This window comes from Notamacropus eugenii, chromosome 2, assembly GCF_028372415.1.
Source record: "Notamacropus eugenii isolate mMacEug1 chromosome 2, mMacEug1.pri_v2, whole genome shotgun sequence".
Lineage (NCBI taxonomy): Eukaryota > Metazoa > Chordata > Mammalia > Diprotodontia > Macropodidae > Notamacropus > Notamacropus eugenii.
This window is the reverse complement of record NC_092873.1, coordinates 369151294-369295472: the sequence shown is the minus strand read 5'-3', so window position 1 is coordinate 369295472 and position 144179 is coordinate 369151294. Positions and strand designations below refer to the sequence as shown.

Genomic DNA, 144179 nt, shown 5'->3' with positions numbered 1-144179 from the left:
AACACCATGCCTAGTTATATTTCAATTCTTTAAGGATCCATGCTTTCATTCATGCATGAGTTCTCAAGTTTTTTAAGTCCCAGGGGCTCTCCATTTACAGTCAACCTTCCCATACCCCCTATTCATTATGAAAAGGATTAAATTCTAGAGTTTGCCAGACATGTACACCTGAGAAATAAAAATTTAAAAGAGAACAATTAATTTTTTATAAATAAAACTTTACATTTCTCATAACATTATTTCATTCACACTAACTCTGGGAATATTTCAAGAGGATAATAATCTTTATTTAACCAATATTCTCCATACTCCCTTGCCAAGCTTCTCGTGCCCACAGGGGTCCATACACCTTAGACTGAGAACCCTTGCATTTGTGCATAGTTCATTTAGTGATAGAGATGGTGACCCTCTGTAGCCTAGGAAATGTTTCTTACCAGGAGCTATAGTCAAATGTCCATCACCCTATGACCAGCTTCATGATGGGACAGGGCCCCATGAACTTAGCTAGGCTGATACTTCTGTTGATACCATACATATGAAACCTGTACTTGGAGCTTTTCTGGCTCAGTAAGACTGAGCTACAGCCCATGCTCTCCTGTCAGAGTCTTCTAAAACCCAGGAATGCCTCCTTGTTCTAAAGAAGTACCAGAACAGTACCCTGAAAGCAGATAAATGTGTCTTAATGCTTCCAGCATCTAGCACAGTGCTAGGTATATAGTAGGCATTTAATAAACAGCTGTTATTTGATATTGTTGAGAGAGAGAAAAGGGGAGGAGAGAAGAGAGGAAATAGGGAGGGGAAATAAAGGAAGAGAAGGAGAGAAAGGGAAGGCAGGGAGAAAAGTAGGGAAGAAGGGCAGGGAATAAGCATTTATTAAGCATTTACTAGGTGCCAAGAACTATGTTAAGTGCTTTACAAATTGATTATCTCACTTGATCCTCACAACCCTATAAGGTGACTGTTATTATTATCATCCCTATTTTACAATCAAGGAAACTGAGGCAGGTGGAGTTTAAGTAATTTGCCAAGGTTCACAAAGGTTATAAGTATCTGAAGCTAGATTTAAACTTCGAGGTTAGAGGGGGGAGGGAAAGTGAAAGGATAGAGGGGTAGAGGGAATAAGGAAGGGGAGAGATACAGAAACAGAGGGAAACAGAGACGGAGACAGAGAGATGGAGATAAAGGCAGAGAAAGAGAGAGAGAGAGAGAGAGAGAGAGATTGCAACCCATTCTTGCCTTCTCGTGCAATTCTAATCCGTAACTTTCCATAAATTCTCCACAGGAGGATGACTCAACATCCTAGGAGACTTCCTCTAATCCAGAGGTTCTTAACCTTTTTTGTGTCATGGATGTTTTAACCACTCCACTGAAACCTACAGATCCCTTGTAATGTCTTCTATAAAATGCATTAAGGTATAAAGGAAACCAAATTATAAAGGAGATCAATTATATTGAAATAGTCATTAGCATATTTTTTTAAAACTCACAAAAAAAAGTTCCTATAGATTCCAAGATTAAGAATCCCTATACTGATATCTGTAATCTTAAGAATTTCTCAATGCTACATCCCCAGTTTCTTCATTACTGCCACTTGACTGGCCCCACCTCCATTTCTGGTTAATTCTATCATAGATCCATATATCAAGGAATTGTGATTTCCATAGTAAGGGATATCCAGGAAAGCAACTTCCTCCTCCCGGAGATGACAATCCATTCATAACCTGGGATCTTAATTAGTTGTGTCAGGTCCAAACTTCATCTCACAGCTAATAACTGGCAATGGTGGGCTCTGACCCAAGGTCTCCATGACTCTAAGTCCAGGACTCTATCAGCTATGCCACACTCCCTCTCTTCATATATACAATACAGAAATTAGATTTAAAATATTTCCTTGCCTTCTAAGAGTTTACAACAACCTAAAGAGTAACAAATGAGTGAAATCCAGACAGAATTCCTGTTGGCCTTTGTGTCTTATTTCTTGTTGGTTATCCTACATAAGGAAAGTTATGGTGGAAGGGGAGAAAAGCAAAGACAGTGGAAAGCAGCTGCCAAAAAGTAATCAGTCGGAGATAAGGTAGGGAGGAGAGACTTAAGGAGTCATTAAGGGTAGAAGGTTAATGATACTCATGATGGATGAGTCTGCTCTGGCAAATAACCACCAAAAAGATGAGAATAGCAGTTGGCATATTATGAAGTTGGATAGAAATGCTAAATCAGCCTTGCAAATAGCCTTGCTCCCAATCAATCACTCAACCAATCAACAAGCATTTCTTAAATTCCTACTATGTTCTAGGGACTGCGACTGCAAAGACAAAATTATATAGTCCCACCCTCAAATAGCTTACATCCTAAGTGTAGGAGACATGTATAGATTAATAAATAACTCATTGCTAGAATTTGCATAGTGCTTTAAGGTTTGCAAAATGCTTTATAAGCATTAGATCCTCACAATAGCCCCAGGAGGGCTATTATTATTCCCATTTTACAGATGAGGAAAAATAAAATATGTACAACATAAAATATAAATACAAAATATATAAAGAGAAATTGCAATCACTTGGTGGGAGGGAGTGTCGAGGGGGGAGAGAGAAGGAACTAGCTGCAGAGGGATTGGTGATGACATTCTGGGAAAGGAATTAAGACCTTTGGTTTTGTTTCTTTTGTTAAGCATGTCTCACTTTACGCAATAGAACTTTCCTGGAAAGGTTGGGGTTTGTGGGTGTTGAACCTGGCCTATCCTGTCAGATTCAGTTAATTGGTTGGTTGTGCTAAATTGCTTCCCCACCCCCTTCTCTTTCTTTAATTTTTTTTTCTATAGAGAATAGCTTGTTGAGGAGAGGAGAGGGTGGGGATCTATTTGGAAATGATGTGAAAATTTAAAAATGTAGTAATAAAAGCTAACAAAAGAAATAAGCAAAATAAATTAAAAGGAAGTCAGAAATCAATTTTAACATTTTTTTTTTAATGAATGATTTGGACATGATAATGTCCAGCTCCAAATCTTATTATCCTCTTCATTTCTGATTGACCTTCAATTTTCCAAGTCTTCTAATTCTTCCTGTTGTTCAGTCATTTTGTATCCAACTCCTGGTGATCCCATTTGGAGTGTGGTTGGCAAAGATACTGGAGTGGCTTGCCATTTCCTTCCCCAGTTCATTTTACAGATAAGGAACTGAGGCAAGGGAGGTTACATGATTTGTCCAAAGTCACATGGCTAGTAAGTGTCTGAGACCAGATTTGAACTCAGGAAGATGAGTCTTCTTGACTCCAAGTCTGCTGCACTATCCACTGCATCACCTAGCTAGCTGCCCTTCTAACTCTAGTTTCAGCTTTTCTGTTCTCTTTTCTGGCACATAGTTTAAGAGTTACTAACATAGGGATTAGTAAAAATGTTGAGAGTTATGACTAGGGAAGCTCTTATTTAAGAAAAAAATAAGTGAGTCCTTTTGTAAAATAAAGCATTCGCCTGTAATATCAAATAGTTACCCCTCGATTTAATGAAAAGGAAGGAAATATGGGGCAGAGTAAGGAGCATTTAGTTGGATATTATCATCAGATTTAAAATTGGAAATCATCTAGTTCCACCTCTTCATTTTAAGGAAGGAAGGAAATAAGCATTTTAAAGTGTCTGTTATGTGCTGGGCACTGTGCTAAGTGCCTTTTACAAATATTATCTCGTTAGAACCTCATATCACATCAATTATCATCCCCATTTTACAATTGGAATGGAATAAGCATTTATGTAATGCACACCATAGACGGTAGGTGGCGCCATAATGCACAAAGCAGCAAGCCTGAAGTCAGGAGGACTTTTCTTCCTGAGTTCAAATCTGACCTCAGATATTTATAAGCTGTGTGACTGTTTCCCTCAGTTTCCTCATCTGTAAAATGAGCCAGAGAAGGAAATGGCAAACCACTTCAAAACCTTTGCCAAGAAAACCCCAGATAGTGTCATGAAGAGTCAAACGTGACTGTAAAGCAAGTGAAAGAGTGCTTACTATATGTTAGACACTATACTAAGTGCTTTTTACAAATGCTATCTCACTTCATCCTCATAACAACCCTGCAAAGTAGGTGTTATTATTATCCCCTATTTTACAGGTGAGAAAACCGAGACAGGCAGAGGTTAATGCTTTGCTCAGAGTCACACAGCTAAATGCTTAAGGTTGGATTTGTATGCCAAGTCCAGAGCTCAATCCACTGCACCACCTAGATGCCTCACGAGACAGTTTCCGAGGGAAATGCCTGATCCCAGGTGCCATAAAGAAGTAAGTTGCAGATCTGAGATTTAAATCTAAATCCTCTGAGTCCAAATCCAAGCAATGATAATTTGGGGAGTGGAGATATTGACATGCTTGCTCCTCCCTTGAGTTCTGAGGGAATGAAACCTTGAAATAGACAAGAAGCCACATGAGTGAACTAGGAGTTGGCACTGACTCTGGAACAAAAAGTCAACTAATAGGGAAAGGAAAATGAGATATCCCTTCTCCCCACCCCTTTCCTTTGTCCTTGAGCGAGAAGAGTGCTAGAACCATAGATTTTCTCCCCCTCCTTTATATCAACCATTCAGTTAAAATTCAGAATGTGGACAGTGTAGGCATGTTACTTTTCCAGCCATTTGAGGTTATTAAAGGGGTAAGAGGGTGATAAAGGGAGAAAAGAGAGAATCTTTTGTGCATGCATCATAGAGACCTTGAAGAGACCCCTGAGCTAGTGACTTGAGTCTAGCACCATCTAGTGGTAATATTATATATACTTCCTCACTTTAATTAAAGTGACACCCAGTCTTCCAGTAGACTTGAGTGAGGCAGCGCACAAGCCAATACGGGCAGGTTGCCCCAAGTTTAACATGGAATATCCCTAAGTGAAAACACAATCTCCATCTTTATCACACTTAGGTTTTTCATTTGAGGTTATTTTGATTTGTTTTGTTGATATTTTGATTTGTTTGGTTTGGTTGTTTTCTCTTTTGAACAGGTCAATGACACACAGGAATCAAACTTGGGGATGCTCACTTAAGAATTTTTTTCTTTTTGTTGTCTTCGAATTTTGAGTTGAAGGTTATTTCCTTTCGAGCTAAATTTTACTTCTCCTTTTCTATCTATATGAAAAAAATGTGTTTGTATTTTCCTTTCAGATTCTAATTTTAAAACACTTTCTTCTTTCCTTACCAGATATGTTTCCTTCCAACTCCTATTTTTCCCCACTTTGTTTTTAATTTCTTACCCCCCTACACACACACAATAGGATTTTTCCTCTTTCATGAATGACCCACTGTATTTCCAAATACATTGAGCTTGAAAATGCTATTAGTTAGTAATACACTGAGTTAGTATTATTGATAAAGTTGCTACTCATTTGCGTGTAGCCTTGACCTCCTGGATATTATTTTCCTTTCATATGCTAATTATTGGTGTGCATTGTGCAGTTATTTCTATCTGCATCTGTAAGGTTCTGGGTATGTTGCTTCACAGTAGTTCTATATATTGTTGATTACATTTGCATATCTGTTTCACTGCTTTTATTTATTATATGTTCCTGCATATTTGGCTGTTTGCTTTTGCATTATTAATTTGCTAAATACAATTTCAAATAAAATTTGAAAAATGGAAATTAAAGTACTAGAAAAGTTTTGTGAGGTATAGAGGTAGAAGCTTACTGATACATGCTTTTGGAAACTCAGAAGATGGAGAACATGCAGATATTCGTGACCAGTACATTTCTCTGTTGAGAAAGCAGCTAAAGGAAGCCTACGCATGAACTGTGACTTCGTGACTTCAGAAGAGTTATGACAGAAACAAAGCTATGATGCTGGAATTTGCCATCAAGAACTCAAACAAGGTGACAAAATATTCCTGAGAAAGCTTGGTGTTCGAGAAACACACACGAACCAACATTGCTCCCCACTTTAAGGTTTGCAAGGTGCTTTAACATAACTCGTCTCATTTCTGATCCTCATAACAATCTCAAAGTAGATGCCGCTATTATTTCCATTTTATAGTTGAGGAAATTGAAGGTGAGAGAAGTTGTGACCTGCCCAAGATCACATAGCTAATAAGTGTCAGTGGCAGGATTCAAACTCAGGTCTTCCTATGTCCAAGTGCAATGTTCTGTTAGACCATGCAGTTGTTTCCAATAGTGAAACGCAATGATAGATGACTGATTGCTCCTCCATATCAGCTAAGCAGCTAGGATAGAGCACTGGACCTGAAATCAGGATAGATCTGAGTTCAAGTCCAGTGGTCTCAAACACTTACTAGCTATGTGACCTTGGGCAAGGCACTTAATCTCTGTCTGCCTATAAAATGGGAATAATAATAGCACATACCTCCCAGAGTTGTTATAGGAATCAAATGAAACATTTGTAAAGTGTTTAGCATAGTACCTGGTCCATGGTAGATGCTATGTAAATGCTAGCTGCTACTAGTATATCTCTAGTAGGACAAGTGTCATAGATTTAGAGCTGAGGGAGGGATACCTTAAAAGCCATCTAGTCTGACGCCTTCATTTTACAGATGAAGACACCGAAGCCGAAAGGGCTTGGACATAACTTGTCTAAGATCACACAAGTAGCAGTTGAGAAAGTGGGCCAACCTACCTATTTAAAAAGTAGTGTCATGGAGTGATGGGACCCTGTCTTTAACTCCCCATAATGGAGTTAGCTTTCCTGAGGAGTAGGAGGAAAGAAACAATGGACACGTAGACAAAAGACTGAGGACACATGTCACCCACCAAGTGTAAAGAGACTGTTTCAAAAAGATAATAACTCAGAAGGTGATATTTCAAGGGAGGATGGTACTGAGTACTCTTACCCTCTGACAGCCTCAGACTCAGACAGCCTGGGAGAACTTGAGCCAAGGGATAGAGCCCTAGGATTCAGATACAGTTCATTGGGTATTGAGAATGTTGATAACCAGCGTGGGTCATCTATGGGATCACGTTTGGGAGTGCAGGTCTGTGGACATGAGGATGCTGACAATCAGCCTCTACCATCAATCTGCTCAGATAGAGGTGTGGAAAAGATAGAGGGTCACAAGAAAACTAGAACCATCTAACTAGGCAACACACTGACTTCAGATATTGTAGGAGAACTACTTGTTTATAATGCCAACACTAAGGCTTATCCAAACTTTGAATATAAATGCATATGTTGTTATATGTTGAGGCATTTGTTAAAATACTATTGCATGAGATTGGTTAGAAGGGCTTTGCTTTTCCTCCCCTCCCCCCCTCATTTTTCTCAGTTAGAGAGGACAATAGAAGGAGGAAGAAGCTAGGGATAAGATAATCATAGAAAGACAGACAGATAAACAGATACATAAGATAGCCATAGACAGATAGATATCTGTAGACAGTAGTGATAGGTAGATAGATAGATAGATAGATAGATAGATAGATAGATAGATAGATAGAGATAGTATAGATATCCATAGGCAGTTAAAGATCTATAGACAGATAAGACAGCAATAGCCATCTAGCCAGAAAGACAGACAGATAGACACATAGATGAATGGATGGATAGGTAGAGGCAGATAGATACAAGTATACGTGTGTGTGTATTAAAAAGCACTAACTTCACAGACTCCAAAGCTGTACATGAAAGACATCTCTAGTTTCATGCATAGTTCTCTTTTTCTATTCTGTTTTATGTATAGAAAGGTCCATTTTATTTGGTATTTGTTAAGTTCAAAGTTTTTTAATTTCAAAAACAAACAACCAATAATAATCCTTGCTTTTTGTTTTTCTATTTAATTTTTTTGTTGTTAACGTTTATTATATATTAAATAAGTAATTAAATAATATAATTACTTATATTAAGTAGGAAGGTCTTACTGCTATGCATACATTGTTACTCTTGTACAACAGAGTATTCCTAGTATAATTTGACATTCTTAAAACTGCAGACTACACTAAGACTTGGGAACACCCTGTACAGGTCTAATAGCTATGCATTGGCTGGGAAGGGGATTGGCCTTTTTTTTTTACCTTTTCTTTCTTTTTTTTCCTTTCTATTTTTTTTGCAGTTTTATGCTTATTTGCTTAAGTATTAAGGGTAAGCACATGCCATCCTTACATGTGTGTCAGATGTCAAGTATGTAATTTCAAAGTCTAGTCCTTAAAGGAAGCTGTCAAGTGATATTTGCTTTATGGTATTTTTACTGCATGTAACATTAATGTGGATGTGATGTAAATGGTACCAAGGGATGATTACCTGTGATGCTGAGATAATTACCCTAGACACATTGAATGTTGATGTTTATCACGATGCTTATAATGTATATTTGCAGCTGTTGAAGGATACCTCAAATCCTTCTGCAGAGACTTCAGCTGACAGGGGCCTGGAGAGGGTGGAGTGGATTCAGGCATCACCTACACCGTGTGCCCTTTCACTTACCACATGTGGTAATGCTCATCTGGTGGACAGAAAAATTACCATATCCTTCTTCTCTCTCTGAGGTTGAGGGGAAATGTAAGCTTGAAGTGGACCTGTGAGAAAACAGGGAGGCAGGCCTGCCTCAGGCAGTACATAATCAAGACAGTAGAAAGGGGCAACAAAAATTCCTTTTTTCTTCTGTCACTGGTGATCTTGGGGTGCACTCTCCCAAAAGAGACCTCCACTCTAGACTCAGCAAGACCAGTTTAGTCCTGGGGGAACCTGACACCAAAGAGAGAGAATTGGACTTTTTTCTGACACACTCTTGTTTGTTGTCTCCCAAGTTCCAGGGAAAATTTTTTTTTAAAAGCTTAGGTATGGGGGTAGGTAGGTGGCACAGTGAATAAAGCACCAGAGTCAGAAGGCCCTGTGTTCAAATCCGGACTCAGACACTTGACATTTACTAGCGGTGCGATCCTAGGTAAGTCATGTAACTCCAATTATCTCAGCAAAAAAACCAATCCACTTAGGTGTGGTTCACATCTCAGGTCTCCCCTAAAAATGATTAATAGGGTCTTTTCTAAAAGGATGCTCAGCTTTTTTGTTGTTTTTTAAAAATGTTTTTATTTTTTCTCAATTACAATGCAAAAGCAATTTTTAACATTCATTTTTTATAATTTTTAAGTTGCACATTTCTTCTTTCTTTCCCTTCTGGCACCTCCTTGAGAAGGCAAACATTTTGATATGGATTATACATGTGCAGTCATGCAAAACATATAGAAAATGTGTTTGTTGATGAGTTTAGCTTTTGAGGAAGAGGGTTTTTTCATTTTGTTTGTTTTTCCAAGCAGAACCAGAGCAACTCTGACAGGGTCACTTGGCTGTTGGCTTGAGTAAGTATCCGATACAAAAGAACTACTTATTTCCTCCTTCACAAAAACAAAGGCTTAAAAGTACAAATTCATATGCATGGGGGCAGCAAGGTGACGCAGTGGATCAAGCACCAGCCCTGGAGTCAGGAGGACCTAAGCTCAAATCTGGCCTCAGATACTTGACACTCACTGTCGTGACCCTGGGCAAGTCACTTAACCCTGACTGCCATGCAAAGAAAATAAATTTTAAAGAATTCACATGCATGTGTGGACACATACTTAAAAGATGCAGCAATAAACTATTACCTATTATGTCCCTTCAGAAGGTAAGATACTCCTTGGGACCGCTAAAGGAATAAAGATACCAGGCAGGACCCAAAGAATGGCAAGCAGAGCTTTTGTATTAGAACCTCCTGCCTGAATTACTCACAGAGCCCAGACCTCCAGGCCACCCAGAGTATGTCTTAGACACTTTTAGTCCTTTCAACCACAGCATCTTTCCAGTGGTTTCTGGGGGCAGTAGGGCATCTTTTTCCTCCAAGAAGTGTGGTTGTAGTAAATGCCTCCTACTGAACAACTGGCCCTGGGAACTGCCAATCTCTCCAACATATAAGATGGCCACCAGGGCTGGAAATGTCCCATTTCTCAGGATCTCTGTTCATAATTTGAACTCCAGGAGGGAAATACAAAACAGAAGAGACAAAAAGGAACTTGAAGACCGGATTGGGGTTCACCTAGGCAGGCAAGTACATGTTCTCACTGCTGTGTGAGTCATAGCAGCCATAGATGCTGGGGACAGGGGAAAGGAAGAGAAATCCCCTCTCTGCCCCCTCCCCTCACTGGCAGTCACAGAACGAGTTACAGACCAAACCAAGCAGGACCCAAAGAATGGGGGGCAGAGTTTCTGGACAGTTCTTTTAGCCACTGTGGAAGCAATACGTCCTGGTTCAATTGCCAAGCATCTTCAGCACAACCACCCTGCACAGGGAGTTATGAGGCCCAAGTCGGAGGCGCCAGTCACGTGTCCTTCAATAAGGAGCCATCCCATGTGACTCACAAAAGGGTCCAGAGCATATGCTTAGCTCCATAGGAAATTCCCCAGTCAAGTAGACTGAAGGGGGAGGAGAGAAAGAAACCTGATTGCTTCTGTGGCTTCTATTCCACTTCCCTTTGCTTTTGAGGGAGATTTCTATTCCGCCATAAGGGATGCAAGGAATACAGACATGTCAGGGACACTGAGGCTCCCTGTTCAACATCTGGACAATTAGGTTTAGAAACCATTGCCATGGTTCCCAAGGTCTAAAACTCTGTCTTCAACTGGTTGAGACTGGAAGAAGAGGAACCAATTATATTAATTCCCCAAATTGATGGGGAATTCATGGTATCCTGAATTCAATGACAGGAAGTTAGTTAGAGCTCTGGGAATAGCAGGAGTCAGGAAGACCTGAATTTAAATCCATCCTCAGATACTTACTAGCTGTGGAACCTTGGGCAGGTCACTTGACCTGTTTGCTTCAATATCCTCAACTGTGAGATGGAAATACTAATAGCACCTACCTTCCAGGGCTGGTAAAGCACTTAGCACAGTGTATGGCACACAGTAGACGCTACACAAACTATTATCATCATCATTATTGTTAGAGTGAAGCAGGCCTGAAGAGTAGACAATTGGAGGTCACACAGAAAGGCAAACTTGGATGACTAGCCAGGCTGGTAAAGAATGAAGAACAATCCTCCTCCATACATTTCCCCCATTCCTTCTTTGCTTATAAAGTTGGTGAGGGTCCAGCATGAAATCCCCTTCCTTTGATTTTTCCCAAAGCCTGGAGTGGAATCAGTGCTCTACTCAGTGGAGGTATTGATCTGCCACCCCAAAAGGAAAACCGAGAAGGCAAGCGAGTGAAGGCTTTGGAAAAAGAGTGGGTGATATCAGGAGTATGCCAGCGCTACCTCCAAAGAGGGCACAAAAGCTGATTGTTCAAGTTTCAGGGTGAGCATTTACAATTCAGAAACTGGCAATTGCTACAAATCAAAGCCTATTTTATTATTCTGAGGGTCATTTATACTTCTTAAAAGTAATGGAGAAAATGTTCATAATTCAGATTAAACTTAAAAGTGTATGAGGAGGCACTTTGGGGAGGGGGGAGCTAGTTGCTAACATTTAATAATATCCCCACCCCAGCCCAGGGTGTAATTCTCCATGGTGGAGTGCTAGCCAAACTTCTTGTATTTTCAATATGTTAAATAAACCATGCTAGCCATAAATTGAGTACCTGTGTCCTCTAAATGTGGTGAGTGTTCAACAGAGAACAGGGCATTTCTCAGCTGGAAACTAGGGACTCTAGAGATAGATATTTGGGATTTTTTATATTTTGTGTAATATTCCATTTCATTTCCTGACCAAAATTGTGTATGTGTTTGTGTGTGTGTGTGTGTGTGTGTGTGTTAACTCCCTAGCACCCACAGCACAATGACGGTGGGAGAAGGAACAGCCTGGAAGTTCCTGAGACAAAAGTTTTTTTGGTTTTGGTTTTTTACACAGATTTCAGAGCAACCCTGTTGGAGCCATGTGACTGGTGTCTTGAGAAAAGTGCCCAGTGATGGACAGATTATCTATTGTACTCCCCCTACTGGTTGATGAAGGAACACCCTGCCTTCCTGTAGGCTTAACAGAGACAACCCAAGACCCGGTAGAGGACTGTTTATTTTGCTTCGCTTCCCCAAGTGTCCCATGGAATCACCCAGGAGATGCTCACATGGCTGACACCTGGGCCACACTAAGAACCAGTATTTACTAAAGGTCAGGAGGGGCAGAGATTAGGCCTGAGGAGATGATGAAATTTGACAAACTCTGTGACCGAGGTGATCTAGAAAATGAAAATGGGTTTGCTGATGGGTTTTGCTTAACTTTTTTTTTTATAAGTAAGAATTCTAATCAGGGAAGAGCAGTGAGAGGTGTGTTGGGGTGAAAAATAATAAGAAATTATTTCCATAAAAGATAAAAGGCATCAAGGAAGCTTTAAAATAAATATTTTAAAATGAAAGGCAAGGAGGTATGGACTCAAAGGCTTTTGTCTGTCATCTTGACTCTTTCCCAAAGAATTTCATACCTGGTACATAGCCTTTCTCTCCACCAACTTTGCCTTTATGTTAGAGGGACAACATACTGTTCTCAAACATTCCAGCCCCTCAACATGCTCAACTCTAGTGCCCTATTTCTGTACTTCACCTCAGCCACACACAAAATCTCAGTCTTACCATAACTCAGAAATGTTCCACGTCCATGATCAAAAATTCTGAGGATGTTTTATCCAACTATAATCTCTTACTATTCCATCTTTTCCTAGTTCTCTTTCCTCTTAAAACTGCTGTTGGCCCCCATAATGACTTTCAATTTAACCATACCTCAGTATTCCCTAGAGGTATCAAACTGGTGACCAAAGGCCACGAGCTGCCCCAAGTGCTGCTGGAATAGGATTCCAGAATACTTTTTGGGGGGGGGTGAAGGGATGATCAGTTTATCACATTATATTTACCTGAATGAATGAGATTGAGAGCTATAACAAATGCCGTGGTATAACCCTAGTCCCAAAGCCAGTTCGTATGGGACTTCCTCCTCACTGGTGGAGCTCAATCCCCTGAGTCTGTGTGAGGCCACATCAGGTTGATGAGAACAGGAGAGAGGACAGATCTGCCTTTTTCGGACCTGGTTCAAGAGTCTTCAAGTCTCTTCAGGTGCTTCAGACTTCTAACCTCAAGAGGATGGACAATGCCAAACTCTACTTCAGGTTGCTAAAGGAAAATAAGACTCTGAGAAGTCAACCTGAAAGGAGCTGGCAATCTTCATCATGGCCTCACCCCAGCTTGTTACACTAGAGACTTTGGGGAATTTCCCCATGGGTGAGATTTGGGTCTCTCTCTCTCTCTCTCCTCTCTCTCTCTCTCTCTCTCTCTCTCTCTCTCTCTCTCTCTCTCTCTCTCTCTCTCTCTCTCTCTCTCCTTGCTCCCAATGGGAGAGTTCCTTTACTCTGTATTGCCTGGCATATATTTTCTGTATCACCTATGTATACTTTTTCTGATTTCTGTTTTGCTATGGACTTAGATAAATGGGTTTGAAAGAAAGGGAGGAAGAAAAAAAGAAGAAAGGAAGGAAGAAAATCCAGGAAAAAAAAGAAAAACTCAATTGGGAAATGTTTAATGCAATAATATAGCGCAGGTCACATTAATTTGTGTTTTTCTAAGCCTACATGCTTGCCTGAGGGTTGCCCTAGACCATCACCTGCTCTGGCTCCACTATCTTTACTTCCCCATCTCCCAATCAAGCAAGATATAGTTATAAAGGGCCTACTATGGGCTAGGCATTCAAGATATAAAAACAAAAGTGAAACAGTCACTGGTTTCAAGGAAGAAGCATAGCAAACACCAGGCACAAGCCTCCTTTATCAGAGAATCCAATCACCCTGGGATTCACTTCCCTCCACCTTGCCCTTCCCCAACTTCTTTCCAATCCAATCCTAACAACTATGCCAAGTGTTCTGGGCCAGATCTGACCAGGTTGGCCTGCTGCTTCAGGCTCAGGTTTGACTCATAAAGCAGCTAATATTTAACACAAAGAAGTTTGCTTAATGATAGCATGAAGAGATTATTCAACAAGGCTGTGACATGGACTCAGATGGGCTCAGCTCCCCTGCCATGGAGGTATGCCAAGTCAATTGGACTTGTTGAGCTGATAAGCTGTTGATTTCTCATATGCTGAGTTGTTACACATAGGCAACCAAGAAAGCATGTCTGAAACTTAAAATCTTGGGCCAATCGAAATAAAATTTTTAAATTTTTAAAAATAATAATTTATATGTAATTAGGAAAAATAAAATGCTATTTAAAACAATAATAATAATTTGGCTTTTTTCTACTTCCCACCTTCTCACCTCCCCCTGCCAATAAAGCAAACCCCTTGTAATAAATAAGCATAGTCCAGTAAAACAAATTCCCATATAGGTCATATCCAAAACCATTTGTCTCGTTCTGAACATTTACTCTATCGTTCCTCTGTCAGGAAGTGGTCAGCATTCTTCATCTCTCCAGTTAGGTTTCAAACGCAATTACATTGTCTTTGGGCAGGGGGCAATAGCCTGGCTTATGTGGAGTAGATATTACCCTACCACAGGGTCCAGCTAATCGAATCCCTTCATTTTTCTGCATGAGGAAGCTGAGGCTCATAGGAATAAAGCAACTTACCCAAGGTCACATGGATATTTGAAAATATCTCTTCATTTGGTTGTGGTTCCACACTTCACCTGAGAGGGTCCTTGTACCCCTCAATTTGGAAACTGAGGAAACTTGGACCCCACTGGTTGGAAAACTCTGTCTCAGAGGAAGCAAAGTTTGCTTTTGGTTCTGTGTAGGAATCCAGAAACCACAAACTCTCTACATTCTCCATTCAGAAGGGAAACAGTGCTCACATTATGTGGGTCTTGTGCCACATTGGGCATAGACATGACCACATCCACCAAAATATCCCTCTTCTTTCAATCATTTACTTCTATAAAAAGGATCACAGGTCTCTCTGGGTATATGAAGATTCCATTCAACTGTGGGGTAAGTTATTGACTCTTTTTGTCTCCTGTATCATTGACAGACATAAAGATACAGCGAATCTAGGAGTTCCTCAATTCTAGTCCAGTCTTCAAACAGTAGCATAGGCACTTGTAGTTTTATCTGACACTTACATAAGATTTTCAGATTTGCAAAATACTTTATATATGATTTGTCATTTGACATTGTTATTATTACCTCCTTGTCTTACAGACGAGAAAACTGAGGCTCAGAAAAGTTAAATGACTTATCTATCCATTCATGATTATGTAGACCTCCATCTTCCAAGGTTGAAGTCTCAACTCTCTTGGTAGGGAAAACTTGATCTGTCTCCTAAATTCAGGGATAGGCAAAGGTCATCCACTAATCCCAGGCCATCACCAGTCATCATGACTTCTGTCTTGCCACTGGGCTTCAATGACTCTGGAGGAGATAGTGAGGCTGATGACTTTATGCAACTCTGCCTTACTTAAATCCAATTCATGTGCAAACCAAGACATTATCCTCCTCATGACATCATTGGTCCTCTTCAAAAATGAGGGCTGAATAACAAGAGTCAGAATTGCTAGAACTGGGATATGCCACTCTTGATGTTGATGTTCAGTTGTTTCAGTCATATCCAACTCTACATGACCCCACTTGGGGTTTTCTTGGCAAAGATACTATAGGGATTTGCCATTTCCTTCTCCAGATCATTTTACAGATGAGGAAAGTGAGGCAAACCAAATTAACTGACTTGCCCAGGGTCACAGAGTATCTAGGCCAGATTTAAATTCAGGTCTTCTTGCCTTCAGGCCTTGGGCTTTGTCCACTGTGGTAGTCTTGAAAATGTGATCAGAGATCTGCTCACATGCTCCTCTGGAGAACATGCCAGGACACATATGGAGTACTTGACTTTTCAGGTGAGGAATCATGGGCATTAATAGGGCTGTAGGGAAAAACAGTCTGATGTAATGGATAGACAGCTTGCTTTGAAGTAAAGGGACCTGGATTCAAATTCCACTTCAGACATTTACTAGCTGTGTGGAAATATGGGTTAGAACTTCTCAAAGTCTCGGTTTCCTCATCTGCAAAATAGGAAAGGCAATATTTGCACTATTTTGGAGGCTTGTTGTGAGTAAAGTGCTAGGCAAACCTTAAAATGCTATATAAATGCGAGTCATTATTAGGCAGAGCATTCCCTGAGACTGAGGCGCTAAGGAGAAAGGCATGTGATTGCACACATTTCCCTAGAGTCTTTTCCACCTCCTTATATTCTACTTTCTCCACACTTAGAAATCAGTGACTTTATCCAGTTTCTTCCATAAGAAACCCTTTCACGATTTACACAATCCTTTTCACCTTTCCAGTTCCCAAAGGGGCTCTCCATCAATTTGGATGTTCATCTAACTCTTGGCCACATCTTGTTAAAGACCTATTTTTCTTTCTAAATCAGACCATCATTAAGTCCTAAAAGCCCCATAAGTCTTTTATGGATGAGCAGATCCCTTAATCTATTATCCCAGGGTCCTATTTATATATATTTATCCATATGGATATATATAAATAGAGCTCTGAAACATATACATTTCGGCTATCACAGTAGGAGAATTGTTCTTCCCAAGAGGAAAACAAAAATGATATATGGGGGAGGATCTCTGTGGGGAGACTTCCTGTCTGATTTATTACATGCCAGGTTTTAGTCACATGTTCTTGCAAAGTCCCCCAAGACCCAGCTCTTCTCGATTCATGTGCAGAAGAGACAAGTCTATTGATGGAGGCAGAAGCTCCTAAAATGTTGCAGGCCAGATCCAATGCAATCTCTGCATTTGGCAGATTTATTCATCCAATTCATTTATATATTCAACAAACATCCACTGGGTGCCTACCCTATGGGAGGCTCTTACTGGATGAAAAAGCCATGGTCCTACTCTTTTTCAGGCAATTAGGGTTCAGTGATTTGCCCAGGGTCACACAACTAGTAAGTATCTAAGGACAGATTTGAACTCAGGTCCTCCTGACTCCAGCCCCAATGCTCTACTCCCTGCTTCATCTGGATGCCCCACTACGATCCTACTCCTGAGGAACTTAGAGGATGAAATGAGGATGAACAGAACTGTATCTATGCAGATTAAGAAACTAGGCTTCAGGGGGGTTAGATGACTAGTTAGTGGCAGAATGGGAACAAGAACCCAAGTGCCTTTCCCTCCTTTCTTTCCCTTTTGCCATATTGTAGAGGAAATATATTCAAGGCTCCAGGATTTATTTAAGACACACTAGATTAATTAGGGGGAATCTGTCTCTTTCTAGACAGTTCAACCCCCAATACCACCTGTTCACTCAGGTGAAGTCATCTTTTGGTGGAAGAGAGCAAACCAAGGCTCGGAAAAAGAAGTGGCTTGTTCAAGATCAAACAGCTAACAAGCAACTGAGCTGGATTCTTGTCTTTTGACTAATAAGAGCCTTCCTTAGGTGTGGAAGACAAAGAATTTCTCTGGAGCTACAAGCAACACCCAACTGAATTACCATCCTCAAGCTTCCAAATTGAATTGTAGAATGTTTGGTTTTCTAGTATTCTAATAGGAAATTTCCCTGATCATGAGGAGATTGGGTTAGAACTGACAGAAATGAGTTTTCTTTCTAAACAATTTATTCCCTGAAACAAAAAGGTTGGTACAATTTATCTCAGTTGCAATGTTCTATCCGTCCCTCTAGGCATTATAGCTCTCACAGCCTGATCAAAATTTAGAAGTAAGCAGGGGTATTCTAGTAATGTTTAACAACTGACTCTCCAAAAAAAATATATATATATATATATACATATATGTACTGCATAACACACTTTTTCAGTTTAATTTGCATTATTAACATTTTCTCCATCACTTTATTAAGTCTAAATGATCAACAAAACAGTAAGTCAAGCCTTGATTTGTAATGTTTGCTGACTTCTGAGGTATAAATGCTCATTCTGAAAATTTAACAATCAGCTTCTGAGGGTGAGAAATACTTCTCTTGTTTTTAAAGATTCTTAGGGAAGATTACCTTCTGATGACATTGAGAAGCAATTTGTTACACTGGAAAGAGCTTGGTTTTGGCATCAAAGACCCTAGCTCATAATCCCAGCTCAAATATTCATGCCCTGTGCAGCCTTAGGCAAATCTCTTAAATGCTCGGGGTCTCAGTTTATCCATCTGTAAAATGAGGGGATTAGATACCTTCTAAGGTCATTTCCAGCTCTAAATCTAAGATTCTATGATCCTTCTCCCCAGAGCCTCCAACAGACTATCCCATGGTGCAAGGACTATTACATTTCTGCAAAGAGAAGTTATGCCTTCTCTCCCATTTGGAAGTAGGCAAATAATATGTAAGTCATCCCTTGGGTATGAGCTCCATAGCCTCCTGGGAGTGTGGGAGAGAGGCTATATACCCACTTCCCCAATTCACAGGTAATCCTCCAGAATTCATGTGTCTTTTCACTCTCCCTAAAGTGTCTTCTGCTCCTGCCCTACACTGTTCCTATGTAGGCACCAGGCTTCTCCCCCCAAGGGCTGCGTTTCCTTAGTAAGTAGAAAGCCACACAGTACAAAAGCTGAATAAACAGGCTGCAAAAATTAACTTGGAGTGTTCAGGGAGAAGAACAAAGAATTTAGACGTGAGCTGAGAAAGGAATTCTAATTGCAGGAGAGAGGAGGAATGGCACTGGCCTCTTGCAAGAAACACACGAAGCAGGGATATTGGAGGGGAGAGGTCGAGGCAGGCAGGCGAGATATTGATTTGATAAGTAGATGAGGGAGATTTCTAATGTAATGAAGAGACTGATGGAAAGAAAAATAAAGACAGAGGGGAAAAGAGATGAGAATGTGCAGGGGACAGCTGAGTACTGCTCCACCAAGGGGTTGCTGGGGGAGCAGATCGCGTCATCAGGAGCCTCCCAGCTCTCTAAAGGAATAGGAGAAAGGGGCCGAGGGACCTCAGGAGATAGCAGATGTTCTTATGGCAGAGCGATGATGGAACTATAATTACCGCCTGAGATGGCATCCCAGGTGGGTCCGAGAAAGCAGACACGGGACTGGCAGTTAGGAGGCATCTAGACAACAGGGATGGCTTGTCCCTTCCTCATCTGTCTCACCGATGTCAAGAATGAACAGGCAAAGGACGGATGACAGCCCCCCTCCACGCAGACAGGGAAAAGGCCACCCTGGATAAGTGGCATCATAAAACTCGCCTAGTGGTCGAGCTGAAGGCAGGAGTGTGGTGGGTTGGATTCAAGATCCCGCTTTGCCACTTATTAGCTGTGGAACCTTGGACACCTTTCTGACCCTCACTTTTCCCATTAATAGGATGACAGTAAAAATATTTGCTCTACCTTCTTTACAGAGAAACTGTGAGGGTCAGAAAAAATTATGTGTGGAAAGTGCTATATAAATATCAGGTATTATCTTTTGGTTTTGTCCAGACTTGGGAGTTCAGTAAGATAGGAAACTCCTAGTGGGGAAAACCTGTTCAATGATAGGGATCAGGAGTTGATCTATTACTTGTAAGTTTAGAGAGTCCCTGGAGACACTGAGAACTGAAATGAGTTGGCCAGGATCTCTTGGCTAGTATGTCTCTAAGCAGGACTTGAACCCAGAGGCCACTGAGTCCAAGGACAACTTTCTGTATACTCTATCATGCATCCTCTTTAGGATGAAAAGAGGAGGAGGAGGAGGAGGAGGAGGAGGAGGAGGAGGAGGAGGAGGAGGAGGAGGAGGAGGAGGAGGAGGAGGAGGAGGAGGAGAAGGAGGAGGAGGAGGAGGAGGAGGAGGAGGAGGAGAAGGAGAAGAAGGAGAAGGAGAAGGAGAAGGAAAAGGAGAAGGAGGAGAAGGAGTAGGAGAAGAAGAAGAAAGAGAAAGAGAAGAAGGAGAAAGAGAAGGAGAAGGAGGACAAGGAAGAAGAGGAGGAGTTTTCAAAACCTCCTACATCTCCATCGCCCTACAAAGAGTAGTTGCTTAATAAATGTTTGTCTGAGTTGTACTGTTAAAAGTATATAGACTTGACTTCACTAGATCAAGCAATATAATGACCCTCTAAAAGGCAAAACAGTGGTTAGATATATCATTTAATTCAATTCATCAAACACTTATTAAAAGCCTACTGTGTGCAAGGTACCATTCGAGGGGCTGGAAACAAACACAAAGACAGAAGAAATGACACCCACAGCACATTCTCAAAGACTTTACAATATGACCAAGGCAAAAGCATGGGTACAAATGCCTATGGTCCAAGGGAGAAAGAGATAAATACAAAGGAGGAGCTCAGACAGAATCACAGAATTTATAAGTTGGAAGAATCCTCAGTGGTCACCTTGTCCAATCCAAACATGAAATAAACCCCCAATATAATGTACTCTACAAGCAGTCCTTCAGTCTCAACTTTAAGACTTCTAAGGAGAGGAAGGCAGATACAGTACACAGAACGCTGGCCTGAAGTCAGGAAGACTTATCTTCCTGAGTTCAAATCTGACCTCAGACACTTACTAACTGTGTGACTCTGGGCAAATCACTTAACTCTGCCTCAGTTTCCTCATTTGTAAAATAAGCTGTAAAAAGCAAGCCATTCCAGTATCTCTGCCAAGAAAATCCCGAATGGAGTCATGAAGGATCAGACATAACTGAAACAATGGAAGAACAAGACAAGAAGAGAAGCTACCACCTTTCAAGGCAGCTCATCCCACTATTCCCATTTGTATATTTTTGTTAGGAAGTATTTTCCCTGACCCTTAACCTAAATCAGACTTTTTGCCACTCTTATCCATTCCTTCTGGTTTCCCCTCCCTGTGGGATCAAACAGAACAAATTTAATCTCTCCTCCCTGTAACACCCTTCATATACCTGAAGCCAGTCATCATTTCCCTCTTGAGTCTTCTCTCTAAGCTGGGTGTAACACAGTGGATTGGATGCTGAACCTGGAGTCAGGAAGACCTGAATTCAAATCTGTCCTCAGTTGTCAAACCCTGGGCAAGTCATTTTACTCCTGTTTGCCTCAGTTTCCTCAAATATAAAATGGGTATAATGACAGCACCTGCCTTCCATGGTTTTTGTATCAAATGAGGTATTTGGAAAGCACTTAACACAATGACTAGCATGGAGTAGAAACTAAATGAAAGCTAATTATATTATTTTATGCTAAGTATCTTTAATTCCTTCAACTGATACCCAAATGACATGGAGTCAAGGCCATCCATCATTTTGTTGGCTCTCCTCTGGACTCTCCAGCTTATTATCATCCTTCTTGAGACTGTGGGATACAGAACTGAACACAATCCCCCCATGAAGTCTGACAAGGGCAGAGACTGGCAATGTCATCATCTCCTGCTTCCTGGAAGCTTTGCTTGTTTTAATGCAGCTTTAGCTTCTGCAACTGCTAAATCACAGTGCTGACTCATACTGAGTTCTCAGTCCACTAAAACCCCCAGATCTTTTTCAGAATAACTGCTATATAACTATGCCTTTCCCACCTTGTGTATGTGAAGTTGATTTTTTATACCAAAGTGTAATACTTTACATTTATCACTATTGAATTTCATCTTGTTAGATTCAGCCCAATTCTCCATACTGTCCTTACTCTGTCATCCAGTGTATTAACCTTCCTTCACATATTTGTGTCATCTGCCTGTCATCTATACCACTATCCAAGTCATTGATAAAAATGTTAATCAATACAGAATCAAGCACAGATCCCTGTGGTGCGCCACTGGAGACCTCCTGCCATGTTGACATTGAACCATTAACAACTATTCTATTAATCGGGTCATCCAATAAAACCTGAATCCATCTAACTTTATTTATTGTCTAATCTATATTTCTCTATCTTCTCCACAAAAATATATGAGGTACCTTGTGAAAACCTTTGTTAAAATCTAGTTTACCTATAGTGATAGTATTCCATTCATCTCTTAAGTTTAGTAAATTTGTCAAAAGAGGAAATAAATTTAGACTGGCATTACCTGTTCTTGATGAAACCGTTCTGGAGCTTTGTAGCCACCCTTTCCAGATACTCACCAGCCATCTTTTAATAATCTATTCTCAAATTTTTGCAAGAATCCAAATCAAACTTACTGGTCTAGATTACAGGTGTTCTTCTCTTCCCTTTAAAAAAAACTAAGTAAAACATTTGCTCTTCTTCAGTCTTGTGGCAGCTCTCTCATTTTCCATGATCATTCAAACATCAGTGATAGTAATTTACTAATCACGTCTGCTAATTCTTCCAGTACCTAAGAATGGAGCCCATTTGGGGCAGATGATGAGTTCATCAAAGTGCTCTCTATCTCCTTCCTCCTCTTGGTCAGTCATCTTCTGTTATCTCTAGCACAAAGACCATTATCCTTGTCAAAGGCAAAACAAAAGGAAAAGAGGCATTAAGGATCTTTGCTTATTCTCTTTTGTCAGTTACCATCTTCCAAGTTACCATCTTAGCCCAAGCAAAGGTCCTAGCTTTCCTTTAATTCTTCTTTTTCTCTCAAAATAGATTTCTCTATAGTTTCTAAAGCTCCAATAAATATTTTTCTTGTCTTTAACTTCCCTCATCAGTCTCTTACTTGGCCACCTCACTCATCTGATCTAACCCCATTAGATCTTTTTTCTTGTTGAGTTGCATCAAAACTATCATGGGCACATCAAAACTTAGTTTTTTGGATAATCTTAAGGTTAGCATGACAAATTCAATTCTTCCAATCACTAAACGGCACCCGATGAAAGTTTTTCCAAAGATTAAAAATTGACTAAGAGCCATGATTTATCAATCAATCAAAATTTATTAAGTACCTACTATGTGCAAGAACTGTGCTCAGTGTTAGATAATGCAAAGTGATAGATTATGTTGAATTTTAATAAGAAACATATCAATATTTCACATCTTAAATAATTGTGTATAACACAAGGTACTTGGTTATATTGAATTTTAATAAGAAACATTAATATTTTAAAATTTTAAATAATTAACCTTTCAAATGTTGTTTTGTAAGTGTATAGCATTTGTACTTCTGAAATTAACTTGAAAAGGCCACAAGCCAAGACTAAAGTGAAAGGAGAGTTGGTATGTGATTTAGTTTGTTCTCAGATGATTGTGTACTCAATGCAGCCTCTAAAGCTGAGATGTAACAAGGTATGGTTCTATTCTCTGCTACTATGCTAATTTTGGCCTAAGAACTAATACCAAGAAGATACAAGTGCTCCACCAGCCAGCACCACACCATCCACATGTGGAACTATCAGTTATAGCAAATAGGGAAGTTTTGTGATAAATTCACTTACCTTGGCAATATACTTTTCAGGGATGTACACATTGCTAATAACATTGACACACACATTGCCAGAGCTAGTTTAGTATTTAGGAAGCTCCAAAGTGTGGAAAGAAAGAGGTATTAGACTGCCTAAAAAACTAAAGGTCTACAGAACCATTGTGCTGACCTCATTGTTGTATTCCTGTGAAACTTGGACAGTATACCAGCACCACAACAGGAACTAAATTGTTTCTATTTGAATTGTCTTAGGAAGATTCCAAAGATCATCTGACAGGATAGGATATTGGACACTGAGGTACTTTCTTGAACTAAATTGCCAAGCATTCAAACTGTAATTGTCTGACCATGTTGTTCAAATGCCAAGTAAAGTTTGCCTAAAAGACTATTTTATGGAGAACTCATACAAGGCAAGTGCTCACATGGTCATTAGAAGAAGTGATGCCAAGGACACTCTCAAGGGCACTCTCAAGGACACCCTCAAGAACTTCGGAATTAATTGGATAAAGTGGGAGACGCTGGCAAAGGACCACCCAGCATGGTGTACCTGCATCAAAGAAGTCACTGTGCTCTATCAGGAAAGCGGAACTGAACTAGCTCAAAAGAAATGCAAGATAGACACAGTTAGAGAATCCACCCCAAATGTTCATGTGGACTTTTGTGCCTGATCTGTGGCAGCGCTTTTCCAAGTTTGTATTGGTCTGATCAGTCCTAGGTGGTCACACTGTAACTTGACTCTAACATAATGATGTCATTTTGGTCCTATTCAAGAATGAAGGATAACAACCAACTAGTCAACTTCTGAAGTTATTAAAGCTTTAAATACACTAAGATGTTTGGGACACCCTATATATTTGAATCTGTTTCTTACTATCTTACATATCTTTAAATATTATATTTTTGTTAGTAAAACTTGCTGCAAATATTTTTCCCAATTAACTGTTTTCATTCTAATTTTAAGAGCATTAATTTTTTTGTACAAAAACTTTTCAATTTTATGTAATCAAAGTTGTCCACTTTATCTTCTATCATCTCTTACCCTTTTTTGGTCATGAACTCTTCCCCTCTCCATAGTTATTTAATTTGGGTTCCTCTAATTTTTCATGAGGTGACATTTTATATCTAGAACATGTATCTGTTTGGAGTTTATCTTGGTATGATGTGGGTTTGTCTAAACTCAATTTCTAAGAAATCAAAGCCATCTATAGTCATATAAAAATGCTCTAAATCACTGTAGTTTAGAGAAATGCAAATTAAAACAACTCTGAGGTACCACTTCACATCTATCAAATTGACTAATATGACAGAAAAGGAAAATAATAACTGTTAGAGAAGATGTGGAAAAATTAGGACATTAATGTATTGTTGGTGGAGTTATGAACTGATCCAACCATTCTGGAGATCAGTTTGGAACTATGCCCAAAGGGCTATATAATTGATCCAGTCATACCAGTTATCCAGCAATACTACTGCTAGGTCTATATCTCAAAGACATCCCCTCCCACACAAAAAAAGAGATAAGGACTTATTTGTACAAAAATATTTATGGCAGTTCTTTTTGTGGTTGCAAAGAGTTAGAAACTGAGGGAATGCCTATCAACTGGGAATGGTTGAACAAGTTGTGGTATATGAATGTAATGGTATACTACTTTGTTATAAGAAATGATGAGCAGAAATTTCAGAAAAACCTGGAAAGACTTACATGAACTGATGCTGAGTGAAACAAGCAGAACAAGGAAAACATTATACATAGTAATGTACAATGATCAACTAAGATTGACTTAGCTCTTCTCAGCAATACAATGATCCAACACAATTCCAAAAGACTCATGATATAAAACACCATCTACATCCAAAGAAAAAACTATCTTCACTTTCTTTGTTATTTTTGCCCCATGACTTTTTTTTGTTCTGTTTCTTCTTTCACAACATGACTAATGTGGAAATATATTTTACATGATTGCATGTGTACAACCTATGTCAGATTACTTGCCATCTTGGGAAGGGGAGAGGGAGAGAAGGAGGGAGAAAAAACTTGAACTCAAAATCTTATTTTAAAAATGTTGAAAATTGTCTTTACATGCATTTGGAAAAAAATAAAATGCTATTTAAACTCAGTTTCTACCATGTTGCTTTCCAGTTTTCCCACTAGCTCCTATCAAACAATAAGTCCTTGCCCCAGAAATTGAGGACTTTGAATTTATCAAACAGTTTACTACTATGTTCATTTGCTTCTGTATTTTAAGTACAAAATCTGCTCCACTGAATGACTTCTCTATTTTTTTTTTACCAGTACCAAATACTTTCAATGCTCACTGTTTTCCACTATAGTTTGGCATAGACCTCCTTTTCTACATTTTTTCATTATTTCTGTGATTCTTAACCTTTTTCTCCCTCCAGGTGAATACTGTATTAATTTTTCTAGCTCTATAATGTAATCCCTTGGTTCTTGATTAGCATGGCACTGGATAATTAAATTAACTTAGGTCATATTGTCATTATTATTATATTGGCCTGATCCACCAAGGAACAATAAATATCTCTCCAATCTTTAAAGATTAACTTTAAATGTTATACAGAAGGTTTCTGGTAGTTGCATTTGTAGATTTCCTGTGTATACTATACACAGATTTCCAAATACTTTATAATTCTGTACTTATTTTGAATATTTCTCTTTCCATCTCTTACTGTTGCATTTTGTTGAACATATGCAAAAAGGCTAATGATTTCTCTAGTTATATTTTATATTCTACTACTTTGTTAATAAAGTTAATAATTCTATCAATGAACTTTGTAGCAGATTTTAGAGTTCTCTGAGTAGACAAGCATATCATCAACAATAATTTTCTTTCTTCTTTGCGTATCTTATTCCCTCATTTTTTCTTACCTTATTGCTGTAACTAACACTCCTAGCATTATATCAAATAATATTAGTGAAAACAGACATCCTTGCATTACCCTCAACCTTACTGGAAATGATTTTATAGTTTATACATATTACACATAATGCAGGCTCTTGATTTTAGACAATTTACCATATTCAGGAAAGGTCCAGTTATTCCTTTGTCCTTTGATGTTCATTGGTTTGTTTGTTTAACCAGAAATTGACGTATTTTGTCAAAAGCTTTTTCTACTTCTATCAATAGATTTTTATTATCGTTGTTATTAATATAGTCTATTATATTTATGATTTTCCTAATAATGAACCAAAACCTTCATTCTTGGCATAAAACCAACTTACTCAAATATTGTATAACCATTTAGATATGTTGCTGGGGCCTCTGGCTAATATTTTCTCTAGTCAATATTTGTTATATTTTCAAGACATGAACAAATACATTCTTACTAACTTTTCATTAAGTATATTCCTCCTCTGGCCAGAAATGTGCTATCTGTATTTTTTCAAGCTATGGTCCAGAAATCCAAATACCACTCCCAGAGACCACCTTCTTAGGCAGCTGTTTACTCCACAAGTTAACCTTTCACTTCTACATCCATTGCCTTCTTCCGCAGGCAATAGGAAGGAAAACATCAGCTATGCACCCCTGTGGTCTTTTGTTTCTTCCTCAAGATTTCACAAGATTGGACGTACATTTTAGGCTCCTTCTGGAAGCATCATTTGTGTTTTTATTAATCACCAGAAGTAGGTACTTGTAATCCATTTTGATAAGACTTGGGAGGTTTCCTGTTATGGATACAACATCCCTGGGAAGACAACAGACCTCTCTATTGTCAACAATCAGGATGCTAAATGACTGCCTCAGTTCCCCTGAACCAATTACTACATTCCTACTATTCTTTTTTGTTTTCTTCTCTGGTCCTTATAAATGATCTTTTGCCTGGGATTTTCTGTAGTTCTTCTATATCATTCTTTGAAGAATAATAAGCTTTTTGCTCCTTCAAGCATCCATCTCTCTTTTCCTCAGAAAGAGCCTCAAATCTGTTTTTAAGCTCTGGTTGTGCCACTATCATTTTCCTTCTCTCCCTCTTTTGAGTAACATTCTTATACTCTCCAACATCCTGGCAAAAATTTCCTCCTCTCCTCCACCTCCCTTTTTTCTGCATTGAAGCCTTGTCTCTGCTGTCTTGAAGAACACTTGATGCCTTCTAACAACCTGGCATGTGGAGGTACGCCCTTTAAGAGCCTTCACCCTCTGTTCTCAGAGGGAAATCAGCTAAGGAATAGTTGAGATAACAGTCACTTGCCTATGACAGAAATACAAATATAATGGACAAGATGCAAGTCACTGAACACTTCTCAGTACTCTTCATACTGATTGAATTTTCAGCCTTAGGTTGTTTTTCGGGTTTTGATTTGTTTTAACTATCTTGCATTTCAATACTAAAGATTAAAATTTTACAAGCAATTATTACCTCTTAAAAATGTGACAGCCCCAATCAACTCCCTTTCTTTAGACTCAACAGTAACTCTCCAGCCACATCAATTCCCCTTCAGGCTTAGAACAGCTGTCAGTTTTGCCAGTTTGTTCCATGGGACAATCCACTCCAGCAATATGATTGATTCTCTTCTAGTTCCACTTACCTTTTCTCATTTACCTTGTCTTGCCAACTACCTTCTCCTTATCATTCTTAAGGTTCTGCTTTCTAATCCTTCTTGATTGTCCTTCATCCTTTTGTATTTTACTTAATTTGATCACGCTTCTCTTTTTACCCAGAAGTAGAATCTGAACTTGTACAAGGCAACCATAGTTGCCCTCAAATGGCATTCTCTAACATCAGCTTTACAAAGATTTCTTCATCTCTCCCAGTCAGACTTCTGAATCCTGGCCATGCAACTCGATTCAATTTTTGCATTCGGCTTCCTCAGCCAATGGTAAAAAATGATTCCCTTTATCCAGGCTGTGCCAGAATGCCGAGGCCTAGGCAGAGATAAAATCTACCCTTTGGACGCTTCTTAAAACTTTCCTGTTGTTTTTCTTCTTCTGAACTCAATGAACTTTGTTTTCTAAGTAGTCTCTAATTCAACTCTCACCCAGCTTGTGGTTAGAAATACATTCTAATTTTGGGGGCTTACACCCCTTGATTGAGGTAAATCTTCCCAGGACTCTACTTCCTCAAACAAGATTGAGAAGATTGTGGTAAAGAAACTATTTTAACCTTGCCCTTCTGTGCCTATGAACCACAAAGAGTTGTGCTGGTTAGAGAATTCTAACAAACTCTTGACCTATGTCATACTTCCCCCTGACAACACGTTATATCTGTCCTCTTTCTCTGACTCCTCTACACCAGAATTAAGGGCTAAACTTTATTCAGTAGATAATGGGGAAATGACTGAAGTTTGGTTTTTTTTTAATAGGAGAGTTAGATGATCAAAGTTCTACATTAGGAAGATTATTCAAGCAGTGGCATAAAGAATGGATTAGGAAGAAAGCAAGAAAGCCAGTTAAGGGATGAAAGTTCACACTGAGGTGATTACAGTTCTAGAGAAAAGGAGGGAGCAGATCTGAGAGATACAGCAGAGGTAGAATTGAGAGGACTCGAAATCTGATCAAACACAGAGGGAAGAGTCCCTTGAGAAGGAGGAATCAAAGGTGGATTAGAGGTTACAAGCCTAGGTAACTAGGAAAATAAGATGGTGGTGCCCTTGGCAGAAATAAAGACCAAGTTTGGGGTAAAAGAGGAGAAGTTTCATTTTCAACATGTTAAGTTTAAGGTTTAAAGAAGGAGAGCAAGGTGGCAATAGCCAACAAGAAGCTGGAAAAATCTGGAGAAAGGTCAGAGAAATGAAGAGAGAGAGACAGAGACAGAGACAGAGAGAGGAGAGAGAAAAAGGAGAGAGAGAAACAGGAAAGATAGAGAGAGAGGCAGAGGGGCAGAGAGAGACACAGGAGAGACAGAGAGAGAAAAAGAGAGAGAGACAGAGATGGGAGAGACAGAGACGGGAGAAACAGAGAAAGAGATGGGGGAGAGAGACACACAGAAAGAAACAGAGATGGAGACAGATAGAGACAGACAGAGACAGAGACAGAGATGGAGAGGGAGACAGAGAAAGAGAGAGAGAGAAAGAGAAAGAGAGAGAGAGAGTTCTGGAAAGGGATAACACCTAAGGACTCTGTCCACCACTCTTTTGTCTGTTGAATTCCTTTCTTTTCTTCAGGATTCAATTTAGGTACCACTTCCTCCAAGAAGCTTTCCCTGATCTTTAGATCATCAAGCCACAAGTATTTATTAAGCACCTACTGTGTACCTGGCACTGTGCTAGGGGTTGGGGATGCAAGTACAAAGAAAGAAACCATCCCTACTTGTAAGGTGCTTACATTCTAATGGAGGCTGACAAGAAGTTCACATAAAATGAAACCATAAGAATGGATGATAATACCAAGGAAGAAAGTATAATGAAAGACAAGGGCCCAAGAACAGACCTGAAGAGGGCCAAGGATAGGTAAGAAGAGGTCAAGAGACAGGCATGTTTCAAGGTCATAACGAAGAAAAGAAACCAACAATGAAAACAGAGTAGGAGAAATAAGAGAGGTTAGAGGAGAAACATAAGAGTGTAGTATCCTAGAAGCCAAAGGAGACATAGATTATTAAGAACAAGAATATGGTGTTTATGGTGTCAAATATTCAGGCATTTCAAAGAGGATGAAAACAGGCCAAAATAAAAGGTCATTGGATTTAAAGATTATAAAGTTCATTTGTGATCTTGGAGAGAGCTTCTCAGTATGGCGATGGGGATGGAAGCCAGAGTTAACTTTGGGAATATCTCTAAATATAGTAAAGAACAGCTTAGCGGATTATAGATTTAGAGGCAATAGGGACCTTCAACGTCATCTCATCTAGCCTCCTTCATTTTACAGATAAGGAAACTTAGGCTTAGAAAAGTTCAATGACTTACCTGAGGTCATACAGACAGGAAGCAGCAGCGGTGGGATTTGAATTCAGGTCTTCTCACACTAGACAGTGCTCTAAAGCTACACTATATTCCCACCTGGGACTGGTATTGCAAAGAGACACACTAAATCCCAATGTTAATAAAAACTTTACTGTTCAAACCATTCAAGAGTGAAATTGGCTACTTCAGGAGTTAGTGGATCCTCCTTCTGTGGAGTTCTTCAAAGACTGAATAACCAGTAGTTGTCCAATCATTTTTAGCCTTGTCTGACTTTTTGGGACCTCACTTGGGGTTTTCTTGGCAAAGATATTGGAGTGGCTTGCCGTTTCCTTCTCCAGCTCATTTTAGAAGAGAAACTGAGGCAAACAGGGATAAGTGACTTACCCAGTGTCACACAGCTAGGAGGTGTCTGAGGTAAGAACTGAACTCAGGAAAAGGAGTCTTCCTGACTCCAGGTCCAACACTGTATTCACCGTGCCCCCTAGCTCATACGTCAGAAACATGTGGAGGGGAATCCCTGTCAGGTACAAGATGACCTCTGAAATCCCTTCCAATACTAATATTCTCTGATCCTATGATGCCTATATCATGGGCTCAGTTTCCTCATCTGTAAAACTAGAAGACTGGATTAGAACAGGGTTCTTAACCTTTTGTATGTCACAGACCCCTGTTAGCACTCTGGTGAAGTCTTCTTAGGATAATGTTTTTAAGTGTATAAAATAAAATACATATGAATAAAGAGGCTACCAATGGCTAGGAAACAATAAAGATGTATTTTTTTCCATTCAAGTTCATAGACCTCCTGAAATGCATTCATGGATTAGATATTACGTATGATCTTCTCCCACTCAAAATCTATCATAATACTATCATCACAAATATAGGTTAGAGATGAGAGAAAAACCTTAACGGACACGTAACGTCACATTTCCCTTTGATGACTCCTAGAGATGACCCCCAGCTGCACTGAGGGCAGCAAATGCAGGGTAGCACCCAGGGATGGCAGAAGCTTCCTAAAGCAGCTGACCCCCTTTTCTTTCAAGTCTAGTTTCCTGGAAGGGTGTTTACTACTGTACTTTAAGGAGTTAAAATGGAGGTTCAGCATCTTCCCTGGGGAGACTGCTCCTCAGTCATCTAATTGTTCTCACTGGAAAAGATGTGAGAGGAATGTACAGTGTCCCCTTTGTTATCTGGATTGCACCATGTTCTCGACAGTTCTCAGTCCCCTGTGGATTCCCAATAAATATTAATGGATGAGAAATGAATTGACTAGTCGGGCTGGGTTACAGAAGAAGACATTGCATCCAGTTTTAAAACACTGGGTGAATGCTGGAGGAGCAACTAAATGTCCCTTCCTTAATTTGTCTAGCAAAAGACATCTTCATACTACCTGGCCTCTGACTTGTCCCCAGTGTGAGAGGCGGGGAGGGAGATAAGAGGATCAACGTGCGATTACAAAGGTGCTGGATACAATCAACTTGTTTATTTATTCAGCAAGCAGCACTCATTTTAAGGCCCCTAACTTCCTATTTCATAGCTGACATCAATACAAATCAAACTAAACTGTACACATCATATCATGGGGGAGAAAATTATTTGCATGATACATTATACCTTTAAAGCATCAATAGCCACCTGCAAATGGAATTTTTGTCAGTGTCAAACAAAAATGATATGGACTCATTCTGGCACTGACCTCCATCTGGGATACAAATGGGCTTTAAAAGATAGAAACGAGGTTTTAATTCGCCAGTGATTTCATTGCATATTCTTAGGCCTCCCCCCATCCCACCTTCCTATTTGCAAGAATCTGTTTTTCAAGGTTGTCTCAGGGGAGACTTCCAGATTTCAGTCCATTAAAATACACACACACACACACACACACACACACACACACATCACCAAATAGCATTTTGAAGCCAGGATAAATGGAGGTTTTGGTCAGAATAGAGAAGTATTTAGGTAGATGGGGCTCCTAAGAACAAGGCAGACTCTCAATTCCTTTCTGGGTCCACCAAAGAGCTAGCTACTATCTAGAGAGAAGCCCCACACAAGTCTTTTGGATTTGAGAGGAGTCTGGAGATAGATAAGCCTCTTCTACCTCCAGCTGGGGTCATCTAACAAGTAACCCTCTCATATTTTGCTTTGATTTTGGGGGGGGGAGGGTCAAGACCTGTGATTCTATTGGCTTGAAGAACCCTCAATGTAGAATCTCCCTCCATCGATGGAAGATCAGCAATTCTCCTGTTAGTTATAGATTTAGAGTAGGATTTCTTCACTTTTTTTTTAGTATCATAAAGCCTGTTCTCGGACTTGTATTCTTAAATGCATAAAATAAAATGGACAAGATAATAAAAGGAACCAATTATATTGAAATAGTTATCAAAAAAATTTGTAAAGACAAGTTAAATGCTGAGTGAAAGGAACAGAACCAGGAAAACTTTGTACACAGCAACATCCACAGTGTGAGAGGAATTTTTCTGGCAGACTTAGCCCTTCACCGTAATGCAACGACCTAAAAAATTCCCAATGGACTCTTCAGGCAAAATGTCAGCCACATCCAGAAAAAGAACTATGGATTTGGATCTCAGAATGAAGCAGACCATTTTCTCTTGTGTTATGTTTTGTTTTGTTTTATGGTTTCTCCTATTCATTTTAATTCTTCTATGCAACATGACTAAGATGAAAATGAATTTAATAAGAATGTATGTGTAGAACCTATATAAGATTGCACACCATCTCGGAGAGGGAGTGAGGAGGGAGGGGGCAAGGAGAGGGGGGAGGGGAAAAAATCTAAGATATATAGAAGGGATTGTAGAACACTGAAAACAAATAAAACACTTTAAAAAATGAAAAATAAGACAAGAACCATAGAGGATAGACTTAGGAGTCAAGATGGTGCAGTCAGTAGGAATACATATAGTCCAGCTCTCACCACAATTCCTCTACCATAAAGATCCAGAAAATGAACCCAACCAAATCCTGATTGCGAAATCTAAGGGAAAAAAAATCAAAGTGAGTAATTTTTCTAGCCTGGTGCAATACAGGTAAATAGACAAAGAGGTCTATGGATCCTGGGGAAGAATCTGCAAACAAGAAAGGAGCAACCAGAGCAGGAAAAAGTCCTGGGGGACAAGGAGGAGGAAGGAGTCTGAATCAATCTTCAGTGCAGAAACAAGTGTCTCTGGCAGTTCTTTGGTTCACTAACCCAGCATCGGGTCACAAAGGCAGGGAAGACAAAGGAGAGAACTTGTCCCTAGGGATGATGGAGAAAAGCAGTTCAGAAGCAAACTGTGTGGCTCCTATCTGGAGCAGGACAGAACAGGGACTCAGTTCTGAAAACTGAAACCTGCAGTGAAATAACTAGGGTAGAACTCTCAGACCAAAGGGAAAGCCAGCAGTATAGTCAATGTGAACCTACAGAGCTCCCCAGTGGGGTGATAGTAGCTGAATTCAAGAGCAGTCTACTGCTACTTCCAGCCAGGGACCAACAAGCATCTTGTTACAGACTCAAACCTAGGTCAGGAACTTGAAAAACTGAGACCAAAAGAGCAATGAGCAGATTTTGTGCCAGCTCACTTTACTTTAAGAGCTCTAAAGCTTGCAGGTCTCCAACCTGAGCTATCTCTGAAATCCTGGAAGGACACAACACTCAATAGCTTAAGAAAGTAGCATTAGGATCTTCGAGGACAAAAAGGTCAGGCCAGGCATTTACCCTAGAAGTACAGGGAGCCTGGCCCTAACATAAAGTCCAAAACCAAGAAGTAGACAGGAAGAATGAGCAAACACAGCTACAACAAAAATGATCACACAATAAAGAGCTATGGTGGTGACAGGAAAGCTCAAGACACAAACCCAGAAGAAAGGCATGACTTGAAAACATCTACGAGCAAAGCCTCAAAGCAAAACACAGCTTGGGAAAAATTCCAAAAAAGCTAAAAAATAATTTTAAAATCCAAACGAGAGTAGAAGAAAAAAGAAGAGGGGGAGAAAGGAGAGTTACTGAAGAAAGATGTGGAAAAGGAATCATTAGCTTGGAACAAGAGGCACAAAATATTAACCTCCCCACACCCCCCAAAAAATTAATTCCCTAAAAATTTGAATTGACAAAATAGAAGATAATGACTCATGAACCCAAGATTGAGAGTTACTGCCTGGGAGGTACTTAAAAAATTAAGTAACTTGTTCAAGGTAAGAAGCTATAATGGGAGAAAAAATGCTATGCTCAGAACCAAAGAACTTGGGTTCAAATTCTAACTGCCATTTAGTAGCTGTTTGGTTTTAGTCAGGTCAGTTGTATTTCTTTACACCTCTGTTTCCTGCTCTGTCAAATGAGAGGGCTGGACTGGGTGACCTCTAAGTTCCCTTCTACCTCTAAATCTGTACTCTCATCATAATATAAATTGGATATGTTAGAGATAGGGCAGGAACCCAGAAATTTGACTTTCCATTCATCCACTGAATGAGGCTTTCTCTTCCGAGAATAATAAGACCAAAATAAAACATTTCAACCAGTGTAAGGATCATACATCGAGAATTGAAAGGGATTTTAGCAGCCTTTGAGCTCCTTGTTTTACAGAGGAAGAAGCTAAGGCCCAGAGTAGTTAAGTGACTTGCCTAAGGTCATACAGTAGGTAGATGGGAGAGCTGGGATTCAAGGTCTTCAATCAATAGACAAACTTTTATTAAGTACCTACAACGTACCAGGTCAGCTAGGTGGTGCAGTGGATAGAGTGCCAGGCTTGAAGTCAAGAAGACCTGAGCTCAAATCCAGTCACAGATATGTAGCTGTGTGACCCTAGGCAAGTCACTTAACTCTCTGTGTCTTGGTTTCCTTTTCTATAAAATGAGCTGGAGAAGGAAATGGTAAACTGCTCTAGTATCTTTGTCAAGAAAACCTCAAAAGGGTTTGCAAAAAATTAGATGTAAGTGAAAACAATTAAACAACATGTGCCACGCACTGTGTTAAGTGCTGGAGATACAAAGAGACCAAAAATAGTCCCATCCTCATGGGGTTTACAATTTAATGGGAGACAACATGCAAACAAATTTGTACAAAGCATGCTCCACATAGGATAAATGGGAAGTAATCAACAGAGAGAATAAGAGGGGTGGGGAAGGCTTCTAGTAAAAGAAAGGGTTTTAGTTGGGTCTTAAAGGAAGACAGGAAGGTCAGGAATCAGAGCAGAGGAGTGAGAACATTCTAGGCATGAGGGAGAGTCAGAGAAAATACCTGGAGCTGAAAGATGGATCGTCATGTTGATGGAATAGCCAGCAGGAGGCCAGTGTTACTGGAGTGAAGAGTACATGGGAACAAGAAGTAAGAAGACTGGAAAAGTATTATGGGACTAGATTATAAAGGGTATTGAATGCCAGACAGAGCATTTTGTATTTGATCTTGGAGACTACAGGGAGCCACTGGAGTTTATTGACTGGGGATATGTTACGTCTGGACCTGTGCTTTAGAAAAATCATCTTCATATATAGGCAATGGGGTATAGAAATATATCTTACCCTACAGGAAAATAGAAGAGAAGTGAATAAGGGGAGGGAGGATGGAAGGGAGGATAGATTGGAGAAAAGGGTAATCAGAATACATGCTGTCCTGGGATGAGGGTAGGGGGGAGATGGGGAGAAAATTTGAAATTCAAAATTTTGTGGAAGTTAATGTTGAAAACTGAAAATAAATAAATCTATTGTATTTTTTTTAAAAAGAAAAACTATCTTAGTGTATGAATGTTGAAAACTGAAAATTTACTGTATTTTTTTTTAAAGAAAAAATAGGGGGCAGAACCAAGATGGTGGAGTAGAAAGACACACATAAGCAAGCTCTCCCCACATAGCCCATAAAATACCTGTAGAGAGGGACTCTCAACAAATTCTGGAGCAGCAGAAGTGGAGAACAACAGAGTGGAGGAGATTTCCAGCTCAGGGTGACCTGAAAGGCCCATGGGAAATGTCTGTTGCACCTGATGCAGAGCAGAGCTCAGCCCAGCCTTGGCCGGTGCACAGCTCTCGAACAGCCCTCAGGGGCAGAATCTCCAGTCGTGGGATCCCCAGTCCCTGCAGCAGCAGTTCACACATCTCTCAACCCACAGGTGCCAAAGGTCAGTGATGGGGTTGTTTCAGCTGACCAGGAAGGGAGAAGGGCCTTCCATAGCTCCAGCCTTAGGCAGTGGCTACAGAGGCCACAGCAGCCCATGACCATTGTTGGAGCATAAAAACCCCTGGGGCCATTGAGGAGCTGAGTCTTGCCTCCACCCTGTTTGGAGGCCCTGGGGGAGCTGGTCTTTGTCTCACACTGAATGGCAGCCCTGCCCATTCAGCTTATCTGAAAATCAGCCCCCAGTGCTGACTTAGCGGAACTGGAGGCCAGGTGGTTGTGGAGAGGTAACTACTAAGATTCTGGGCACAAAAATCCCTCTCTGCATCCAGACCAGTACACGCTTGATTGTGCCACCTTGGAGAAACTGAGATCTTACAGATTCCCAGAGTATACCCTACTCTTGACAAAGGACCCAAAAGTCAAGTAACTAGTTGGGGAAAATGCCCAAAAAAGGGGGAAAAAAATTAGACTATAGAAGGTTACTTTCTTGGTGAACAGATAACTTCTCCCATCCTTTCAGATAAGGAAGAACAATGCTTACCATCAAGGAAAGACATAAAAGTCAAGGCTTCTGTATCCCAAACATCCAAAGTAAATATTCAATAGTCTCAGGCCATGGAAAAAGGATTTTGAAAATCAAGTTAGAGAGGTGGAGGAAAAATTGGGAAGAGAAATGAGAGAGATGCAAGAAAATCACAAAAAGAGGGTCAACACCTTGCTAAAGGAGACCCAAAAAAATGCTGAAGAAAATAACACCTTGAAAAATAGGCTAACTCAATTGACAAAAGAGGTTCAAAAAGTCAATGAGGAGAAGAATGCCTTAAAAAGCAGAATTAGCCAAATGGAAAAGGAGGTCCAAAAGCTCACTGAAGAAAATAGTTCTTTCAAAATTAGAATGGAACAGATGGAGGCTAATGATTTTATGAGAAACCAAGAAATCACAAAACAAAACCAAAAGAATGAAAAAAATGGAAGATAATATGAAATATCTCATTGGAAAAACAACTGACCTGGAAAATAGATCTAGGAGAGACAATTTAAAAATTATGGGACTACCTGAAAGCCATGATCAAAAAAAGAACCTAGACATCATCTTTCATGAAATTATCAAGGAAAACTGCCCTGATATTCTAGAACCAGGGGCCAAAATAAATATTGAAAGAATCCACTAATCACTTCCTGAAAGAGATCCAAAAAGAGAAACTCCTGGGAACATCGTGGCCAAATTCCAGAGTTCCTTGGTCAAGGAGAAAATATTGCAAGCAGCTAGAAAGACACAATTCAAGTATTGTGGAAATACAATCAGGATAACACAAGATCTAGCAGCTTCTATGCCAAGCCTAGAGGCCTGTATTGGGCTACCCGAGTCTTTCTTACCTGTCCCAGGTCTTCGGTTGGCCAAACTGGATAAACGTATGAGAGAAAGGACGTTCCAGAGTCGAACAGGGGTTGAGCTTTATTTCAGGGTCCAGGTTACAAGTGCAGGGGAGTCTTCCTTAGGAGGAAGAGGGGGAGATTTCCTAAGGAGGCTAAGCTTAAGGGATTGGAAGTAGAAGTACAAGCGGGGAGAGAGGGGGAGGGGAGAGAGGAGAGGAGAGAAGCGGAGCCTACTGTCCTCTTTGGCTCCACATGTGCTAAGAGAGAGCTTTCTGGCTTCCTCAATCCTACTTAATCTTCAGCCACACAGTTTGCATCTCAATACCGTGCTGTTAGGTAACTAGGTGTGCTCCAATCCAGGACGACCTCGAGGGCAGGGAGACTCCACCCATCACGTATCTCCCGGGGAGAGGCGGAAATACCCAAGCTAGCCGAGCTAGCTCAGTCTGACCTTCTCGAACCCCCGCTGTTCATGGAGGGCCTCGTAAGACTCTAAGATTTAGAAGTCCCACTTTTACCCGCCCGAGACCGTCCACACGGATTTGAGCTTCCAATCCCAACACTTCTACACTAAGGGATCGAAGGGCATGGAATAGGATATTCCAGAAGTCAAAGGAACTAGGACTAAAATCAAGAATCCCCTACCCAGCAAAACTGAGTGTAATACTTCAGGGGAAAAAATGGTCTTTCAATGAAATCGAGGACTTTCAAGCATTCTTGATGAAAAGACCAGAGCTGAAAAGAAAATTTGACTTTCAAACATAAGAATGAAGAGAAGCATAAAAAGGTAAACAGCAAAGAGAAGTCATAAGGGACTTACTAAAGTTGAACTATTTACATTCCTACATGGAAAGACAATATTTGTAACTCTTGAAACTTTTCAGTATCTGGGTAGTTGGTGGGATTACACACACATGCACACACACACACACACACAGAGACAGAGAGCACAAGGTGAATTGAATAGGATGGGATCATATCTTAAAATAATGAAATTAAGCAGTGAGAGAGAAATATATTGGGAGGGGAAAGGGAGAAATGGAATGGGGCAAATTATCTCTCATAAAAGAGGCAAGAAAAAGACTTTTCAGTGGAGGGAAAAAGGGGGGAGGTGAGAGAAAAAACATGAATATTGTTCTCATCACATTCGACTAAAGGAAGGAATAAGATGCACTCTCATTTTGGTATGAAAACCTATCTTACAATACAGGATAGTGGGGGAGAAGGGGATAAGCAGGGTGGGGGGGATAATGGAAGGGAGGGCAGTGGGAGCAGGGAGCACTCTTGAGGAGGAATAGGATCAAAAGAGAGAATAGAAGCAATGGGGGGCAGGATAGGATGGAGGGAAATATAGTTAGTCTTACACAACACGACTATTATAGAAGTCATTTGCAAAACTACACAGATATGGCCTATATTGAATTGCTTGCCTTCCCAAAGGGAATGGGTGGGGAGGGAGGGGTGAAGAGAAGTTGGAACTCAAAGTTTTAGGAACAACTGTTGAGTACTGTTCTTGCAACTAGGAAATAAGAAATACAGATAATGGAGTACAGAAATTTATCTTGCCCTACAGGACAAAAGAGAAGATGGGGATAAGGGAAGGGAGGGATGTTAGAAGGGAGGACAGATTGGTGATAGGGGTAATTAGAATGCTAGGTGTTTTAGGGTGGGGGGAGGGAAGAAATGGGGAGAAAATTTGGAACTCAAAATTTTATGGAAATGAATGTTGAAAACTTAAATAAATTTAAATACATAACAAAATAAAAATTACCATGGTCAATGAACATAAATAAATAAAAAGAAAAAAAGAAAAATTATCTTAGTGTGTGAATAGAGGACAGGTTAGAATAGGGACAAGATGAGGTAGGTGGGCCCACTAGCAGGCTATTGCAAAAGTCCAGGCATGAGGTAATGAGGATGTGCACAGAGGAGAGAAAGTGAAGACACCTATTGTAGACAGTCTTTTCAAGAAACTCAGCTACAAAGGGTAGAAAAGATAGAGGATGATAGTTAGCAGGGATGGAAGAGTCAAGTGAGAGTGTGGAAAATATGGCATCTTGGTAGAAAGTAGAAAATGATCTAGTAGAGAGGGAGAGATTGAACACAAGGGATATCATGGGGTGACAGAGGGGGCACTGTTAGAGGAGATGGGATGGAATGGGATCACTTGAACAAGTAGAGGGGTTAGCCTTGGTAAGGAGTAAGGTCACTTCATCATGTGGGACAGGGGTAAAGGAGCAGAGAGTGGCAGAAGGCACCTGAGTGACAATGATGAGGAAGAAGAAGGAGTAATTTGCTTGTCCACTGCCAATAGGCTAGAGCAAGTCTCCAAATTTTCAGAGAAAACTTTTTCCTATGGAAGTGAGATCCCCATTCCCAGGTCACTTCAGCTCACTCCTTCCACCCCACCCTTCATCTTCCAAAATGATCCAGCAGGTAAATTCCTCCAGGCTGAGATAAGCTCCTATTGAGGAGTAAGGTTGCTGATTGAGAATGCGTCCATGCTCTGTGACTTGTGCTGCAGCACCACCTACTGGTCATACCTCAGAATCACCATGGTAATCATCCTCAGAACCATTTGCTCATTGCTAAGTGGTTCACCCTACCCTCCAGAGAGTGCTGATTGAGGCTGACATGGAAATAGGACAGGTGCAAACAGTCATACATACACATATGTGTGTGTATGCATGTATGTATGTATGTGTGTGTGTTTATGGATATATGTGTGAATATATGGATATACAGATATAGGTATGTGTATGTATATGTATGTTTGTGTATATGGGGATATACATACATAATCAGAAAATCCATCCATCAACACCCACTTAATTGACACCTCCTTACTGAACAAGTAGTTCCTTAAGTACCCATGAAGCCGGCCCTGGGGCTAGGAGCTGGAGAGGAGGCTCGCTGCACTCTCCATCTGCAGCTCGGCTTGGTTTCAAATCCAGGAAATGAGATTCTCATTACTTAGCTGTCAACTCAGCCTTGCATACTCGACTCTTTCCCAACCCCCTTCAGCCTCCTCTCCCTCTAATTAGAGGGCTGGAGGGCAGAGTACTAAACTGCTCCCAAAGCTTTCCTTTGCAGAAGGTAGGATTGGGGTTTTCCAGCTCAATCCGCTTGCCATCTACGGCCCCATGGAACCTCAACCCAACCTTTTCCAGCTTCCCTTTGTGTAGGTTGCCTTCCCCCCTAAATTACAAGCTCCTTGAGAGCAGGAACTGTCTACTTAGCACAGCGTCTGGCACATAGTACGTGCTTAATAAATGTTTATTGAATTGATATTAATTTAATTGAATCAAAGAGCATAAGAGGCAAGGTGAGGCAGTGAAAGGTCATTGGTGCTGGGAGCCAGGAAACTTGTATTCTAGTTGAATCCCTGCAGTTTGGGCCAAGTAACCCACTTTCTCTCCAGGGTCAAATATAAAATCTTCTAGCATTCAAAGCCTTTCATAATCTATGACATCCCTACACCCACACACACCTTTTCAGTCTTCTTATATCTTATTGTAGGAAACATATTCTGAAGTCCAATGGCAATGCTGTTTCTCATACAAAATATTCCAATTCCCAGCTCTGGGTCTGAGCCCTTGCCTGGAAATCTCTCTTCCCATCTCAGCCTCCTGACTTCCTCCAAGACTCCACTAAAATCCCATCTTCTACAAGAAGCCTTTCCTGCCCTCTCCCACCCCTTAACACTACTGCTTTCCCTCTGTTGATTATCTTCCATTTTCCTGTACATATCCTGCTTGTGCACAGTAGTTTGCATGTTCTCTCCCCCATTATACAGTGACCTCCTTGAAGGCAGGGGCTTTCTTTTGCCTTTCTTTGTATCCCAGAGCTCCGCACCATGCCCGGCACAGAGTAGGCACTAATAAATATTTCTTGACTGAGTTGGGCAGGTAGGTGACAAAGTGGATAGGTGGCAGGCTAGAGTCAAGAAAACTCATCTTCCCAAATTCAAATCTGGCGTCACATAGTTCCTAGCTGTGTGGCCCAGGGGAAGTCACGTATCCCTGTTGGCCTCAGTTTCCTCATCTGTAAAATGAGCTGGAGAAGGAAATGGAAAACCACTCCAGTATCTTTGCCTAGAAAACCCCAGATGGGATCACAAAGAATCAGACATAACCGAATAAAAACCAAACTGACCAGGACTTGATTTCTTCATCTACAAAATGAGGGGTTAGGACTAGGTGACAAATGAATGAGTATTTATAAAGTGTTTACTATGTGCAAGACACCATCTGATTCACTTGGTAAATATTTGTTAAGCATCAGCTGTTTAGAGACTGTCATCCTAGATATTGGGAAGGGATAAAAAAATTTAGATATATCGTCACTAACATATAGTATTTTACACACACCATTGAATTTGACCATCACAACAGCCCTGTGAGGTAGATACCATAGTGCAGTTCCCAGCGTGTATCGGCATCCAGGGCACCACAGTGAATTCACAGGGTCACTAAGGGATATTTTCAGTTTTGAGGGAAATGCAGTGGTCAGACACTGTGCAAACTACTAGTTTGGAAGAATTCAGTTTCAAAATTAGATCTATTCCTTTTGATGATGTCCTAGAATGTTGGAGAGGTGGTTTTTTGTTTATTTCTACTTTTAGCTTCTCCGGTAGCTTCTTGAACTTTCTCATTTGCCACATCAGATCTTTCCAAAGCTGGGTTTTCAGTGGTTGCTATGATTAAAAAGTACCATGCAAGAATCAGTGAAGAACAGGAAATGAGGGTGGAGGCGTCCAATCTGATTCCAAGGTTTGCAAAGCTGTGCAGTGTCCAAGAGACACACACATCCCATTACTAAGCAATTACGGTTATTTGAGAACGAAATTTAAAAATCATTGTTTTCTTTCGATTTGTGTGTATGTTTTGAAATGGGGCAGCCAGGTGGCGCAGTGGATAAAGTGCTGACCCTGGAAGACTTGAGCTCAAATCTAACCTCAGAGACTTACTAGCAATGTGATGCTGGGCAGATCGCTTAACCCTGTTTGCCTGTAAAATAAGAGGGTTGGATTAGCTTACCTCTAACATCCTTTCAAGGGGCAGCTAGGTGGCATAGTGGACAGAGCAGCAGGCCTGGCATCAGGAAGACCCATCTTCCTCAGTTCAAATCTGGCCTTAGACATTTACTACCTATGTGACCCTGGGCAGGTCACTTACCCTGTTTGACTCAGTTTCCTCATCTATAACATGAGCTAGAGGAGGACTGGAAGCCATTCTAGTAACTTTGGCAAGAAAACCCCAAATGGGGTCAGAGAGAGAATCAACCGAACAATAACAAGAGTTTTTCAGATGGCTCCCAAGTTGCTATGACATGAATACCTATTAAGTTGTTTCGACTTGATTACTTAATAAATGGGAGTGCTAAGAGTTCCTTTTGGCGTAGGGGTGCTATGAAAAAAATATTGAACTAACACTAAACACTAAGGTTTTTATGAACTAAGGTTTTTGGAAACTGTAGGTTTTATAATCTCCATTTTATAGAGGAGGAAACCGAAGCAGAGACAGATTGTGACATGACACAGTTTATAAGTATCTGAGGTAGGATTTGAACCCAGGGCATCCTAACACCAAGTCCAACATTAAGCCATGCTACTATTTCACTTGGTCCCTGCCTTCACGCAGGACATAGGTCAACAGGAAGATGAGCTACAACCAAAGTACTTATTATTCCCAATGATACATGGTAAAGAGAGTAAAAGAAAGGGATACAACAAATTCTACAGGCAGCTAGGTGGTATAGTGAATAGAGCTCCAGCCCTAGAATTAGGATGATCTGAGTTCAAATCCCATTTTAGATACTTACTGGTGGTATAACTTTGGGCAAGTCACTTAAACTTTGCTTGCCTCAGTTTCCTCTTCTGTAAAATATGAATAATAAATAACACTCACCTCCCAGGGTGTGACAATCAAAATGGGATCATACAGGTAAACCACTTAGCACAATGTTGGGCACATAGTAGGCACTACATAAATGTTGGCTTATGGAAATGAGAGAGAAGTTCATTACCACATAGGGAAGGCCTCATGGCAGGGGTGGCATTTGAGCTGCACTTTAAAGGGCAGAATGGATTTCAGCAGACAAAGAAAGGGAGGGAGAATGGGAAAGTGAAGGGTATATTTTGGAGCCAAGAATAGTTCACTCTGAATAGAGCACAAAATGCCTGGAAGAGACTGATAAGAGATCATATCGGAAAGGTAGACTGGCATCAGATTGTATGGGGCATGCCAGGAAAAGAAGCTTGAATTTTACTCAAGAAGCAATGTGAACTTTTTCAGTGTATCGATCATGCTGACTTTTTCTTCTCCAAAATGATACTGTTAGTCATATGGGATGACTCTCAGGAAGTGAGAAGGGAAGGGATCCATGGAATACTAGGGTGATGTAAGCAACAAAAAACATCAATTTAAAATATTTTTCAAAAATAAACCAAGCATAAGCACAAAAAATAGAGAGCTACAGAAGATTTCTGAGCAAAGGAGAGACATGACCAGGCACATGCATAAAAAGTACTGTGCACATGTACAAAAATATTAATAGTTGCTCTTTTGTGGTGGAAAAGAATTAGAAATTGAAGGGATGTCCATTGATTGGGGAATAGTTGAACAAGTTGTGGTAGATGAATGTAATGGAATACTATTGTGCTATGAGAAATGATGAGCGGATGGATTCCAGAAAAACATGGGAAAACTTACATGAACTGATGCTGAGGGAAGTGAGCAGAACCAGGAGAACATTGTACAGTTACAGCCACAGTGTTTGATGACCGACTTTGATAGACTTGACTCTTCTCAGCAATGCAAGGTTCTAAGACAACTCCAAAAGGCTCATGATGGAAAATGCTATCCACATTCGGAGAAAGAACTACGGAGTGTGAATGCAGAATGAAGCAGGCTATTTGCTCTTTCTCCTTTTTGCTTTGTTTCTTCTTTCTCACAGTTCATTCTATTGGTTATAATTCTTCTTTGCAACATGACTAATCTGAAAATATTTAATGTGAATATATACGTAGAGCCTATATCAGATTGTATCCTGTCTTGGGGAGGGGGGAGAGAAGGAAGGGGGAGAAAATTTTGGAACTCAAAAGCTTGTCGAACTGAATGTTGCAAACTAAAAATGAATTAATATTTCTAAAAAGTGCTGTGATCACAGTATAAATGGTCACTTGGAGAGAAGAGAGGGTGCCTGTTCTGTTAGAAAGCTATTGTAGTAACCCAGCCAGGTGATAATAAAGATCTACATTAGTGTGGAAGCTGTGGGATAGAGAGAAGGGAATGGGCATGAGATGTAGGGGTTTTTTTTTTTAATCAGCAGAATATTGTAATTGATTAAATATGAGAAGGAATGAAGAAAGAGGAAACCAAGATAACTTCATGAGAAAGTATAATGGCCACAAATATAATGAAATCAGAAAGAAGAAGAGGTGTAAGTAGAAAAAGTAAGCTCAGTTATGAACATATTAGGTTTGAAGTGATAGTGGAACATGCAGCTAGATTTGGAAACGTGGGTCTGGAGTGTGAGAGAGGTCAAGACTGGATAGAGATTTGGGGACCATGTCCATGGAGGTGGTAGCTGAAGCCATGGAATTGCTAAAGAAGAGAGTACAAAGGATGAGGCGTGAAGGGTCCATCAACACCTTGGAAGGGTTCACATTAAGGGGTTAAGAAGAAGAAAGAGAAAGAGGAGGAGCTGCTAGAGAGAGAATAGGAGAACCAAGAGATTAGGGTATCTCTGAAATCAAGGAAAGAGAGTGATCAATAGTATCAAAGATTGCAAAGAAGATATGGACTGAAATAAGGCTATTGGTGATCTTTGGGAAAGTAATTTCTAATGGGAGGTGGTGCAAAGTCAGACTGTAAGGGATTGAGGAAAAGGTAGGTAGTAAGAAAGCAAAGGCATTGAATACAGGACAACTTTTACAAGAAATTTAGTAGTGAAAGGGAAAAGAAATGGAATTGTAGCTGAGTGGGTAGTAGAAAAATCAGGGGAAAGATTTTTTATTATAAAGCTTCAGGATACCTTCAAAGGGTAGGTCCCTTAAAAAAAGGTTCACAATACTCTGTGGATACACATCCTCTCAAAACCATAACTCATGAGTCCCGCCAATATGATTATCTTTAGTAGTCAGTCAGAAGACACAATTACTCCAAAGCAAAAGACAAAGGCACTTAATGAAATGTTTGTAAAGTAAGAAAAGTACCAAAAAGATATTTCTTCCATAAACCTAAGGTGCACTCTCTCATAAATAGACCTACTAATAATGGTGAAAGTGTTCAGACTTAAGGAACACATGTAGAGAGGCACACATGTAGGAACACATATGACCAGGGCACATCTCACATCTCTAACACTGCAACATTGTTGATGTCTTCTGGTAATGTCACACTGCTCGTGCTGGGCTGGTTCCTTGCTGGTCACCTCCAGACACAGCTCCACTGGATGTTCCTATGTTGGACAAGTCATCTCTTAGAATATACTAGATCCAGCTCTGCTGGAAGCTACCTGCTGAGCGAGAAGTCTTTCTACCCAACTTTTAGCCTGGGCTGGACAGGTTTCTACTGCTCTGTTTCCAGCTTCAGGCTTCAGTGGAAGCTTTTAGCTACAGGGGAATCTCTGCCATGCTCCGTTAGCTCAAAGTCAAAAGCTATTTTTATGGTTCTTTCAGAAAGGCAATAGACCCAGCCATGGACTAGCAAAAAGCTTTCTCCATAGGAAAAAAAAAAAACCAGCCTAGACTTTCCCTCCCTTTTGGACTATGGAGACTCTTATTTCCACATCAGGAAATTCTCAGCCCCAGGCTCTAAACTCTTTAGAAGAAAGAGTGGAGACACTCCTAACTAAGTAGTTAGTTCCCTCAGGCTTAAGTCTGTCTTCTTTGGTATAAACTTCTGGGTCACTAGGATAGTCCCAGGAGATGGATGACTTGAGCTCTATCTCATAGTGAGCATTACCTATGCCTCCTGAATTTAATCTCTGAAGGCAGACATAGTCCAATAAACTACCAAATAACCCTGAGGTTCAAGGTCTCCCAGTTTTCCATCTCTTTCATTTTATCATTTAGATGACTGGACAGGGAATGAAAAAAAGCAGAGAGAAATATAAACCTAGGTCATCTCCCCTACTTGTCCAGCCAGTTTCTGGGCCTTTCATATGTTGATGTGGCTGGCCAAAGCCTAAAGAGATTTGGGGGTCACATTGGGATGAGGGAGATCTAAGCATAGTTTGAGGCAGTGATGTGCTAGTGAAGGTTTAATAGTCTGCGTGGAGGAAGGAGGAAGTATGCTTGACACCCTTTTAAATTTAATCTACATTACTAAGGTTTTCTCCATCACTTCAAGCCCAGATAGTCAACAAAACAATAAATTAAGTCCTGATCTGTAGTTTGAGGGTTTCCAAAGGGAAACTTAGCTTTCATTCACACTGAAAATTTAACTATTGGATCTCATAAATCAGTATGAACTGGCTTCAGCATACCTCTGCTTATAAGCATTTGGGAGGGAGTCAAGGGAGGGAAAGAAACTGAAGAGGATTCAAGCTTGGAATTGAAATGGAGTCAAACACTCATAGAGCAAATAATAGTGAGAGGTATGAAGGTGGCATAGTGGATATGCTATAGACTCTGAAATGCAAGAGTACAGGGGGTCTGCCTGGAAAGAACTTGACCACTCACACCTTCTTTCAAAGTAGTGAGTTTTATTGTGATGCCGATAGAAGTGGGTGAAACTCTGGTCTGCTAAAAATAAGAGGGTCTTTGAAAGCAAACCAACCCCAGAAATTTTCCACACATTTCTACCTAGATATTCAATAATTCTTTTAAATGCCCTTTCACTGTGGCTCTCTGCCCCAGGTCAGACCATTTAACTCCTTTCTTTGTCTACACTTGGCCTATCCCAGGCTACTGGCCACTCCCTAATCCCATTCAGTTTTTCTCACTGCCTTTTCTTATATAAAAATACTAATCTCACCCCCATTAATCTTGCTCCTGTTGGCATCAAAATAAACTCACTACTTTGCCTGGAACACTTGAGTGGTCAAATTCTTTCAAGGCAGATCCCCTAGTACACTTGCATTTCAGGATTCCCAGCACCCCAAACTGCAACAGACAGAATCATGGGCCTGAAGTCAGGAAAGCCTCAGTTCAAATCTGATCCGAGATGCTTACAAGCTGTGTGACCTTGGATAAATCACTTACTCTTCAGTTTACTCAACTGTAACCTGGAGATCATAAAAGCACTTAACTCCCAGGACTGCAAAGATCAAATAAGATATTTGTAAAGTCTTGTCATATAATAGATACTATATGTGGGAAGTAAAGTTCTGTTGTCCACATTCCTAGGTGATAAGGGTTGTGACCTAGCATGGACAGGTTAGAGGTCAGAAACTAATACACAGGTCCAAGGAGCTGTGTGAGGGAGGGCCTATGAGAGAGGAGAATATGAAGTCACATGGCCAGGGGACAGTGTCTCGGAAGATCCAAACTTCAGAAAACAGTATAAGAAGCCCTATCTTCCTGCACGTGTTGTAGTCTCCCTGTAGTCTTCTTGTAACCTTACTGGGGAAGCTACCCGTCCATTCAGGGGGAATAGACGTAAAGATTAATAAAGGCCTTCCTGATTTCACAACAGATATTATTCACTATTTAAAGTAAGCATGTTTCTCACTGTTGGGAGCTTGTTAAACAGGCTCACTTCTAACACTATATGAGTGCTATTATTAACATTGAAGAAAATAATTTTATTAAACAATAATATGAAAAGGATATCCGACAAACTAGGTAGGTTATAGTACTGTGCTGACAGGACCACATCTAGAGTATTGTGCTCAGTTCTGGATAGCACATTTTAGCAAAGTGACAAGATGGAGGATGTCTACAAGCAGGTTATCTGCAGAGTAAATACTCACATTGAAAAATTATACAGTCCAGTCAGTTGTTTCACTCATGTCCAACTCTTTGTGACAGCATTTGGGATGTTCTTGGCAAAGATATTGGAGCAGTTTGCCATTTCCTTCTCCAGCTCATTTTATAGATAAGGAAACTAAGGCAAACAGGGTTAAATGACTTACCCAGACTCACACAGCTACTGTCTGATGCAGGATTTGAACTCAGATCTTCCTGACTCCAGGTCCAGAGCTCTATCTACTATGCCATCTAGCTCTGACAGGCCTCAAACCCACTGATGAGTTAGGAGGATGCCTACTCGAAGCATGTGAAGACTTTCCTCAGTAGAAAAGGCAAATGAGAACATTTTGTTCCAATGGCCATAAAGGAGGCTGAAGCAAGCCATGGAGTGCTTAGAACCTGGTCATACACTGACAATGCCAAGGTTATCTATTCACTGTATCAGGGGCCAATATTTTCACTTTTGTCTTAGTGTTGGACTTTCATGAGTGAGTGAGGCTGGCAATTTTGTGCAGCTCTGCCTCACTTAAATCTAATTCACATGCAAGTCAATACATTACCCCGATGTCATTGGTCTTCTTTGAAAATGAAGGATGAGTAACATCTGGATAGTGAAAGTGGCCTAATGGGATATGTTCAGCCTAGACAACATAAGACTTCGGGAAGGGTTATTATAGCTCTTTTCAAGTATTTAAAGAGCTGTTAAATGGGAGATTAGAGTTCTGTTTGATCCCAGAAGGCAGAATTAGAAGAAATAGATGGAAATTGTAGGAAAGCCAAAAACTTCCTAACATTTAGAACTATCCAAAAAGGCAGAGAGTTGCCATAGGAGGAAGTGGGTCCATTTTACTAGAAAAATATTTAAGTAAAATGTAGATGCCCATTTATTGGATATACTGTAAAAAGTATTCTTGTTCTCTAATGGTTTGGATGAGATGGGCTTTGAAAGCACCCTTCAGTTCAGAAATTCTGTGTTTCTGTCTTAAAAATGAATCAACGAATGAAGTAAATGCATTACTATAGGGAAGAAATTACTGGGGGAAAATGGGAATGCTTGAGGTAGGGATGGAGGGGGTTGCCAGGTCAGCTAGATGACGTCAGGCCAATCAACAAACATTAAATGCCTACTATATTCAAGGCACTTGAGTTATACAAAGATGAAAATGAAACAGTCCCTGCTCTCAAGGAGTTTACATTCTCAGGAAAGATATGTACACGTAAATATATACTAAATAAATATAGGTAATAGGAGAGGAAGGAGATGCAATGTCGAGTGTGAGGAACAGCAAAGCTATGTATTACATACATACATACATGTAACTAGGACCTCAGTGGTGCAATGGATGGGCTGGCCCGAGAGTAAGAAATACCCAAGTTCAAATCCAGCCTTAGAAGCTTATTAGCTGAGTCACCCTGAGCAAGCCACTTAACCTATGTCTGCCTCACTTTCCTCACTGGTAAAAATGGGAATAATAATAGCACCTACATCATGAAGTGATTGTGAGGAACAAATGGGATATTTGTAAAAACCTGAAGCACAGGACCTGGCACCTAGTAAGCATTTAATAAAGCACTTTCTGCCTCCCCCCCAAAGAGAATAAGCTGGAAAGGTAGGTTGGGAGCAAGTTGTGAAAGGCATTAGATACCAGAGGAATTTGTATGTGCCCCTGGATATCATAGCGAACCACTGGAGTTTACTGTACGAGCCTGGTAAGACTTATGCTTTATTACTTAATAACTCATTTATTTTTTGGTGAAGCAACCAGGGTTAAGTGACTTGCCCAGGGTCACACAACTAGAAGACATATGCTTTAGGAAAAGCACTTTGGCAGTTGAGTGGAGGATGGAGAGGGGAGATCAGTTAGAGAGAGGATGAGTTCTTGATCTAGAATAGTAGCCAATTGAGTAGAAAGAGATAAGAAGAATGGCCAGAGAGAGACCTCTAAGGGCTGAATATTTCAGAGCCTGATATCCCATTAGTGACCAAGGCCACAGCCTGCAGGGCCTGATACTATTGCAATTTTGTCTACTAGGCCACCATGACTTCAAATCGGGACCCTATCCTCCAATGTGTATCCTCTTTCAGGAATTCACAGTTGGAATGACGTTGCTCCAACTCATACCTTTTAGTACATTCCTTTTCCTTATGCCTCTAGTAGAAATAGCATCCTAAATGCTGGCTTGGAATTTCCACGCTAGTTTCCTTCCAAAAGGCTTTCACAGACACCTTATGTATCCTAACACTCCCTGGGAGGCAGAGATTACGTTTTGTGTGTGTGTGTGTGTGTGTGTGTGTGTGTGTGTGTGTGTGTGTGTGTGTGTGTGTACAATGACTGTCATTTGTACGGAATGAGGAAAGATAACCACTGCTCATGTGAGATGTTACAGTCAAAATGGATAGGTCAGTGACATGTACCTTATTCATCTGTATCTATTGTTTCTTACTCTTCATGACCCCATTTGGGATTTTTTTGGCAAAAGCAGTTTGCCATTTCCTTCTCCAGTTCATTTTACAGATGAGGAAACTGAGGCAGGCAGGCTTAAGTGACTTGACCAGAGTCATGGTCAGATTTTAACTCAGGAAGATGAGTCTTCCTGACTCCAGACCTGGTACTCCACCCACTGGGCCTCCTAGATGCCCACTGTACTTACAGAGAGTTATTAACTGATGAGCCACACCTGGGTTCTTTGCAAAGAAGGTTGCGCTTTTTGACTCTGCCTCTTAGATAGCTTGCAATCTGTCCTGTAAAAGAATATGTAGTTTTTAAGAATTGACAGCCAGGTTGAGTTTGCTGTAATGATCATTTCCTTGCCTCTCAGAGTTGGACCACGTGGTTTGTGTTCCTGAAAGCTTGGAATGTCAAAGTCCTCTGGGCGTAGCTGTCAGTGGCCCCTAACAATAATTAGGAGTAGTAATATTTATGTAGCAGTTTAAGATTTTCAAAGCATTTTACAGATATCTCTTTTTATCCTCACAATAACCCTGGGAGGTAGGTGCTATCATTAACCCCCTTTAAGAGATGAGGAAACTTGAGGCAAGCAGAGGTTAAGTGACACGGGCAGAGTCACACAACTTGTGTCTGAGACTTAAACTCAAGCCTTCTTGAATCTAGGTCCGGCACTCCATCCATATTGCCACCTAGATACATGAGGCAAAAAGAGGATTATTATTTCCTGAAGAAAGATAGCTATAGGCTGTGATCATAGGATTATAGATTTAAGAATTGGAAGGAACCTTAGAGTTACCTCTAAAGGTCCATTGAAGCATAAGGAGAGAAATGACCAATTAGTGGGGCAGGATGGGGGGGGGGGGCCTCCTGGGTTTTTTTTTTTCCCCTTCCTATATCTTCATTCAGAAACCAGCCTCCATAAGTCACTTAGGCAGCCTCTGAAGGACAGGGCTGATGGTGAGACTGATTTAACATTCTCCCCAATCTTGGGTGGGACCCAACCCAATTGGGAAAGCTTAATCTAATCTCCATGAATTCAGCCCATCCTTTAACTACATAAGGGACTGTGATGGATCCCTTCAACTGACAAGGCAGGTGTGGTCTGGGTGGATATTGAGTCCCTGTCCCAGCCCCTTATTAGAGTAAGCCCATCTCTCATTATAATATTCATTCTTCCATTGTTAACCAATCAAAGTTGATTTCCTCCTGTAGTGAACAAGTACTCTCAAAGGGTACTGAAATATTCAGCAGTCCCCAAGGATTGTCTGACTTCAGACAAGGGTACTAACCTTATTTTGTTGTTTATTTGCTAGCCATAATTAATAAATTGATTATTAATTACCCAGAAACTATGTCTCTCAGATTCGTCACAATGGTGACTCACCCAAGGTCACACAGTCATCACAGGTTACTAGAACTGGAAAAGACCTCAGTAGATATTACTTATCCAACCACACCGGAACAAGACTTCCTTCTACCTTCTACCCAGAAGATGTTTTGGCCTTTGCTTGAAGACCCCAGCAGGGAGAACCCCTCTCTTGAAAACAGTTCAAGTTCACTTTTGAATAGTTCTAATTTTCCAGTCTTCAGCTCTAGGCCTTAGCTGCCTTCTCCCTACTCCCATCAGTGAGTTCTTCCTCATTCTCTGGAATTCTGCACCCAGGCCCCACACAAGGGTGTCTCCTCACCTCTCTGTTAATTATTAGGCTCATTGGGAGCAAGGATTTTCTATTTTCTTTTTGCTTGTTTTTGTATTCTTAGCACTTAGCACAGTGCCTGACATATAGTAAGCACTTAATGTTTGCTGGCTTTTCCTCATATGAAACCTAAATCTGACTCTTTCCAACTTTTTTCTTGGGGCAGCTAGGTGGTGAGTAGATAGAGCACCAGTGCAGGCGTCAGGAGGACCTGAGTTCAAATCTCACTTCAGACACCTGACACTCACTAGCTGTGTGACCTTGGGCAAGTCACTTAACTCCAACTGCCTCATCCTGGGTCATCTCCAGGCATCCTGATGAAAATCTGGTCACTGAATTCAGACGGCTCCAGAGGAGAAATGAGGCTGGTGACCTGCACAGCCCTCCCTCACTCAACACAAAGTCAAGTGCAAGTCATGTCATTATTTCTCTGATGTCATGGTCTTCCACAACGAAGGATGAACACACACACACACACACACACACACACACACACACACACACACACACACACACACACACACACACACATTGCTCTTAATTCTGGCCAGCTGCTATTTGCAGAGATTGTTGAATTCCTTTAGTTTGATATAAGAAGATATTAGACTAAAGAAAAGGAGCCCTCAACCTGGGGTTCATGAACTCTTTTTTTAAAAATAACTATCTCACTATAATTGAGGCAGAAGTGGATAAAAGCACCAGACCTGGAGTCAGGAAGACCTGAGTTCAGATCCTGCCCAATCACTGGTAAATCACTAACTCTTGTCTGCCTCGGTTTCATCATATGTAAGATGAGGATAATTATGCCACTTCCCAGAATGTTGTGCAGATAAAACAAGATGACATATGTAAAATACTTTGCAATCCTCAAAACACTATTAAATGCCAGCTATATAAGTGATAGCTATAACTAGTTTCCTTTGTAATTCTGTTTTATTTTAGGCACTTAAGAACATTATTCTGAGAAGAGATCCATAGGTTTCGGCAGACTGTGTCAAAAGTTCCCCTGACACACAAAAAGAATATGAACCTTGGCTATAAAGTGTTGAGGTTTTTAAATCATCTTAAAAGTGTTTTCTTCTTACCCCAAGGGTAAAGATATGAGCCAATTTTCAACTTAAAGTAAGAATTTATATATGTTTGTGTTCATATACATCTCAAACTTTTGTACCCTAACAGATACATCACGACTTTAATCGGTAGAATGAATTTTAAAATCTTCCTTTATGAATGACCAGATACAACTCTGGCTTTGCCATTCCCCACCTCCACCCCAAGCCAGGAAACTTTGATACTAAAGTCAAATAGTACAGTGGAAAGAATACTGGGGGCTCTGGTGTGAGATGAGCTGGGTACCAGCTTTGCTACTCAATATCTGGGTTACTTTGGGCAAGTCATTTCATCTCTTCAGTCCTTGATTTCCTCATCAATAAAATAAAGGGGTTGAAAGGGCAGTGACAGATCTCAGAAGACAAAATGGATCAATTTTGATTAGATAGAATTATAAAATTAGAAGAGAAACAATTAACTGGGGGAAACTCATCAGACTGGCTAAGATAACAAAAATGAAAAATGACAAATGCCAGAGGGGATATGGGAAAACAGGTCCCTCATGCATTTTTGGTGGAGCTATGAATTAGTCCAATCATTCTGGAAAGAAATTTGGAACTATACCCCCAAAAAACCAATTGAAATGTACATACCCTTTAACCTAGCAATATCTTTCCTAGGATTATAGCCCAAAGAAATTTAAGAAGAGACACATATGTGCAAGAATATTTATCACAGTTCTTATTGCAGTGCCAGAATCGGAAACTGAGGTGATGCCCATTGATTGAGGACTGGCTTAACAAGTTATGGAATATGAACATGATGGTATACTATTGTGCTTTAAGAAATTGTGATGGATGGTTTCAGAAAAACCTGATGCAAAATGAAATGAGCAAAACAAGGAGAATGAGTTACACAATAACAGCAATATTGTAAAGACAGTTTTGAAAGACATGTGTTCTGATCAAGACAATGACCAATACAATTTCAAAGGACTCAGGATGTCACATATTCACCACCTCCAGAGAGAGCTGATGGACTCAGTTCAGACTGAAGCATATTTTCTTTTCTCTTTTTTAATTTTTTGAACATAGCTAATGTGGGAATTTATTTCACATGACTATATACTTTAAATGGGTTTTGTTTTTCTTACTTTCTCAGTGGGTGGGGGACAGGGAAGGGAGAGGATTTGGAACTGAAAACAAAATAATTGGGTTTTTTTAATGGAACAAAATGAGACATCTATAGGGTCTTTCCACAGTTAACAAAGCCTTACTTAGCTATATATTCAAGAAACAGAGGAGACCTCAAGTTGATTCAGTTGAGTGAATAAAGCTCTCTCACTTGAGTTGCCCAACATGGTCCACCAGCCAAATATCAGAGAGACCCTGGAGCTTTATGTGCTTGCTATGTTCTTAGGCAACCAGGAAATTATGCCAATACCTCCAACCTCCCTAGTCAACTAAGACTTCAACACAGTCTTAATATCTTTTAAGGAAAAATTATCCTAACTTGCATGGGGCAGATTTGGGGGGAAGTGGAGAGTTAGGATATTGCTTCTACAACAGTCCAATATACAAGATTTTTTGGAAACTGATGTAAATATATAAGAATGACAGCCAATAGATAGATGGTCAAAGGATATGAAAACACTATTCTCAAAGGAAGAAATCTAAGCTATCAATAGCCCTGTAAAAAATAAATGTTCCAAGTCACTATTAGTGGACTTCCACAAAACAACCCTTGATGCTTCATAGCTCACACCTATCAGATTAACAAAGATACGAGCAGGGAAAATGAAAAATGTTTGGAAAGGTTGTGGGAAGATAGGCATTCTGGTGGGAGAGTTATGAATTGATGCAACCATTCTGGAAAGCAATTCAGAACTATGCAGAAAAAGTGCATACCCTTTGAACCATACACTATAAGATCTGTTCACCAAAGAGACGAAGAAACTACATGTACAAACATATTTTTTATAGCACATCTTTTTGTTGTAGAGCAAAACTGAAAACAAAGTGGGTATCCATCCACTGGAGAATGGCTAAACAAATTGTAGACTGTGAATGTAGTGAAATAGTGTTACACCATAACAAAAAATTAAACCATTTCAGAGAAACCTGGGAATGTGTGCATAAACTGGTACAGCAAAATAACTAGAACCAGGAGTACAATTTATCCAGGAACAATAACTTTGTAAAGACTAACAACCTGGAGAGGCTTGAGGCTTCTGAGTGCAAAAACCAACCACAGACTCCAGAGGACTAGTGATGAGGGATGCTACTGCTACCCATCTCCTGACAGAGATTTAAAGGACTCAATACAGAATGAGGTATTTCTGGACTTGGCAAATATGTGTCTTTGTAATTTTTTTTCTCGACTGTATTTCTTTGTTATAAAAATTGTTGCTTTCTTCCCTTCTATTTAGAAAGAGTTGGGGAAGATAGTAATAGTGTTTTCAAAAAGAACAAGAGGGGTCAATGAAGCATGTTGAAAAATGCACAAAAAAATAACAAAAGGAAATCCATGGGGTAAAATAGATAAGCAGAATCGCTGGTGAATTTTTACCAGCTTTTTCTTTAAAATAGGCTATGTGTAGCAAATTCCTGGCTTCACAAATAATCTATTTTTTTGTTCTACTTTATATATGGGAAAAAATTTTCTCTCTTTTTGGTGTTGATTAAATTGAGGATAAATATTATTTTAAATAAAATAAAAGCACCATCCCTTAGCAGAAAAAAAAACTATAAATGGATTGTACTAGATGACCTCAAAAGGCTACCCTCCTTCCCCCAAGCTCTAGTTCTAGGATCCCATAATAAACTAATGATTTTAGTAAGATAATATTCTTTTTATAACACAAATTTTAAATTGCTTTTTTTTTCCATTACAGAGACACTGCAGTTCTTAGAATGATAATAGTTAATCTCCAAGTTTTAGAGAGGGCTAATTGAGGAATATTTGGCTTAATAGAAGGATTCAACCCAAAACAGATGGAACATGGATACAAGAGAAAGGCAAAAAGATTTGGAGTTGGAGCCTGAGGCTCTAGGTTCAAACTTGGGCTTGAAGACTTACTAGGTCCCTGAGCTTGGGGAGAAAATCACCATGCTGTTACAATCTAAGGGGAGAAGACAACACACAAAAAAGAAACTTTTAGGAGTGAAGATGGGGGTGGGGGGAGAAAGTATTTGCCAAGTCCAAGAGCAGAGTAGCTTGTGAGAAGGGGTAGGGGAAATGGCTGAGCTCCCTCTTTCAACAGAGACTCTGGAGCCCATAGTACTATGTTCCAGTCAAAGCATCCAATCAGAGGGGCAGAGGTTACTGATGAGATATGAGTACCAGGCAGAGTCAGTCTTGCAGCATAATGAAACATCCCAAGTGGTGAGTTTCCTGGGGCAGGTAGGCATGATGGAACACTCCAAAAACAGACAAAAACAACCCCAAAGCAATCTTTGGCCTCTTTGAGAAAATGATGGATACACAGATCAGTACATACAGATTCCAAGCTCCTTGAGGTTAGAGACTGTCTTTGTTTTCATTTGTATTTACATCCCCAGTGCTTAGCAAAGAGCCTGGCACATAGTAGACACTTTCAGATCCAGGGCCAGGAGAGAATTTGTAGCCTACAAGGGATACAAGAGATCACAAAAGACAAAACAGACTACTTTGCTTAATATTCTAAATCTTTTGCACAAACAAAATTAATGCAACTAGAAAAGAGGACACTGCAAAATGTATAAAATATTTGGCACTCCCTCAACCAAAGCATATTATAAAATGCTCTGTAAAGATATAAAGAACAACTTAAATAACTAGAGGGATATTCAATGCTAATAGCTGAGCCATGACACTATAATAAAAAATGACAATGCCACCAAAGGTTATTTATAGTTAGAAAGCTATCCCAATCTAACATAGGGGTATTTTATGAAGCTAGATACATAATGACCATTCATTTGGAGGAACAAAAGATCTAGAATACAAGGGAACTGGGGGCAAGGGAGAAGATAGGAGCGAGGGGGGATCTCAAACCAGATCATAAAAATAAGCAGTCATCAAAACCATTTGGTATTGGTTAAAAAATAGAAAAGTAGATCAATGGAACAAATTAGAAAAGGGAGAATCAGAAAAATGGAACTCAATTACCCAGTCTATGGTAAACCCCAAACTACAAATTACTTAGGAAAGAACTATTTGATAAGAACTGGAAAGCAGTCTAATAGAAATCAGGCTTTCATTATGTTCTCCAATAAATTCAAACTAGAGACATCCTGAATATTAAAGATCATACCACAAAAAAAAAAAAAAAATCCTTTAAAAGAGAAGCACCAATAGTAAGAGAAAAATTCTTAATCTACACTTTGTTATACAACTGATGGAACTGTGATTAATCCAACTATTTTGATAAAACAATTTGGAATTAATGAGAAAAGTTACCAAATATCTTTGACCCACCAATACCATTGCTAGGTAAGGAGATCAAAGAAAGAAATTTCCCATAAGTAAGTTTTTCACAGCAGCACTTTTTGTGGTGGCAATCAACTGGCAACAAAGTGAGAGCCCATCTACTGGGAAATGGTTGAATCCATTGTGATATATGGATTATTGTATCATAAGAAATCATGAACATGGGGAAACACAGGAAGACTTGTATGAACTAATGCAAAGCAGAACCAAGAAGAAAAAAAATGTAAAACTAGAATATTACAAAAGATAAATACCAAAATATAGCCAGAATTCATTCATTGCTATCTTGGTCCTAGAGAATATATGATGAAACATTTCCTTTCTCCCTCTTAAGGACCATGAGTAGAGTATCGTATACACCAGCAAATCAAGACATTTTGTCATCTGTTTGTGCTCACTCTTTGTTTCAGTGAGGGAGGGTATACTGGAAAATTACTATTGTGCAAAGACATTTTTAAAAGTATATTGTGCAAGAAAAGACATTTTTAAAATGCTAAATCTCATGGTCTTTCTTAGCTCTCATTCTCTTTGACCCCTTTCCCTATGCACCTTGATACTGACAGACCACTCATCCCTCTAAAGATACTTTCTTCTTTTCCTTGGCCTCTGGGACATTGTTCTCTCCTGCTTCTCTCTGTCTTTATTTCCTTAGCTGGATTACCACTACCCAGGATGTCCTGTGCCTTCCTACACTTCCCTCTCTTGGTGAGCTCATTAGTTTCTATGGTTCAATCATCTTCATTGATGACCCTACAATCCCTCTCTTGAATCACATTATACCTGCCTGCTAGATATTCCATCGGCTTCAAGTTCAACAGGTCTCTCTGCTACATAGCAGCCAAAGTAATCTTCCAAGGAATAGATCAACGTCACTCTCTAATAGAAAATGTTCAGGGCTACTACCTAATATTACCAGGATAACTGCTTAGTTTGGCATTAACAGTGATAGTTCACAACCTGATTCCTATCTTTCCACTTTTAGTTAACACTCTTATTGTGCACTCTATGCTCCAAAGCAGACCAGCTGACTCAATCTCTACATGCCATATCCTGCTCTGCATTTCTACATACTGCGCCCCCCAATGTCTAGCATGTCTCTCCATACTTTTTTTTATCTTACAATAATCAATTCCATATGACAACTCATTGAAGTCTTTCCTGACTACCAGCCCTACCCTCACCTCTACTGTCATTTGCCTGTGGAAATGTCATACTTCATCCGGTAAAAATAAGCCCTCTGAGGCTAACAGACTTGTTTTGGGTCTTTCCATTATTAGTATTTACTACAGTCTCTGCACAGAGTAAGGGCTTATATCAACACACAAGAAGTCCTCTCCTGTTTATTTATATGTGGATTATCCAGAATCACAAAGCTGGATGGAAGAGATCTAAGGAAGCCATCTACTCCAACCTGTACTAAACAGGAATTCCCTGCTACACCATCCCTAACAAGCAGTCATCCACTTTGAGGAGTGAAGGATTTAGTTTGGATGGTACCTTAGAGGCCACCTAGACCAACCCTCTTTCTTCACATATGGGAAAATCAAGGCCAGAGAGGCTTATCAGCAGTACATTTTAATGCCAGCTTAGATTCTCCCAGGCATTCAGCATTGTTTTAGGGCTACTATTTGTAACATATGAACATTCATTTTAGTAAGAGCTTAAAACACAGATAAATCCACTGGGAGAAGGGGGAGGGGAGGAGAAGAATGAGGACTGTATATATTCTTTCCAGCTATCTCTACTACGACCCCATCTACTAGAATGGGAAAAGATTCGAGTACAATTGCATAGTATAGCTTCCAGCAATGAGGGGGCAGTTCTGCTGTACTTAGAACACCCCTGGAATACTGTCTTGGGTACTACATTTTAAGAACAATGACAGCACTTACTTAGGGCTCAAAGGTTTGCAAAGTGCTTTATGACTACTTCATTCTATCTTCACAACAGCCGTGGGAGGTAGCTGCCATGATCCACATTTTACAAAGGAGAAAACTAAGGCAGACAAGTGTTAAGTGACTTGCCCAGAGTCACAGAGCTAGTTTCTGAAGGCTGAATTTGAACTCAGGCATTCCTGACTCCAGGTCTAGCATTCTATCCAGTGTGCCACCTAAGAAATTGGATAAACAGGATAGCATCTAGAGAAGGGTAACTGCGAGACAAAAGAGCCTTAAGTTCATGGCATATCATCATTAGTACAAAGAACTTGGGATCTTTAGCCTAGAGAGAGAAAACTCAGGGGGAGGGAGGATAGCTGTCTTCACCTATTTTACCTCTTCCACAGGGTTAGTCCCAGCCCTCAACCATCTTTTCCTTGGCATTTAGGCTGCAATATTTTATATTGCTAGCTACCTTCCTAAGAGTATGTTCTATCTAATCCACAACTGGACTACAAGTCCCTTGAGGATAGGGTATTTATTGTCTCATACTTCTGTATTCCTAGAGCCTGAACATTCATAGTTTAACAAAAAAAAAAAAAAATTGGTCTCAGGATAATCAGCAACGGATCATCTGTAACAAAAGCCTTTTTTGGCTTGACAGAGTGGAAATCTAGCTTAGGCAACAAGGATTTGGGAAAACTAAATGAATTACATCCAGGGCCGAAGAGAAGACTTCTTTTCCCCAAAGTCCAGGACAAAAAAATGGCTTTTATCCTGTCTAGCTATCATAGAAGTCTTGCTCCAAGAAAAATAAAATTTCCCAAATTTCTCATTATAATAAAAGGAGATTCCCAAGAGTCCCCTTCCTTATCTATTTCACCAACCCTCATCCTAAACTTAACATTTTTCTCCAAAGAGGATTCTTACAAGATATAAATCCATCTCTATACTTTCAACTGGGCCTTTTTTTTTTTTAACGTTCTTTAAAACATGAAACCTATTACAAAGTAAAATGTTGCATCAGTTTCAAAGAATGCAATGCTTTTCCAAGGGCTGTGAAGTTAAGAGGTTTGAAGATAGTCCTCCTAGAACAGCACTAGGGGGAGCCAAAAACAAGGCATTCGAAGTTTCCCCAACTGAAAAGAAACCTCTAAACAAGGATGGACAGCCTAAGATCATAACCTTGCTGAGAAGTATATAAAAGCTGTCTCAGTGGCATCCTGTCACTCCCAATCTATTACTCTTCACCCCACCCCCTTCCTCTTACATGTATGACCGTGGGGAAAGCATGCTTTCTAAAAAAAAAGAAGGCAGATTTACTGGTAAAAAATTGAATTCCAATCCCTTTCTATGGAGAAACTAAAGCTCAGAAAGGGAACATGAATAGTTCATGTCAAAAGGTTTATTAACAACAGAGCCAGGCCTGGAACCCTGGTGTCATGACTGTCTATATTGAGGTCTTTCTACTACAATATCTACTTTCTTGGGTGGGTGGGGGGGTGTGTATGTCTTCTGGTACACTCAAGGGAAGAGGCAACTTGGGCACTATGACCACTAAAGCAGTTAAGTATTGCAAACCCAGTTAAATGGGGTTTTTCTCTTCCCTGACCATATCTCTCAACCTGCTTATTAGTTAGATAAGCTCTCAGCTCCATCTGGCTCACACTTAACTGTCCCTATCATTTAACCAACCAGTATTTATCAAACACCCACTATGTGCCAGGTACCAGGGATACAAGGACAAAAACCTGAAACAATTTCTACTCTCAGGGATTTACATTTTACCTCCCCGATAACAGGAATGCAACATAAAAAGATTTCTGGTTTCTCTCCCTGCTTCTTACTTTGAAGGTCTTGAAAAAAAAAACAAAAAGATTTTTTAAAATTTTGTGACCTGATACCCTCAATTATCCTGTTTTTGAAGTTACAGGTGCTTGACATATGATATTCAGGCTTTGCCAAGGAAGTTTCATATTTACGTCAGCTTATCTTCCTTAGCCTTAAGGTCAGGAAGACTGGTGGTAGACATTTTAAAGATGGGATCAAAGTGAAGTGACTTAGAATGCCCAATCTCAGCTTCCAGTTCAATATTCCTTTCTAGTACATCCTTCATTCTTCCCCCCAAAAGTCCTTCCTGTGGAAGGGTAGATAAAAGACAGTCTAGGTAGGAAAGAGTCACCACTGATCATAAAATTTAGAAGTGTCTCTGTATAGGTTAAATGTTCATGTATGAAGAAAACAAGGCCTGGTGTAGATAACTCATCACAGATATCGGGTAATAGAATTTGAATCCCTACATTCTGACTTACAAATTCGGTACTCTTTCCCCATCACAACATGGTACCCTCATCAGTAACAATCAATTTCCTATATAACAAAAATCTGAAATGGAAATGAAATTGAAAAATAATTCCTACATGCTTAAGATAGTAATGTGAAAGGCTCTTAAGTAGACTCTATTCCCCAGAGGAGCACTTGTTTAAAAATGAGTAAAAACTAAGGGGAATTCTGAAGTCAAAGAATAATACTAGTGACCATCTCTATCCCACAAATGATACCACAAAGATAAATATGGGGGAGAGCAGGGGAAATGGAAAGGAGACGTGGGAGAAGATATCAAGACCCTCAGTAAGAGATGGTTGGTATAAGGAAACTGGGCCAATATGAAAATGCTTGGGGCCAGAACCTAAAGTCACAGATCTCTGCGTAGACAATAGAGACATTCTAAAGGTGGCTACCCAAGGAAACTGACAGTGCAACCAGTTGGGAAGACAAAAGCTGCATACTAAGCAGTCAATTGGTACTAATACCGTGTCTAGCTCTGGGTCCCTAGCCAAGAATGCAATCCAAGGCTAAGGTTATGGAAAAAGGAAGGGCCTGATCCAAGGAAACCTCTCCTTCACAGGTTATAAGGCAATGACCTCTAAACTGTAATGGAGGGAGAACCCAGACTCAGTATAACATCAGGCCATTGGAGCCTAGGCATCCCCTCTAAACAAACAGTCCAAGAGAGGGCAGCCCAGGAACAATGTCCTAATTCTAGAACTGGACATGACATTCTTACAATAAAGAAATATATACAGTAAGAATCTCAAGATAATTCTGGAAGAAAATCATGAAATAACCAACAACCTCAGAAAAAGAATAAATAGTTCACAATAACTTTAAGAATAGGTGGAAAAAAAGGAAGAGATTAAACAAAACAAAAATGTAACTAGAATACTTCAAACAAGGACATCTTGAAGAAATAAGTGGCCAATCTAGCCCAAGTACACCGTGTAAAAGGGAATGAAGAGAACAGACTTGATAATTCAGTGAAGCAACAGGAATAAAAAGCCAAAAGACTGACAAATTAGAACAAATGAGATCTACTGTCAAAAACAACTGACTCAGTAAACAGTATGAGAAGAAAATTTAACAATCATTTCGCTCTCTAAAAACTATGACCAAAAATAAAAACTTGGAAGCATATTCCAAGAAATCACAAAACTTCAAAGAACTCTTTGAGCCAGAGGACAAAGTGAATATGGAAAGAACTGTGTCACCTGAAAGAATCCCAAATTGAACACTCAGAAACATTATACCCAAAATATAAAGTTTTCAGGTAAAAGAAAAACATACTGAAAGTATCCAAGAAGGAAGTACAAAGGAAACATAGTATCACTCAAGACTTGGTACCAACTATGATAAAGAAAATCTTGCAATATGGCATAACAAAGGTAAAACAAGAAGGACTTACAATCAGGAATAACTAATACTACAAAAGTGAGTATAATTTGATACAAGTGGAGAATGCTCATTTAATAAAAAATTTTCCCATTTTCCTAGTGGGAAAAGTAGAGCTGGATATAATCTTTGCAATACAACAGGCAAGAGAAAGAAACCCAGAAAGGTATTAACATCTGAACAATTTAAAAAGACCAAATGATTAAAGTGTTACATCCTAAATTGGGGGGAAAGAGCTCGTTGTCTCTTCAAACTCTGATTGCCAAACGGAGCAGACAAACTCAGGGCTTTGACATAGTTTCATGCCACTTTAAGAGAGTAAAGAAAAAGGAGAAGAAAAATACAGGAAGAGAGAAGAACTTTGCATTCCTCATAATTGAGGTACATCAGAAGAATATATAAACATGGAAGCAGAGGAAGAGGGAAGTTATCTCGTGAACCTCACTCATTTCTGAACTGAGAGATAAAAAGGAATACACAGAAAAATCTATCTCCATGCTCAAACAAGCCCATACAGAACTCAACTCAATACTTCAAGCACTTACTATGTGCCAGGCACTGTGCTTAGTGCTAGAGATTCAAATATGAACGATAAAAACAAGTTCCTGCCTTGGATATATATATATAAGATGAAAAGAGGAGGGGAGTGATATGGAGTTCCCAGCACAAGAAAATAATGTTTCATGGAGTCAAAACCAAGCAGAGCTACTGAAGGAAAATGGAGATCTGGAAAGTTCAGAGCCCTCTATAAAGGAAGGCTTAGGAAGGAGGTAATCAATCCCCTCCAATCAGAGGAAACTGAAAAGGTGTTGAGTACCAAGGACATCCAAAGATGTGTTAAAACCAGTAGGAAAATTAGAGATGGAGAAACAAAACAAAACAAAACTACATGACAGATTATAAAGGAGGTACTAAAAGGAGACAAAGACCCTTGGGAGAGAAGCAATAGATCAGATGTGCAGGGGCAGGGAACCTGTGGCCTTGAGGCCTTCTAGGTCCTTAGGTGTAGCCTTTTGACTGAGCCCAAGTTTTACAGAAGAAATCCTTTTATTAAGGGAGTTTATGAAATTTGGATTCAGTCAAAGGGGCAGAACTTGAGGACTCAAGAGGGTCACATTTGGCCTCAAGGTCACAGGTGCCCCACCCCTGGCATAGGAATAGGACCAGATATACATTCTCAGATGAACTCTGATTTGTTTTTCTGGAATTTACAATACAATAAAGGAAGGTTTCTACTATGGAAGGAAATGAACTGGCAAGCAGTCATAGATATGAAGGGGGGGAAGCATATAAAAAAAGCTTTTAAGTTGAAAAAAATCCTTTGGAACAGTAGTATTTTATAAAAACATTACTCCACCCTCACGAATATCAACTGACAGTAGCATTATGGAAATCCTCATTTAATATGTAGATGGAATTATTATATTCAAATAATAATTACAAGCATGTTTAATTGGTTGCAAAGATGAATGTTATATTTTTATAAGTTGTTTAAAACATAAGTATTCCTGAGAAATTTCTATCCTTCCCTCACCTCCCCTATTCCCATCCTTCTCCCATCCTCTTGCCCATGCAATCTTAACTTCATAGTATTTCCAAAGCTGAACACGGTGAAGTTGTGAAAAAAATCCAGTTCTGCCACAGTTCAATAACCGCTGACACCAAACCAGTCTCAGGATTATTAATGTGCGGATGTAGTAAGAGACAGAGGAGGAGAGAAGTCACAAACAAACTAAACCAAACACGTCATTGTTTGGTATTGACCTTCACGTTTGTTTTCTGGAATTAGTTTAAAAAGATTGTTTTACAACGTATCTGAGGTAATCTCAATCCAACTTTTATATATATGTGCATAGTGTATATAGTATACTGTGCATATGTGCACATATACATATATACATACACAGCAGCCAGGTGGTACATTGGGTAGAGTGCCAGGCCTAGAGTCAGAAGGACCTGAATTCAAATCTGGATTCAAATATTTCCTAGTCGTGTGACCCTGGGAAAGTGCCTTAACCTTGTTTGCCTCAGTTTCCCCACCTGTAAAAATGGGCTGGAGAAGGAAAAGGCAAAAGCACTCTAGTATTTTTTTTTTTGCCAAGAAAACCCCAAATGGGGTCACAAAGAGTTGGACATTATTGAGTAATTTTTATATACGTGTGTATGTATATATGTATACATACACACAGGTGTATGTGTGTATAGACACACGGATCCTGTGACCTGATGTGATTGTTTCCACTGAGAAAACATGATAATGTATCCAGGTCGGCTGGCTGATGGATCATATGCAACTCTGGTTCATTTCCAGGTCCACCCGACATGATGAGGGCCTTCCGTGATTCTCCTGCCATCATAGGGCAGGCACAGGCTAGCATTTGGTTGTTCCTCACTTGTGCCACCTGGCCAACCTGTCTTATTTTATCATGCATTTCTCTAATGACATCCTTCACTCAATTCTTGTTGCATTCTGCTCACTCCTACCATGTGTCTCTCCCAGGACCCTCTGAAAGATTTTCAGTTTTTCAGAGACTCTAGTGTTCCAACATTCGTTGCCAAACAGACACCAGTAAAAGATTGATTTTCTATAGAATGCTCTTCCTGTTTCAGGAGGCTTTGTTTCATGAAGAGTTTAGTTTTCAGGAGGGTGGGGAGGGGAGGGTGGTGGTGGAAGGACAAGGAAGGAAAAAGAGAGAAGAGATAGTTAATGAAATATTTTTTAAAATATACAGGAGAGCAACAAAGTTCATAAGAGGACACAAACAAGCAGGATAATTGTTACTACTGGGTCACATCTAATTTATATTAAAAAATAACACCCTAACAGAAGCTCACTGTTTCATATATGTTCTTTTCTGTTCTTCCTATGTTGAAATGGTCATATCTGTTGATGTTTAAGTGTGCAAGGAAAAAAAAGAACCTATCAACAACCCGTTCAGTTTGCTGTACATAGTTAGCCTCATGGCTAGACTCCTATCACATGGTCTAGCAAAACAGAAACCAACTACAAATACAGTGTCTTGAAAATGAAGTTTTAAACTGTACTCAGACTTTTGGGACACACTGTACCGAGACCAGCCTCCTGGGAAAAGTAGTCCAGCAAGGCAGGGGCCTGGGACTCCAGGCATACCAGCTACCACCACAGGGAACCTGTGCAACAGCTCAGCTGTGAGACAGAAGAGACCAACTTCATCCTGAGTGGGATTTTGTCCAACATTTTTCTTTCTTTGCTTTCGGTGGACAGTCAAGGCTGAGGATCTGTCTGCTTCCCCCCTGGGATGCTGGAGGTTGGAACAATAGTTGTGAAAGCAGAGATAAGAACTTGGAAAGCCACAAAAAGGAATGATTGGTTATGAACATCATCTTGGTTCTGAGAATTCTTTGTGGTGAAAGGAGGCAGGAATTCCTCTAGGTCTCTCACAACTCTGAACAACTCTCACGTTGGAAACAAAAGACAACAAGAGGCTAACCATTCGTTGCCCTTTTCACATAGTTCTTGCCCCAGCTCATCACATCAAGGCTGTTGTTGCTTATTTAAGAGATCTCAGCAAGGCTTCCAATAAATCAAAGGAACTACAGATTATGACTTTCCAGAATTATTCGCCTTCACACACAGTGAAGGACTCAGGGTCACCCTTTGATTTAGTTATGCTCCTGAAATCCCATTTCCAAAAGACTTACTTAAAGAACAAGAACTATAACATTTTAGTTCTCTCTTAGGGTCCTCATTCATCAGGCTTCTTCCTATCTGATTAGACATTACCCATTACTTTGCTTTTTCTTTCGATAGGCTGAGCATGGGGCCGGTGTGGCCTTACACATAGGAAACTACACTGGTTGTTGTAGGTTTTTTTAAAATTAATTTTAAAATTATAAACACAAATATTTCAAGATAAACACCAATGAAGAGAAACATAAGTGAAACTGAACTTGCATTACCTTCATGTAGAAGAGACAAAGATAATGGAGGGCATACAGGAGAAAGGGAATAGATACTTAGGCTAAGTCAAAACTGTCATATCCTTCTAGTTACTTAAGCTAACAGACAAAAATCACTGACTACTGCTCACATATCTCCTACTGCTCAGAGAAGATGGAGGTTCCCAGTCTTCTCTAATGAGTAATGGGAAGGATTTTGTGTCAATCGCAACAGGAAAATCATCACCATCATTAGGTTGCACATAAGCAGGCCAAGGACAAATGGAACCTTACCCAATTTCCAAGGAAAAAGTTGGGCAGAGAAGCTGTTACTACCCACAATGGATTCAAGGATTGGTGAGGTACATGACAAAAACTTAGCACGTAAGCTTCCGATGTGAGCCCTATTGACCCTCCCTCCCAGCAATTATACTCAAGAAAAGAGGCTCATGTGGATACAATTTGTGTTTTTTTATATAAGTTTTAAGTTAGCTTAAATTACTTCAACAATTGTAAATTGAACAATTCTTTTGCCAGTCTAAAAAGTGCAAAGAATTAATCCAAAAGACACACCGCTGCAATATTAATTCCATTAGGCAACTTTTTACAGATCTGTACAGCAGAATAGCAAAGAATTCCTCAATCCATACCAGCAATCTTGATCATGCCATCCATCCTGTGCATAGTAGGGCAGAAAACTTGCCAAGGGGCTTTGAGAATGACAGCTAGGATGATGCACGGTGAAACTGTGAACACCTAATCACGGATATTTGGGGGTGGGGCGGAAGAAAAGCCTGGTTCCCTTTCTTCTCCAGTGTTTCTTGTACAAAATAATACAGTGATTGTTTTCTTCATATATTTACAAACTTTGCACAAATAGAAAATGGTTACAAATTACAATGAGGCTTGGCAGTCTTACAAGTTCTTTCCTTTGCCCACCTTTCCTGGGCCCACTGAGGGGCAGGGGATATCTCCAGAGGCCAAAATCGTGGCTGTTGTCCTGTACCTAAACTTCTGCAAAGTTTGGTTTCCTACTGATCAACAGATGAAGTTCTTGGGGAAGGTGTGTACAATAGATCTACTTTTTAAAGAAAACAGGCTGTACACATTAACATTAGACACACACACTTAGGGAGCTCAGAACAACAGACTTTAAAAGTAAAACAAACTCTCTTTCTTCAGCAGGCAACATAGCTCTGCTTAAAATGCTACTGTACTCATGAAACAGGAATAGCCACAATTGTTTTTGGGGGGGTGGGGAAGAAAGGGGAGAAGAAAGTATTTCGACTTTATTAAGACCCTTCCCTAGTTGGTGGGATTGTTTTTAATTTTTTTTTAAGTTTGAAACCACATTAGGGAATTGTAAAAGCTATTGCCTTGTGGCATTAAAAAATATCCCTGTTTTCCATAGAGATGAGATTATGTTTCCTTAAAGTGACCACAATATGGCCCCAAAATGACTATTACAGGGGTAGGACAACATTTTGTATTCTGATGTGAAACAAGTCTTTCCCATGAGTGCCAAGTCCATTTCTAATACAGTGCAAAACAGGATTCGGGAGGTGGTTGCCTGGGGAGTATCAAAGGCTTGTATAGTAGCTGTCTATCCATTGAGCAAGTCCTCTTTCCACCAGGGTTCGGTTTATGGACACCGCCTGGAAAAGAGAAAGGTCACTGAAGGCAACGGTCACAATAAACTTCAGATAACAAGATACTGATACTGTTCTAAAGCCACATCAGTGACATAAGGAACTGATGTGCAAAATGGATTTTGAAAGAAGCCATTCTCACTATACATGTCAAAATTAGCATTATTTAAGATGATCTCTCTCTCTCTTATAATTTAAAGCATTATCTGAAAAACATCATGAAAGAAAAGAGAGGTGGTAGATTCAGGGTGCAGATATAAATGTTTTTGGACATAGCCAATTCACAGATTTGCTTTGCTCCACTATGTGTATTTGTTACCAGCATTTTGTTTTTCCTTTTTTCTGCAGTTTGATGAGTAAGGGAAGAGAAAAATAAGATTTTTTTTTAATTGAAAAAAAAAATTTTTTTAAATCCAAACAGGATTTCCAGAAAAAAAAAAAAAGTTAAGATCACACTAAAGTTTAGGTCATGGAAGCCAAAGGGTAGGGAAAGCAAGGATCAGCCAAGTCGATGCCAAGAATTGAAGAATTCTAAAAGAACCCAACATCTCCAGTGCTGTTACTACTAGCAAGGCACTTCAGTAAGAAAAATTCAAAAGCTATTACCTCATCCCCAATCATACTCCACAGTTGTATGAGAGGCAGACCGGTGGAATTGTAATTGGTAACCTGAAGATAGAGAAACACAATGAAATTAAGACAGCCACTTGCTGTAATCTTTAAAGATTTGCCAGTCCAACCCAGTGCAAGGCCCAAGTAAGGGCAAATCTCCACAAGACCCCAAACAGGGACATTAATCAGTAGGTTCCTCTCTATTGGGATGCCCAGAGGATCTCTGCTTGCCCTGTGCAGTTCAACATTTCTATCAATGAGTTGGACAAAGACACTGATGTGCTCATCAAATCTGCACATAGACACAAAAATGGGAAGATTAACGCAGTCAGGATTGAAAAATCTCAACAGGTTAGATTGCTGGATCAAATCAAGGAAGATGAGAAGAAATAAAAGAATTCTCCTCCACTTAGTTTTAAAAGAAAAAAAAATCACACACATACAAGATGGTGGAGGCTCATTAGATAGCATTTAGTCGGGGGTACATCATGGATTATGAGCTCATTCAGGAGTCAACAGGATAAAGGCAGTCAAAAAGCTAATTTTGCTGCACTATTTGCTGCTTAACAGACTAGACTGAGACATAATATTCAGGACTAGGGAACTGATAATTCTCTCATACTCTGCCCTACACAGACATCTATAATAATATTGTCTAATTTTGGACACCATATTTTAGGAAGAAATGGACAATCTCGAGAACATCTGAACAAGTGGCCAAGAGCATGAGGAGTCTCAAAATCACACTGTACAAGAATCAGTTGGAAGAACTGGGGAAGATCCACCTAAACAAAAGGTCTGGAGGGAGAGAAGGCAAATGGAAGGAAAGAAAACAAAATAGCTATCTTCAAAATATGTGAAGAGTTGAGACATGGAGGGCTTACATTACTCTTCTTGGCCAAAGAGGGACAACCAGGAAATAATGGGTGGCAGGTAAAGTGGCAGACCTAATCTAAGGAGAAAATTCCTAACAATTACAAGAATCTCAGAATGAAATGGGAAGCCTCTGGAGGTAGCAAATTCCTCCTCACTGAAAACTTTCAAGTCAAGGTGGATGACCATTTAATGGGACTGTTATTTATATATGTATGGGTCTAGCTGGCTACCAAGTTCCCTTCCAACCAAGATTATTCATACCTGAGCAAGCAGCGGTGTACCTCTGGTCATTTCATTTACAGCTGTATCAGCTTCTGGTGAAAAATGATCCTCATCTTTGGGAAGAATAAAGGGGCCGGGGTGGGGTGGAAGGAGAGAGAAAGAGAACCCCAGATTACAATCGCATTTGGACAAAACAATGTGTCCAATGACACTGATTTCTCTTCCCTGTAAGAGGTCTTGGCCAGAGAATTCTAGTGTTATATCAAGGAAAATGCTGTAGGATCCTTAGGGAGGATTTGATTCCTTATGACAATCCTTCCTGACCCTCCATCACAATCCCTACAGAATCTATTCTCAACTGTTTCTTCTTGTAAAATCCCCAGGGGCATTGGGATAGCTTCAATCCCTACTTTACTCAGTTCCAAAATATCTACTACGCCTGCCACCTTCTACCTGCCACTCGACAAAACACGTGCCTCTACTCATCTTCTTGTGCTCTCCTGTGTCAGATGAGGCCACAAAGGTTTGATCTTCAAAAGCTCCCTTCTCACTGGCCTTTTCTATTAGCTATAAATATGCTCAGGTTTCATTAGTCCTTAAAAAACCACAAAAAACCCTACCTCCAATTCCTCTAATCATCTTAACTCTTCTCCCCCTTTAAATACCCAAATTTCTAGAAAGAGTTGGCCACACTTAATGTCTGTACATTTTCTCACCATGGAATCTGACGACTTCTATTCCCATTCCACTGAAACTGCTCCACTGGAGACCACCAATAACTCTACATCAAATCCAACATTATTGCTGTAAGGTCATTCTTAATCATATCCAACTCTCTGTGACCCTATTTGGAATTTTCTTAGCAAAAAAACCCCGAAATGGTATTCCTTCTTCAGCTCATTTTATAGATGAAGAAACTGAGTTAAGTGACTTGCCCAGGATCACATAGCCAGTAAGTATCTAGGGTTGAATTTGAACTTGGATCTTCTCAATTGCAGGCCTGGCATTCTATCCACTGTGCCACCTAGCTGTCCCAAATGAAAGTCATCAATAACTTTACATCAAATCCAATACCCTTCTCTTAATTTTTTCACTTTTCTGAAGTACCTTTCAGACCTTTTTTTCCTCTTTCCCATTTTCTATTCAGCTAAAATTCAAGTATGCCCAAACAAGTCTTACCATTCCTAATTCCATGCTCAAATTCTCCTAAGATTAGAATCTACCCCTCTCCCCTGCCTCTACCTTCTCAGTGAAATCTTATCCCTGGTAAGGATCTGCCCCTTTAGCCTTCCCTGAATTTCTTAACTAGAAGTGGTCTGCTATGAATTCTTAGCACTTTCTAATTTATTCTACCCTGCACTTGATTGTGTCTTCCTTTCCTCCTGTAAGAAGGCAAACTCCTCAAAGGAGATCTACAAAGAAGGATAGATCAAACTGGTAAACCTGGTCACTTGGAAACGGTAAAGTACCTAGATGATTCAGGAGATAAAGCACTGGGCCTGCAGGATCCAAGTTGAAAGGTGGCCTCAGACAATTCTAAGCTGTGTGACTGGGCAAATTGCTTCCAGGGATGGGAAACCTACGGCCTCCAGGCCACATGCAGCCTTCTAGGCCCTTGAGTGCAGCCTTTTGACTGAGTCCAAGTTTTACAGAACAAATCCTTTTATGAAATGGATTTGTTCTGTGAAGCTTGCATTCAGTCAGAGGGCTGCACTTGAGGACCCAGAGGGCCACAAGTGGTCTTGAGGCCACAGGTTTCCCACTCTTGATTTGTCAGCCTCAGCTTCCTCATTAGAAAAATGGGGATAATAGCAGTACTACCTCCTAGAGTAGATATGAGGATAAAATATTTGTAAGTGTTATCTAAAGTTATACAGTGTTATATAAATGCTTGATATTATTGTTGTTGATAAGAAAAATCTGATATGAGAACTGCAGATTCTTAGTCAGTAACAGAATAATAAAATATAAATAAACACAAATAAATGAATAAAAAATAAAACAGCTGACATTCATCAGTACTATAAGTTTTTTAAAGCATTTTGCCTCTACTATCTTATCTGACACTCACAACTCCATATTAATTCAGGTAATTTATATTGTACAGATGGGAAAACTAAGTATCAAAGAGACTGTGGCTTGCCCAGGGTCATTCATCAAGTACCAACAGGTGGGATCTTCCTGACTTCAAGTCCAGTAGCCCTCTCTGGTACAGACGAATACCGATACAAAAGCTCGGAGGCAGTCAGTCTAAAGGACTATAATAGGAGGTTGACTGCATCTCAAATTGGAGGGAGACTAAAGTCAGAAACATGGTAGGAATGAAGGGAAGAACTATCCCTGGGATGAAGGAAGCTGTTTTCAACTCTTCCTAGAGAGAAATTCTTTACATCTAAGACTTGGAAGAAAAAAAAAAGAAAAAAAAAAGACAGCAGCCAATCTATTACCTGACAGAGGTACCACATTATCCAATAAGACTTCTGCTCCTTGGAATGGCAGTGTGACAAAATCAGATCTGGAGAAAGGACACAGAAACCTGTTGTGAGAAACTGAAAGGCTTGGCTTTTAAAAACATCCTGTTCTGTGCCTTCTGCTGTAAGACCAGATTTTTCTACCACTGGGTCCTGCCAAGGTGAACCAATCCAGCTGTCAGCAAGTAAACAGGGCACTTGACTAGGCTAATTTGCCCATCCCTCACTTAGGAGAGAGCAAGGTCTATGGCAACAAATCCAGTCTGACAAACCAGGGCTTGTGAGAGATTAACTAAAATGGGAAAATCTCATTCACTTCCCTTCCTATCAGGACCCTGCTTCCCTCCACAGCGATGTCTGCTGTAGAATTCTTTCTGCAAGAAGAAATCCAGCAGATAGCATTCCCTTAGGAAGGGAGTCACTTCAAACTGTAATATATTAGATGTTGGGTATGCAAAGACAAAGATAAAAAATGAAGTATGTCCTACTTCATGGAGCTTCCTTTTGATTGGAAGGAAGAAATCCACGATATAAACAGAGGTAAATCCAAGATAATAATCTGAGGAGGGAGAAACACTTATGACCCAAGTGACTTTTTTAAATTTTTTAAGTCAACTAGGGATTATCCTCTGCCTCTGAGGCAGCATGGCTGCCTTTAGTCTGAAGATGTGGGACATACTGTTTGAAAGGATGGAAGTATCATCTTACCTCTACATGCCCCAAGCCACAATAAGACTGATCTGCATCTTAGAAGAAGCTTCTGTAACAAAGATTCCCTGGACTAATAAAATCACAGATCTGGACTCTCCCTCGCCATAGCCCTACAATTAATGTACTAATGATAATGAATAGGAGATTGTTCTGAAGAGCAAAGCAGCCAAGAATTCAGAACAGTGTATTTAACTTTATAGTCTCAATTAGTGAGAATGATGAATCTCCTGGTCACTTTATTTGAATTTACACTGAGTATTTCCATTGGGCTAAAAACAATGACTAAATTTTACATATTTCTAATTTTAAATAGTACAAATTCCCATATATATGACTATTTCAGGGGGATTCATTTTTGTACTGATTAGGACCTGGCTGTATTCACAATGTTTATAAGCAAGAGGGGGGAGGGAAAAAGAGGAGGGGGTATTACTTTAGCATACAGTGCACGCTAAGCAAAATTAGCACCACAGCAAAGTACTTAGGCACAGCTTGTGCTTATATTGTGTGCATGTGTATACACACAGGCACATATACATATACCAATGTGTATAAAGATGCCTATAAGTGTTTAATTCACTCGTTTTTCAGTCAGTCTGACTCTTTGTGATCCCCATCTCTTGGGTTTTCTTGGCAAAGCTACTGGAGTGGTTGCCATTTCCTTTTCCTGTTCATTTTACAGGTAAGGAAACTGAAGTAAACAGGGTTAAGTGACTTGCCCAGGGTCACATAGCTAGTAAGTGTCTGAGGCTGGATTTGAACTTGAGAAGATGAATCTTTCTAACTCCAGAACTGGTGTTCTATCCACCTTACCACCTAGCTGCCCCGTATAGTACATACGTAAGTACGTACATATACGTATGTATGTGTGTATGTATGTACTTACACATATATACACACACCCATATACACTTATGTATACACATATATACAACATAATCTTAAAAGCATAATATCTCTTTTATAAGAAGAAAGAAAACAGGGAGCATGGCAGCAATATATCCCTTTGTCTTTTCCTTTTTTTGGGACAATCAAGGTTAAGTGACTTGCCCAGAGTCACATAGCTAGTAAGTGTCTTAAGGCCAAATTTGAACTCAGGTCTTTCTGACTCTAGGGCCAGTGCTCCATCCATGTACCACCTAGCTGCCCCCAATAGAAATATATCCTAAGGCAAAAGTGATAAACTTCTTGACATAAAGCACTAAAATTTAAAGCAGTTAAACAAATGAACCTGCACTTAAAATCACAACTCCTCTTGGACTATGTTAATCTCCTTTAATCTATATTAATCTAATTAATACTACAATACTAATCAAATTGAACATTCACGATTTTTTAAAGTTATTTAGAATCAGCTAGGCAACAGATACTAGAGGAGATTATTAGTCTGGAATTCAAAGTTTATAATTCAACAAAGCTTCTGGCTCTGCCAAAACCAGATATTGGCTCAGATCCTGGTCAGAAGCAGCTCAAAGTAATGTAACCTGACCTGATTTGTCGAAGAATCTCAGTTTTCACTCTTTTGTATCCACCATAGTCCACGTAACGGATCTCAACTTCATCACTCTCTTTGTAGTAGGCAACAACCTGGGCACGCCACCAGGCCCCATCCACCCCAGGGGCAGCACAGATTACGGCGACTGTAGAGCAAGAAGCAGAGGGAGTAAGGGGAAAGAGAGTTTTCAAAGGGAAAAATCCAAGATATCAACAACCTTAAATGCAGATTAAATCATATGAAATGAAATCACACCCAAACTGGCAGAGATGACAGAAGAAAAAAATGACAAAACGTCATGAGCGGCTTCTGGAAAATATGCACACTAATGCACTGTTGGTGGAGCTATGAACTGGTTCAGTCATTCTGGAAAGCAAGCTGGGACTATGCCCAGAAAGTTACCAGACTGTGCATACCTTTTGACTCAGTCACACAACTGTTAGGCACATATCCTAAAGAGATCAAAAAAAGAGGAAAAGGACCCATATGTACAAAAATATTTATAGCAATTCTTTTATTTGTATCAAAAACCTGGAAACTAAGAAGGCGATTTACCTATTGTGGATAAATTATGGTATATGAATGTAACAGTATTATTATCCCAGAAGTAATGTTGAAAAGAATGTTTACAGAGGAAACCGGAAAAACCTATATAAAAAGACAGAGTGAGAACAATTGTACAATAGCAATAACAGCATAAAGGAAAACCACTTGGACTTTGTAACCCATTAATGAAATCACAATTCCCAGGATCAAACATAAATCTGCCACTGCCTCCCCGCCCCCCATCAGAGAGGTGACAGGCATTAAATGCAGAATAAGACACATATTTTAGGATTTTGCCAAATGGAAATTTGCTTTTCTGGACTGCGTTTGTCATGAGTGTTTTCTCTTAATTGTTCAATGCGGAGGGAGGGAGTGGGAGGAAGAGAAAATATATACTTGTTAACTGGAAAAACAAGATGTTCACTTGAAAAAACAAGAAGAATGAATGTCGTGACACATTGGTGAACTCACTGGGAGGGGAGTGAACTAAGGGGACATCACTAAACAGTCTGTCTTCACCTAATTAGCTTCACTAGTGAACAGAAAGGTGGTTGTTTCATCAAGTGAAACAGCTCATAGTGGGCTGATATTCTTCTCTGGCTATAGCCTCCCCTTCTACCCAGGGGGTGGGTATAAATAGCTACCAATATCACCAATATCCCCTTTGATCTTACTTGTCAGTTATTCTGGCTGGATGACAGCTAGTGTAGTCTTTCTCCTCTGGGCTATCCAACAAAAAAAGCCAAATATTCCTAAGAAAAAAAGTCAAGCTGATATGGCCACTTAGGACACGGCACTGGAAGACTAATATAGGAATTTCTGCTCTGTTCACACCCTTCTATTAAGAGTCCTGTTCCTCCTCTCCCTCAAAAAACACCTTTTTCTCTTTTTCACATACTTGCCCAAACCAAGTAAAGGGCAACACTGCCAGCTATGTGTCTCACAGAAGGGTCTCAGGGGGCAATCCAAATGAAATGTCTACGCTAGAACCTCATATGCTCCATTATGTGAAGGGTCAATCTTACGTATTATCAAATGTGGATATTTATGTAGTACATTTCAAGGTTCACAAAGGCTACCTGTATGTTTTTTGCTTCATTTGGCCCTCGTAACCACCCTGTGAGGAGGCCTAACACAAGGACTCCCTGCACCGTTTTACAGCTCAAGAAGTACAAGAGCAGCAACGTCAGATGTGAGCATCTAACCAAGCCGTCTTAAGCAGAATCCCAAACCTTGCACTCTGCTACATCATGATGCCTCTCTTGTAACCTGGACTGCCCAGCCGTCTCAGGTGAGCCTGCCACCCGCCAGGCCAAGGCACCCTTCTCCTCAGGGAAGAACATGGCTACTTATCAAGCCCTGAGCTACCACCATCTGCTGCCCCTTAAGCCTATACCACACAGTTTGGAGAAGACTTCACTGACCTGGTCTCATCTCATCCCAAAGGTGGGCTGGAGTGGCCATAATTCTACCTAGAAATCTTCTCATGTTACAGGTGTTCAGGGCAGACACCATAATGACCTTCAAATGATCAGTACAGGTACTCCCATTGTGGGATGTCCCTCCAGTGATGTAAACTACTAACTTTCTGTGACTTAGGAGAGAAGTTTCAGGGAGTGGCCTGAAGCACACAGAGGGTGACTTCCCCAGAGCTAGCAACTGTCAGATGTGGGATATAAAAATATACGCACACACACGCACGCGCATACCCCCCCAGTGTCTTCCTAACTCTGAGCCCAGCTCTATCCATTATGCCTGGCTGTCTCTATAGAGAAAGCAAGAATAGCTCAGTCTCCAATTCTACCACCAGTATAAGCATTCCTTCTTGACACTGATGCTTTATCTGGGATGAAGCTTTACTCAGATATTCTCCCCATGCCTTGTCAGATGGTTCTAGTTTCATTTTTTAAATAATATTTTCTTTTTTCTCAATTACATGTAAAAACCAATTTTTTACATTCATTTTTTCAAATTCTCAGTTTCAAATTTCTTCTCTCTCCTCCCTGAGAAGGTAGATATTTTGATATAGGTTATATATGAGCAATCATGAAAAACATACTTTCATATTAGTCATGTTATGAAAGAAAACACAGGTCAACCAAAAACAAAACACATCATGAAAAAATGAAGTGAAAAATAGTATGCTTCAGTCTGCATTCAGATTGCATCAGTTCTTTCTCTGAAGGTGGATGGTATTTTTCATCATGAGTCTTTTGAAATTGTTTTGGATCTCTATATTGCTGAGAATATCCAAGTCTTTCACAGCTGAACATTGTAGAGTATTACTATTAACTGTGTATAATGTTCTCCTGGTTCTGTTTACTTCACTGTGAGTCAGTTCATGTAAGACTTTCTAAAAAATTTTTTATGAAAGCATCCTGCTGATCATTTCTTATAGCACAACAGTATTGTTACAATCATATACCATGACTTTTTCAACCACTCTCCAATGGATGGATATTCCCATAATTTCCAGTTCTTTACCACTATACAAAAAGAGCTGCTACAAATATTTTTGTACAAATAGGTCCTCCTCCCAACCTCCTTTATTTTAAATCTCTTTGGGATACAGACCTAGTAGTGAGTGGTATTGGTGGGCCAAAGGGTATGCAGTTTTATAGTTCTTTGGGCATAGCTCCAAATTGCTCTCCAGAATGGCTGGAGCAGTTCACAACTCCACCAATAGTGCATTAGTGTCCCAATTTTCTACATCCCCTCCGACATTTATCATTTTCCTTTTCTGTCATATTAGCCAATCTAATAGGTGTGAGGTGGTACACTAGAGTTGTTTTAATTTGCATTTCTCTAATCAACAGTGATGTAGAGCATTTTTCACATGACTATAGATAGCTTTGATTTCTTCAGCCGAAAAAATGCTTGTTCATATCCTTTAACTATTTATCAACTAGGGAAGGTTCCAATTTTCAAGAGAGGTTTGAAATGTTGCTTCTCATTCTCCTCCTTTGCTAGGTCTCAGGACCACCCAATTCCTCACCATCTAGAATATCCTTGGCAAGTACTTGCCTTCTACTGGCGTAGGTAAGGTTGGAATCCCTGGCTGAGAGTAACAGAGGTACATCTGCTGGTCCAAACTACGGAGAGCGTGGAAAGTGGGGTGCGTATGCTGCTGCACAAACATGTGCCCAGCATTCACCTGATTGACCACAATCACTTCCACGGTGACACCGTCGGGGAGCATGAGCTGCCAAGATAAGGAGAAAAACAAGAATAGATTGAGGAATGCAGCATTGAGTGCTTGGGAGGCAGCAAGCAGTCCTATGGGGGTGTGTGTGTGTGTATGTGTGCGTGTGCGTGCGTGCATGCGTGTTCCTCCTTTTTTGCCTACAGATGTATGGTCAGATGGAAGAGTCAGTATCTCACTTTATCAGACACTAAGTTTTCAATCACTTTGCCCCACTTTCACTTTTTATAAACCCTTCCAATGGACTGAGCACCATAAACACAAGGGAAATGGATTCAATTTCTCTCACAAAGTGTCCACTCCTCCCAAGATATATTAATGTCTTATTTGCCAGAGACGATATTTTCATTAAACAACTCTAATCAAGAAAGGAAAGCCAAGGCTTCAACCTCACCACAATAGTAAGACCTCTCAGAGTAGGCTTGCTAATAACCCAGGATGCTCTCTCCTTCCGTGGCATCCTCACTGCTGCACAAACCGCTCTGCCACCTTTCCTCAAGAAGGGAAGAGAGAAGTTCCATTTCAAGATCTCCCATCTGGCCCTGAAGAAGGTGGCAAGGGACTAGGACCTGGCTGGGCCCTCAGAGACCATGTGGAATTTCCTTTGGATAGGTCACTAAATAGCTCAAGACAGTCCCTTAAGAAGTTTAAGGTATAAAGGCTCCATGGTGGGTTTGAGCAGCATTTTTACTGACAGGAGCATGGTACCAAGAGTCCAGAAGAAATTAGAGTGGAACAAGAATCAGTCCTATATAGAATGTCCCAAAAGTCTTAGTGCAGTTGTAAGCACTAAGTCTTTTGTTTGGGGACATTCTATATACCAAGTCTAGGACACCTGATCTATTCTTTAAACTCTCTTCTGTTCCCTGGGGCCTTACATCTCATCCCAAACCTTTTTACTTTCTTTAATTGTCTTTTGTCCCTCTCCTTTTTATCCCTACTGAAGTCTAGGGGAAGAGAAGGATAAACTAGGAGGTTGGGTTAATACTTCCTAATCAACAGTTACCAACAGTAGGTGGAGCAATGTTGCTTTGGAATCTGACCAACACTGACAGCCAGACCACTTCCCTATCCCCCAAGAGAATTCTCAAGGTTTTGCCCCTGCCTGCTGCACATTTCCATAGTCTACTGAGGTTCTTTCCAACCACCAAGGTCACAATTGTTCTCTTTCATGACTAGTTATAAAATAGTACAGGGCACCAAGCACCTTCTATGAGAATTGTGCTGCCCCCCTTCCTCTCACCAATATCCTCTTCTCTCTCTCTCTCTAAGAGACATATTTCTAACTCTACCTTTTCCCCAGTACTGCTGGCAAGAACAGGAGAACAAGCTCTTCATGCAGACACTCCGATCCCTCCCCAAGGATGCTTTTCAGGGATACCCTCCAATCGCAATTATCTAGGCTCTGGAAAAATGAATGAGAACAGGGAGGCCCATTTCATTAAGAGCAGGATCAACACCAAGCCAAGGTTCCCATTCAAATAAACAGGATACTGTTACAAAAAGAGGGGAAGATCCAGGTCTTAGCTGAGATTCTGCACTTTCCCATGTCCTAAAAGTGTTCTATGCATCAGAGGATTTACACATCAAAACATCCCCCATAATACCTATCACAGTTTCTTGCAAACAGTAGTTTTAAAATAGTCATCTAATAAATAACTGAACTTCCCCTCCATTGCCCCACTAACAATGAACCTGAACAAGCATTTCTATAAAAATGTATTTGTATTTAGACATACGAAACATTCTCTTTCACTTGTAACGTTTCAAAATATACCCCAATGGGGGGGGGGGGGAGGGAAGGAGTTTAGGATGCTCACAGACAAGGAAATAGCCAGCCTGGCTATATACCTGGCATTCTGTGGAATGACCATTAACTAAAATATCTCCTCACCCAAATCAAAACCCATGAAAACAGTTTTCATTGAGCAATAAGTCTCATCTGTGGGCCAAAGCCAACTGAATCTCATACCCACAAAGTCCTGAAAGCCTCTTAACATTGAGATTAGGCATAGTTGGGGCATCTGTATAGGAGAATATCTCAAGTATAATCTGGGAATTCAATTCTAGTGTGCCAACAGATAATACTGAGTAGTCCCAAGAGGTAGACACTGGGCATTCAGTATAGCGTGCCAGATAGGAATCTTACACTGGCTACTCAGGGTAGAGAAATTGAGAAGACTGTCTCTTCTCCTATGTGTTAGGAAATAAAGATGGATGCCTACTCCTCTTATTGAAAATGTATAACACGCTTATTACCCATGGGCAAATTAAAAAAAAGGGAAAAGCAACAAATTTTATTGCTTGTGTACCTTGTTGAAAAGACTGGTCAAAGAAATCAAAATGATAAGAGATAATATATGTTATTTACAAGGGTAGCTTATGGTCCAGCAGCATTTCACATTTAGGGTTTTGGGGTTTTTTTTGATTCTTTTCTTTTTTAAAGAAGTTTACAAAGCGTTTATAAATCTAAGTACAAGACAAGAGAAAGTAACCTAAGAAAAGTGTATCACAGCCCACAGCGATGTCCCATTTTAAACATGTTTTATATTTGCTTTTACACTGCAGTCATTTCTGGATGCCTCCCTAATCCTTGCTCCCTAGGAACTGAACTCTCCCTTGGAACAAAGAAAAGTAGTGAAGCAGGTCCCACTCATTCTCACAACAGAGATACCATTAGGTAGTGAGTACCCCCCACTCTATACAAGGTTAGACTTCACAGTATGGTTTTAAAAGACGCTACACTGAGCTAATACAATTCTGTTTTGTTTCATAAATATGTCTGCACAAACAAAAAGAGTGACCCTCTTTGAGTCACACACAAACACAAAGAAGTTCACGTGTTGATTATTTTAAGCTACTATGTGCCATCACTGCATCTATCCTGGGTTTCTATCCCCATGCTATTTTCCAACCCCTCCAATGAGGATGTGAGTGGCTTAGTTACCATTAAGAAACTAACAGGAGGAGGGAGCACACACCCACCTCCTGCCATTCCCTGATTGTAGAAACATTCCACAATGGCCCATGAGTTCAAGTCTTGTCCACAAATTGGCAGCACACAACTTGGGGGACGTTAGATAAGAGGAAAGAGAATAAAATAAGCCCTTGGTTTCCAACCCTTTATCTGTCAAGGGCACTTACCCAGGAGGTCATTGGAAGAGAAGGTAGAGTCAGCGAAGGAAGTGGAGGAGCATAAATATTGGTGAGGTTCAACTCCTTGAACTTTTTACCAATTAAACTAAGGGCTTTGTCTACATGATGCTGAGACCCTGAATGGAGGGGAAAGGGAGAAAACACCCATCAAGAAACAAAGAAAAAGCTCTTACCACCCATCCAGTATTCCCTTTGTACAAAAGATAATAGCAATATTTTACTAATGCCTTTTGGTTGTATGTTAGTCATTTCTGAAAATACCATCCTTCTCACTTCCTTCATAATCAAACCCCACCCTTTTAACAAATAAGCGCAATTAAGTAAAAATGATATAATGACCACATGATGTTTACAACACTCTCCTCTGCTAAGAGGAGTAAGTTTCATTCTCTGTTCTTCCGGCCCTTCGTTGTTGGTTGGTTTGTTTTTTCAATCCCTCAAAGTTCAGCTTAGTTCCCAGCTGTTGTAGTCCTTGTACCTATTGCTTTTCTGGTTCTACTCATCTCTCTGGATCAATTCACAGAAATCTTTTCACATTTCTTTTAATTTCTTGTATTTGTCACTTCTTATATCACAATAACATTCCATGACATTTTTGTACCACAGATGTTCAACTATTTTCCAAATTCATGGGCATCTGCTTGGTTTTTCTTTCTTTGCTATCTCAAAAAGTGTGGCTATGAATAGTTTACTATAAATTGGAGTTCTGACTACCTTGGAGTAGTAGAATGGCTGATTCAAAAGAATATGGAACAGCTTGGTCACTTTTCTTACATAATTTCAAATTGTTACCCAGAATAGCTGAACCAATTCACAGCTCCTACTATGTATCTACTGTGTCTATCCTTCCCACAACTTCTCCAACACTAAGTATTCCCATTTTTTGGTAATATCTGCTGATCTGATAGGTATGAGATGAAACCTCTGGGTTATTTTAATTTGCATCTCTTATTTATAATGTGGAGGAACTATTTTCGTATGGTTTGCAGTTTGTAATTCTTTTGAAGATCACAGATTATATGTCTTTAATGAAATAGAGAAGCAAGAAGCCTTTAAACAGAAGAAGTCTCAAGAGATATTTCAGAGGCATTATTAAGGGTAAAACTAATCCAAAGGCCTTTTCTTCTCAGAACCAAATAGACTTTCAAATAATAGCCAACAACATTAGTAGCAGTTTAAACTCCTCAGGAGTAGCCAGATGTGTACTTCAGAAATTCAATGGAATTTCAAATACCAGTGAGGTGAGGACTGAATAGAAATATTCATGAAAGGAAGGTTCTGGTAAGAAAAGCATTAAGCTAGAAAGGAAAACTACCTCTGAATCTCCCGCTACCCCCCCTTTTTTTGAAAACTCAACAAAATTATTCAAAGATTTTAGTTTTAAGAAGGTTCATAGGCAGGTTGGCAAAATAATCCCAGATCTACTTTTTAGAAGTATGACCTTAGACTTTTAACTTCTAAGCCTCTTTTTTTCCTGACAAGAATGGATGAGAAAGAGTAACTGAAGAGGAGGTGGGGATGGAGAGAATAACTTTATTCTTCCAGGGATACCACCTGCCTTGACTACCTACCTACCCTCCCAGGTTCTTGAGGAACTGATGAGTTGGATTTATAAGCACTAAAACAAACCACAAAATTATGCCTAGGGCACATGCAAAGCCTTGGCTACATTTTGGAAGAGAAACCAGGACATATAGCAAAAGTATCCCACTGACCTTCTATATGGCAGATCTGGAAGTTCTGAGTATAAGGGAGTGTTGAGATATAGATCTTGGCACCAGATGTTTGTTTCAGGAAACTCACGTATCGTCCCTGCTTGCCAATTAGCCGGCCAACCAAGTGCTTCAAGAAAAGATAGAAGATATTTATGGGCTAAGTTAATTCCGTATCAAAACATGTATTTACCATTGTTTTAGACAAAGCAAAAGCCTGTATCTTATTCTATGCCACATAAAGCAGTCTAGGCAGATAGATTCAGATAGGTAAAAGGACAAGTTTTTAAAGACTGAAGAGATATCAAGTGCAAAAAAAAATCTCCAGAGAACCATTCCTCCCCGTTCCCCCCCCCCCCCCCCACTTATTCTCATTTATGAGAGAAGGAAAACAAAAGGAGTCAGAGGTTACTATCAGTCACTCCAACCTCTGCAGCCACTCTTCCAAGTCAAATTATTATGGCCATTTGTTTCTCCTAATTAGCAGAAAGAGAGAAAGAGCAAATGGAAAATAAAAATCCAAGAACTAGTTGTCTAATTTCCTCAGGCTACTGTCATCAATTCCAAGCAGCCTGGAGCCTTCAACACATTTGTCTTTGTTTGCAAATCTGGCCACTGAAGTTAGGAATATAACACAAACTCTGAAGAAGTCAAACCCCAATCATCACTGAAAGTGTGTGACTTAAAACCAGAATTTCTGTCCCCACACCCAACAGATTCACCTTCTCCTAGAGGTGCCCTCATATTTTGCCCATGTGTTGAGAAAAGAGTCCTCTGAGAGAGAAGTCTGAACAGGAGACTAAGACTAAGGGAGAAAATACACTGATGGGAAATTAAGATTGAGGAACACATCTCTTGGTCCCAGTATACATTCAATTAGGTGAATGCCTACTAGGTGCATAAGGTACTGCCATGCACTGTAGGCACTCTGGGCAGCCAAATTTCTTTGAGTCAAAGAACCCTGGTAGTGATATTTCACTTAAATGCCACACTAAATGTGGCTCCTTCTAGTCCAGGAGGCAATTCATAGACCTTTTTCAACTTTCCTCTAGCAATGTTTTTCAACAGCACTATAGCTTAGGGACAATTTCTCTTAAGTTTGACCACTGTACTCCTAACCTCAAACAGATAGGGTTCCCTAAACAAGAAGCGACCATGGGGAGATGTCACCCTGTGAGGGGTTAAAGGAAGAGGTTTTTAAATAACTCAGTATTATTAGGGTTTAGGGTCATTACAGAAACATCACTCTCACTAACATCTAAGAATCTAAGATTGCTTGGGACCCTACTTAATACTCATTTCCTCTCAACAATATTATTTGAATCTAGACAACCTAACAGACTTGAGTCCTAGAAAAACCGGTTATCTATTCCTGTTTTCTTAGTCAGACCCTTCAGTTTTCCAAAATAGCAGGCTGGAAGGTCCATCCTTACCTTTGGCACTTCTATCTCCCAGATTGTGAGCTCAACCTTGTTGGTCTCAGTGCCTGCCTGGGAGCTCGAATGACTTTCTGTCTTCCTAAGGCCACATCCACTGTCCACAGAATCCATGCTGTTCACATCTGAACCTGCCAGGGGGAAGAAGTTTGTACATTACCAAAAAAAAAAAAGAAAAGAAAAAAAATCACCAATAACCCATAAAGCATGTAATTAAATTTTCTAAGAAGGTACAGAGCCCCACCCACCTCCCACCCCCAACACAATTCTCAAGTGGTAAATGCCATTTCAGTCTGGAAGGACTATAATAAACCTAAGTGCCTAAGTGGAGATAGGAATGGGGGGCAGGGGGGTGTAGGTAGATCTAATTTTAGTCTGCCACCCACAGTTTTACTTGCATTATTAGGAGCACATCCAACCCAAAGGCTCTAGTTCAGAAATGTTGAAACTAAAACCAAAAATTCAGATGCCTCACTTAAAGAGGTATGGTGAAGATGGGGGAGGGGTTCGTCAGTTGAACTTGTTGGTTTAAGCAGGGCCCATATCACAATAAACTTCTTGGGCACAGAAGAACGAATTTCTCTTCTTGTTATCTGGGTCTCACTTAAGCAACCCATCAAATAGGTCTGTCAATTTGTTTCACCACCTTTCCCCAACCCAACCACTCTAAGAAGAGGAGATCACCTAACTCTCGGGTACTAGAGCCTGCGTACAACCTCCATCTTCTCAGGAAAGCTTTCCCTGAAGGTTCTGGATTCTTGAGTCCCCCCTTCCTGATTAGAGGCCTTTTCCCCTACCAGAAACAAGGAGAGAAGGAAGAGAGAGGCCAATTTTGTTTTTGGTTTATATTCTATTAAGTTGTTCTGAAGTCATGCTTATCCTGCCTAAAATTCCCCTGATATATAGGTATTAAAATTTCTAGAAGGGACCTGAGAGATCATCTGGTCCAACCTCCTCATTTCTTGAGGATGGAACTCAAGCTAAGAAGCTAAATGATTTCTCTAGTCCCGTAAGTACTAAGTCACAAAGAATCATTACAAATCCTAGGGTTTTCTGCTGCAATGATTCTATTTTAGAGCTCTACCAATTTGAGCTGCATGTAACTGAGCAAGGGGAAAAAAAATCCACTCCCATAAAACCCAACTTTTACATTATTCCTAGCTAAAAGGTGACTCAAATTGTCACTAAGGTTTCTATACGCCCTCTATTTTCCTTGAGTTATGCCCCATACAATTTCAAAGGAAGAAAAGAATTTAAAAAATGGGAGACTCCTGCTTCATGTCCCTTCCAAAAGAAAGTGGTAATGACCCTGTACTTTGGAGTTGCCAGACCAGTAATCTCTCTTTCACATGCTCCCCACATATCTAACCCCTCAAGGCCTGTGCCATAATTCTAAAGGATTCTGGCCCTTGAACAGTATACATCTCCATAATGCCAAGCAGGAAGATGACAGAGGAGGGAATCAGGCCCATCATTTATGTACAAGTAACACTTCTAGAAGCTCTGTCCAGACTGAGTACCCTGGGGGGGCGGGTCTCTCAAGTACAAACACGATCCTGCTGTTGGATCTGTTTTCTAGCCCAATACTGAGCACTTGCCCATCAGGCTTCTTGACTGTGAAATGACACCAAGTCTCTGGCAGAGTCCTCCCCTCCAAGGTAGTCAAAAAGAATCAGAATGGCTGGAGGTGTTTCCATCCTGGAATAACTGTCTTCTAGACACCCTCTAATTTCAGGTCAACAATTTGAGCCTCTAAAAAGTTTCTACTATGTTCAAGAAGGAAGACATTTTACACTTCAATGTAAAGAAAAAGCTACCTAAGAATTCTAATTGTCCAAAAAAAGAATGAACTGCCTTCTAAGTCCACAGACCAAAGGAAGTTGACGCCTGGTTGGGGATATAGCAAAATAGATTCTGGTTCAGATACGGGACAAATTAAAAGTAGCTTCTGAGGTCCCTTCTTGCTCAGACTGTGGGATTAAGGAAGCTTTTCACATCTAAAGTTAAAGGGAACAGTAATAAGCAAAGGCCAATGAAAGAAGTCCAAGATTTATCTGAAAGATAAGTTATTTCTCAGACGTCAATAATATACACAAAGGATTACAAATCTAAGACATCCACTACCCTTTTGGAGCCAAATCAATTTATATCCTGTGGATCAAACATGTATGTAAACCTAAGAAATGGCCATGTGCCGTAAATCAGTTAAAATGAGGATTTTGATCACTGTATCATCCCATGAGGTGATCTGACACATTCTGGGAGTTAGCCAATTCAAGATTGGGAACTGCTGATTAAGGAATTAGCCATTCCACATCTAGGTCCATTTTTGAGAAGCCTAAGACAGTTTTTAATCACAGGAAGCCTCCCCTGGCATGGAATTACAGCTGCCTAGTCACAGACCAGGACTGGTTGGTTGCTGGCTAGAAATCTCCACCAGATTTCCAGTTGAATGTGTTACAGGGACTAGCCTGGAAAGCCTCAATATCTTATGGCTATGAAGGGAAGTGGTCATCTGTTGGACTTTCCTCTCAATAAGGGAAGAAAGGACATAAGCAAAGCCATAGAAACAAGTTCAAGTAAAGAAAGCATTAAGGAAATAAACAATCAAAATAAACTATCTGGTCTGTATTTAACCTCCAAAAGAGCAAGTATCCTCCTTTAAAGACCATAAAAAAAGACCTACAAATCTGCTTTTGGCTTTCAATAATAAGCCTGATTTTCAGAGGTTATCCTCCACAGAGGAACACATTCAACATTGCTCCAGGGAAGTTTCATCCATTTGACCCAACAAAGTCACCTAAGAGCCCTCAGATATACATTAATTACACAACCCAGCTTCTAAGTATACATTATCAGAAAGTCTCTTGGGTCATAAGAGTTGGAAGGATGAATTTAAAAAGGCACATTCACAAAACTCAAGCTACAGGTCTTTAGAAAAAACAAGCAAAAAACTCTTAAAAACAGGCTTGTTGAGAAGCAGGGGCCAGAATAAAGGGGAACCCACTCCACTTTTTCACTCTATGTGACTTTAAAACATTCCTACCTCCAGACTGATCAGCCTCCGTCTCTGTGGTCCATCTATCCTCTGTCCCCAAGTCAGAGGACTCCCCTTTCAGCACTCCATTGCTATAGGACACAGTCCTTTCCAGCAGTGGAGGGGTGAGTGGCTTGTTGCTCGGGCTTAGGGTGGACTCCAAGGAAGAATCTTCTAGCCCAGAAGTGCCTGCAGAATCTGAACAATTACCAGAAGAGGATACTGACTGAGCCCTCTGGCTGTCCTCTGACATGCAGGTGACACAGCTGGTATCCTCTACCCTGATGTTGGCCTCCTCAAATGACTCATTACGGTGGATGGCTTGGGGTGGGCATGCTGCCAGGGAGATGCGCTGGGCAGAATTCTTTGGCTTGCCGTCAAGGGCAGCACTGGACATGAGACTGTTCTTCAGACAACTCACATAGGTCTTCTGCTTGTGAACAAGGTCCTCCATCTGGGGGCCAGGTGGGGAGCTGGCTACTTCCAGCTCTGTCTCTCCTGCTGCCATTGGTGCTTCAATCACAGCCCTGCTGGGATCTGAAGAGTTCTGCTCCAAGACAGGTTTCTGACTGGCTAGAGCAAACCTCTCCTCTTCCACTGGGCCTTCAATCCAACTTGCTGAAGGTTGACAGTTGTGTTGCTTAAGGTCACCCACTGTTTTCCCTAGTACTTCTTCCTTTGCTGCTAAGATCACTTTGGAAATGATTTGCATGGCTGCTTGCTCAAAATCCTCTCTGATCTCTGGAGAGCCTGCTTTCTTCAGTTCTCCTACAAGGTGGTCCCCATCTAGGTAACCTTCTCTAGATCTGCTGCCTCTGACTTGATGAGCCAGTGCCTCTTCTTCCTGTGACAATTCTGCTTGAGTTGATTCTATGAAACTATTCAATACTTTCCCCAGGCACTCTTCCTTCTGCATTGACCTGTCTCCCCGAGATCTATTCTCTTTCCCTTTTTCTTCTTCCATCATGGCATCCTGTCTGAGAACTCTGTTCTTGGATTCAGAACCAAGATCATGGGACAAATCACCTTCTTCAGACACACTCTCTCCCATGGCTGCATCACCTGTTCCTTCTATTCCACTTGTCTCCTTTACCTTTTCCAAAGGGCCATGCGGCTCAGAAGGGACCTCCAAATGGCCTGGCCAGTCTTTCCCAGGTATCTGACTGAATAGGGAGTCTTGTTTTTGTAGTTCTATTGCTTCATGGGGGAACAAAGCATCCTTCAGGGGTAGAAGTGAAGATTCTTTAGGAACAGACCTTGTTTCCTCTTGAGATACTGCTTTTTCCAATTTTCCACCATCTTCCTTGCGTGAGTTTAGTCGGAGTTTTGTGTCTGTGGTACCAGGGAAGGTACAAGAAGAATCTGATTTTCTTGGAACTTGATGTGGTTGTGATGGTAAAGTTACAAGTTCCATGGAAGATTTACCCATAGTTACCATCTCTTTCTCTGGAGGCCGTAATCCATCTGATGGCAAAGGCACTACTCTGGTGTAGCAGACTTGGTCCCTCAAAAGGGATTCCTCAATTGGGGTGTCTGTCCTAAGATCTTTGGCTGTGGCCCCTGCCTGCCTGTCATGACTGCTGACATGCTCTTTTTTTCGAGAGAAAAACCACCACCAGCCGATGAGTGCCAACACTCCAGGCAAGGCTAATGGGAAGATTGCACGGAACTGTATGGCCATCCTGGAGGTTCTGTGGTTACACCTATAGGGAATGAGAAAGTAGCACAAGTCAGAAGAAAGTCGATTATCTAGCCAAACAAAAACTTCACAAGTTACCTACTTTGATATTTCTAGCATCCCACTGTAGCACAAATGAAGGAGGGGAAAATTCAATTATCAGTTATTCAATGAACACTGTAAAAATGTCAGTCATTATTCATTCTTCCTGCCCAATGAACATCCCATTCAGAGATTCCTTTACATTAATGACTTAAATCCTAATCTCATCACAACTCTGATGCCAACCTCCCCATTCAAATCACTGACTGAAAAAGACAAACAAACAAACAAAAAAAAACCAAAACCCAACCCTGTAGAGGTCAAGATACTGTCCCTTCTGAAAATTCTGGCTATTAAAGTAACACTGTGGTATAGTAAATAGAGCTCTGAATGTAGAGTCAGGAGAAATGGCTTCAAATTCCACATCTGATACTTACTAACTGGGGAAGCATGGGCAAGGCTTTTAATGTCCCAGCCTCCCTTTCCTCTGCTGTCAATTGGGGCTACCTGGCATTATGAAGATCAAAGTGGTAGCATGTTTTTGTAAACCTTCTACCACTGTAAAAATATTACTTACTATTGACTTTCTGCTCAATGCATGTTCCATTCAGATATTCTTCTACAATTCTAACTTACACCCAAATCTCATCACTACCTCTCCATCTAAAAACAGCTCAAATCAACATATTTATTAGCACCTGTTTTGTTTCAGGTATTAGGAAAATGAAAAGAAAACTCAAACAATCCCCATCTTCAAGGGGGAAAGACTAAAAGACACAAAAATGTTGAACACAAAAAATGTCAAGAACAATGGGGAAACCCAAGGAAAGATCTTGACAGAGTTCTAGGAACATGAATAAGGAATTTGAATAAAGTAAGAATAGTATTATAGCTGGAAACAAGAGGAAAGGGAGGACACAAGGAAAGATACACAAGAGAAACAGCATCTGAGTAGAAGAAAAAGGATTCTGAGAGGATGATGCATATTTCAGACCTATGCAAATCCTCAAAGAACTGGTATGTTAAGAGTTCAGGCAACAGTCAGCAACCCTGGATGGTTAGAATGCTGAATAAATTGGGGGAGGGGGGAGGAGACAAAATAAGGATGTTAAGGGGCCTAAGGGTCAGAGTAAGAAATCTCTATTTTCTTCTAGACACAACTAGTGACCTTTTAAGCACAGTAACATAGTCAGATCCGTGACCTAGGAGGATTTCAGAAGCCACATGGTGAATGCATTGGAGGGGAAGAGATCAGCTATAGGCAAAACAATCCTAAGGTTTTTATAATAGTCCAGACGGGTAGTAGCAAGAGACTAAAACTAACATAACGGCCAATGAATCAGAGAGGAGGGGACAGGTTTGAGATATACTATAGAAGTAATAGGACACAACTAATGGCATATGAAGATGAAGAGTTCAGGATGACTCTGAAATTATGAATCTGGATGTCTGTGCCAGGTAGAAGATGGGGGAAAGTGAAGGTATGTTTGGGAAAAGTTCAGTTGGAATGTTGATGGAGACATCAAGGTATTCAGGAAATGTAGACTACAGTTTAATAAAGAGGAAGCTAGATATCCAGATCTGGAAGTCAGCTGTGTAGTGATAATCAAAACATAAGAACCATTCATGTGGCACCAACTGAACCCATACGAACTGATGAAATCACCAAGGGACAGAATATAGGGAGAAGAAAACCTTCTGGATTTCCTTCCACTTGAGAGTTAGTAGACCTATGAGGACAACGAAGGAGACTGAAAGGAACAGAGACAGGAAGAAAACCAAGAGAAGAAAGATTACCTAGAATGCAGTAGTCAGTAATAAACTGCAGAGATCAAAGAAGACCAGGATCCAAAAAAGATAACTAGATCATTGTTTAGAGGGAGAATTTTTCTGAAGAGTGAAAGGCTAATAAACCTGAATGTGAGAGGCTGAAAAGTGGAGAGAAAAAAGAAGCAAAGAATAGAAATTCTTCCTAGGGTTTTAGCCGTGAAAAAGGGCAGGGATGAGGTTTTTTTGTATGTTTTTGCAAAGGTAAGATCTGGTTTTTGCTTCCTTGAATCGATCAACAAATAAGAACTATGTACCAGAAAGCTGAGGAGAAACACATGGAAATAACAGTCCTCAAGCTTCAAGAACTTATTTTCTTGAGGCTGCTGGTTAACTTGCCAGCTTTCCTTTGCTATCACTCATTTGATTCTCTGAATTCATCTACAATTCTTATATCACACCAATCACAGGCTCAGATACTCATGTTCCATCCCCCCTATACACTTCCTCAGGTATAGACAGAAACCTTTTGTATTTCCCAGATGCACAAAGACATCAGTCGGTATGTGGTAATGGCTTGGTTCATCCTCCTTAGACAACCTCCCTCATGTATTCTCTTCTCAATGATCCCTAGGCGTTAGGTTATATAGTGAACTCGATCATTCACACAGATAGCTGAAACAAGCCCAGTCAATTCAAAATTCAAAGAACCCAGGTCTCAACTGGGTTTTAAATACCAATCTACTTCTAAAATGAAGTTAAAATAAGTTAAGTTAAATATAAGACCTCTCAGGAGACATTAAGAAAACTGGTTTCTTAGTGTTTGCTGTTCTTCAGCCTTCCAAGGACAGAAGTTGGGAAGCATAGAGGTTATAGACAGAGATTCAAAGGGCCAAGATACACCATAATATTCATGGCATTCTTTTGTGGTAGGAAAGCAACCAGACACAATGACAGGGATGGAATGTTTTGCTAGATTTTCCCTTTCTTATGAGAGAGGTCTGTCTGTGGTTCTATGGGTAGAAGCGTTTTTAGAGCCAAAGAAAACTCTCCCAAGAAGCAAAGACTCCCTGTCCATGTAGATAGGCATCCACTCAGCAACTTATAGTCATAAAGAGCTGTTTGGAGGGAAAGGGGGTTAAGTGACTTGCCCAAGGCCACATGGCCAGAATATCCCAGGTCTTCCTAATGCTATGGAGAGGTCCTTGCTGTCTCTATAAAATGTTACTAAAAAAAAGAAAAAAGGTAAGATAACTAAGTTCTTATACTTCTAAGGGATTTTACCCAGTCATATTTGAATAGATTAAGCACAGTCAAGTCCCAAACAAAATCTGCTTTGTATGAAACCAAAATTTTATTAGACAAAGAAGACCTATAGGTATCATCAGTATACTACAAATGTTCTCTTTTTAAAGTCCTATCTTCCATCAGCCAGGATCTGGCAGAAATCAGGCTGCAAAGAGAAGTAAGGGAAGGGGCTAAGGTTACAAGGCATTTATAATCTTTGCCTCAAGGCTTGGGTAGGTTGGGTCCTCACAAAGCAAAGCCTCATCAAAAGTTTAGGTTTCCCTGGACTTGGAGAAGCTTTGGGGAGAGTCTAGGTATCCTAGGGTAGGGGACACAGAACAGACAACGTGGAATTCTCCTGGGGGAGGGAGGAGAGAGGGAAAAGTGACGTAAGGCAAGGAAAGGCTAACTTGTTTACCTGACACTTAGCTGACTTGTACTAGTGAGACTCCAAATCCCATCCTCTATTAAATCCTATTCGAAGTGCTTCATCCTGGCAGAGGTGGCCCTAGTTCTCAAGAATTATGCAATAAAAGACTTCTGCCCCCCCCCCAAATATCATTAGGTGCTTACTATGTTGTTAGACACTGGGCTAAATAAGCCCTGGAGACACAAAGAAAGCCACAACAACCCTTCCCACACCCCCCAAAGAACTCTCACAATCTAATGGGGAATAATTAGGTACATACAAGGTATGTAAATGTTAACTTCAAAGAGAAGACATTAGACGGGGGGGGGGGGGGGGGGGGGGGGGGGGGGGGGGGGTAGGAATGGGACAGGCAAAGGCTTCCCACAGAAAGCAGGATTTGAAATAAGTCGAGAAGGAGGCCAAGAGGCACAGGTGAGGAGTGAGTGTATTCCAGGCATAAGGCACAATACAATGCAAAGGTATAGGGTTGAGAAAACTTTACAAAATAACTTTATGCAAAGTACACAGAGGAAAGTAAAATACAAGGTAGTAAGAGGTACTGTGAAAGACATTAAGTGCCAAATGGGAGATTTTGTATCTGATTCTAGAAGCAATAAGGAACCACTGTACTCTGTTGGGGGGGGGGGGGCAGGGTTGACTTGACCAGACCTATACTTTAGGAAAACCACTTTGGCATCTTCATGGAGGATGGACTGGAGAAGGAAGAGACTTGATATAGAAAGAACGGTAGGCTATTGTAATAGCAAAAATACAAGGTGATGAGGCCTTGCACCAGGGCGGTGGGCATTAAGTGGAGAGAATTTGTATATGAGAGATCATATGAAAGAAATGACAAGACTTGAAAACAGATTGGATATGGAGGATGAATGAGAGAGAGGAGTCCAGGATGGCACTAAGGTTGCAATCCTAGGTGGCTAGAAGGATGGTGGTACCCTTGACAGAAATAGTGGACTTGGGATGGAACGTGGGGAAAGAAACATGAGGTCTTTTTTGGATGTGCTGAGGTTGAGATGTTTTTACAAGGTCATCTAGTTCAAGAGATCCAAAAGGCAACTGAAGCTCAGGGGAGAGATTAGAGCTGGATATATAGCTTTGGAAATCATCCATATAGAAATATTAATTGAATACCTGTGTATTGATAATTGATGCGATCATTATGAGAGCATAAAGGAAAAAAAAGGGCCCAGGACAGATCTTTGGTCTGTCAGGGAGAGCTCTGACAAATCCAACCTACCAAGCTGGACTGAAAATATCAGCTAATATTTATGGAGCATTTAAGTCTTCAAACATAATCATTCGATCCTCACAACTATTATTATTCCTACTTTACAAATGAGGAAACTGTGGTGGTCAAGCAACTGGCCCAACAAGTGGTAGGCCAGTGTCTGAAGCTGGATCTGGACTCTGGGTGTCCTGCCCCCAAAGTCCAGCAATAACTGCACCACCAAGCTAGAAAGACTGAGTTCAATGGGTATCTATTGTCCAAGGGTCAATTTCATGAAATGCAGCTGATCACTGGGTGTCTTTTTTCCTAGCTATATCAACTCAAGAAATTCTTAAGGTGTGTGTTGGGGGAGGGAGAGGGGAGGGGAAGAGGAAGAAATGACAACCCCTACAAGTCTGAAGGCAGCTACATATGGTTCAGGGGGCACTGGGCCTGGAGTCAGGAAGAACTTAATTCAAATCTGATATCAGATACTAGCTGTGTGTGTGATGCTGGGCAAGTCACTTAATCCGTTTGCTTTAATCCACTGAAGAAGGAAATGGCAAACCCCTCCAGTATCTTTGCCAAGAAAAATCCATGGACAGAATGATCCACAGGGTCACAGAGTCAGACAAGAGCGAATGACTGAACAATGGTAAGTCTGAATGAAGGTCAATATCACCAAGACCTTGCAAATAATCACCGTATACTACCACAATGATAACCAATTCCACTAAAATACAAAGATTTAGGAGCAAGACTGCTTTTTTTAATTCCCCTTCATAGACCCCCTTTTAAAAAAAGTCAGATATTCTAAGGATTGGGAGAATAAACTGCAAATAGTTTAGGGATAAAAGAAGAGAACCCAGAGTGACTGTGATGCCACCTTCACTTTTCAGGTGATCAAGCATATTTCCCTAAGTACCAGTCACGTTTTCTGAACAGAACCACCATGCCTTCTCTCCCTTCCTCCCTCTCATCTCCTTCCCTTCTTCTCCCAGGTTGCTTGTTGCTGTACTTTCGGTGTGAAGGGCACAGCTTTTGTTCAGTTCTCCTACTTCATAGTCGCCCAATGCAGGACAATCGCCAATTCCAGATTTAGCTTGGGAATGTCTAGAAGCAGCTGTCAGCAGTCAGGATATGGAGGGACTTGTGAGCTGATTATTTCTCCATGCAAGCATGATTACTGTCCCTTTTACACTTTTATTCAGCAGAAAGGGTCAATTCAGCTAGCCCTCAACCTCCTAGTCTGTTCTCTTAAGAAGCTATTGTACTCACCTAGTGCTACTTTATCAGGCTAGACCATTTATGGTACACCGCTGCTCAAGTGCACACGCTCTAGTGGCAGAGGGAGGGAGAAGCAGGACTATACCAAAAAGCAAAAGAGCCTTATTCTGACAGACTAGTGATCATGGATTTAGAACAAGGTACTTTACAATGCTACTCTCTAGGGCAGTACTTCCTATCTATAAATCCTCATCATAGCAAGGAAAGTCTTTCCCACATTACCTCTGAACAGATCATTCCTGCTCAAGCACAGCCAGTAAACCTCTGCCCGTTCCTTCGATCCTCTGGGATCAAAGCCAAAGCCTGAGATGTGTAGTATCTCATTTGAACACTAAAATAATTCTGTCCTAGAGAGTTTTGTCTTGCTCCAAATAGATGCAGCAGGCCCTTACTGCTACCTCATCTCTTTTGTCTTCTGGGTACCCCTTTCTGCTAGTGTTCTGAATGAAAAAGTTAAGGGCCCATTCACCCCTCCTTCCCATGGAGAATGGCCTGAGGATTTTGTTTGTTTGCCACTAAGGAGTTATGGGGGCAGCTAGGTGGTGCAGTGGATCTATCCACTGGGCCTGGAGTCAGAAATACCAGAGTTCAAGTCTGACCTCACTTACTAGCTATGTGACCCTGGGCAAGTCACTTTACCCCTGCCTGTATATAACCAGAGAAGGAAATGGCAAATCACTCCAGCATCTTTGCCAAGAAAGCCCCACAGACGATTGGTTCAACAGGGTTACAGAGAATTAGACACAAGAGAGTCACGATCTCTCAAAAAAAGGATGTTTAGCTGTAGCTTCCAATCAATTTCTAGAAACAAGTTCAAGTCAACAAACATTTACTAACAAGGGAAGGACTAAGTGCATCAATAGATGCAAAAGATTTATTATAATTTTACTTTGAAATGAAGATTTTCATCTTATCTCTATTTTCTTTGAATTACCTATTTTTTTAAAAATGCGCTACACTACTTCAATAGAAGCAGGTTGGTCCCAGGAGATAATCTTAAATTCTTGTGTTAAAAGGCCTTAAGGTTAAGAAGACACAGAGGATACCAAGAGACTGTCCTCAAGGAATTTACTTTCCCCTGGGTTATGCAATTAAGACAATCTACTCTTTGTTCTTCATACAAATAAAAAGATATTAAAGGAAGACAGAACCCATTTCTCCAAGTAACTAACTTACAGTCAAATACAAAAGAGATTAGATTTATTCTGCTTGGTCCAGATGGCAGAACTAGAAATAGCAGATAGAGAAGCTTTCAGGCTTGATATGAGGGAAAGCTATCCAGATGTAGAATTAGTTGCTTGGGGAAGTAGTCGTTCAGTAAAGAAAAGGTCTTTGACTATCCCAGAGAACTTTATCATGCACATGGAAAGAACACTAATAAGTTTTAGAAAGATGGGCTTAAAAATGAACTTTCTTCCTTTTTTTTAGCTCCATGTCTTTATGATTAAAGACGCACTGTCACAGTTTTTATGGACAATCTTGCTTTCTTTCTGAGCCAGATTTGTCTTCACCCTCAGAACCAGTGTTCTTGTTTTTGAGATTTAAGCCTTCCTTTTTTCAAAAGGACTGAATGAAGCTATCTTGTACATTCTTTTTAAATAATCTAACTTGATGCTATTTCTTGTGTCCCAGAGAGGACTGCTATAAAGGAAAAGGCTTTTTGAGCACCCTTCCCCGGTTCTAGGAACTCAGCGGGGCCGTGGCATATTAGAACCTTTGTGCTACCAAGGAAAGGCAGTCAGGAAAAAAAAAAAACACCTCTGGTTTTCCACTATTCTTCAGTCTCCAGAGGCAGCAGATTAGAGCACTGGACGCGTTAATCAGAAAGGCCTAGGTTCAAATCCTACCACAGACAACACTTAGTGTGGTGGCTTTTTGATAAAAAGTCTCATTCTTTACCCCCATTCCACCCACCCAAGGGTAAGGGCCAACCACCTCACATGTCCTGCACTACACACCTAAAAAGAAAGATACCTATAAAATGAAAAAGTGGGGATGCCTCAAAGAAACTCAGAAAGCAAAGTGTATAGAAATGACCCCCATGAGATAAAAGAAAACACTAAAAAAGCTGCCTACGAGGCTACAGGAAATAGTTTCTTCTGTAAGTAGAAAGGTTGGAGGGTTATTGATATAATACGACACAGTAGTTGGGGCTTCCCTGTATTTCACATACCACTTTATCTTTGTTATAAAGGAGGATATAATGTAGAAGAAGGGGGTATATGAAAGGAAATGACTAGCTTTTAAAAAAAAAGGCATCCATAAAACCTTAAACAAAAGGTTCCTAGAATGAAAACACTAGGAAAAGCCCAACCCTAAGTGAAAGATTAAGCTGTTTTGGATCTGAATGCATTAAGTTTCTGCCTGCTTATTTTTAGCAGGACCATTTGCCTGGGAATGGAGGCTTGCTGACTTGAGTAGTTGCCAAAACAATCGTAGAAGCCTAAAAGCAGGCCTGTGCCACGCCCCCAGCCTGTCACACCATTCATGTGCTTACTAAGTTAGAAGGAATGTCCCTGAAGAGGCCTTGTACTAAGCCTCAGAACACAGGGCAGAGCAATTGTCTGATGCCACAGGCCTGTTCAGAAAAGCATCTGTCAAGAGACCGTCATGACTCTCCTCTCCAGAAACCACAGTTTTGAAAGCAATCCACTGCCTTTGGCTACACTTAGGTATTAAACTGGCAGAAGAATGAAGCAGAAGAGTCCTTTCCCATGTGACTAAGTCAATATGGCTGTTGAGCTATTACCAAACATACAAACGCATGTGACTGGTGGAACCTCAACCAGTAAATAGGCAGGGTTAAGGATTAAAGAATAATAATTCTTGCCCGATGACAGTCTGTCCAAACGTAAGTGGAAGTACTTTGTATTTTGTGCTCTAAATGAGAGCAGTTAGATATTGGAAACAGAATCTTTCCCCTTTAAGTTGTCAAAGGTTAGCATCCAGAGGCCCTCCTGAGTGAGTACCTGGGGTAGAGAGATGCTCCAAAGTTTGGCCATTTCAATAGTAACAAACACCTAACACCTAGAACAGATCAGGAGAAGAGGTTATTTTCATCTTTCAAAGTTAACAGGATTGTTACTACCTTGCTAAATTTAATATATGCTTTCCCTCCAAACTGATAGAAGTTCAGATTCATATGCATAAGATAAAAAGTGGGCATGACTTCATATATATATATATGTATGTATATATATATATATATATATATATATATATACACATACAAAATCGATACATCACTTTCCTTCTCAAAGGGAGGGTAAGGTGCAGAGAGGGAGAGAATTTGGAAGTCAAAATTCAAAAAATTAAATGTTAGAAAAATTTTTAACGTAATTGGGAAATATTTAATGAAAAAAATTTTAAGATATATTTTTTAAAATATAGGAAGATAATGTAATATTGGTTAGGAGGGAAAGCAGACTTAGTCTAGTCCCTTGATTTCACAACTGAGGAAAGAAAGTAGGGCCCACAAAGGTTCACTAATTGCCCAAGGATGACTTGATGGAGAGGACACTGGATCAGGAGGATCAGGTTCTAATACTAGGTTCTGCTACTAGCAAGTCATAGGACAAAGAAAAATCACTGTCCCCTCTCATGTCCTGTTTTTCCTCCAATGACCTCTTCTACCTCTGATTCCATGATTCTAAAACTGACACTCGAGTATTTCTGCCAAGACTTGTCTTAGGAGGATAACCTCAACAGTGGCTGTAACTCTTATAGCATCGATGCACTTTTTCCTGAAAATTGAGAGAACCCTTTGATAAGAATTTCCAAATGTTAAACCTGAAGCCTAGAGTAGTAGAAAGATTGCTGACTTCACTTAATAGCTACGTGATCATGTTTCTCTGAGCCTCAGTTCTCTCATCTATATAAACAGGGATAATACATCTAGTACTTAAATCACAAGGTTATTTTAGAGAACTAAATAAGATAATGCTAACTATTGGTCCTTGAAGACCTGTCAAAATGAAAATACTCAATCTACAATGAACTATTGGTGAAACTGATGTTACTCTACTTGAATACATGGTTATATCCAGTAGACTAACTTGGATACAAATTTATAAGTCTGCATTTCAGGATCCCATTAGGGATTACCAGTTAAATATGAATGTGCATTCATTAAAAATGAATGCGCATTCATTCAACAAATACTCAAATTCCTGCTATATATACGGTACTACTGTGACGATTATATATTAAGATCTAGTCCCTGTCTACCATAAGCCTAAAATCCAATAGTGTATTTTCATACAAGTCATGACAACACAAGGCATTATATACAACTCCCAGACCTGGAGTGTGATGGAGACAATACAGGGCTTGAGTCTGAACACGGTTTAAAGTCAGGCTTTGCTTACTTCTTGGGTGACCTTAGGCAAGTCAGTCACTTTGCTACACTGAATTTTAGTTTCTTCATTTGTCAAATGAAATAAGACTTTGACCTCTACGATTTCTTCCAGCTCCCATTCCTATGATTTGTATAAGTGAGAAGGTAAAAATGCTAGCGGAGTTCAGAGGACTGGGATGATGAGTGAAGACTTCCTAAAAGGCAGGACCTGTGAAGGGACCTGAAGGACAGATAAGTTTTTAATAGGATTTTGAGGGAGAAATATTAGTGATAGGGAGAAGAGAAACTGGCCAAAATATTCCAGGTTTAAAACAACCCAAAAAACTTGTAACATACACTAAAAGACAGAGATGCCAAAACAAGACATCTTTGAAGTAAAAGTGAGAAGGGTCAGAGAAAAACAGAGCAGCAGAAAACAGTGTTGGGGAGCAGACGATAGAAATAATGGAATGCCAAGCTAAAAAAGTTGGTTCTTCATTCTATAGGCAACTAGAACTCGGAAGGCTTTGTAAGAAAGGGAAGCAAGAATGTATCCAAGCAAATTATTATCTAAGCCCTTATGTGCAGGGTGAATCTATAAGAAATAACATACTATGTATCCTTCAGACAAAATGGATGCAAGTCCTTTTCTTCCAAGGAGACATTTTAGAAGACAGAAGGCAGATACATAAACAATAAATGAAGCAAAGTGAACCACTTCCCTGGCAGCAGATGCCTCCTACCTTGCTGGAGATGGTGTTAGATCCTAGTCACTGAGCTTGGAGATGCCACGTTTGGGCTCTTTCCCCCCCAGCCACATGGCTGTGGGCTGCCGCCCAGGCTTGGGTTTAGAGTGCTGGAGCCATGCCTCAGGTTTCTATAGGGACTCCAAGAGCAAGCCTGGTGTTCAGAGTACAAAAGTGGCCCTAATAAACTGACTTGTAGCAACACCTTAAAAGTTCCAAATTAGCTCACAGTAGGGCTGTGATGCTGTTTACATCTCATTGTTTCCACACCCTTGATTATGATCACCTAGGAAAAGCAGTCACACAGCCTTGGTCCTTAGGCTGTCCTCTTACGGGGTTGACTGCTGAACTTGTTACAAACCAAACTCAACCTTTTCACACTAGGAGCTGCAGATACCTAATATACCATTTAGAGATCTCCTCAACTGGGCCCCAAGTTTAATCTGCAGGAATGGTCAGGGTGGCAGGGCTTGATCAGTTAAATGTATCTACCCTCCACTCCCTACCAGATGGAGATGTCAGAAGTCAACATAGAGGTCTAGGGAAGGTATAGCTGACGTGATGTGAAGACCAAAAAACTCTTTCTACTCAGTCATTTCTGAACAAGACCAGGAAATCTCACCTTTGTGAGAGAATTCTCTTGCAGAACTCTCTTTAATGTGGTACTATTTAAACTTTGTAACTAAGGTAGAACTAGAACCAATAGGTAAGTTACAGGGAGGCAGATTTCTAGCCTTGAGAGGCAATGAGATCTTCCTTACCAGAAGAGTTCAAATTCACACAAGAGGCTAGAGGATGATCTTGGATTACTTTAAGAAGAGATTCTTAAACTTGGTAGTCGTGGTAAGGTCTTGGATGTCAAACTCTTAAGATTCTGGAGTTCCCATTCAGAAGACATCATCACCACAGGAAGGAACTATGGTACAGCTGAATGCTGGATTCCAAGTGGGAGGATCTGAACTGGAATCCTGACTACCACTTGGTATTTGTTTGACCTGGCTACTGAAATCACTTTGACTTCTAGGCTTATCTTCTCATTTGTAAAATGATAAGAGTTGGAGTGCATGACCTAAGGTAACTGCTAGCTCTAAATCTCATCAACAAGACTCGCAGGAATTAGACAGGAGTATGAAGGCAACCTTAGGCAGACTCAGAAGTGTTAACAATTGAGTACAAGCATCCTAGCTTCCTTATTGAGCCACATCCTCTCCTCCTATCCCATTGTGCAAGGACAGATGAGAGAGGGAGAGAGAGAGGGAAAGAGAAATACTTTCTATGAAAGTCATCTTTTACTCATTGTAGGGAAGAGAAATTGCTAAAGCCTTTCCTCTATTCAGACATTCTGCTTTCAAAGAAAATACTCAGCTGGTTTCTGACAAAGCTCAATTCTGCGTTAGCTGCTAGGATGTTTTCTTTAGAATTAAGTGAGGTCCATGAAGAACTCACATCTTCTGAGTTATCTTGTGGCCAGATAGGACCACGTGGGATATTCAGAATAAAAGGAACAGAGGTGTTGGCTTTTGGCAATAACGGGGGCTACCTAACATCTTCCAATCACAACAGTATTAATGCTGAAAAAGAGCTGTTCAGAATAGAAATTGTGAGTCAATAATTGTAGAACTCTTCTGTACACGGCATCCAGGGTAAATTTGCTGTGAAAGTTGGAAAGCAGACTCTTTAGGTGATATCACACTACTATCAATTCTTCTCAGGATCTAAGTTATAGATATATTACACTAAGACATATACCTATATTTCTCAAGGGTTTTAGTGGACAAGTACATGAGATAAGGAAGAGCTAGCTCACATCTTTAGACAGTATGCTCCTCCTGTTCTAGGAGCACTCAAAACCATCTTCGTCCACCTTTTGTCTGATACATAAACACAAAAGCCATTGAGTAGAACATGTTCTTGATATTGCATAAAGACTCAAAGCACCTGGATTCCTCATTCCTGACACCAGCGTCCAGATGGGGTAAAAGAACTGCATCTCTACACAACAAAGAGACAGGAGTAAAACCCTACAGCTTTTAGAAAGCAGAAGAGACCAAGAGAGACTCAATATGATGGGCTATCCATGGTGGGGCACAGAGGAAAGGAAAAAGGAGGCCTTCAATGCCTCAAGGTCAATGGGCAGAGGCTGCCAACAATAAGCCCCTTACCCAAACCCTACGAATTTAACAGAAAGATAAAATCAGTTCTTGACGCATTTTATAAAATCCAAGGACAGAAGCTGCTTCTGAATTTTATGCCAGAAAAAAATAAATTGTATTTTGTACTATACTGACAGCATGTCTACAAATGTGGGCAAAAAGGAGTTCATCCTATATCACATTTTCTTGACATAGGTAGCTTGCCAAGTGACTACCACAATTCACTTATAAGCCTTGTCCTTTTCCAGAAACTCTTTCATCCTTTCCCCGCTCCACCAAAACCTTTAGAAGTTGTTTCTTCCCCTCCCAAAATGTGTCCCCCTCCAGCAGCTCCTATTTTCTTCCTGGCCCCCCAATTCAGCCCTGGGTATTTACAAAAAGGGGGCAGCTCAGCTCCCAGCAATGATTGCAAGTAAACAGAAGGACCTGTTTTTCAGGAAAAACAATAGAGGCGTCCTAGTTCTTTAAAACTGCTTGGTGAAACAGCCTCGGCTCCTCAGCCAACATAAAGCCCAGCAACACATAGCACCTTATATGGACAGAAGCCTCCCCCGCCATCAGAAACACATGCATGGGCTGCTCAATTCAGGAAAGTAAAGCAGGCTAAGAGGAACGGAAATACTTTATCTTAAAACCCAAAGATTTCAGCGCCATCCACCTTTTTTATTTTCCAAGTGTGATGTCTGATTCTATTTCTCCGCTCTAATAGGAGCAGAAATACTGTATCTCTGCTACTCTGCAGTCCTTTTATTTTCACCAACATGGCTTAAATAACTTGACATACACCAGAGACACAGGGTGGGATGGGGGAGAAAGGAATCTGTTAGGAATCCCGCTCTGACTTACTTAATTCTTTTCCATAAAGCCCCAAAGATTATTTCCAGGAGGGAACAGTTTCTACACCTCCTGGATTGAAGCTACTCTTCTAGCCAAAAGCAGCCCTGGACCCTTTGACCATACTCAAGCAGCTCCTGAAGTGGGTCTCAATGGCCAAAAATAGCCACGAAGCACATGCTCATAACCTATGTCAAAGTCAGAGGACAAAGCAGAGAAGTTATATTCATAGCTAGGCTATGATTCCCGGGGAAGGATGAGAGCTGAAAACAAGTCTGTATGCCAATCTGCCTTGGTCCTAACCCCTCAGTTCAACTAGGAAGTACGTACTCACACCAGGCTCCATGTTTCTTGGGACTGTTCAATCACTTTTCAAAAAGAATACAAGCCAAGGGTGGGAAGCTATACAGAGACCAAAGATAAAGAGGGCAAGCCTATTAAAAGAACAGGCCAAGTCTGCTGGTAGACAGAAGTGTTTTGTTGCCAGCTTGCAAGCAAGAAAACCAGCCACCAAAAAGAAAAAAAAAATTCAAGAATATAGCAAAGCTGTGTAATTCTTATAACTACTCTTGATCCAAGAGAAAAGAGATCAAGAACATACCTCCCTCCCTTAGGGGAGGGAATAGAGGAAAGTGAGTATATCAGAAAATACTGCTGTAAAATCTGAATGCATTAATCTTTTTTTTTTTTTTTAATGACAACCAAATCATGTCCTATCGCTTTTCTCTTCCCAAATCAACCAGTTTTGAACCTTGGGGTCTCCACTGCACTTCACGCCTTATCTCCCTACCAAGCTCCAGAATCCCCACACTGACCTCCTTAAAGCTTAGCACCTATCTCTCCCTCAGGTATCTGGATCACTATCATCTCAGTGGCTAAAACTTAAGCAAGCTGGAGACCAATCTTATGAATCAGGTATGAAACTATAGGTACTTACAGGGATAGGGACTAGACCTGAGATTTCACAGGTATAAAGAACTCCCAGGGGAGGACACCACCTGCCACCAATGCAGAGAGTTACCTAGAACATTATGACTTTCTTGTCCAGTGTGACACAGCCAAAATGTGATCAGAAAAGAGACTTGGATCCTGGACTTAAATGTCCACCAAGCTCTGCTGCTTCATATGGATATTTATGCAATATTAAAGTTTTCCAAGCATTATCTAATTTAAGACTGATAACAATCCTAAAAGGTCAGTACTACAGTATTATCTCTAGGCAAACAGATGCTCATAGAGATTAAATGACTTGCCCATGGTCACCCAGCTTCTAGTAATTCAGGTGGGACATGAACCAGGTTCAGTTTAACACACTATCCATTATATCACCTTACTGCTACACCTTTAGGGCAGGGATTCTGCACCCAGGATGGACAGATTTCAAGGAGTCCACACACTGAGATGGGGAGAAAAATTCAGCATCTTTATTTCCACTATCCTCTAACTGAAAAGAAGCATCCTGAACATTCTTGGATCCATGCATTCACCAGATTTCCAAAGCAGTTACATGACACAAGAAAAGGTTAAGAATTCCCACACTAAGGGATGGCCTCAAGGTTACCAGAAAACTAGTGTCTAATGTGTACAGGTGGTAAGTGTTTAGTCTGATTAAGCTGTTTTCCGAACAGTTTTCTGAGCTATTAAAGACTAATGACACTTCACAGGCAATAGCCAGCAAAAGCTCAATGTGACAGCTTCTTTTTCAAATGCCTTAACCTATGGCTAGCACATGAACAATTCACTGTATACCTAGAACGGTGTTTTGCAAAAATAGGTGCTTAATAAAATGTTTGTTGAGAAAGAAGGATATTTATAAGGCCCAAATATACAGTAAGGAACGTAAAATTCCCATAAAATATTTATGAAAGTTTTATGTGAGTGGGGGAAGTGGGGGTAGAAATGTGACAAGTGGATATTTTTATTCACAGGCCTTCACTCCCTTCAGCTCAGTCATTTTCATAGCCTTCAGGAGTCCAGACAGGCAGGATCCAATGACCTCTACTGGAGTCATACTGGGCTCACTTATCCCAGCAATGAATGAACAATCCAGTAGTTTTCCCCATGTAACACAAATGTGGAAGCAGGAAATACAGCTAAAGCTTTCTTGAACAGTTTTAAGTAAACTGTCAAATTCTTTCACTGACATTAAACCAATCTTAACAAGGCACTATCATTACCTGAAAAGCACTGTGCTAAAGATGCCAAATGAAGTTTTGCTAAAACTGTCCTTGGCCTCTAAAAAGCTTTTAGTCTAAACCCACAGTTCTCAAAGTGCAGTCTGGGGATCTCTGGAAACCCCAAGATCCTTTCAGAAGGTTCCACAAGCTCAATACTATTTTCATAATAATAATTTTTTAAATTCCTAATAGTGGAAATATCAATTGACAAAAGCTCTCTGGGGAGATGGCTCTCAATAACTTTTAAGAGTGCAGAGGTTCTGAGACTAAAACATTTTAGAACCACTAGTCTACACCACTATGCTTGGATCCAACACAAATAACTAGGACCAATGTGTACAAGTCACAGGGAGACAGTTCAAAAGAACCCAAAGAAAGAACTTTCTAATAACTAGAGCTGTGTGTTCGTTCTTCGTTGCCGAAGACAACCATGCCATCAGAGAAATAATGACACAACTTGCACTTGACTTTGTTTTGAGTGAGGGAGGGCTGTGCAAGGTCATCAGCCTCACTTGTCCTCCAGAGCCATCTCAATCCAGTGACCAGATATTCATCAGGATGACTGGAGATGACCCAGGATGAGGCAAATGGGGTTAAGTGACTTGCCCAACATCACACTGCCAGTGAGTGTCAAGTGTCTGAGGTGAGATTTGAACTCAGGTCCTCCTGACTCCTACACTGGTACTCTATCCACTGCATAACTAGAGCTATTCAAAAATAGAACAGGCTGTCATAAGGTAGTAAGGTCTCTGTCACTAAATACTTGTCAAAGATATTGTGGAAAGTCAGGTGGTTATAATGACCTCTAAAATTTATTCCAATTCTAAGGTATAGGGTTTAGACAGATCCTATTCAATATCAGAATCCCTTATTATCTAAAAGTATAATCCCAACAGATCCAATTCCACTATGCCAAGAGCCCAACCAAGCATGACAAAAGCTTAACAAGCTAAAAAGTTACTCTCATTCTGAACTGAATTCCCTCTCAATGACTGGCTCTGATACCTAAATATGTTAAGGACTGAGGCCTGAGAATCAGGGAGGTAGCAGAGTGAAATAACTCAAGCATCAAGTTATATTTCCTTTTTATTGCATATAATCCATCTGATTTAGCAGAAATTAATCAGACTGAGACTCCTACGTAGATGAAAGATGTAAAATAAAAAGGGGTTCAGTCCGGTAAAAAGTTAAAGACAAAGTCTTCACGAGCCTCATATGAATCAAAGGCAAGAGCCAGAAGGTGTTATCACACTATAAATGTTTTCACAAGCCAAAAGTGAAAGCTTGAAGCCTACAGAAGGCTCAAAGTTGGCAGTAGCCTTTCATTTGCTGACACTATTCTGTAAGTAGTTAGTCCCTAACTAACTTGATCTCTCTGCTTCAAAATTTATTGTCTCCTTCTCTCATAACCTGTATATCAGGGCTCAGTTGGTGCCTCTTAGTATGTTACCACAGAGAAGTTGAACAAATAATTTGTCACCTAAGCTATCAGATTTGTGTAGTTACTTATTACCAAGTTTTCCTACTTAAGAGATTTACATTTTCAAAAGAAATGTGTATCTGCAAGGCGTGACAAGCAGAAGTCTGTCTACTTGCTTTCCTAGTTACATAAAGAGGGAGGGAGGGAAACTAAAGGAAAAGCATTTCTAAATGGCACAGTATTTAGAAGGATCAATGAATTGATATTAAGTCCTAAAACAAAATTTTATGCTCTGAGCAGAACATACCTGTATAAGAGGGAAGAATTCACCAAGAAAGCAAGCACCTGCAGTTCTTGTTCATAAAGGAACAAAAGTGGGTCTCAACCACACAAATCCAGGCAAAAAGCTAGAAGGTAAGACTTAATGGGATGTGGGATGCCCTTCTGCAGATGTTATTACAACTAGAAGTCATTTTGTTTTGTTTTCCTTGGGGAGAGGATAAGTGAGACAGTTTCCAGGAAAAAACTGTACCTAGAAAAATCCACTTAACTACTACTAGACAGCAGCTGGTTCACAAACAAATGCTGAATATTTTAAAAACCCCTGCAGTCTTCTCCTTTGAAGCCTTAAGCACAAACCAAAGAAGGTAAAGCAAAGAAATAACCAGGCTATCAGAATAAGTCTTTCTGATTCTTTAGTAAGTATATATTCCACAGTGCCTCTACCTCCTACTTAAGTCAGGAGCATCGACTCTCCCCTCATCAAGAGAATAAAAGGGGAAAAAAAGCCCACCCATACTGACTAGAACCTAATTTATGACAAAAATAAAATCTGCCCTCATCCTGCTTTCTCTGGGCCAGCCTCGTTGTGCTCAATCAAGCACTGCTGGCGGATGCGGATGCTAGTCCTGTCTCACTTTCACCAAAGCCCCTCCAAAATTATCTGCTACAATCTCATTAACACCTCTGATGCAGGACTAGACCCAAAATAAACGATAATGATTAACAGTTCACACTTACATATTGCATTAGGTTTGCAAAGTATTCTATAAACCTCTTATTTGATCCATAAAATAACCTTGTGATATAAGTGCCCCATTTTACACGGAGGAAAACTGAGGATCAGAAGGGTTAAGTGATATGCTCAGAGGTCACACATTGGTGTCTGAGGTGGGATTCAAATCCAAGTCTTCCTTATTGAGTCTAGTTTGCTATTCACCATATGCTACTGGTTCCCAAACCTGACCTCACTACTGAGAATGTTATTATATATGTTAAAAAAAAAAAAAAAAAAACCAAATCATGATGTCTTTGCATTGTGCAAGAGAATTCATCTATTCTATCCAGGGTTTCTTTGTTAATCTCAGTCCTCCATTTAGGGACCTATATATAGTAAACCAAAATTTTGTAAACCTCTAGGAATAGCTACCATTTAAAAAACATTTTGAGGTTTTGCAAAGCATTTTACAAATATTAAATTTTTATTTGATTCTCACAACAATTCTGGTTAGTCGGTGTTACCATTATCTCGTTTTCACAGATAAAGAGCCTGAGGCTAGAGAAAGTTGCTAGCCCAAAGGTCAGTTAGTAAGAATCTGAGGCAGAATTAGCTCAGGCCTTCCTGACTCCAAATCTAGCCTTCTATTGACTCTGTTCCCTCTAAATTTATACCGCAGGACTATGTATACTAAGAAACTATCTCACAGACTCTATTAGGCATAAAGAAAAAGAAGTAAAACAGATCAATGAAAACGTCAAGACTTACTCATATACAGCAACACATTAAGCAAAAGTTTCTTTCAATTACCACTACTACCCAAAGCCTTTCTAAATTGCTCTGATGTCCTGCAGTCATTTGATGCCTGTAACCATGTTTTAGTTACTTTGTGTATGTTACATCCCTTTCAAAAGCTCCTTAAAGGCAAGATCCATTTTTTTTGCACTCCCATGCTTCAAACAACATGAGACACATAGCACTTGGTGTTGATTAACTAACTCCATGCAGAATTTCTACTTCTGCTCACAGGTGCCAAGACCAGTGTGGCTTCTTAGAAGAACCAAGTTCCTCTTTCTGTAGGGGGTTGAGAACTGAGGCAAAGACAAGTGAAATGACTTGCCCTAGCTCTCAAAGGCCCTGGATTCAGAGATGTTTTCTGATCCCAAACCTACTCAGTATACAGATGAAAAGATGCCAGAAAACAAACTAAACATGAATGTATTGACATCCCAACAAGAAACACCAATATTCTTTATAGAATATATATATGTATGAGTGTGTATATAGTATGTGTGTGTGTGTATGTATGTGTGTGTGTGTGTATATATATGTATATATATATATATATATATATATATATATATATATATATATATATATATATCAAGCACTTTCACACACATACGAACCTGAGAACTCAGTCTCACAACTCACACAGTCGAGAAACTGACATCAAGTATTAAGCACCTACTATGTGCCAGGAAATAGAGATACAAAGAACAAAATTTTAAGTCTCTGTCCTTGGGAAGTTTACATTCTATCCATATACAACATAAATGCAAAATTAAGGGGAAGAAACCAGTCTTGCCTAGCTAGAATGCTGTGGAATGCTAGCAAGATTAAGATTGCTATCCAAGTCTGGTCAATCCAATTCTTCCCTAACACCAAGTTCCTGAATTTTAGGGAGCTATGTATTAAGTTTACCCAAGCAACCCTTAAGACAAAACCAATTTGAGTCAAGGCTTTTAAGAAACTTCATAAGCCTCAAGTGATTAGTCAAAAGCAGCTATAGATGCATAATTCCAGTCAGTCCAAGCAAAGGGTCCATGCAGTTTACTATGCCTTAAAGTGAAATCATTTTAAATATTGATGCTCAGACCCTGACAGGGAGTCTCATCATCAGTGTCCTCGGGAAACCATGATAACTGGGCATGGGCCTTTTAACTCAAGGCAGGCAGTCTCTACCAGGTCCCTAAAGCAGCTACAAAAAACATTTAGTCCTATGTGTGTTGGGAGAGGAGAGGGGAGAGAGTGAGAGAGATAAGATAGAAGTGCTGTTCCAGATTTATTCAAGTATTTCCCTTATTTTAAAAAAAGTGCTCCATATTACTAATAATTAGAGAAATGCAAAATTTAAGCAACTCTGAGATTCTGCCTCACACCTATCACTGGCAGAGTAGACCAAAGAAAAAAAGGAACACAAAAAATGTTGGAGGGATTCTGGGAAAAGAAATACAAGGAAGCACTGTGGGTGGAGCTTTCACTGGAACAGGTATTCTGAAATACAATTTGGAACTACAACCCCCCCCCCCCCCAAAGTTACTGAACTCTTCCTATCCTTTGTCCCTGTGATACTATTGCGCATATTCCCCAAAGAGATCAAATTAAGAAGAAAAGGTCCTATATGAACAAAAATATTTATAGCAGCCGTTTTGTTTTGTTTTTTAGTGGCAAAGAACCAGACTAATGGGTGCTGTTCAATTATGGCACATGAATATAAAGGAGTACTATTATACTGTGAGAAATTAATCAGATGCAGAGAAACCTGGGAAGATTTGTATAGACTGATCTGAAGAGAAGTGGACAGAACCAGGAGAAATATTTATACATTAACACTGTAAAAATGAACAATTTTGAAAGCCTCACACAATTTATCAACTGTGATTTCAAAAAAAAACAATGAAGAACACTACTCATCTCCTGACAGAGACAGGTGATAAACTAATATGAAAAAAGAGACCTACACTCTCGAACATGGCCAATATAGGAATTTGTTTTGCTTGGCTATATATATTTGTTACATGGCTTTTGTCTTGTGGGTAGGAGCGTTTGATAAATGGGGGAGAGAGGGGAGAATTAAGTAAGCATTTAACTACTGCCAAACTCACTCAAGTCAATTATCTACAATTTCTGGAGTATCATCTAATGTAAGAATAACCCTTGGAATTCTAGTCCCTTCAACTGATCTCCATATACCTAGCAGGGTGTCAAGGGAGTCTTACAGTTGGCGCTCCTTATTTTATCACCATAATCCAAACAAGTTCTCTTTTCCACTGCAAAGAGCCACGTACATTGGACTGAAAAGTGGCTTCCAATCCAGGCTACGCTACTTAATACTCTGTGCAACTGTGTCCCCTCCCAACTATCTTACATTTATTCTGAACACAGGTACATACATACATTGTCTTCCCCATAGGCAGTAATTTTTGGAAAGCTGGTATCTTTTCCTCCTTTTAATCTCCAATATCTAACATAGTAAGCACTTTAAAAATATTTGTTTTCTTCAGTTCTCTTTGCCCCAGGTTCTTTTCAGTCCTGTATTTTTATGCCCAGCAGTTTACCCAGCAAAGAGCACATAGAATGGGACTTAATAAATGCTTGTTAATTGACCTGGTTAAAAAAAAAAAAAGAAAAGAAAAAAGAGGGAGTTCAACTAAAGAATCTCACCCTAGCACTTACACTTCAGTCACATAACTAGGAAGAGATAAAGCCCTTATAAAAACACAATCTCATTTACTTGCCCTTTAAACACAAATAATTAAAAGCACATGTTATTTTATTTGGAATAAAAATTATTATCCTATTTTGCCTTAGGGATTTAAAAAACTGCAGTGTTAAATGTTAGTTTGGTTCTTTGAGGGATTCTTAAATTCTGATCCTTTTACTGCTACACGTGCTTTGAAAAGAGAAAGGGCTGAGATCTCTTCCGAGGTGAACAGGAAAGAAACTCCACTTTACTGCTAACAGGCAGAGTGAATCCAAATGAAGACAATCAGGTAATACCAAGTGATACTACAGGGTTTTTATTGTTTTTGTTTTTAAAAAAACAGTACAAAGTATCATTTAAGTATTAAGAACAGTTCACTTCTAGCCAGCCAAAGCTTTGTTTTCTACACATAACATGGGCTATAAAACAATGGAAGGGCCAACAAGTTTTGGATTTAGTTCCTATTATAGATTATAGGTACCTCAATTTATGATTCCTACATGATTTATGTTTATTTAAATTGTGTTAACAAAGAACCCTTCCCTCATTGGTGATTAAAACTCGCGCGGGGAGGGGAGGAGAGGAGAGGGAGAAGATTGTGCAGGCTGTACAAAGTCGTTTCAGCTGAGATTGGTTTCACTTCGTAGAAATACTCAAATACCAAGTAGTCTGTGCTTAAGTTAGAGGACAATAGTTAAACTAGCCTCTTTTAAAAAAAAAATTCACACTATACCAACTTAAAAGGTTTCTCTTTAGGTGTTTCTACCTTCACTTAGAGCAAAGACAACTAGTTATCGGTAACAGCAGATGGGGAAAGTGGGAACCTGCTGGAAAGGGCATCTGCTACCAGAACTAGGATCAAAATGTCAGCCTGTTTCTATTTTGACACCTGACCTTGCCCCCAGTTTACACACCTTCTGCTTGTCGTTCACCTCCACTTCCCAATTCTGCCCCCAGGAAAGTGAGGGTGGAATAAGTTTTCCTAAAGAAGGGGAAAGGAAAAAACAACTGGATCTCAGTTACATAACCTTCAGGCACTTCCCGTAGACTCAATGAACAGCACAGGGCCAAAAACACAAAACAAAAACCCGTTAGTCTCATGCACTTTCTGCCAGCTGCCGTCCAATAGCGCTGAGAGCCACTAGAGAGAAAAGAAAGGCTGGCCCAACTCAGCGCCCGCCCCCTCTGTCCTGAGGCTGAGTCGAGTCCTGCCCAAGCACCTTCTCTCTAGCTTTGTTTTAAGCTGTGATTGCAAACAGGTGCGTGCGCCCCCCCAAGAGACCCAGCACCCAGGTCGCTGCCGCAGGTCCTGGGGGAATCCCCTCTGCTCGGTAACATTCGTCCAACAACCACCCCGGGGGCCTCTCCCACGAAGCACGGAACTCCACCAGCTTTTCTCTAGGCGTGACAACTCCTGCTTTGGAGTCTCCATCACGTCCCATTGCTTCCTCTCCCCAAACACTAGCCAAGAAGGGTTTTTCTCCTCGTTCCTCAGCACTCATCCCCGGGCTCACACGGTCGATTTGGCAAAATACTTCTCCGCTAACGTCTACCACGGAGCAAAGCCACATCAGTTAAGCTATCAAGGGGCCTGGCTCTCGGTTACCACCTGCCTCACTCGGACCTGGGACGGGACCGGGAACGGGACCGGGGCCTAAGGGCGGATGACATTTTTCTTCAGTTGCTGTTCAAGGCTAGTATCTCTAGGAGCTGGGTGGGCAAGGAGGGGGGCGGGAGAGCCAGTCCTCGGACCCCACCCCCGGCCCCACCCCACGCCAGGGCTGCGCCCTTGGCATCCGGTTCTATCCCAAGGCCCCCTCTGCCCGCTCGGGCTGGGTACACACGACCTTTGGAAAGTAAACGCACGCGGAGCCGGGCGACCTTGGGTGGGACACGCTCAGCTCGGCGGCTTTCTCGAAGCGGAGCGCGCGGCGCGGGCAGCCGGGCAGGGAGGGAGGAGCGGCCAGAAGGAGAAGTTAGAGGGAAGCACCAGCCCAGGACCGGCCGAGGACGGCGGCGCTGGGGAAGGTGCGGACACACATGGCTGGGAGAACGAGGGCAAGGAGGGGTCGCTGCTCCGCCCCGGGCTTCCCCCGCACCTCTCAGCTGTCCCCACGAGCCGGGAAGACAGGACAGGCGTGGAAGTGAAGAGGAGAGCCCGGGGCCAAACGCCCGCCGACCGCTGCCTCCCAACCCAGCCGGGGCAGAGGCGGGGAGATCTCCCCCCCCCACCCCGATCACCCACACTTACGAGCTCTTAGGCGATCGCCCCCCCAGGAGCAGTCAGTTCACGTGCAGCTACCGCTGCCCCCGCCCACCCCCGACCCCGCCGCCGCCCCCTTCTCCGCCTCGGCCCAGCGACTCGGTTCGGCTCGGGCCGCTCCCCCACGTGCTCAGCCTGGCTAGGGGAACTCTGAGACTTTAAATAGTGAAGGCGCGCGCCGACAACGTGCACGCGCTGAGAAACCCCGCCCCCCTCCTCCGCTCCGCCTCCCAGCTCCTCGCGGTTTACCCTCGGCTCCGCCTCTAAGACACTACGCACGCGCACTGCTCCACCTTCTCCGCCCCGCCCACACCCAACTCCTTGCTGCCTCTCCTTCACGCACGCGCAATTCCATGCTTCCCTGCCCTCCACCTACCGCCCTGCCTTCATTCACTTACGCACGCACGGGTTCCACGCTCCCGTCCTCCCTCCCTCCTTTCTCCCCCGCCCCCACCCAACTCCTTACAACCCCGCCTTCTCCTCCTGCGCACGCGTGGCCCAATGATCCATCTTTCCCGTCCTTTGGCTCCTCTGCTCCCCCAACAGTGCCTTTCCCCGCTGCGCACGCGCACTCAGCATCCCTCGCTCCTTAATTTGCTTGTCCCTCTCCTCTGCGGAGAGTTGACCGTGTGTTCCATCTTCTCTGGCTCAGACCTGGGAGCCCAAACTCTGTACGAGTCTGGACCTAAGTGTTAGGGAGGCGGTGTAGGGGGTGACCCCGGCGTGAGCCTTCCCTTCCTCCTTCTGTGACCTTGGACAGTAGTCTCAGCTCAGCCACCACCTTGCAGAGTGACCTTAGACAAGTCGCCTTCCCTTTCTGGACCTCACTCGTCTCCTCTGAAAGGTCCCCTCCAACTCTAACAAAGCTTTTCTGCCGTAGGGAGGACTCAAGCACTGAGTGCCCACTTCGTGCCAAACACAGTGCAATGTGCTAGGGATACAAAGAAAGGCAGAAAACCCCAGTCCTTGCTGTCAGGGCGCTGGCGTTGTAACGGGAGAGATGATGGCCAAACCACCATAGCACAGTAGCTAGGTACAGGACCAGCTGGAGACATTAGCATTAGCACTCAGGCTATTAAAAAAATAAAAGTTCCTGGGGAGCGCCCCCCAGCCCACATGTGCCTCCGATGGGACGGCGAAAGGCTGTGTCCCTGCGGATCGCTGGTACCTAAAACCCAAGATAAAGGGTTCCTTGCCATTTGAACAAAGCCATCAAGGTGAAGATGAAACGTGCTCCACCAGTTGTCCTAATTGTGGGATTATGATTCATGAGCAAAGAGGCTCACCAGAGGGGAGGTAGGCACTGCTGGCTCCTTGGCTGCCTAGGAAACAGGCTCCGCGACTGTCCCAGGAGGGCCTGGAGGGAGGGATTGGACCTGGAGACACCTTCTCACTCTGAAGGCTGACTTCCCCCGTGGAAGAGTCTCTGATCCAAGGGTGGGGAACCTGGGGCCTCGAGGCCACATATGGCCTCCTAGATCCTTGGGTGCAGCCTCTTGACTGAGTCCAAGTTTTACAGAACAAATCCTTGTGGGGATTTATTCTGTGAAGTTTGGATTAAGTCAAAGGGCTGCGCTTGATCACCTAGAGGCTGAAGGTTCCCCAGCCCTTGTCTGGTCTGTTCCACACTGAGACCAACTAGCTTGTCTCACAGAGAGTTCTGTGAGAAGTCACTAGAGAAGAATTATTTTTAAAACACATCATTAAAATTGACATTTTAAATAATTCTTTCAAACCAGGCTTTTATTAAATGCAAATGTGTATTAGGCTTGGTTAAAATTCATCAAAGGATTTTTGGGGTTTAATTGCATCCTCCCCTGTCCACTCCTACATGTGTGTTAGACTTCTTAACACTTCTATAACTTTTTGATACAAAAAGACGCCTGTCTCCAGGATTTTTAATGACAGTAGGTCTGTAGAGTTGGTAAATTTCTGCTGTGTACCATACAATGGATTATATTCTGCTACCAGATTCTCATCAGTGATGGGCCTTTGTCCCCACAAATTATGTGGATCATAATAATAAAAACCTCCATTAGGAGGAAGAATTGATGTTTAATTAGTGTTTGTAAAGTTGGGGGTATTCTGTAGGTCAGGGACAAATGTCTGTTAAATTGTAAATGTAGTTTTTTTAATGTAGAAGAGATCTAGAAGGCTTGCTTTTTAAAAGCATATATATATACTATGTATAAATATTTATGTTTATTATGTATTATATTTATATGTCATAGATGAAATATTATATACACATACTAAAGCTATAAATAAAATACTGGAAAATGACCACATAGGGTAGAGATAATACAAATGGGTTGGACAAAAGGGTGAACTAAACCCAAGGAGTGGAATGGTGAAATACTTATATATCAGGGGTTAGATTGGAGTACTCATCATGAGGCATAATGCTGAGTTCTCCTGGCAACTTGTAGGGACACCATGTAGGTAAGTATGAAGGACTTGCTGCTTTCTGATGACATAGAAAAACCCTCAGTGGTCTCTTCGTTGGAAACCTTGTTTTCTCACTCCCCATCTAGGGTGAGGGTTGTGAATTGGAGAGAATGCGTTAGAGGATTGGCTATTGAGATAAGAAGAGCCATTCATAAAGAAGGCTTTAAAAGGAGTAACTCAGATTTCTGGTGAGAGGTAGAAGAGACGCCCATCCACCCCCACCTGGGGCCTGGCAGCATGGCAGCTTCTAGAGCAGAGCACAGAATATGTGTCCCGTCTAGGGGAGCCTGAGCCTAAGACTGGGCCTTGTGCCCCTGGCTGCCTCATCTGTTCTATGTTCTGCCTCTAAGCATCAATGACTGAATATTGATCCTGCAATAGCTCTGACTAATCTTAAAGGCAGCCTCATGGGTTTAAGAAGTCAGGATCTCCTGGGGCCCCTAGTTGAAGCTGATTCAAAACAGAAGGATGGCCAACAGAAAAAGGAATTTGACTTCTGATCTAGCTTGCCAGAAGATGTTGACCTGGAGGAAGACAGTGCAGAACTGAGCCAAAGGTGGAATACACATCCATCAGACCCATAAAATGGTCCCTCATTGCTTTAGGTATCAACCTCACAGGAGAACATGATATTAGTTATCAATTATTTCTACTTGCTTAAGTCTTTGTCATCTTTACCCTTGACATTTTTCACTCTCCAAACAGGACCACCAGAAGCCATACTAGGGAGGAGCTAAACCACTTGACTCTCCACTCTGTCTTTGGGCAGCAGATGGGTTAGACTAGAGACAGACTGGTGATGGTTGATTGCTTTGGGTCATGTGATAAGCAGCAGAGAAGGTGTAGTGGTAACCGTATATTTTTCACTGGCCCCCCAAAATCCTACATGCTCTACAAGCCTGCTCTAGGACCCACTGTCCTCATTTTCAAGGAAGCTATTTCCACTCTGCCTCAGCTCAAGTGGCCTGGAAGGGACTCTTGGACCTACAACTATTGCCCAGGTCAACAATTAAGTGTAAGAGTGGAGATCAATTGACTCAATTCAATCCAATCATGCCACCCCACTCAAATAAGTTACAAGGTGCTACACCCAGAGTGTTCTCAACTCTGTCAGGAAAGGACAATTAGTGAATTCAAGGGGTAAAATTAGGCATGACCTAGGTCTAGACTTTAACCAATCGATCATAGGCTTTAGGTGAAGTATGAAAAAATCTTTGATCATTGTAGAAGTTCTTGAAAATCATTGAATGAACTGGAATAATTGTGCATAGCAAGTCTTTTTACAATTGGTTAAGATAACTTATTTGTATCATGAGGGTCATTTAAAAAACATCCAGCCAGCTTGGATTCAACTCCTGGTAACTTAGGGTGAAATAGATGATAGATAGATAGATAGATAGATAGATAGATAGATAGATAGATAGATAGATAGATAGCCCTTCAGAAAGAATTGCCTGGCATGGTGGGGAGAAGAAGAGAAAAATAAGGCTTACTTGGTCCTTGGTCTCATACTCCTTCCCCTCCCATCTTTGCAAAGAGGAAGACCATGTCAACTTTGAAGGGTCTGGAGGATCTGGGATTTCCTAGACCTCTTATCAGCATCACTGGACCAGGCTGAGGAAAGGCAGATTCAGAGGTCTACAAGGAATTCAGCAGAAGGACTGCACCATACCTAATGGAGACATCTTGAGGATTACTATAAAAAAAACAAATTTCAGGAGCGGTGAGTTACCCCATCACCATACATTCTCAATAACGTGAGCCCACTTGCAGCTAGGGCCCTCTTGCTATGTACTTGTGGGAGAATGTGGTACAGATTTTTAGGGGAGTATTTTGTACCAACAATATCACTATGGTAAAATGCCCCTTTCTAAAAGCTAATTAAAACCAGGAGAACTTTGTACACAGCAACAATCACAGTGTTCGAGGAATTTTTCTGGTAGACTTAGTACTTCATAGCAATTGAAGGACTTAAAAAATTCCCAATGGACTCTTGAGGCAAAATGCCTTCCACATTCAGAGAAAGAATTATGAAATTCGATCGCAGAATGAAGCAGATCATTTTCTTTTGTATTATGTTTTGTTTTATGGTTTCTCCAATTCATTTTAATTCTTCTATGCAACATGACTAAGGTGAAAATGTATTTAATAGGAATGTATGTGTAGAACCTATATAAAATTGTATGCTGTCTCAGGGAGAGAGTGGGAAAGGAGGGGGAAAGGTGGGGGAGGGGGAAAAAAATCTAAGATATATGGAAGTGATTGTAGAACACTGAAAACAAATAAAATAATTTAATTTAAAAAAACAAAGATGTATGTTCATAAGTTTAAATTTAAATTAAATTGAAAAATAAAAAAATAAAAGCTAAGTCTAGTTGGCTAGTTGATATCAACTGATAATCATGAAATGAAACATATTAGTTGTGAGCAGCTGGGGGTGGGCTCATGGGCAATAACATTAGAAGGATACTTTCTAAACGCTCAAGGCTTCCCCTAAAACTCAGAGGGGACACTATACTCTAGGCATTCAGCTTCCCAGTGTGAATTAAGGCTGAGAGGGTAACTCCAGAATATGAGCTACAGAGGGTAGTGCTTTTAATTCTAAACATAGATAATTTCTTTGCTTTTCATTAAATCATTTTCTCTGTTCTCAAGGTGCTTAGGGCTTGCTATAATAGAACAGGAACTGGACCCAAGTCAGGAGCCCTAAATTCCAATCTCAGCTGTATCAAGAATTTGCTGTGTGACTTCAGGTAAATGACTTCACTTCTCTGTGCATCATCTTCCTAGGTCCCTTTAGCTCTTTTTAACTCTAGAAGGAAAAATGAATTATCTACCCACTTATTCATTCAAAAAGCATTTGTTAATGACAAAAAGAAGGGCTACTAGTGAATTAATTTTTTAAAAAAGGATTTGTGACACACCTACTATGTGCAAGGCACTGCCCTGTGTAGGCCCTGAAGATTCAAAAACAGAGAGAAACCATTTCCTGCCCTCACATTCTACATTTACCCACTTAAACATACAAATTAGTATATGATAAGAGGAGAGAATACTTAGCCAACAGCAACTTTTTGCTTCCCTGAAATGTAATTAACATTCTAAGGGGCTCCTATTAGACCTTGATTGTGGGAGGGTTTCTGTAGTTCTCCATAAAGATATCCTCTGAATCTTCTCCACCACCTCCCCACTCTTCTGTGTCTTCAGAAAATCAACTGAGATTCATTTAGCAAATTTATCTATATCTACAATTCTGGAGAGGTATGTCAGCTCCTGGAGAGAATCAAGCAGTCTCCACCTGCGCCTAATACTAAAGAGTCGAGACAAAATCCATTTGGAATAGTTCTCAAAGATCTCCCAAGTGCCACATAAAGAAGTCTCAAGTAATTCATTCAGCACAATGCTCAGAAAATCCCAAAATTACAGTCTCTAGAGACTTCCCAGGCCTACCACAGAAGGTCGTGGATGTGGAGATCACTGCCACCCCTAAATGCAGAAGTTATCCAAATTCAATTTATGGTATTTGTTACCTTAATGTTATGGTCTTTAAAGATATAGAGCACACTCACATCTGCTTCCAGTTCCTTAATACCCTTGTCCTTGTACTTTCTAAACATCCTGGGTCAATGGCAGATATTTCACAGTGTTCACGCACAGCTAGAAGGCCTTCTGTCAGAATCAGAGACGCCAGAGGGTACAGGGCCTCTAATCATCCTGGTCTCTTTTTCCTCTCTATCATCCTTCTGCTCTAATGAGGTCATTCCAATTCAGTCCTGCTGCCTGGGCCAGACTTCACTTGAACCGGTCCAGTGAGTCAGGTTTAGTGTTAGAACAAAGTCACTTTTAAACCAATAAGTGGGATATGCAATTAAAAAAACTACAGTAGTAGCACATCATAAAACTCCCAGCCAAACGCAAAATAGAAATTATTACAGTCAAAGAGATGAGAAAAATTAAAAGCAAACTCCATTGAATTGATAAATAAAACTAGGCACTACTTTAAAAAAAACTAATGAAAGAAATAAACCATTAGCTAATATGGTCCCCCAAAAGAAGAAAATCAAATTGCCAATATCAAAAAATTAAAAATGAAAATTCATAACAAATGAAGAGAAAATAAACAAAATTATCATACATTATTTTGCCCAAGTATATTCTAGTAAAACTGATCATTTGAATAAAATGGATGAACATTTAGAAGAATGCCTAAATTAACAAACCAATCAATAGAAAATATAAGTATCCCATTCTTATTAAAAGAAATTGAACAAGTCATAAAGGAACTCCCCAGAGAAAAAAATTTCAGGAGCAGTTGTATTTACGAATGAATTCTAGCAAACATTCAAACAATAATTAGTTCCAATATTGATAAATTGTTTTTTAAAAAAATAGGAATAGAAGGCATACTACCAAACTCCTCCCATGATTTAAATATAATCCTGATACCTACATCAAGGAGAGATTAACAAAAAAAGACAACCATAGGCTAATATCTTTCCATAACAATACAAAAATATCAACTAACTTACTATACAAAAAGTCACAACAACACATTAAAAAGATTATGAACAATAACCCAGTTGAATTTCGATCAGGAATGCAAGTTTGGCTCAACATTAAGAAAATCATAAACATAATAAACCATACGAATTACAAAAACAATAAAAATCACATTCTCACATCTGCAGATGAAGAAAAAACTTGATAAAAATCTAACTCATTTATGTTAAAAAAAATTTAAAGCATAGAAATAAATGGATCTTTCCTTTTTTTGTGGTACACAATACCTATCTAAAATGAAGAGCAGCAAACATTATATAAAATCAAGAAATGCAAGAAACCTCTCCAATAAAATCAGAGGTAAAGCAAGGATACCCAGTGTCACCCCTCTTATTTGATAGTTCTAGAAATGCTTTAAGACAAGAAAAAAATTAATGGAATAAGCACAGGCAACAAATAAAATTATTAGATATTTTGCAAATAACGTGATGGTTTACTTAGAGAACCTTAGAGATCTGAGTATTTGAAACAATGAGTAACTTAAAGTTGCAGCATCAAAAATAAACCCATATATATTGCCAGTCATTCCTTATATTTGAAAATAACATGCATCAGGAAAAGATATAAAGAGAAATTTCATTCAAAATAACTAATGTATGAAATATCTTGGAGTCCACCTAGCACAAAACACACAAAAATTATATAAATACCACGTCAAAACATATTTTACTAAAAAATTAAGAAATATAAATAACTGGAAAGGTATTTAATAGTTCATGATTAGGCCATGTCAATATAATAAAAAGCACAATATTATCTAAATTAATTTACAGATTTCAGTGACTTAGTACTGATCAAATTATGAAAGCATTATTTTATAGAACTAGAAAAAATAATTACACAATACTTCTGGAGGAACCAAAGGTCAAGAATTACAAGGAAAATAATGGAAAAAGTGGGAAGGAAATGTACCAGATCTCCAACTGTGTTACAAAAATCACTAATCACCAAATAATTTGATATTGGTTAAAAAAACAGAAAAGTTGAACAATTAAACAGATTAGGTACACCAGACTCAGTAGCTGAAACACAGATGATAGCATAGTGTTCAATAAACTAAAAGTACCCCAAATACTTAGGTAAAAATTTACTGTTTGACAAAAGCTGCTGTGATAGCTGGAACGCAATCTGGCGTTAGTTTAGATCAGTATTTCACAACACGTAAAATAAGCTCCGAAGAGATACGTGACTTAAAAATAAAATATCACATCTATAAAATTAGTAGAGAAGGCAAGGAGAAACCTTCTACAGCTATTGATAGGGAAAGAGTTCTTGATTAAACAAGGGATACAGAGTATCACAGAAGATTAAATGGATAATTTTGATTATCTAAAATTGAAAAGTCTTTATATAAACAAAATCAAGACAGATAAAATTACAAGGGAAGCAGTTAACTGAAAAAAATCTGCACCAAATTTCTCTGAAAAAGAATTTCAATAAATAACAAAAGATATGAACAGATAGCTCTCAAAAAAAGAAAGGCGTAAACTATTTACATCTATATTACTAATTACTAATAATAAAATACTATTTAAAACTTCATACCCAGCAGATTTACAAAGATGTCAGGAAATGAAAATAATGGTTGTTGGAAGGTGTATGGGAGTACAGAGAAACTAATGAACTGTTGGTAGAACTGTGAACTGATACAACCATTCTGAAGAGCAATTTGGAACTATACCTCACAAATCACTAGCCTATGGATGCCCTTTGACTCAGCAGTAATGTAGTAGGCTTATACCTCCAATGGATAAAAGAAATAAAGGAATCATATGTAGAAAAAGATTAATAGTTTCACTTTTTATTGTGTCAATTAACTAAGAATTAATGGTGTGCCTACCCATTGGGAAATGGCTAAACAAATCATGGTATATGCAAGGAATGCAATTTTATTTTGCTCTAAGAAATGGTGAAATAGTCAGAAGAAAGTATGAAGCTTTGTATGAATAGATAATGAACAAAATTAAAAGAACATCTTAATACAATAACCATAGCACTGTAAAGAAAAACAACCTAGAACTGTGATTAATTCAGTGAACAGTCATGAATCGTACTTCCTACATCTTAACAGAGAGGTGAAAAAAATAAAGAAGTTGGTCAGTACAATAGATTAGGCACACCAAACGTAGAAGCAATGAAACATAGCAATGTAGTATTCAATAAAGTAAAGGACTCCATACAGAAATAGATATAGAATGAGATGCTTAATTTTTGCAAAATATGTGGGTTTGTTTAGTTTGATTATGCTTATTGGTTAAAAAGAAAAGTTTTTTCCTGGGAGTGAGGAGGTCGCATGGAGAATTAGGAAAGCATTCTCCAGATTATGCAGAAAAAAGAAAACAATGTCTAATAAAACAAACAATAAAAGCACAGAAGAGGTTTAGAGAAAAATACAGTTTTGGAACAAACATTCTGAATTTATATTACATATGCATACATTACACATATACATGTCATATATCCTATATGTTGCATACATATAGCACCTGTATGTGCGTATCTATTACGTGTGTGTACTCTACATATATGTGAATATATGTATATATTGTATATGTATGTATACGGTATATATACACATATATGAATATGTGTGAATATGTCTATTTAAAACAAACTGTACATAATAGAGATTTGGGGTTTTATGTGCAATTCTCTTTTTTTGCTTTGCGTCATATATTATTCAAGAGGTATATGAGGTATTCAGGGAGGACTAGCAACTCTGGTGTAAGGGCTGGTGTCCACTTGCACTCAACACTCACCTGTGGCTCCAAGCAGCTGTAGCATGTGCAGCAGCCACACTCTGCTGAAACTGTCTTGGCAGTGAGGGTAGCTGATGGCTTCAGACCTGCCAGTGAGTTAGGGGGATGTCTACGCCAAGCATGTGAAGACTTACCCGCTCAGAATGGGCACACGAAAACAATTTGTCCCAATGGCTGAAACAGGCTCTAGGGAGTGCTTGGTGCTTGGTCAGATATCAAAGGTTGTTTTTCTTTACAATGCTATAGTCATTGTGATGGGGTGCTTGGGTACTTGTGCTTGGGCCTCAATTTCAAAATCACATTTCTCTTCAAAAGTCACATTTCTCCCTAGTCTCAAAACACTATCCCAGAAAGTTTCTCCCTAGCCCAAGGACATAGCCTGCCCCAGCAACAACTGTTATCTCCCTTCCTGCTACAATAGCCAGCTGCACCTATAGAACTTATTAGTCTGAACCAGCTGCACACTGGCTGATCTGGCTGTACACCGGGTCATAACAACATTTATTGTTGTTGACCAATTGACCAATCTTATGTATCCTGGACTTAGACATATATATATTCCCTTACATTTATCTTGCCTAACAAGACATTGATGAGAGCAATCTGTTATTCCTGAGTCAAACCTGACCACTAGCTGACTTAGTGACATTTCAGGCCTAAAACCACACCTCCATGTAGCCCCCCACTTGGGCTATTTCCCAATGAACTCTGGGTAAAATACCTGTGCAGTAGATACCAAAAGTGCATGTTCCTTTAAGAACTAACCACTCCCTAATCCCACCCCAAAACACCTACCTAGCATATTTGGCTCATATTTCACTACAGAATATCTTATATAAGCTTTTACTTTACCCCTCTAAGGTTGCAGGTTGTCTAAGAACTCTTGCCAGCTGAAAAGCATAATAAATCTTTACCTCAACGTCAACGATGCTCAAGTCTGCGAATTCCTTCCGGGTGGCCTGCCCCTGCTACTCTGGTCTTTATGAGGGTCTCACCACCACCATGCCTTCCAGCCCTCATCATATTTTTGGCACCCAATGTGGGCCATAGTCTGAGGTCTCAAGCATTCTTCAAATCAAGGTAAGACTCCCCTCTCTTCCCCTTTCCCTTAAGCTTCCCAAGCCCTCTCCCTCTCCTAGCCCTATAGTCGAGGCTCGCCCATTCAACACCCAGGAAGGCTTACTGGGGTTCAGGTGGAGCTTTTGAAAGGCTCTGGCACTATCCCCTGGAGACAAGAGACACCTTTAGGGTATCTGTGTGGGTTTACTTGCTCTAGGGATGTTTAAAAGCGAGGGTATAAGCTATAGGCACTGTATTGGTACCCCTTCCCCCTCTAAACCCATCTCTAAGGCTTACAGGCTAAAGGATGGACCAACCCCCCCTTCCCATTCACTCCTAGGAAACTTGGTCTCTAAGACCATAAACAACGTGCTTCCTGGCTTCCAATATGGTCTGGAGAGCCAAGCAAAAAGGTCTGATTTGTGCAGAGGATTTCTGACAATCCTCTTTGAGTTTTTGGATTCTTATTTTCATTGTCTGTATATGTATTCTGTCTCTATATGTTCTGTGTCTGTGTGTGAATAAGAGTGTGTTAAGGCAGTCAGCTCCACTGCAACTGGACTTTGGAATGCAGTTATCTCTTTACTTCCCCCTCTCCTTCTCTCTTTGATTGCAGCAGCATCAAAAGAGCAGATGGATGAGAGAAAGAAAGAAAGAAACAAATCTTATACTGTTTAGTTTATATGATTGCTAACGGCAGTTTCAGGTCAGAAATAGAAATAAGGTATGTGTTCTTTTAAAGGGGCTTTAATCAAAGACCACCAGAAGAAAGTAAGAATGAAGGAAGGATAACAGCATGGGTAGAAAGTTTCAGGAAAGCATAAAGGGTTTGGAAATTTATGGAAAGTTGTTGGTAAAATTCTGTCTCTCGTTCTACCTCCTAACCCTGGCCAGGTTTTAGAAGTGGAAAGACAAGAAAGAAATCAGGGAAACTTTCCCCCTCATATCAGAGAGGCAGACTGCCTAGCATTTAATCATTTCATGCCTCACCTGAAAGAGAAAAGTTTTTGTGTAATGGGAAACAACGAAAAGGTAAATACATTCTGGTCATATTTTAAGTGAAATGTGTCACTCCTAATTGGATGTTTAAGATAGGTCAGAATTTATTATACTCATTGGCACTAAGGCAAATTAGGAAAATGCACAGATCGGAAAAAAAAAAGAGACCTCAGAGACAAAACTTTGAACTCTCCAGTAGAGAGAAGGGGCACTAGGCATCTCTGGAGCTTTTCCCAGAGTCTCCCTCACTTCGGCTGGCAGATTCATAGCCCTCTTTCAAAGAGGTTTTTAAGGAGTGGACACAGAAGTGAAGTTTACTTGAGTAAAAGTTAGAACCATTAAGATCTTTTACCCTGTAGTCCTGACTCTGACCACTGAGCTAGGGCTGCAGTGAATAGTTAGAACAGTTAAAACATTTTAGCAGATTCTATTAACTCCTCTTATTCCAGATCAGATCAGGGAAGAGAGTGCTAAAGAATAGTAGAGAATTTGAGTTATCCTCCCCCACCTGGCAAAAGGAAGGAGTGGGGAAGCATAGCAGATATATCAGGACCCCATTGACAATAGTCTTAGGTCCCTGGGCACCTGAAGCCCACCCCTCTAGGCAAGCAGAAGAACCTCTCCTCTCAAACCCCCAGTCCTTGCTCCCATACCACCAGAGCTTGAAGCTTCTCCTCCAAGTTGTCTGAAGAACCCCTATCAGGAAGCTGATAGATTCCTCAAGGATCCTCCTCTGTATGAACCAAATTCCCCTCCTCAATAGTTCTTGTACATTTAATTCAGGTGCTAGAGTCCACAACCTCGCAGCACTTCCCATTCCTTAGTCACTCTTTCTGCCCCTTCTCAAATTTCTGACTTCCCCACAAGCAGGCTCTGCAACTGTGGGAAGAGTAGGGGATGGGCCAGGGCAGTAGGAGATCACAAATCAGGCAGCCTCTACATTTGGTAAGCCCAGTCTTCTATTAATAATTTTTATATGTGACAGTTTGGAAATGAAATTAATGTCATCTAAAGTTTATTTTTTGTGGTACTATTGTGCTTCTAAATTGTGGTAAAAATTCTTATATTGAGTGACCACTGTGATCCAGAAATGTTGTTAGACAAAGCAATTTTTAATCTGAATTTTGTTGAAACTAAAAGATGTTGGAAAAATTGTTTAAAACCAGTTATATTACTTTATATGTTACTTTATCAGCTTTGCTAACCTTGTCTTATAACGTTTTATAACTGCTGTTTAGAAAACCAGGTGTTTTTACCTTTACCTGTTAAAGAGAGTTCAGCTAAAACAATCTGGCCATCATTTATGAAAGTTGTAAGATTATTAACTGAGTTATTTAGGGTAACTGTTTTAATGCTGAAACCTTAAATTGTTTATTGATTACTGGTGCATGGAAAGGAGAGAACTGTGTAAAAACTTTATTTAGATTGATTCTGCCCATTAAGGACAGTCCTCCTGTATGTTGGCAGGCAAGGGCACTAGCATCAGCCCCCTCCCTGGGGTCTGTGCCAATTCCCCTTATTTTGTAAAATTGCCAAGGCCCCTGGAAACCATCTGTGTGGGCAAGATCATCAGCCCCAGGAAAGGAACTTGTTTGAGTTATGTAATTCCTAAACAATGAATATGACTTGCTCAAAAGTTGTAATAAATAGACAGGATTTTTAACAATTGGCTTTTACATCAAGACAAGTTTTAAATTTGAGAAGGAAAGATGTTAAGTGGAATCCCTTATGCATGTGTGTCCTGGTAAGTCTTTATTGCTTATTGCAACTCCACGAGAGTTGAAATAACTGTATCTGGCTGTAAGCTGTGATTAGTGAGATGTGCTGTTTAAGGAAAAAGGCATTTGGGACCATAATTATTTTTGTTTTGAGTTTGAATTTGGGTATAGTTTTCTGCATTAAATCAACATCTGAGAGAAATGCCACAAGCTACTCAGATGGAATGTGATCCTGTTTTGTTAACAGGTGAAGTTTGTATCTGGAAAGAAAAGGCTGAGGAGACAATTCGAGCCTCAATTTATCATGGGATCACCCTGGCTCAGTTTACCCATTGTGTTCCTTTAAAAAGGAATGTTTCCCACCTGACTGTTCCTGAGTCTGGCTATGAAACAGATACTGCATGATTGGAGAATTTTACTCTTATCTGAATTCAGAGTCAAGGATGTTTTATCCTGTTATATTTGGTATATCACAGGTCCCTGCGTTTTTCCTTCTATAGCAAATTTCTATGATCAGAGCAAGTAGTCAGTAAAACACGTGAGCCCTTTTGTGTAATCTTACTGGGAAATCAAATATTATTTTTATCTAGAATTAGAACATGTGCAGAAATTTATGGAAACTACTTGAGACTCACCTTAAGATGTTCCCATTGTTTAAAAGGATTTTTAAAACAGCAGTGTTTTTCTGTGATCAGTCTGTTACTATTACCAATGTGAAATTCCATTACAACACCTTTTTGACTAACACATTTTGTGATACCTAGGAATTCTGCAATAATTAAGAATTTAGTTTGTTATAATACCTCGGGAATTCATATTACTTAAGGACATTTTTAATTATCCTGTACACAATGTATGATGGTGGTTGTTTATCCTCAGTCCATCACATTACACATAGAGCCACTGAGGCATAGTAGTAGAGGATCTCAAGAGGCTGAAATTGAGTAAGGCTATTGAACAGACTTTTATTGGACTTTTTAAGGATCTATAATCTATAGGTAAATAGACTGAAAATATGACCAGGCAAGGTTCAGGCTCCTCAGAAGCCCCTGTATTTAAACTTATTTTTCATCTTCACTAGTGTTCTTCCCTCCACTCCTCTGTCCTCTCCCAAACCTGTGTTCTGGCCTTGCTCTTCTCCATTCACAGTCTAAACAACTTTATGTTTAGGCGATTCAACAAGGCACTGTCCCAGCACTTAGACTTCTTGTGGCTTCATCATTCATACCCTGCTAGTCCTTATCCCCGAGTAACCCCTGCCATCTACTTTTTTAGCCCCTGCTCCCCAAACATTGACTTCTTCAAAGGATGACACAAAGGCCATGCTAAAAGGAAGATCCCTCTGTGGAAAAGGGATTAGAAATGACATAGCTAGGCTTCACTGTTGTTGAGTTTGCTGAATAAAACATGTTCTCTGACCCGAAACAGACACCTGTACAGCATTTCCCAGAATCATGGGAGATCAAAACAGGAAGGTACCTTAGAAATTCCCTTACTTAACAGAGAAGGAAACAGACACTCCAAGAGGGAAAGTGGATTTGCAAAGTCATATGGGTGATTAACAGCAGAGTCTGGCTCCCAACTCAAGTCTCCTGATTGTAAGACCGACGCTCTTTCCAGGACAGCAAGTTCCCTTCCCTCCCGAAGGGAAAACTCATATAATTACAACAATTTCCCTATGTTTGTCTCTAAAAATAAATTCCTAAAGAGGGAACCTTTTTGCTTATATTCTATTGGAGGGGGTCATACTAAGGGGTAAATTTTCACGTATGGCAAATAAAATGATGGGGCAGCTAGGTGGCACAGCAGAGAAAGTGCTGAGCCTGGAGTGAAGAAGATGTAAGTTCAAATCCAGCCTCTGGTGCTTACTAGCTGTGAGACCCTGGGCAAAATACTTACCCTTCTTTTCCTCCATTTCCTTATCTGTAAAATGAGGTGGAGAAGGAAATGATAAACCAGGATCTTTGCAAAAAACAAACAAACAAACCCAAAAGGGTCTGAAGAGTTGGACACAATTGAAAAATGACTCAACAACAACAAAAATGAAACAATGCAGAGCCCAGGAAGGGCACAATGGGGCAGATGTTTGCAGTTCTATCTGAAGAAGAGAAACAGGGAAGTAGAATAATTTGTAATGCCAGCAGAAGGCCTGAGTGGGTGATGAGAAGGGTAATAGATGCAGAGGAACTGCCAGCTGGAGAGATACCAAAAGACATTGTCTGGTTTTACAAGGAAAGGCACTCATTGTGACTGGTTGGTGCTCTTTCAGAAGTAAAGTCCTGGTATCTAGTCTTCTGGGACTTGGCAAATGGCCTTAGGAGACTTTTCTGTTACTTTCCATTCTATCTCTAGCAGTAGCTCCTTGTAGGTGAATGGGAAGGTGGCGGCGGGGGGGAGGTTTGCTAGGGGTTTTTTTCAAAGAAAAGAGGTTTTAGTTTTGTTAAATTTTAATGTGCAGTTAGTCTCCATCCAACATAGCATGGTGTGATAGTAAAATAACCAGATTTCAGAGTCAGAAGATTTGTGTTTGAGTCCCAATTCTGCCACTCAGTGGCTATGTGAACCTGGGCAGATTGCCCAACCTTTCTGAGCCTTGCTTCCACAGGTACAACATATAGATAATAATATTTATGCTCCCTACCTGGATGAGTTACTGTGACATTAATGCATTCTTGGTGGAGCTGTGAATTGGTTCAGTTGTTCTGGAAAGCAACTTGGAACTATGCCCCCAAAGTTACTAAACTATGCATACCCTTTGACTCAGCTAAATCACTCCTATGCCTATATCCCAGAGATCAGAGAAAAAGGGAATGGACCCATATGTACAAAAATATTTATAGCATCTCTTCTTGTAGTAGCAAAAGAACATATATTTTGTCTTGAGGCTAATTTGGAGATTTATGTTGCTTGATTTAATGAATATTTGTCACAAGGGTTTTGTTTTTCTTTTTCCTTGCTTCCCAATTAGGGAAGGGGTGGAAAGGGAATATAATGAGTAGGTAGCAAAAAGAAAGGAAAAAAAGGTTATTGAGGCATTAAAAAAAAAACAAAAAAACAGAGAAGAGAAAGAAATAAGTCCAGAAAGAAGCCCAGACAAACAGGATAGCTGTGGTAATTAGAGGTTAGATTTAGATGTGAAAAGAAAAACTGTACATAATAGACAGCTGTGGCTTTATGTTCAATCTTCTTTCTCTGTTAACTTTGTATGTGGAAATGTCCAATTTATTTGATGTTTTTCAGTGATTTGTAATCTGCAAAGTGGTTTAACATTATTTTTAAAAAATTGTTAACACTTTTTATTTAGCAAACCTTTAACTGCACCATTTCTTCAGGACATAAGGAGGGTTCAAAGACTTCCAGTCATCCAGCTCACAAAAAGTAAAAAACTTTGGCACTATAGATTAAGTACTGGATTTGGAGGCAGGAAGAACTGTATTGCAATTCTACCTTTGACTCACTAGCACTTGAGTCTTTTTCTGAATCTTGGTTTCTTTATCTGTAAAATAAAGGAAAGGATTAACCTAGATGAACTTCAAGATCCCTTTAGCTAATAAATCTATGATCCTGTTAATTTCCCAACAGACATTTAAACAAAATCTTTCTGGTTACAAGTTTTCCCCCAATTCATAGTGATAAAATACATAATCTTCCATTTTCCTGTAATGTTTTTCTAGTATGGCTTTTATATTGAGATTAGTTATCTATCTGGAATTATATTAAGATTCTAAGCTAATGTTTGGTTTTTTTTAACCAAACCACTTTCTGGTATTCCTAGAAGCTCCAGTTGAACTTCTCAAGCAGTTTGTGTTCTTGGATTTATTTACCAGTAGACTTCTGGGCGCCCATGTTCCTACATCTCCATTATCTAGTCTATTTCACTGATCTTTTTCTGTTTGTTTGCTTATTCTTATCTAGTATCAGATTATTTTGGTCATTATTGCTTTGTAATATAGTTTGAGATGTGGTAAAGCCAAGTTCCTTGCCTTTCTACTTTTATTATATCTCTTGATGAGGCAGCTAGGTGGTGCAGTGGATAGAGCACCAGTGCAGGAGTCAGGAAGATCTGAGTTCAAATCTCACCTCAGACACTTGATACTTACTAGCTGTGTGACCTTGGGCAAGTCACTTAACCCCAATTGCCTCATCCTGGGTCATCTCCAGTCATCCTGATGAATATCTGGTCACTGGATTCAGATGGCTCTGGAGAAGTGAGGCTGGTGACCTGCACAGCCCTCCCCCACTCTAAACAAAGTCAAGTGCAAGTCATGTCATTATTTCTCTGATGACATGGTCTTCTTTGGCAACGAGGGACGAACACACACACACATCTCTTGATGTTCTTGACCTTTTGTTTCTCAAAATTCATTTTGTTATTAGATTGTCTAATGCTATAAAGTACCCCTTTGGCATTTTAAAATAATTTCCTGAAATCTGGCATTTTTTTTGTTTCAAAAATTTTTTAATGATTCTAAGATTATCTCAGAAGTCTGTTTGCCCAGGTCATTTGTTTCTGATTGTAGCTATCTCCCAAGATTTTTTAATTCTGCTGTCTTTTGACTTTGCTGTAACACTTTTTGTTGTAACAGGGAAGTTTTCAGCTTCATCTCTTCTTTTTTTATGGTATCTACAGCTTTACTAATACTTTCCAGCTCTTCCTCTAAGCTAATTGTTCTCAAAGTTTTTGGTCTCATGACCGTTGGACATTCTCAAAAATTATTCAGGACTTCCCAAAGAGCTTTTGTTAATAATAATAATTAGCATTTATTTATTTACATGCTAGGTACTGTGCTAAATGTTTTACAAATATTATGTCATTATATCCTCACAACAACCCTGGGAGATGGATGCTATTATTATCCCCATTTTACAGATGGGAAAACTGAGGCAACAGAGGTTACGTGAAACGATGAAGGCCACACAATTGGTAAATGTCTGAGGATGGATGTAGGTTACATCTATCAATATTTACTATATTAGAAATTTAAATACATTAATTAATATTATTGTGAAAATAGTTTTGACTTTGCACATACCACTAAAAAAGTCTAGGGTATATCACCTAGTGATCCCCAGACCACACTTTCAGAAGAACTGCTTTCTCCACTTTTAGTGATTGACATATGCTACTTTTCTACCTATTTTAAAGTGATGGGGAAAGCTAAGCTCATATAAAACTTCTTACTGAACCATTTTGCTAATAGTTTCTCCTTGTTAGTTTTCTTAAAAGGGGGGAAAATTCTGAATAGTAAGGTCCTTCACAACTTGACTTCATTAGGATGTGATGAGGAAGACATGCTTTGAAGAAACCTGGAGATTAACTGATTTTGATTCTAGCAACATCCCCCTAATGTGTCCAATTACCTAATATTGGCTTATGTGCTCAGGGAAACCTATTAAATCTTAAATGTTCATTGCATTTCATCAACGTGATGCATGGATTTTTAAAAAATGGGTAAAGCTTTACCGATTTAGTTTCAAACAGCTAGACACATGCACATTAGACTATTAAGTGTTTTCTAATCTTTGTCATTCATTCTGGTATCTTTGTGATTTTGCACCTGATGACTGAGAACATTAGAAATATGAAGAATCACAATAACTGTGGGAGAGAGTAAAGGGGGAGACTTTGATATGTGATTGTCTAGGCTTGTGATTCCATTGGGGTAGAGAACTCGTGGTAAGAGAATTCCCTCTACTAAAGTATATCAGTAAATGTTCTATAGCCTATATACTTTGAGAGTGGCTTGGGCAACTTTAGGTTAAGTTACTTACAAAATTATACAGCTAGAATTTTTCAGAGGCATAACTTGAAATAAGTGTCATCCTGAATCCAAGGACAGCCCTCTCTCCCAGATCCCATACTATCTTGCATTATTTTATTTTTATCATGCTCTTTTATTTTTTTTTTGCTAAAACATACATAGGATGTCTATTTATTTTCAGTATACAGTGCTATATGATGTTTTTATAGCTTTTTTTCCAACAAGCTTGTCTCCACAGACAATCAGAAATCCACTCAGATTAAAAGCCAATTTTTTTTGCAGATTTATGATTTCTTTTTAGCATTCCTTTTTTAAAATTAAGTTCTGAATTCTCTCCCTTCTTGCCATCCATTGAGAAGGTAAGAAATGTGATATCAATTAACTGTCAAACCATGTAAAATATTTCCATATTAGCCATTTTGCAACAGAAAAAGGCAAGAAAAATAAAGTGAAAAAATATGCTTCCATCTGCACTCATACTCCTTCATTTTTCCCTCTGAAGGTAGATAGCATTTAAGTACTTCAGAACTGTCTTGAATCATTGCATTTGTGAGTTAGCTAAGCCATTCACCATTGATTGTACAATATTGTCGCTATGCACTGATGTTTTCCTGGTTCTGCTCACTTTACTTTCCATCAGTTCATATAAGTCTTCCCAGGTTTTTCTGAAAGCATCTAGCTCATTATTTCTTAGAGGACAATAGTATTCCATTATAATCATATGCTACAACTTTTTCAGCCATTCCTCAATCATTGGACATCCCCTCAATTTCCAATTCCTTGCCCCCATAAAAAGAGCTGCTATAAATATTTTCTTACATATAGGTTGTTTTCCTTTTTCATTGATCTCTTTGGGATACAAACCTATTAGTAGTATTCACATTACTCTTATTATTAATCCAGAGTCAATTCTTCAGGGTTTATGCTAACTTATGAATCACAATGGGGAAACAAGTGTGGAAAGGAATCCCAAGTTCTCCAGGACAAAGAATGGGGGTCCACTTGACATATTATGTAACACAAACACATTTGTTTATTTAGTTCAATTCAATAAACATTTTGAAGTGCCTACTACATGTGGGGCACTGTGCTAAGCAGGGAATTTTAAGAAAAGGCAAAAGGTAGTCCCTACCTTCAAGGAGCTTACAGCCTAATGGTTTATCAACATTCTAACAGTGTTCAGGCTCTGAGAAGGAAACAGGAATTGCAGGTCCCTGGGTTTCTTGGATTTAGGTAATATCTTTCATAGGTACTCTGGACATGTCTGGCTTCTGTACAAAATAGCTACCACAAACATTACAACATGATTTGTTACAATATTTCCTTAATAGGTCATTCAGGTACCTATATTACAATATATTTGCCATACATAGATCATTCCAGAGCAAGAAGTACTGTATGATTCACAAGACAGACAGGCAACTCTGACCACTTCATAATTATTCCAAGGACACAATTCTCAGTTAATTGCAGTGCTTGGAGTCCTGGACCTGGAGTGAGGAAGTCCAGAGTTCAAATTAGACCTCAGCCACTTGTTAGCTGTGTGACCCTGGACAAAGAACTCAACTTCTATCTGTTTCCATTTCCTCAACTATAAAATGGTGATAATAATAGCACTTGCCTCCCAGGAATGTAGTGAGGATCAAATGAGATAATATTGATAAAGTGCTTAGCATAGTACCTGGTATATGGTAGGCATTTAATACATACTTATCCCCTTCCCCTTCACATGTAGATGAACTACAAGTTACATTTTTAATTTCACATTAACTTCTTCTACAAGGTGCAATAGAAAGAGTCCTAGACTTGGACTCAAAAGACCGAGTTTTGAGTCCCACTTTTGATACTCATTACCTATTTGACAATGGGGAAGAAAATGATTAACCTCTCTGAGCCTCAGTCTTCTCACCTATAAAATGGGGCTAAAAATATACTACTAGCTTCATAGGGTTATTGGGAGGGAAACACTTTGTAAACCTTAAATCTCTGAATGAAAAAAGCCCCACTCTATCTATAACCTACTCCTTACATAGGTCATTTGATGCTGTCATTCATTGGTGAGTATGAAGGAAATATGCAAACTAACTTAAATTATTAAGGAAGTAAATTACTGATTTTAAAAAACACACACACAAACACTAGTTCCACATATATAGCAATTTATTCCACAGTTAACTGTGAAGAATTTTTTAAAAATTATTTGATAAAAAAAATTTGATGTTGGTACATTTCCTTTGTTAGGGAAAGGATGGGGCAGAGAACTTCACCTGAGGTTATATATACAAAGCATAGGTGAGCACTAGGTACTCCACCTAGATCCAATAGCTATTTCATCCAGTTCTCTCCTTTCAGTGTTGGCATTACCCAGTAAATTTAGCTCAGTCCTTGTGATAGGTTCACTGCAAACCTGGGAGCATGCTGGTGAATGTTTAACAATCAGCTCTCCAAAGGGGAAAAAAATTTCTAACAAGGCATACTTTAAGTTTAATCTGTACTTATTAATATTTTCTTCATCACTTTCTTAAGTCTAGACAATCAACAAAACAATAAAGCAAGCTCTGATTTGTAGCATTTGCTGATATTTAAATGCTTACACTGAAAGCTGGAAATTTAACAATAGGCTCTTGTGCTGGCTCCAATGTAGTACAAGAAAAGTGAGAGACATGAACATTAGACATTTGTAGTGGTTTAAATGTGATGGTTAAACTGTGAAGGTTTTCACTTTCTGGTTGTTTTTTTTCTTTTTCTATTACTGTTCCCAGAACTTGATGATATACCTCCAGCAAGTCATTCAAGAGCTCATGTTCCCCATCCAAGTACTAATGATAACTTATTATATATTTAAAAGGAATAGCAAGTTGTACATAATAGATTTGCATTTCATGTACAATCGCCTTTTTTATTGCACTATGTTTTAGAAATGCTCGTTTTATTCCATATATTAAAAATAAAATAAATTGAATACATATATATATAGATGGAAGTACATCTATATATAAAAGAGCTCGTGTCCCATCTACGCTTCCCTGTGGGTCTTTGGTGGTCCATTATTGGCTTCTAAACTGCCTGGGAGCCAGGCCAAGAAAGGATGAGCAGTGATGATGTGTCCTGTTGATGCATCCAGCCTCTGAGAGGCCTATCTTAATCCTGCATGACTAAGTTCAATACCCTATCAAGGAGGAAGATTTCCCAGCTGTGACAGATGGTAATGCCTTCCATTAGCACAGGAAAGTGAACTGTATAGTGAAACTGAGTTCAAGTCCTTGAATCTCTTCAGGACTTCTTCATTTGTAAAATTGGGGAGGGGATTATAATGAAATGATCCTTACAGTCTCTTCTAGCTCTAAATCTATTCTATATGATTGTCAATATGACCAGGTACTTAGCTCTTAACAAATCTTCCTTCTACATTACCTTTCTATGCCGTCTTTCACACCTTTGCCATAGATTAGGCCTTGTCATCCATGCCCCTGTTCAAAGTCCTTCAGTAGCTCTCTGCTTGTCTATCAACTGAAGTATGAAACTCCATAGCTTGGTGCCCAAGGCCACATGCTATCTGGTTCCTCCACTTCTTTCTAGATATGCATTATACTAATTATCTCCATTTGTATAATCGGAATTATTTACTGTGTAACAGATTCCCGACTCTTTCCCACATCTGTGCCTTTTCTAACTCTGTTCCCTGATTATTAAATGTCTTTACCCCACCTTCACTGTTGAAATTCCTAATCCATATCTTCTAGCACCATCTCAAATGACACTTTCCCTTATCTGCCTAATCTGTAATGATATTTCCTATCTTGGACTTCATGAGGTACTTCCCTTGTACCCTTCTGTAGGATCTTATCTGATGGTATTTTGTATTTTTGTTCATTTTGTTTCCATCACATTGAAATAGTAGACTAAAAGAGGCAGTCAGGTGGTTCAGTGGATAAACACTTACTAGCTGTGTGACCCTGGGAAAATCATTTAACCTCAGTTTCCTTAAGTGCAAAATTAGGAATAATAGCACTCTGCCAAGAAAACGCCAAATGGGGTCACAAGGAGTCAGATACAACTGAAAATGACTGAACAATAGCTTCTACCTCCCAGGGTTGTTGTCAAGGTCTCTAATTGAGTTCATTGTACAATACCTAATAGTTACTTAATAAATGCTTTTCCCCCTTCTTTCCAACCTACTTTCTACTCTTATCTCACATTATTCTCCTTTATATATTCTATTTTCTAGCCAAAGTAGATTGTTCTCTGTCCATCATTCTGATGCAACTGTACATTATTCTCTTTTTGTGACAACTCATGGAATTCCCCTGTATCTGAAATGGATTGCTTCTCCACCTCAGTCTGACAATAGCCCTTCAGAACCCAAGGCAGGTGCTCTCACTGACCTAGCCTTAATCACTGAAGGGGCATTGCCTCAGTCAGACTGAGACCTGGGAAAGACCTTAGCTTAAAAAGGCCCAGGTCTCCCACTGCATTCAGGGTCACTTTGAGTCCTTCTGATCTATATCTTGCCACTGGACCCAGATAGTTCCAGAGGAGAAAGTGAGGCTGGTGACTTTGTACAATCCTCCCTCATGTAAATCCAATTCACATGCAAGTCATGGCATCACCTCCCTTATGTCATGGTCCTCTTTAAGAATAAAGGACAAACACAACCTGTGAATAGTATAAGCTTTTCCACTAAGGACCCAATTGGCCAATTCCAGTTGGGCAAAGCAGTTCCTCTCCTTCTTTCTTCTCCTCTTCCAGATTGATTTTTTTAATAGTTTTATTTATTTATTTTTAGATTTCGACATTCATTTCCACAAAATCTTGAGTTCCAATTTTTCTCCCAATCTCTCCCCTCCCCCATACCCCATAACACCTTGCATTCTGATTATCCCTTCCCTCAATGCGCCCTCCCTTCTATCACACCCCACCCTTCCTTTATTCCCATCTTCTCTCTTTTCTTGTAGGGCAAAATAAATTTCTATACCCCATTACCTGTATTTCCTATTTCCCAGTTATATGCAGTAACAATTCTCAACTTTCGTTTCTAATACTTTGAATTCCAACTTCTCTCCCTCCCTCCTTCCTCACCTATCCCCACTGAGAAGGCAAGCAATTCAATATAGGCTATATATGTGTCATTTTGCAAAAGACTTTCATAATAGTCATGCTGTGTAAGACTAACTATATTTCCCTCCTTCCTACCCTGTCCCCCCCTTTTATTCCTATTCTCTCATTTGACCTTGTCCCTTCCCAAAAGTGTTTACTTCCAGTTACTCGCTTCTCCCATTTGCCCTCCCTTCTATCATCCCCCTTACCCCACTTGTCCCCTCCTCCCCTACTTTCCTGTAGTGTAAGATAGATTTTCATACCAAATTTGGTGAGCATGTTATTCCCTCCTTAAGCCATATGTGAAGAGAGTAAGCTTCACTTTTCCCCTCTCACCTCCTCCCTTTTCTCTTCCATTGAAAAAGATTTTTCTTATCTCTTTTATGAGTGATAATTTGCCCCATTCCTTTTCTCCTTTCTCTTCCCAATATTTTCCTCTCTCAACCCTTAATTTAATTTAATTTTTTTTGTGGATATCATCTCTTCTGATTCAACTCAACCTGTACTCTCTGTATGTGTGTGTGTGTGTGTGTGTGTGTGTGTGTGTGTGTGTGTGTGTAATCCCTCCACCTACCCAAATACTGAGAAAAGTCTCAAGAGTTACAAATATTATCTTTCCATGTGGGAGTGTAAACAGTTCAGCTTTAGAAGGTCCTTTATGATTTCTTTCCTGTTTACCTTTTTTCATGCTTCTCTTGATTCTTGTGTTTGAAAGTCAAATTTTATCTTCAGTTCTGGTCTTTTCATCAAGAATGCTTGAAAGTCTTCTATGTCATTGAATGAACATTTTTCCCCCTGAAGTGTTATACTCAGTTTTGCTGGGTGGGTGATTCTTGGTTTTAATCTTAGTTCCTTTGACTTCTGGAATATCCTATTCCAAGTCCTTTAATCCCTTAATGTAGAAGCTGCCAGATCCTGTGTTATCCTGATTGCATTTCCACTTGAAATTGTTTCTTTCTAGCTGCTTGCAATATTTTCTCCTTAACCTGGAAACTCTGACATTTGGCCACAATATTCCTAGGAGTTTCTCTTTTCAGGTCTCTTTCAGGAGGTGATTGGTGGATTCTTTCAATATTTATTTTGCCCTCTGGTTCTAGAATATCAGGGCAGTTTTCCTTGATAATTTCATGAAGGATAATATCTAGGCTCTTTCTTTGATGATGGCTTTCAAGTAGTCCATAATTTTTAAATTGTCTCTCCTGGATCTATTTTCCAGGTTAGTTGTTTTTCCAATAGGATATTTCACATTGTCTTCTATTTTTTTTTTCAATCTTTTGGTATTGTTTTTTAACTTCTTGGTTTATCTCATAGTCATTAGCTTCCCTGAACCCCACTCTCATTTTTAAAGAATATTGTTCAGTGAACTTAAACTAGGAAACTTTCTTTTCCATTTGGCTAATTCTGTTTTTTAAAGCCTTCTTCTCCTCATTGGCCTTTTGGAACTCTTTTTCCAGTTGAGTTAGCCTCTTTTTAAAGGTGTTATTTTCCTCAGCATTTTTTGGTTCTCCTTTAGCAAGCTGCTGACTCACTTTTCAAGCTCTTCTATGGCCTGGGCCCATTTCATATTCATTTTGGAGGTACTGGAGACAGAAGCCTTGACTTTCTCTGAGAGTATGCCTTGTTCTTCCTCATCTGAAAAGATGGAAGGAGATACCTGTTCACCAAGAAAGTAACCTTCTATGGTCTTGTCTTTTTCCCTTTTGGAAGCATTTTCCCAGCCAGTTACTTGACTTCTGAATCCGTTGTCAAGAGGAGGGTCCTAGTACTCCTCCTCCCCCCAGAACCATTTTCAGGGCTGAGAGTCATATCAGCTACTCAATTCCCCCAGGGGCTTTAAGCTGAGCTGCCTGGACAATGGACCCAGGCTGCTTCCATGGCTCCTGTGCCTGCCCTGCAGCCCACTGCTGCTGCTGTCACTGTCTCTGTCATTACCTGGAGCCAGTGCTGGGTGGACCCCTCTCACTCAGCTGGGAAAGCCTTTCCACACTGACCTTTGAAACTTTCTTTGTCACTTGTGGGTTGAGGGATCTGGGACCCTCCCTGCTGGGGATTTTGCCCTGGAGGCCTGTTCTGGTCCTGTCTCTCCCAGTGCCACATGCCCAGGGCTGGGATCCATTCTGCTCAGTATCCTGTGGGATGGACTTTTCTTGTTGGCCCTCCAGGTTACCTTCAACTGGAAATCTCTTTCACTCTGTTGTTCTGTGGCTTCTGCTGCTCTAGAATTTGTTGAAAGTAATTTTTTACAGGTATTTTGTGGGCTGTGGGAAGCACTAGAATATATGTGTCTTTCTACTCCACCATCTTGGCTCTGCCCCCCAGATTGATTTTTTTAAACTAGGAAATAGAGGCCATTCTCTGCCTCATTTCTTACCTACCCTTAATCACTGAATGAGCATTGCCTTAGCTGAACTGAGACCTATTAAAAAATCTTAACTTTAAAAGACCAAGGTCTCCCATTGCATCTGGGAAATCTCCAGTTATCCTGATCTATATCTTGTCACTGGACCCCGATGCTTCCAGAGGGGAAAATGAGGCTGGTAACTTTGCACAGCCCTTCCTCAGTTAAATCCACTTCACTTTTAAATCACAATTCACAAATCCCATCACCTTCCTGATGCTATGATCCTCTCTGAGAAGGAAAGACTAACAACAACAGGTACTCTCTACTCCATGAAACTTTGCCTGATCCTCCAAACTGAAGGTTACCTTTCCTCTTCAAAATTCTTGTAGTACTTTGACTGGACCTCCCTCTTTTCACAAATTATGGGGGTTTTTTTGCATCAGAGTTCTTGTAGAAACACTTTTTCCCTGTCAAGGCTATGAAGGAATAAATTCATGTCCTCCTACTCTCCCCCCTCACTTCTGCTCCCTGGCTTCCTTTAAGACTCAACTTAAATCCCATTTGATACAAGACTCTTTTCCCAGCCCTGCCTACCACACACTGCTAGTAACTTCCCTCTGAGATAATTTCTCATTTGTATAGTATATATTTTCTATGTACATAGTCATTTACATATTGTCTCCCAACTTAGAATGTGAGTTCCTTGAGGACAGGGACTAGTTTTGCCTTTGTTTTTGTTCCCAGGGTTATGCTAGTTGACAGAAAGAAAAAAAGAGGGGGGGGGGAGGAAGGAGAGAAGGAAGGAAAGTAGAAAACATTTAACAAGCTTTTACTATGCACAAAGCACTGTGCTAGGCCTAGGGATACAAACAGAAAAGCAAGGCATAAGTGATCTCCAGCAGCTCACTTTCAAATAGGGTGAGACAGCATATATAGAAGGTTTCAGCTACAAGTCAGATCAAAAGGCCCCATGGTCCCTAGAGTGCAAAATATAGAATATATCTTTAATGTCATTTCCATAGATAAAACCATATCCACTTCTGAAGCTGAACCATTAGAAAATGTTGAAGAAGGTTCCTAGGTGAAAAATCCTCTCTATAGGTCATAAAAGACATTCCTTCCCACTGATTGAAATTTTGTTTTAGTTCTTAAACAAAATGTGACAAGGTTAATTCCTTGGCAAGGTGTAAATTTGCCTTGTCTACCTAGTAGCCTGAGTGCTCATTTTTCATTTTTGAAGACCATGACATCGGAGAAATGATGACATGACTTGTACTTGACTTTGTTTTGAGTGAGGGAGAGCTGCACAAGGTCACCAGCCTCACTTTCTCCTTCTGAGCCATCTGGATCCAGTGACCAAATATTCATCAGGATGACTGGAGATGGCTCAGGATGCAATGGGAAACCTTGACATTTTTAGGCTAGGCCTTTTCACATGCTCACTGAGAGGGAGGTAATGCCCATTGAGTGAATAGGCCTCTTTAAGATGTAGTCATGGAATGACCCTTTTAATGAGCAGAATGAAAAAATAAAAAAATCAAACTGAGAGGGAAAGAGAAACTGTTACTATTGATAATCACTCTAAGTCAGCCATTAAGTGAAGCTTGGGCAGGGATCTATTGTTGTCCACTATTCAGAGTGCGCTGGGTTTAAGATTTTAGGAGTGACAAGAAGGAAGGAAGGAAGGAAGGGAGGAAGGAAGGGAGGGAGGAAGGAAGGAAGGAAAGAAGGAAGAAAGGAAGGACATCTAGCCAATAAACCCCAAAGAAAAGGGAGAGGGAGACAGAAGGGAGAGGATGAGCTGAGTCCCCATAGTCTGAGTGCTTACAAGTGGTCTAAGGACTTTTTTTTAAAGAGACCTAAACCTAAGTAAAATCTGTGTTTATCTCACCTTGGTGATACTGTTCATAGGTACTCATTGCCCTGTTGACCCTTCATTGTTGATGAAATTAATTCATCCTTAGACTTTACTTTTAAAAGTAGACTTTTTTATAATAGCACAGAATGGAAACAAAATAATGATCAAAGAATGGAGAAAGACTAAACAAATTGTAGGTACATAAATATAACTGAACAGTATTATGCTGTAAGAAATGAAGACTATGAAGGATATAGACAAGCCCAGGAAGACTTACATGAACCAATGCACAGTAGAATAAGCAAAACCAGTAATACTATATCTATGTATCTATACACACATATGTATGTATATATATGTATATGTATATATGTACATATATATGTGTATATATATATATATATATATATATATATATATATATATATATATATATACAAACTACAATATAAAAGGAAAGAAAAAACAAACTGAACTCTGCAATTATAATGATCAAATTTGGCCCTAAAACAGAGATGAGAAAAAGTATCTCTCATCCTTCTTTGCTGAGGTTATGTGGAACATTGCATATATTTTCAAACTTGGTTAATATGTTGGTTTTGCTAAACTGCTTTTTTTTTTCTTCTTATTCTGGGAGACTTCCTTGAGATAAGAAAAAGAGGGATATATTTGGAACTAAAGTGATCAAAAAGGAATATACCAATAAAAATATTTTTGACTATTCTTTAAAATAGGGTTGGAGGGCGGAGCCAAGATGGTGGAGTAGAAGGATGGACCTACTCTAGTTCTCCCCCCATAGTCC

The 144179-nt window shown here is 40.1% G+C and overlaps 1 protein-coding gene across 5 annotated transcripts; it reads right to left on the bottom strand.

Annotated features, from left to right (window-relative positions):
* Positions 1-67995: 67995 nt before the first annotated feature.
* On the bottom strand, positions 67996-114848 carry AKAP1 (A-kinase anchoring protein 1). Of its 5 annotated transcripts, none has more exons than XR_011975274.1 (12): positions 101443-101635; positions 88678-90371; positions 85629-85762; positions 84199-84325; positions 82472-82599; positions 80620-80732; positions 79150-79327; positions 75574-75724; positions 73350-73417; positions 70942-71015; positions 69799-69861; positions 67996-69198 (listed from the first exon to the last, which is right to left on the bottom strand). XR_011975274.1 is itself a non-coding variant. In XM_072646782.1 (12 exons), the coding sequence occupies exons 3-12, from the start codon at positions 90347-90349 to the stop codon at positions 69124-69126; spliced, it is 2670 nt and encodes an 889-aa protein (XP_072502883.1). In that variant the 5' UTR covers positions 90350-90371; positions 113428-113495; positions 114765-114823; the 3' UTR covers positions 67996-69123. The 5 variants fall into 5 exon arrangements, 4 of the variants coding, with proteins under 4 accessions (XP_072502883.1, XP_072502882.1, XP_072502881.1 ...); XM_072646782.1 differs by lacking the exons at positions 80620-80732; positions 101443-101635 and adding exons at positions 113428-113495; positions 114765-114823; XM_072646781.1 differs by lacking the exon at positions 80620-80732 and adding an exon at positions 99333-99390 and having other exon boundaries at positions 101443-101621.
* Positions 114849-144179: the final 29331 nt, after the last annotated feature.

Coding starts and splice junctions, on each gene's coding strand:
- AKAP1 (XM_072646780.1), bottom strand. CDS start 90,349: ATGGCCATACAGTTCCGTGCAATCTTCCCATTAGCCTTGCCTGGAGTG. Junction 85,763..88,677: donor GGAGGCTGATCAGTCTGGAG/GTAGGAATGTTT, acceptor TCCCCCTGGCAG/GTTCAGATGTGAACAGCATG. Junction 84,326..85,628: donor GGGAGATAGAAGTGCCAAAG/GTAAGGATGGAC, acceptor CTTTTCTTGAAG/CACTTGGTTGGCCGGCTAAT.